The sequence below is a fragment of the Hypanus sabinus genome, chromosome 14, assembly GCF_030144855.1.
Source record: "Hypanus sabinus isolate sHypSab1 chromosome 14, sHypSab1.hap1, whole genome shotgun sequence".
NCBI classification, from domain to species: Eukaryota; Metazoa; Chordata; class Chondrichthyes; order Myliobatiformes; family Dasyatidae; genus Hypanus; species Hypanus sabinus.
In genome coordinates, this window is record NC_082719.1 from 73,046,539 (window position 1) to 73,190,717 (window position 144,179).

Here is a 144,179-nt window from a genome sequence, read left to right on the forward strand (position 1 = left end):
CTTTCTGTTGCTGTTCCTGATCAAATGAAGAGGCAACTTGAAATTGCTGGCTTTGGGAGGTGGGCAAGTTGCCTAAGAGGATATGATGGGGGGGGGGGTGAATTGATGACCTCAAGTTGAGAGGAAGACACTGCACTCCATGCATATTCTTAGTGTTTATGATGGTGCATTGGCATCAGGCCACAATGGTGTACCTGGTAGGTTACTGAAAACCTGTGCCGATGAACCAGCTGGAGTGTTCAACAATATTTTCAACCTCTCACCTCTGCAGGAAGATCCACTTCTTTCACAAGTGCATCAATCATAGCAATGCCCAAGAAGAGCAGGGTTAGCTGTCTCAGGGCCCATCACATCTCAGAGGTTGATTACAGGAGTGAGATAGATCAGCTGCTTGAATGGTGTCACAACAACAGCCTCAATGTCAGTAAGTCCAAGCAATTGATAGTGGACTTCAGAAAAGGGAAGTCAGGAGAACATACTCCAGTTGTCATAGAGGCGTTAGTGATGGAAAGAGTGAAGGAGTGAGCAGCTTTAAGTTCCTGAGTGTCAACATCTCAGAAACACTGTCCTAGGTGCAGCACATTAACATATTCAAGAAGACGACATGCCAGTGGCTCCTCTGCAAAAGTTCAAAGATCAAAGCATCAAAGGAATACAACTCTGAAATTCTTCTTCTCCAATAGCCACGAAACCAAGAAAGAAAAAGAAGAGTAGCACAATCAACCCCAAATCCCTCCTCACCCCACAGAAAAATCAGAATGATTGAGCGAAAACACAGTATACAAAAACCCACTGAAAATGATTCCACTGTCCAAGTCTACACCTGAAACACAGAAAACCCAGCAATGTTCTCCCTCTCCATAGCAGAACGATCTCACCAGCAATAAAAAGACAGTCTCCCTTCTCTGGCAGCAGAGCAATCTCCCAGTGATAAAAAGGAAGGCACCTAGCATTTCAATCTCCCTCATCGTTTTAATTAGTAAATAATGGAAGCTTTAATTAGTGAAATAGAGTTGAATATTGGCTTGCAGCCTTCTTGCCATGAGGTCGCCCCACACTGCCTCTGCCCCCCCCGAATCTTTTCGGAGAATGCGGAGCACTGAAACACTCGAACGATCTCCAAAGTGCAAATTACAAGCTCCAACAGTTCCAGAATTATGTTCAGGACAAAAATCAAATGTAAAAGACATAAAAGAAATGAAATATATGTTTCATGATCTATCCAGAAGATGTTGACTGAAGAAGTGTTGTACACAGACACCATCTTGACTGGAAGGAGTTGGAGGGGACTTGATATGCCACCAAATTTCTACAGATTGTAAGGCAGAGAGCATTCTGGTTGCATTACTGTCTGATTTGGATGTCAAGAAGCTACATAGGGTTGGAGACTTAGCAGTTCCATCATGGGCACAACATTTTCCCCCACTGAGGACGTCTTCATGTGGTGGTGCCCCAAGAAGGCAGCGTCCATCATTAAAGATCCTCGCCATCTGGAACCTCATCTTTACAACACTACTATCGGGAAGGAAGTAGAGGAGTCTGAAAACCTACACTCAATATGTCTCCTCCTCCATCAGATTTCTAAATTTTCTTTGAACCGATGAACATTACCTTGTTATTCATCTTTTGAACTGTTAACATATTTTTGTAAGTTACAGTAATTTTTATGTCTTGGATTGTACTACTACCACAAAACAACAAATTTCCCAACATTGCTGAATGATAATAATAAACCTGGTTCAGCTTCTGATTCTGAACAATTCACAAACACTTGGGCCACACACAAAGTTGCAACAACTGCACTTGCTGATCGTCTCTGTTTCAGAACTGTCTGATCTCTTATTGTTCAGACTCAGCTGCCCTCTGAACACATATATGCTCCTGCAGAAGAGAGCCCTGCTCTAGTGCAGGACTTCTCAGTCCATGGAGAATAATGAGCTAGCAGCTTATGTGGAGCTCCTACAGAAATCAGGACTTCTAAAGGGTAGCATGCTTACTCCATTGACAGCAGCAAGTTGCTCAGAAATGGTATCTGATTGACTGTGAGAATAGCAAACTCTTCATAAGTGGTGGCTCAATACTGAATGAGGACAACAGGCTCTTCTTTTGTGGTGTATCACTATTGAACTGAGGTTTCAATGAAAAGGCAATTGCATTAGGGGCCCAAGTCAGTGTCAATAGTTGCATTCAAGAAAAGGAAAGGCAAAGCTGGGGCCTATCAACCAAATGACAAGTATAGTTGTAGTGTATCCACAGAAAGGCTGGCATATCACAGTCTGTGCAGTGTTCTAATCTGCCCCCATGCTGCAGCTGGATTGGAGTAAGGCTTCATAGATGTAGGATTATGGAAGTGATGGCATTGTGGCCAAGTTGCATATGATACCAAGATAGGTGGACTGGCAGGTAGTGTTGAAGAAGCAGGAAGTCTGCAGAAGGACTTGGACAGATAGGAGAATAGGCAAAGAAATTACACATGGAATACAGTACAAGAAAGTGCTTGGTCATGAATTTGGTAAAAGGACTAAAGTGGTAGACTATGTTGTAAATGTGGAGCAAAATCCAGAAATGGGAGGCACAAAGGTACTTGGGAGTCCTTGTGCAGGTTTCCCTAAAGGTTAACTTGCAGGTTGAGTCGGTGGTAAGAAAGAAAAATGCAATGTTACCATTCATTTAAGCAGGATTAGTATCTAAAAACAAAGATGTAAATGCTGAAACTGTATAAAACATTTGTGAGGCCACATTTGGAGTATTGTGAGTAGTTCTGAGCCCCATACCTAAGAAAGGATGAACTGGCATTGGAATGTCCAGAGGAGGTTTATACAGTTCAACCCAGGATATAAAGGTTAACATATGAGGAGAGTTTGATGGCTTTGGGCCCATACTCACTGAGGATTAGAAGAAAGAGGGGAATTTCATTTAAAACTGCCAAATATTGAAAAGCCTAGATAGATTGGATATGGAGAGGATCTTTCCTATATGGAAAGTCGAGGGCCAGAGGACAAAGCCTCAGAATTGAAAAGCATCCATTTAGAACAGAAATGAGGAGGAATTTCTTTAGCTAGAAGGTGGTGAATTGGTGGAATTCATTGCCACAGATGGCTGTGGAGGTCAAGTTATTGAGTATATTTGGGATTGAGATTGATAGATTCTGAACATCTTGTTTTCTTTCTCCATTAGGTTCCTCACAAGAGCATCCCATAGTGATGCTCATCCAAGCCTTGCTATTTTCCAGTTTGACCCTCCACAAGATTCTTTATGTCTCACACCTCTTCTCCAAGAGTGGGGTGAATGATAAGCACTGAAACAACAGCAAACTGATTGAACTGGTCTTACTCATGCACTTCAGAATCAAGGTGCTTATTAGATTTGGGCATTTCTACAGCTCCTTTACAAAACATCTCTATGGTGAGACGCAATATACCTATCAATGAGAAGTGAACATACTCCAGTTGTCATAGAGGTGTTAGTGATGGACAGAGTGAACGAGTGAGCAGCTTTCAGTTCCTGAGTGTCAACATCTCAGAGGGTCTGTCCTGGGTGCAGCACATTAACATATTCAAGAAGAAGACATGCCAGTGGCTCCACTTCAAACGTTCAATGGTTCATTTATTTTTCAAGGAATACATCTCTGACATTCTTCTTCTTCAATCGCCACGAAACCAAGAAAGAAAAAGAAGAGTAGCACAATCAACCCCCAAATCCCTCCTCACCCCACAGAAAAATCAGAATGATTGGGCGAAAAGCACAGAATACAAAAACCCACTGAAAATGAGTCCACTGTCCAAGTCTACCTCTGAAACACAGAAAACCCAGCAATGTTCTCCCTCTCCATAGCAGAACGATCTCACCAGCAATAAAAAGACAGTCTCCCTTCTCTGGCAGCAGAGCAATCCCCCAGTGATAAAAAGGAAGGAACCTAGCATTTCAATCTCCCTCATTACTTTAATTAGTGAAATAGAGTTAAATATTGGCTTGCAGCCTTCTTGCCATGCGGTCACCCCATACTGCCTCTGCCCCCCCGAATCCCTTCAGAGAATGCAGAGCACTGAAACGCTCGAACGTTCTCCAAAGTGCAAATCACAAGCTCCAAAAGTTCCAGAATTATGTTCAGGACAAAAAACAAACGTAAAAGACATAAAAGAAATGAAATATATGTTTCAAGATTTATCCAAAAGATGTTGACTGAAGAATTGCTGTACACAGACACCATCTTGACTGGAAGGAGCCTGAGGACTGGTAGTGACAGGGGACTCGATAGTGAGGGAAACAAACAGGAGATTCTGTGGACATGAATGGGACACCCGGATGGTATTTTACCTCCCAGGTGCCAGGGTCAGGGGCAGCTCAGATAGTGTCCACAACATCTTGGAGAGTGAGGGGGAGCAGCCAGATGTCTTGGCACATATTGGTACCAATGACTCAGGCAGGAAAACCAAAGAGGTCCTGAGAAGAGAAATTAGATAGCAAGGTAGAAAACTGAGAAACAGGTTAATAATTTCTGGATTGCTGCCTGAGCCACACACCAGTGAGGGTAGAAACAGGATGGTTTGACAGATGAACGCGTGGCTGAGAAGCTGGTGCAGGGGGTAGGGCTTCAGGCTCTTGGATAATTGGGATCTCTTCTTGGGGAGGAATAACCTGTTCCAAAGTGACAGGGGGCTGGGAACCAGAGTGAAGTGACTCAGGATAGGAGAGATGGTAAAAAATAAAGATAGTGTGCAATCATATTGTCAGGAAGGGCAGGCAGGTGATGGACTTAGTTGCAGCCAACAGCCTGAGTATCAAATCATTAAGGATGCAGAATCAGTAAGGATGGCAAATACTGCGCTCAAGATGTTGAATCTAAATGTGCGTAGTGTAAGAAATAAGGTGGATGATCTTGTTGCAATATTACACATTGCGAGGTATGATGTTGTGACCATCACAGAGCTATGGCTGAAGGATGGTTGTAGTTGGGAGCTGAATGTCCAAGGTTATATGTTATATCGGAGGATTAGAAAGGTAGGCAGAGGGGATGGTGTGGCTCTACTTGTAAAGAATGACATCAAATCAGTAGAAAGATGTGACATAGGATTGGAAGATGTTGAATCCTTGTGGGTATACAGGCCTCCCAACGGGATGTGGACCAGAGGTTACAACAGGAAATAGAAAGGGCAAATTAAAAGGTCAATGATATGGTAGTCATGGGAGATTTTAACACACAGGTCAATTGGAAAAATCAGGTTGGTAATGGTTCTCAAGAGAGTGAGTTTGTGGAATGCCTAAGAGATAGCTTATTAGAGCAGTTTGTCATTCAGCCTATTAGGGGATCAGCTATACTGGAATGAAAGTTATGTAATGAACTGGAGGTGATTGGGGGGCTTAAGGTAAAAAGAACCCTTAGGAACCAGTGATCACAATATGATTGTGTTCAACTTGAAATTTGATAGAGAGAAAGTAAAGTCTGATGTAGCAGTATTTCAGTGGAGTGAGGGAAATTACAGTGGTACGAGAGAGGAGTTGGCCAAAGTATATTGGAAGGAGCTGCTGGCAGGGATGTCAGCAGAGCAGCAATGGTGTGCGATTCTGGGAAAAATGAGGATGGTGAAGGACATGTGTATTCCAAAAATGAAAAATACTCAAATGGTAAAATAGTACAACCATGGCTGACAAGAGAAACCAAAGCTATGTAAAAGCAAAAGAAAGGGCATACAATAAAGCAAAAATTAGTGGGAAGATCGAGGATGGGAAGTTTTTACAAACCTACAGAGAGCAACTAAAAAAAGCATTAGAAGGGAAAAGATGAAATATGAAAGCAGGCTAGCAAATAATATCAAAGCGGATAGTAAAAGATTTTTCAAGGATATAAAAAATAAAAGAGAAATGAGATATAGTGGATATAGGACTGCAAGAAAATGCGGCAGGAGAAATAATAACAGAGGACAAGGAGATGGCTGAGGGGCTAATTGAGTATTTTGCGTCCATCTTCACTGTGGAAGATACCAGCAGTAGCCTGACGTTGTATTGTGTGAAGGAAGAGAAATGGGAACAGTTACTGTTACAAGAAGATGCTCAAAAAGCTAAAAGACCTAAAGGTATATAAGTCACCCAGACCAGAGGAACTGCACCCTCGGGTTATGAAAGAGATAGCATTAGTGATTGTGATGGCATTAGAGATTATCTTCCAAAAATCATTGTACTTTTGCATGGTGCCAGAGAACTGGAAAATTGCAAGTATCACTCCACTCTTTAAGAAAGGAGCAAGGCAGCAGAAAGAAAATTATAGACTACTTAGCTTGACTTCAGTGGTTGGGAAGATGTTGGAGTCAATTGTTAAGGATGAGGTGATGGTGTACTTGTTGACACAGGTCAAGATAGTACAAAGTCAGCATGGTTTCCTTCAGGGAAAATCCTGCCTGACAAACCTGTTGGAATTCTTTGAGGAGATTACAAGTAGGATAGATAAAGGGGATGTAGTGGATGTTGTATATTTGGACTTTCAGAAGGCCTTTGACAAGGTGTCACACATGGGGCTGCTTACCAAGTTAAAAGCCCATGGTATTACAGGAAAGTTACTAACATGGTTAGAGCATTGGCTGATTGCTAGGAGGCAGCAAGTGGGAATAAAAGGATCATTTTCTGGTTGGCTGCCAGTGACTAGTGGTGTTCCACAGGGGTTGGTGTTGGGATCACTTCTTTTCATGCTGTATATAAATAATTTAGATGCTGGAATAGATGTCTTTGTTGCCAAGTTTGCAGGTGATACGAAGATTGATGGAAGGGCAGGTAGTGTTGAGGAAACATATAGGATAAAGAAGGACTTAGGCAGATCAGGAGAATGGGCAATTGAAATAAATATATGGACTATTTTCTAAACAGGGAAAAATCCAGGAATCTGAGATGCAAAGGGACTTAGGAGTCCTTGTGCAGAACACCCTGAAGGTTAACTTGAAGGTTGAGTTGGTGGTGAGGAAGGCAAATGCCATATTAGCAGCAATTTCGAGAGGCCTGCAATACAAGAGCAAGGATGTGATGCTGAGGCTTTATACAGCACTGGTGAGGCGTCACCTTGAGTATTGTGAACAATTTTGGGCCTCTCATCTTAGAAAAGATGTGCTGGCATTAGAGAGGGTCAACAGGAGGTTCACAAGTGTGATTCCAGAAATAAAAGGGTCATCATATGAGTAACGTTTGATGGCTCTGGGTCTGTACTTGTTGGAATTCAGAAGGATGTGGGAGGGATCTCATTGAAACCTTTGGAATGTTGCAAAGCCTAGAAAGAGTAGATAAGGAAAGGATGTTTACCATGGTGTGAGAGTCTAGAACAAGAGGACACAGCCTCAGGTTAGAGGGGTATCCTTTCAAAACAGAGATGTGGAGAAATTTCTTTAGCCAAAAAGTGGTGAATTTGTGGAATTTGTTGCCACATGCAGCTGTGGAGGCCAGGTCGTTGGATGTATTTAAGGCAGAGATTGATAGGTTCTTGATTGGACATGGGATCAAAGGTTATGGAGAGAAAGCCAGGAACTGGGTTGAGGAGGAGATAAAAAAAAGGCCAGCCTGATTGAATGGCGGAGCAGACTCGATGGGCCAGATGGCCTATTTCTGCTCCTTTGTCTTATGGTGTAACATCTCCCACATTTTTTCTGTCAGTTTAATGCCTAAATGAAATAGTTTAATGATAATAAAACATTTTTCTTTAACCTGTATTTGAGGTTTAGATTCCTTGTCATGCAAGTGTTAGAACATCAATGATGGATGTTTTTAGAGGTAGTGTAAAGATATGTATTTGTGAGTGCATGGATCTCTGTCTATCATTTACATGTGTGTGAGTGAGCTTAAGTATGTGCGTGCATCTGTGTATGAGATAAAGAGAGATAAAGTAGAGACAGTGCCAGAGAGACAGAGGTCACAGTATTTTTAGTGGTCTGCATCTCACCTTGACATACCATGTGAGATCATTGAACAATAATTCTCAGTCCTAAGGGAGACAATACAGAGCACTTCATGCTTGGTTGTTCTTATTGTGGACTGGCAGGTATTTTGCTACCCAGCGCATTTGCCCACCTTCCTCAAGTACTTAGCTAACAGAATAACTATCCCTCTTCCAGTGAACCATGGTACTCACTTGTCTCCTTCAATGACAGAAACTATTCATTCTGTAAAAAGAAAAATGGCTGTAATCCCAGAGGTAATGATGGCAGGTTTTTTTTAATATTTAGTGTACCAAACAGAGGTGCAAAAGAATTTCTTGACATCTGTTGTTTAACTGCTTCAATTTGTTCTAAATTGGACTAAAATAGCACTAAATATTTATGTCCTCACAGAGGGATTTATTAAGGTTATAGACACTCACTAATGCAGAGGTGAGAATTGACTCTATTCTGAGGAGTGTTAAAATACTAACTATACTGATAACTTTTACTTGTTCATTCCCATTAATTAACATTTATAAAATAGTTTGAATATGTGCTTCTGATTGATGTAAGCAGAAACTGAGGAAAATCCAGTGGGATCCGAGAATATTCATTTTTTATAGACCCTTAATTTTTAAAACCCTTGGTTTTGCTTGTCATGAGACATTAGGTTTTCAACATTTTCTATTGAGGATTCCAATTTTTTTCCTTCTCTCCTTGTCACTCAGATTGTTAAAGAGGTTTGTGGCTGGCATCTAGCAAATCGGATCTGAACTAACCATTAATTATAGACAGTTCTGAGTTCAAAACCCATCATTAATACAATGTAAATATAATTAGCATTCTAAATCTTCTGCTTATACATTGTTAGGGGAATATGTCAAAGAAACTTGGAACAATCCTGAGAGATTTCATTAAACTCCATGATTTGTATCACTGAATAAGCCTTGCACTTTTAAATAGATAATTAGCAGTCAGAATCAAAAAATCTCTAAATTAATTATGTCAACCTCATCAAGCTGCTGGGATTAAAGCAATGCAGGACTGTCATAATAAAGTTTTATCCTTGATCTTTGGTTAAGATGATTATCTAAAGGAAGCTACCAAACTTTGATCAGTTTTATAACAAATAGAAAATGTCTTTGAAATGAGACATTTATTGAGAAAGAGTCTAGAGAAAACAATCTAATGCTTTCAAACAATGTTTTCTTTTTAATGTAAACAATTTGAAGGGACATCTGGAATATGGCTCCAAGGATTCTCTTTGGGCTGATAATTATCTGTGTTCAGTTTTGAAATTCAATTCATTGGCGAGGCCTTTCACCTCAGAAAGAGGACATGTAAAAGTGGTAATGATAAAGCTAACCTCATTTCTACATCTGTCACACTATATAGAAGAGTCAGTATAGCGCAATGTGCATTTTGAGGTTTGTGAATAATGACAGTAGAACATACAATATAGAGCAGGCCTTTTGGTCTACAAAGTCTATACCAACACAATGGCAAATCTTCATACTGCACAAGATCCATATCCTTCTTCACTCCACCTTCTTGTGTGCTTGTCCAAATGCTTTTAAACATTGCTATTATATTTGCTTCTCCCACTTCCTCTGGCAATGCATTCCAGGCAGGTATAACCCTTTGTGTAAAACACTTGGCTCATAAACCACCTTTCCATTTTCCTTTCCTCACCTTAAACCTATGCCTTGTAGTATTTGGCATTTCTATCCTGGTAAAAAGGTTTGAACTATCCGTGGCTCTCAAAATTTTATATGCTCTTTCAGCTTTTAATACTCCAGAGAAAACAATCCAAAAATTTGTCCAAACTCCCCTGTTAAAGGATGCACTCCAATCTAGGTGAGCCTCTTCTGCCTCCCCCCCAAAGACTTCACATACTGTACTTGCTGGGGTAATGCGGCTACCCAAACTGGAATTGCAATCACTGCTGCAAATGGGGCCCAATAGCTTTTAAATAGTTACAGAATGATGCCCTAACTAAAATACACAAAGTCCTGACTGAATGCAAGCATGCTGCATAGCTTCTTTACCTTGCTATCCACCTGTGTTGCCATTTTCTGGGAGCTACACACTTGGAACTGCTTCTCTATGGAGATTATTTCTGGAGGTTTCCATGCATTGTAAGGCTCACTAATAGGAATGGCAAGTATTTACTTGTTATTTTTATACTCAATGAACCTTTCCCTATATTTTGTATTTCCCTTCTTAAAAGACTTTAAAATTACAAGGTCCGTGTCTGGAGGAATACAGGCAGCAGGATAGGTGTTAGCAATGGCTTTGTAGTAGAAGCATTGCCTCAAAGTCAGAAGATTATCCATGTAAGTTTTACTCCAAAGATGTGCAGTACCGCACTTGAGTGCAGAGCTGAAGGAGTGCTGTACCAAGGGAGAAACAATTTTCAGACAAGCTGTCCAAAAATACTTCACATTCAATGAAGGATTTTTTTTAATGTAGTGATTGAAGTAGTCTCTGTTTTATAATGTAGACAGTTTTCAATCTGCATCTCAACGAAGCTTCCAACTTCATTTTTCTGATGAAATAGACAAGATGCAACAAAATCTCTCAAAGCAAGCCAGAATGAATATTTTCTTGCAGATCACTCTCTGTGTGAGATTGTGATGCAAAACGGTGCTGATTGAATTCTGCAGACAGAACCTTTGTAAATCAGTGCATTTCTCAGGATGATTCACACTTACATTTTGCAAGTTAAATTAAAAATCAGAAGTGTTTGTTAAAGCCACCATAAGGAGAAAGAGTTTCCAATGTCAAAAATAACACAGAAACTCCTTTCCTGATTCTGTCTTCATATATTCATGCATGCAAAAGTGCATATCTACTTTCATATAAACCACTTTTAGGGGCATTTAATATCACAGCAGCTAATTGTTCTAAGTCATAAGTGTTGAGTAGAATTCAGGGTGTTATGTATAGTACTGTAAATGGCTGATGACTTATCATTAGGAAATAGTCCTTTATTCTAGACTTTGCAGCCAAAAGAAAAGCCTCCTGGCATCAAACATTTTGATCCCTTTTAGAAATTTACTAGATCAGAGTGAGAGTATCTGAAACCTCAGCAAGTAATGGCCAGTGTTGTTCAATATTACTCTTTATATGACAACCCTCTTATCCCAGGAAGGAATCTAACAAATTTGCAGGTCTATTTCATTCAAGTTAAAGTGTGTTGCCTTCTCTACAAGGCTACTATTTATTGCCCAACCCTAAATGTCCATGAGATGATGGTGGCCCACTTTCTTGGATTGCTGCAGTCCTTTTGCTGCTGGTGTGCAGGGAAATCACAGAATTAGATACAAGGAAGATGAAAGAATAGCAATATATTCCAAAGTGAACCTGTGAGTGGTGAAATTCAAATGCTTCCATTGCCCTTGCTTTATTGTCCTTGTAACACATAGTTTTGGAGGTGCTGTTGAGCCAGCCTAGGCAAATAGCATATGGAATAACACCACTGAAAGTTCATATTGTCTGAATAAGCTCTCTCCAAAAGTTTTGTATAATATCAGCAACAAATGAGTACCATATGAATCATTAGGGAGTTTAGCTAAACATAACTTACATAAATGTCTTAGTTGAGACGACTGATCACTCTAAAACTCATTTGCAATAATGGCTAACCAACAATTTGCTGTCCTGATTGCCTGCTGTAAGTGCATGTTTGCCTCACATGTCTCATGAACCTGCAGAACCCGCTTCCTCTAATCACCAATATTTACCGTCTGTTCACTGTTCAGAAAGTGTTCTGTATTTCCATTCTGTCTATCATAGTGAATAACCTCACAATATATTCACCTACTGCTTTCTTCCCCACACTCTAAATTCATCCAAATTTCATTGTTAATTCTTTACATCCTCCTAAAAATTCAATGATGAACATAGGTTTGTATATTCACTTTGTTACAATCAGCCTGCCATATAGCACACTTATATGCATTAAGTGGGTTATATTAATAAATTAAGTGTATTATATTATTTATTTAAGACACTTATATAATTAACAGCCGAAGGCCAATTAATTATTCCTGCAGTGATTATTAGTAGCAATGTACCAACACAAATATGGCACATTTCTCCATATATTCACTTTTGTCTAACAAATTCTCAGTTTAGTGTTTCTAATGTCAAAATTTTAAATTACTCTGTATTATAAAAATTTATCCTCATCAAATGTCTTTTGAAAATCCAGACACAATACCTCTAATTGTAGCTGAATTTAACTTGCAATTATTTCCCCAAAAAGCTATTAGGTTTTGGAACAGGATTTTCTCTTCATTGTACCATGCTTACCAAGCCTAATCATACGATGATTTCTAAGTGTTTTGTTACTGAATTCTTAGTAATAGATTCCAGCATTGTTGCTAACAAAAGATGAGGACTATTGATCTGTAGTTCCTTTTAAATCTTTTTACTCTTTCTTAAATAGTAGCATTATATTTTTGAGGATTATTTTTGATGTTTTATCTATTTTTGATCTTTTTATTTATATTATTCTTCAGTATGCTATAAAATTTACTTAAGAATTCTTCTCAAAAATGAGTAATATCGACTACTTAATGAAGATCTGTTAGATTAATTCTATGGTTCTGTTAAATCTGTTTTTTGATTTATCTGGCTCACTGAAGTTAATAACATTTTGGTTACTTCATGCTGGGAGACTTCTAACTGTTGTATAAGAATGTACAATGAAATCCATGACATAACATATTTTTGTGGACAGCTGTGTTGAATGTTTTTAATTTATTACAGCACAGAACGGGCACTTCCAACCCAATGTGCCACACCATCCAGCAACCCGCCTTTTGATCATTATCTTAATCACAGGACAATTTGCAATGACTAATTAACCCTGCGTTTTGGACTGTGGGAGGAAACTGGAACACTTGAAGAAAATGCACGCTCTGACAGGAAGAACATACAAACTCTTATAGATAGTGCTGGAATTAAACTCCACACTCTAATGCCAGAACTGTAACATTAGACATATTATGTTCCACTATCCTTCTGTTAAAATAAACTAATATGAAATATTATGCAACAATTTGCCTCAAAAACTGAAAAATATCTTTTGATTAATATTTTAGTGAATTATTTACCAACAGATTACAGCACATATTTGGTCTAAAAATCTCTAGCTATTTCCAAATGTGTTGCATGTTAGGCCTACTGTCAAAATAAGGAACATTTCATGACCCATAATACACTTCATTGTGTCATAGCGTATTGCACACTATGAATATTGAACTGAGACATAAACATCTGGAAAGATACAGGCTTGATCATCAGTCTCATGCCTAAAGATATAATTTGTCTAAATGTCCCAGGGCTAAAGAGGGGAAAATTGGTCAGCATTTCTACTCCAACCATCATCCGTATTAGAAAATACATAGAATGTTAACCTAGTTCATGGAAAAATAATTTATTGAAAAAAGATCTAGTGCTTTTCTAGCATATATGATGAATAAGCTGTTCTCGGTCTTCCAGCAGGTATAGGCATTGATTATGACTGACATTTGTCAGCTACAATTGATACCTGTACCCAGATGGAAGCCGGAGAAAAGATTATTCCTGATCTGCTATTGTTCGCTGTACTGACCCTGCAAAAATAAATAAAACCTTTTGATAAAGTATTAGGAAGGGGTCAGCACCAATAATAAAATCTGGAGAAGAGAAAATAGGAAGGGCAGTGGAAGATTATTTACAATCAGCTTTGCTCATTAGGTAGACCATACTATGTTTTTCTTGAACAAACTTCAAGTTAACAAATGAATCCAAATAGGCACAATTCCCTTTTAAGATTCATAAGTGATGCAAACAGTAACTTATGTTATCTAACAGAGTTTCTGGCTGTAGTCAGAAATAAAAACACAAACTGTTGAGGCATGTCTCATAAAAATTTTGTTAGAAGAGCTTGCTTTAACTTGCTCCTGAAACCCTTGTGTCACACTGATAAAATGTTCAGTTTCTCTGTCAGACTTAACCTCTTTCCTTTTGGCTATAGCAAAGCATCTTGACCTCAGAACTTAAGCTAGTGGCTTAGCAATGTACTTAGAGGAAAGACGAACCAGACAACCTTTTCATGTAAGCAAACCTTCAGCATTTAACCTTTACTCAAGAGACGAGCCCAAAGCCATTCAAAGAGCGACAAGGCAAAGCAATGGGCAGTGTTGAAACTTAATAGCCTCTCTTTACAACTACCATCCCTTATACACACATTTGACCCTAATGTGCATTACTAAACCTATATCACAGGTGGTAATTACATGTAAAGTAAGAAAACTTTTGCCTCCCCTGCTCTTGCCTGTGGCTATGCATTGTACAGACTTGGGCAGAATGGGAGAACTAACTAGTCCTATGTTGAATACAATGTCTATGGTTTACTGTGTGTGTGTAAAGCAGAAAAGAGATAGTATTGAAGCACAGGACAGTCGCAGGTCAATTATACAGTGTATTTTTATACTTAATTGTAACCATCACAAATCCCGTTAGAAAACTTGAAAAGTAGTCTGTCTTACTGTCATGATTGGTTGTATGTAAACTCACATGTTTATAGGAACATGGTTTTTTTCTATAAAAATAGCAAATTGTAACGTCATTGTAGTTTTTAATCATGGAAAGACACCAATTTTCACAAGCTACGCCACTGTTACAAATCATCAGAGGGAAAGTGAAGAATAACACCACTTTACGAAGGATGAAATTGATGTGAGTCCATTCGGGCACATGTGGACTCAAGACTCATATCTGTTGTCTCAGATTCCATTGCAGAATAATGAGATGATGTCCAGCTTCTTAGTGCCACAAGGGTGACTCCAATTTCTGTAATGCAGGCTTAGACTGATGATTCCTGTAAGTGCCAATCGCTGCTTTCATAGCTGTGACTGCACATTTTCAAAGCGGCTTGGCAAGTGCCACATATGTCCAGCAATTTGAAATGCAAAATAGGAAAGCCTTGTGTATCCTTCACATTCACATTATATTGTTATTCAAAGTTCCATTTATCGAATCACTGCTGCAGTTCTTTAATAGCTTAACAATTTGTACCTTATGTTTCTCACCAAGTGGTTGCTTGATTTCCCCACAGAGAGATTGACAATGAACATATATTAATGATGTACGTACCTAGTTCAAGCATTTCAACTATGAATTGAAAAACATAGTTCCATAGTTCTGTGCATGTAAATCAATTTCAATCAAAATTTTATCTCCAGCATTACCTGCGAGCTGACAGTCTGCTATTTTGCTATCTTCTCTGTGCACCTGGTGCTTTAACATAGCGACCTGGACACATGCAGTGGCATTCAAAGAATGCTACAGTATGTAGACAGTATGGGCTACACACACACACACACACACACACACACACACACACATTTTGAGTCCAGTTTTGTCAGTATTAGAAGGGAAGACAGCTGACAGATCAAATCCAACTTGCTCTTTTGCTCTTTTTATTCATCTTCTGATTGTCCATTCTCCGGTCACATTAATACCTACCCCTACTGATCAGGCAAATTTATACAGCACATTTTCCTCCATCCCCTTCCCTACCGCTATATAACACCTGAACCCAGTTACTGAACCTTCAACACTGACCATCGGTCATTTCCAACTGACTGATTGCTGACATCCCTTCAAACTTATAACATCCTCTGTTCCTGATCCCTAACTTTCTCCAACTACAGTCGGCCCTCCTTATCCGCGGATTCCATATGCACGGATTTAACCAGCCGCGGACTGGGAAAACCCGTAAGTTCTCTCTCCATCACTCGTTGCTTGAGCATGTACAGACTATTTTTTCTTGTCATTATTCCATATACAATACAGTATAACAACTACTTACATAGCATTTACATTGTATTAGGAATTATAAGTAATCTAGAAATGACTTAAAAGTACAGTCAGTCTATGAATGAATTCCATTCCTGAGTCTGTCTTTAAGTCAGATTTGAAGACGGAATGGGTACATCCAGTATTATTTAGTGTCAGTTAGTCAAACATTTTTCTTAGTATATAGTACATATTTTACCTCTTTATGCATATAAAACACTTAAGAAACATACGTATTTTAATAATTTAACCACTGCGTTGCTTAGTAATAATTGTAGCTTTCATCAGGGCAGGGCCTTTTACATGCTCCATTAAAATTGTTCCGATTGTTGACCAATTGTAGCCTAACGCTTTTCCAATGACCAATAGCATTTCACCTCTTTCCGATCGCTTTATTACTTCCACCTCATTTTCAACTGCGATTGTGATTATTTTCGTGAACAGAAACACTGCGAATTCAGAGCTGCACTGCCAGGTCCTAATGTCCATCGCAAGGAGACATGTTAACTAAAGTCCGGGGTTCCGCTGGGTCCTAAAGACCACAGCACTAATACATGTTAAAAAAGGGACTTGGGCATCCACAAATTTTGGTATCCGCGGGGGGGGGGTCCCGAAACCAATCCCCCGTGGATAAGGAGGGTAGACTGTACTATAAGACCACAAGACCTAGGAGCAGAACTAGGCCGTTCAGCGATCTGCCATTACATCATGGCTGATCGCAGATCCCATTCACCCCATACACCTGCACTCTCCTGCCCTCTCACCATATCCCTTGATGCCCTGCCCGATCAGAAATGTATCAACTTCCGCTTTAAATATACCCATTGACTTGAGCTCCACCACAGCTGTGGAGAACATTCCACAGATTCACCACTCTTTGGCTAGAAAAATCCCTCCTTACTTCTGTTCTAAAAGGTCGCCTCTCAGTTTTGATGACGTGCCATCTAGTTCTGGATACCCCACCAGAAGAAACATTCTCTCCACATCCAACATATCTAGTCCTTTCAACAATCGTTAGGTTTCAATGAGATCCCCACACATTAATCTAAAATGATCCTTGATGCATATTTTGATTTCCTACCATCTACTGTATGACAACTAGCCACTTTCTTCCCTACTAATACTCAAGCTTCACACACAAAATGCTGGAGGGGCTCAGCTATCCGAACAGCATCTATGGAAAGACTACAGGTGATGCTTCAGGCCGAGACCCTTCGGCAGAGCTGGAGAGAAAAAAAAGGTGAGGAGTAGGTTTAAAGGGTTGGGAGAGCAACAAGAGATGCACAACGTGATAGGTGAAACTGGGAGGGGAGGGACGAAGTAAAGAGCTGGGAAGTTGATTGGTGAAAGAGATACAGGGCTGGAGAAGGGGAAATCTAATAGATTTAACAGAAATCTAACAGAAGGCCATGGCAGAAAGAAAAGGGGGAAGGAGCATCAGAGGGAGGCGATGGGCAGGTGAGGAGATAAGGTGAGAGAGGGAAAGGGATGGAGAATGCTGAAGGAGAGAGTGGGGGAATTTCCTCACAAATCAGTATAATTCATAGATGTAATGTACAAAAATCACTTACATTTCTTTAAAACATGACGTATATTGTATATGTAATAATGCGAGTTCTTCAGTCTACTTTGTTGCACTGCCAGAACAATATTTAAAGTTTAGCCATGAAAAGTACTTTTGTGTGTAACAATGCAAACTCCTCAGGTTGCCTTGTTACATCAGAAAAGTATTCAAAGTTGATTACAACATCATAGTTACTTAATGCTTTTCATTTAGCAAAATAGCCTTGATACTCCATATGGCACCAAGCTCAGTGAAAGATTTAGGTTAAAGAAATACCTTTAAGGAAGAAAGTGAGGTAGACTAATAGAGAACTTTCATGAGTAAATATCCCAGAAGCCAGGGCCTAAGCAGCAGAAAGCCACTGACAGTGAGGTGATGCAAAAATCTGATCGCACCGGACAATATGATTGCAGAGGTGCAGATTATCATGAAAATTGTCAGATGGATGAACGTTTCTAGCAAGGAACATTCAATATAGCACAAATCCCTCAAAAAGCACGAAAAATATCATTCTTTGGCATTACCTGGTGATGGGCAACTTCCAGGGCGCCTCGGCACGACTCGAGTGGCAGCAGTACTATTGCAGTGAACTGCTGCTGCTATTGCAGTGAAGGTTGCTGCTAAGTTCACAGATTTCACGTCACATGCCAGTGATAGAAAACATGGTTCTGATTCTGAAACTGATGAAAATTTCTTCATGGATTTCTGTGCTCTAGATGGACTTGAATTAAGGAAAAATGGTTAGAAGTTGCTGGAGGTGTTAATGGTTCTGAGACAAACAGACGTTTAATCCCAGTACTACTCAGAAGATTGTGATGACCAAGCAAAATAGAAGTCCTGAATCTTCTTCTCAAGTTCTCTGAAATGTTTCCCAGCTTTGATATTGGTTTTCACAAAGACCTTGTGACGGGGCTCATACAATGCTGCAGTTCCTTACTAGTTACATTGGGGACTGGCTACTGAACATGATTTAACCTTGATATAGGAACAGCAGGTCAATTTCATTGGAGAGGAAGGGTTGCAAAGGACAACGTAAAATGCTAAATAACTTACATTAATTTGAATTAGATTTAGCTTTATAACAATTAAACATATTAAAATGGTTATTAATGTTTCATATATGATTAATTATTTAATTTATATTTTATAACCTTAAATTTTTCTAAATAACAGGGTCATTCAGCAGCATTCAAAGTTCTTGATGGCAGTAGCAATTCGAAATGTCTATGAGTGTGGCTTTGCTGGTCGTTTAAGTGTTTCACATCTGTTTCATAGGCAGGACTTGTTCTGCCCACATGGTGGTATTACATTAAACAGGGTTGTGCTTATGTGTGTATCACTACCACTGTTCAAGGTTTTCTCATTTCGTATCAGGTCAGCACTTGCCAGCAAGTCAACATCAGAGGGTCTGCAAAAGCTAAGTGCACATTTCTTTTGTATGTCAGTAATGAGCAGAGGGAACTTGTGTCCAGTATTTTCCCATCCAATATGAGTCATTAGACAATTGAAAGAGTATATGGTGTGTCAAAAAAAAACTGACGCAGCAATGCCTCCCATTTGCTGTAATTACACTCTGTAAGGTGTTTAAATATGGCTCACATTTTTCCCTCAGCTTCTTAAAGTAAGTTCAAGGTCTTGATCTGGGAAGAAGTCCACAGTCTGTGCCTGTTTAAAAAAAAGAATTGCCTGATGCCTGAAAATAGCCGCATATCCTATCTTATTTCCATGAACTGGTATCTTAAGATGGGCAAAACTGTTATAAAATTTCTCGGAAGGTTATAATTAGCTGTGCTTCCAGCAAACCAAGAGTATTTTGCATCTTACTACCTGAGTTAGCTAACCTCAGCTAGAACAGTAATAACTTCAAACTAACATAATTTTTCCATAAGTCCTTACAACACACTGTAGGTGTTGGCCATTTGACCCACGGAGTCTAGGCCATCTTCATAGAAAAATCCCACTTTCCTCCATTAATTATCCCTTTAACCTATTCCCCCTACATTCCCATCGTGAGAGGAAACCAAGCAGGTAGAGTGAACTCACAGAGTCACAAGGAGAACATGCAAACTGCACACGAACAGCAGAGTCTTGAGGGACTCCAGAGGCCGGAATCTGGAGGAACAAACAATCTGGGGAAGAACTCAACAGACCCATGAGGGGCAAGGCATTGCTCAGTTGCAGGGTTTCGGCCTGAATTATTGACAATTCTTTACCACTAACAAACACTGCTTGACCCATTAAGTTCCTCAGCAGATTGTTTATTATTCCAAATAGACAGCAGGATTGAATACGTCACTTGCGTTGTAAGGCAGTCACTCTGCCAGCCCTGGCACTGTGTCACCCTATTGTGCGAAGTGCTTTACAATGTTATTAAAGGTTGGGATACAATATAAGTACAGGTATTATGTTGTTAAAGTTGAGTCTAGTTATAAAAGTTAAATAGGCAATATTGTTTCTAAGATTTCTGCATCTAAGATTATATTTGAATAACGACCAGCTGGACAGGCACCTAGCAGAAACTCAAGTAGTTATGGTCCAGTTTATGGGTAGTACCCTTAGAGTACCCTTGTGAACAACAAGAAGATAGGACATGAGAGAAAAGGACCAATCAATTGTGACAGTGGAAAAGTGTGCATGGAACCGGAGGAGATAGCAGAGGTACTTAATGAATACTTTACTTCAGTATTCACTACGGAAAAGGACCTTGGCAATTGTAGGGATGACTTACGGAGGGCTGAAAAGCTTGAGCATATAGACATTAAGAAACAGGATGTGCTGGAGCTTTTTGGAAGCATCAAATTGGGTAAGTTACTGAGACCAGGCGAGATATACCCCAGGCTACAGTGGGAGGAAAGGGAGGAGAGGGAGGAGACTGCTGAGCCTCTGGCAAAGATGGTGGATCTTTGCACCATCAATGGTGACAGGAGAGGTTCCAGAGAATTGAAAGGTTGCAGATGTTGTTACCTTACTCAAGTAAGAAAGTAGAGATAGCTCAGGAAATTATAGACAAGTGAGTCTTACTTCAGTGGTTGGTAAGTTGATGGAGAAGATTCTGAGGGGCAGGATTTACGAACATTTGGAGAGGCAGAATATGATTAGGTATAGTCAGCATGGCTTTGCTAAAGGTTAAAGTAAGGAGGCATGGGATCCAAGGGGACTTTGCTTTGAGATTCCAGAATTGGCTTTCCCACAGAAGGCAAAGAGTGGTTGTAGACAGGTCATATTCTGCATGGAGGACAGTGACCAGTGGTGTGCCTCAGGGATCTATTCTGGAACTCCTTCTCTTCGTGATTTTTATAAACGACCTGTATGAGGAAGTGGAGGGATGGGTTAGTAAATTTGCTGATGACACAAAGGTTGGGGATGTTGTGAATAGTGTGGATAGGCTTTCAGAGGTTAGAGTGGGACATCAACAGGATGCAAAATGGAGCTCAGAAATAGCAGATGGAGTTCAACCAAGATAAGGGTGAGATGCTTCATTTTGGTAGGTCAAATATGTTGGCAGAATATAGTATTAATGGTAAGACTCTTGGCAGTGTGGAGGATCAGAAGGATCTTAGGGTCCATGTCCATAGGACACTCAAAGCTAAGAGGTAATGTTACAGCTGTATAGGACTCTGGTCAGACACCACTTGGAGTACTGTGCTCAGTTCTGGTCACCTCAGTACAGGAAGGATCCAGAAACTATAGAAGGGGTGCAGAGGACATTTACAAGGATGTTGCCTGGATTGGGGAGTATACCTTATGAGAATAGGTTGAGTGAACTTGGCTTTTCCTCCTTGGTGCGATGGAGGATGAGAGGTGACCTGATAGAAGTTTATAAAATGATGAGAAGCATTGATCATGTGGATAGTCAAAGGCTTTTTCCCAGGGCTGAAGTGGCTAACCTGAGAGGGCATGGTTTTAAGTTGCCGGAGATTAGGTACAGAGGGGATGTCAGGGGTAAGATTTTATGCAGAAAGTGGTGAGTGCGTGGAATGGGCTACCAGCGACTGTGCTGGAGGCGGATAAAATAGGGTCTTTTAAGAGGCTCCTGGATAGGTACATGGAGCTTAGAAAAATAGAAGGCTATGGGTAACCCTAAGTAATTTCTAAACTAAGTATATGTTCGGCACAGCATTGTGGACCAAAGGACCTGTATTGTGCTGTAGGTTCCCTATGTTTCTATGTTTCTAAGTATAGAAAAAAGGTTGGGATTAGTGATATGATAAAGGTATAATGCTTTTATGCTCTACTGACAAAAATATAATGATGACCTTGTATTAACATACTCTCAGGGATAAAGCAGAGTTAGGAATCTGCTGTAATACATCTGCCAGACAAGTTTTTAAAAAGTGGATGACCTACAAAGCCGATTGTCAATGTTGTATGATTCAGTAAACAAAACAGCTCTAGATTATCCCTGTGAAAACAGACTTTGGAGTCAGGCCCTTTTGTAAAGAAGAAAACAGAAGCTTTCAGACACTTAGAAGGGAACTTTAATGCCTCGTTTTATTTTAATACTGACATAATTTCAAGTAAGCGGACCTAATCTCTGCTTGCATGATTCCATCACTGAGGGAAAGTAATAGCTTCAAGGTAATACTGCCAGAGATTTAGTTGGCTGATAATTTCAGGATCTTTCTTCAAGAAGGATGGTCTTCACAAGCAGAGTAGTGATTAAAGATGTGCAGTACTCTGCAAAGAGTGGGGAATATTAAACAAAAGTAATGTTTTTTTTCTGTTCTGTGAGAATGGTTGATAATATTCAACACTATGAAAAGTACATGCTAGATTGGATCAAAAATTAGCAACCTGTCTTGAATACAAAGAAAGGCAGGCCTGACAGACATACGTCAATCTGGCATAAAGTCAGATAATAGACAATAGACAATAGGTGCAGAAGTAGACCATTCGGCCCCTCGAGTCTGCACCGCCATTCTGAGATCATGGCTGATCATTCACTATCAATACCCAGTCCCTGCCTTGTCCCAATATCCCTTGATTCCCCTATCCATCAGATATCTATCTAGCTCCTTCTTGAAAGCATCCAGAGAATTGGCCTCCACCATCTTCCGAGGCAGTGCATTCCACACCTCCACAACTCTCTGGGAGAAGAAGCTTTTCCTCAACTCTGTTTTAAATAACTGACCTCTTATTCTCAATCCATGCCCTCTGGTACTGGACTCTCCCAACATCTGGAACATATTTCCTGCCTCAATCCTATCAAATCCTTTAATTATCTTAAACGTTTCAATCAGATCCCCTCTCAATCTCCTCAATTCCAGTGTGTACAAGCCCAATCTCTCCAATCTCTCTGCGTAAGACAGCCCTGCCATCCCAGGAATCAACCTAGTGAATCTACGCTGCACTTCCTCAATTGCCAGAATGTCCTTCCTTAAACCTGAAGACCAAAACTGGACACAATATTCCAGGTGTGGTCTCACCAGGGCCCTGTACAGATGCAAAAGGACATCCTTGCTCTTGTACTCAAGTCCCCTTGTAATAAAGGCCAACATTCCATTTGCCCTCTTCACTGCCTGTTGCACTTGCTCATTCACCTTCATTGACTGATGAACTAGGACTCCTAGGTCTCTTTGCATTTCTCCCTTACCTAACTCTACACCGTTCAGACAATACTCTGCCCTCTTGTTCCTGCTTCCAAAGTGGATAACTTCACATTTATTCACCTTGAATGACATCTTTCAAGTATCTGCCCACTCACCCAGCCTATCCAAGTCTCCCTGTGTTCTCCTAACGTCCTCTTTGCATGTCACACTGCCACCCAGTTTAGTATCGTCAGCAAACTTGCTGATATAGTTTTCAATGCCCTCATCTAAATCGTTGACATAAATCGTAAAGAGCTGTGGTCCCAATACAGAGCCCTGTGGTACCCCACTAGTCAACTCCAGCCAGTCCGAGAAACACCCATTCACTGCTACCCTTTGCTTTCTATCTGCCAACCAGTTTTCTATCCATGTTGAAACCCTGCCCCCAATGCCATGAGCTCTGATTTTACTCACCAATCTCCTATGTGGCACCTTATCGAATGCCTTCTGAAAATCTAGGTACACTACATCCACTGGCTTACCCTCATCTAACATCTTTGTTACACCCTCAAAAAACTCCAACAGATTAGTCAAGCATGATTTGCCCTTGGTAAATCCGTGCTGGCTTGGCCTAATCATTCACAGAGGTCATTCATCTTTCTTTTTGATGTGTGTCCTAATGACCAGAATCTATGATACATAAAGTAATAGGCCAGATTAGGAATGTACAATAGATCTATCTTGAGAGTAAGGCTGCTTGACATTTCTGTTGGGTGGTCAGTGTGATGGCTGATAGCATATTGTGAGAAACTATTTTTAATTGAGAAATTAAAATAAAGAACTATTGTCCATGATTCAGAAGTCATCAAATGTTATAAAGGGGCAAAATAGATCATTCATGACCTTAACTTCATTTTAAAATAATTTATATTGTAGAAATAAGTGAACGATAAGGAAATGAACAAAACATTTTGGGAATGTTGTGAATGAGCCAGCTTGAAACAATGCCCATTCTATCAATTAAGGAGCAACAAAAGTAACTTCATCTCTCTAACATTCTTCTTAATATATTGAAGCAGGTTTTGAAGAGCCGCCTCCCTATGTTTTAAGACAGTAAATGTGTGCACAGTAAAAGCCAAAGAACAAAATAAGATAATAACCAGAATATATGTTGCTGAAAAATAAATACTGATCAAGACATTAATAGAGAACTGCAATGCTCTTGAAACAATGCTACAGAATTGTTATACCACCAGTAATTAATAAAATACCTTATTGCCACATCTCAATTAGAAATACAGACCCTGTCAGTACTTGCATCCATGTGCAGTAGAGTATGTATTGCCTGGCTGCATCATGGCCTGATCTGGAAACACTAATGCCATTGAATAGAAAATCCTAAATATTAGTGGATTCGGCCCAGTACATGGGTAAAGCCCTCCCAACCATTGAGCACATCAACATGAAATGCTGTCATTTGAGGACAGAATTGTCATCAGAGATCCCCACCACCCAGGCCATGCTCTTTTCTTGCTGCTGCCATCAGGTAGAAGATTCAAGAGCCTCAGGACTCAGCACTAAGTTTAAGAACAGTTATTAACCCTTAATCCTCAGGCTCTTGAACAAAAGGAAGTAACTACACTCACTTGCCCATCCATTGAGATGTTTGCACAAAAATGATTTAAGGGCTCTTTATCTCGTTATTTCATGTTCTCATTATTTATTGTTTTTTTTTGCATTTGTACAGTTTGTTGTCTTCTGCAGTCTAGTTGATCTTTCGTTGATTCTATTATAGTTTCTATTTTATAGTTTGCTGGCTATGCCCACACGAAAACGAATCTCACAGTTGTATATGGTGGCGTATGTGTACTTTGAGAAAAAATTTTACTTTGGACTTATGTGCTGAAGTGCCAGAGTGAGACTGAAACTCGTTACCTCTTAACTGAGAAATAACTTTAAAACAGACCATAAGATTTTGTGTGTTATGGAAACTACTTGTTTTCCATTCATACTTTAAGTCTATTTTTGGAATTAAATCATGGGATTTTTCTGTAGCAATCTACATAAGTCCCAGGAATACTTATCTTTTGGTGAGCTGTCTCTTTCCAATCCTACCTAGATCTCTCTCCTCATTTAGATTGAATGGATAACTGTACCAGTGTTATGTTGCTCAAACTGGGTATCTCACCAGCTTATCTTCCACTTACCCATCATCTTCATATGGTCCACTCCTTGTTGCTCAGCTTAATTGGAAACAACTTTTGAAAACAAAGATCATTTGTGCATTTAGCAGCAGGAATAATTTCCTACCATCTGAGATTTACAATGACTCACAGCTTTCAAGTGATTACATTTTATTGTTCAACAGTGAACAAAATAAATATTTCTGTCATCAGCACAGGCTGGAGTAGAGAATGGTTGTGTCTTACTATTGGGCTTCTGAAGCAAGTAGGAATACTTCTGCCTGTCCACCTTAACTTTGAAGAAAGGTTTGCTCATATCCTCAGTGGTCAAATGGTTAAATTTAACCAAGCTTTTAAATTTTATGAGATCCATACTTTGGTTGGAAATTCGCACTTTGAAACCTAGCAATGGGCCTGAGCTCTCTTACTAGCCTCTTGCTGCCTGGCATTAATTTAGAGAACTCTGTGAGAGGACAAGGAATAACTAATAACAGTGTCTGGATTTTCTATGCCTAACTGCACATGTGCACTCAGAAGACCATTAGACATAGGAGCAGAGTTAATGCCCATCGAGTCTGCTCTGCCATTCCATCATGGCTGATTTATTATCCCTTGCAATTATGTCATTGTCACAATGTAATATTGGTAAGGTGCTGCAACTGTGCAATCAGTACAACTTCAACATTAGCAGGACTGACTTCAGAGGATGATTTGAGTGAAGAAACTGGTTTCGTGGGAGAATCCTGCAGTAGAAAATAAAAATTGAGCTGGTCAGGTACCATAATCCAAAGGTCCTAAGTCCGAGCATGCAGCACTGAATACTATCTCCCAAAAATAGATTTACAGTGTGTATTCAGTGGCTTAAATGTGAATTATCTGGGACACCAACTCTATCTAATCTCTTATTGATAGCAGCACAATAGGGGGTGAGTGGTATATCTGCAGGCAGGGAGATGGTTAATCGTCTATATATTATGACAGTGAATCAGACCACCTGCAATCATTCTATATCTGTTTTATTTTTAACCACACACCTCGGGAAACAACAACCAAAATCAGGCAAGGAATTACATGCCTGTCCCTCATATTGTGTGGACTCTGAGGACCAGGAATGCGTCCTCTTGGCTCAACAACCTAGTCAGTTAAAATATTTCCCAGCCAAAGAATTGTAAATTCCTTGCTTATTGTAGAATTGGGGGTACAACCTATGCCTTTTTCCTGAATTGGGACTGGAATTCCTAACTTTCCGGCAAAGAGAAACTTTGCTAACTTCCACTTATAAGTCTGTGGTTGCTCATCATTGTCTGACAGTATTAGTAAGCTATCTTTGTAAGAAGTGACATGGCACAATGCATCTCAGAGAAAAGAGAAGTCACACCAAGAGCAGTGATGCCATTTATTTTTCCACTCAGTTTCACCCATCTTCTGAAAGCATTGACACGATGTGATTTGTACTATGAGTGCCAGCTGTTAGCTGACTAGTTTTCTTTGAGCTGAGGTAATAAGAGTTAACAAGTGAATAATGGCCGAGGTCATCTCAGCTAACTCAAATCCTCTCCTTACCCTCAGCAGACACACATATCTATTTCAACAGGAGTCACTTGATTTGGGATCGAAGTGCAAACAGTTAATGACTTTTCTGTCCTCACTTGAACATGATCCTGAAAACTCTTGTAGTGCCAGGATCAGGTCTCAGAAAAGCGCAGTGTAACTCACTGTCCAGTTGCATCGGCATTGACTGTAACGTCACCCAAGTAAGCAGCGGAAAAATGCCAGTTTTTACTGGTAACCATATTTCTTTTGTCAGTTTTGTCTATTAATAAATTATATATTTGATCGATGGATTTAAGCTGCTACTGTCCAATGAAATCGTTGGTACGTGGCAAAGAGAGGTTTGTTTATCTGACGGGTGCCAGCATTCACAGACGATGGTGAATGAAGTGTTGTGAAGTCAATGAAATCTCCCCATTATGGCAGAGCCAATATCAGCCCAGATATACTCTTAGCACTGCCTCCCTCACCCCAGTCACTCCCTCAGGAGTGTCCCTTCATCACCCAGTCACTCCCTCACCCCTGTCACTCCCTCACCCCAGTCACTCCCTCAGAACTGTCACTCCCTCACCCCAGTCACTCCCTCAGAACTGTCACTCCCTCACCCCAGTCACTCCCTCAGAACTGTCACTCCCTCACCCCAGTCACTCCCTCAGAACTGTCACTCCCTCACCCCAGTCACTCCCTCAGAACTGTCATTCCCTCACCTCAGTCACTCCCTCAGGAGCGTCCCTTCATCACCCCAGTCACTCCCTCAGAACTGTCACTCCCTCACCCCAGTCACTCCCTCAGGAGCGTCCCTTCATCACCCCAGTCACTCCCTCAGAACTGTCACTCCCTCACCCCAGTCACTCCCTCAGGACTATCCCTCCAACATACTAGACACTCCCTCAGCAATGTCCTTTCCTCATCCCAGTCAAACCATTAGAACTGTCACTCCATCACCCCAATCACATGCTCAGCACCAACACCCCGGTCACTCCCTTGGGACAATCCTTTCGTTGCCTCAGTTACTCCCTTAGAACTGTCCCTCCCTCACTCCAGTCACTCCTTCAGCCCTGTCTCACCAACACACCAGTCACTCCGGATAACTGTCCATCCAGCCCACATTTACTCCCTCAGCACTGTACTCCAAAACACCAGTCTCACCCTCAGCACACTCCCTTTAAAACCCCATTAACTCCAAAACTCCAGTCATCTCCACAGCCCTGTCCCTCAAGCACTCCAGACACTAAGCACTGATTCTCCAACACCCAGGTCACTGCCTCAGCACTGTCCCTCCCTCACTCCAGTGACTCCCTTAACACTGTCCCTCCAAAATCCCAGTCACTCTCTCTGTACTGTCCCTCCAAAAACTCAGTCCCTCCCTCAGCACTCTCTATCCAACACTCCAACCACTCTCTCAGCACTGTCCCTCCATCTCCCTAGGCACTATACATCCAAAACCCCTGTCATTCCCTCAGCACTGTTCCTCCCTCACCCCAGTCACTCCCTCAGCACTGTCCCTCCCTCACCCCAGTCACTGCCTCAGCACTGTCCCTCCCTCACCCCAGTCACTGCCTCAGCACTGTCCCTCCAGGACCCCAGTCAATCTCTTCATCCCCTTACTCATCCTCTCAGTAGAGTCCTTCTGCCAGCCCATAATCACCCTGTATTTTTCCTGTTTATTATATGACAGATATAGTAGCAATGGAGAAGTGATTGCAGAAATATTACAGGAGTGTTAACAAAATGGTTCTCATGTCTCTTGGGCAATGGCTGAGGGATGCCTTGACATTTATCTCTAAGGTAATGAAAGGTTTTGATGGAGTAACTACAGAAAGAATGTTTGCACTTATGAGCATGACTAGAGGCTATCATTATACCTAAGACAGTCACGATAAAATCCAAATGGGAAGTTATAAGAAAAGTCTCTTTCAGAATAGTGTTGAGAATATGGTACTTGCTGCTACACAGAATGGTTATGGTAGACAGTATAGAGTACAATGAACAAGAGTATGGTGAAAGTATTGTTGATAGACTTCGATAAAGACAAATAGGAAGTGGATCAAGTGGAACATAAAAGCTAACATGTACCTGTTAGGCCATATAGCCATATTGCTGACACATTTAAGAACCTATGAGAGTTCAGAATCAGAATCAGAATCAATTTTATTATCAATGACGTATATCATGAAATTTGTGTTTTTTTGGCAGCAGTACAGTGCAATACATAAATATACTATAAATTCTAAATAATAAATTTAGAATTTCATAAAATATTTATATCGTGCAAAAAGAGAGCCAAAGTTTATGAAATAGTGCTCGTGGGTTCGTTGTCCATTCAGCAATCTGAATCAGCAATCAGCCATTTTTTAAATGTTCATTGTATGTCTTCAGGCTCTCTGATGGTAGTAATGAGAAGAGGGTGTATCCTAGCTGGTGGGATTCTTAATGATGGACAGCATCTTTTTGAGGCATCTCCTCTTGAAGATGTTCACAATAGTGGGGAGGCTAGTGATAATCATGGAGCTGGCTGAGTTTCTAACCCTCTGTAGCTTTTTCTGATCCTTTATAATGTCAGATGGTAATGTAACCAGTTAAGAATGTTCTCCACGGTACATATGTAGAACTTGCTAGGGTTTTTGGTGAGCTATTCTCCTCAAGGTCCTAATGAAATGTAGCTACCAATATGCTGTCTTCATAGTTACATTAATACATTGGGCTCAGGATAGACCTTCTGAAGTGATGATACCCAGGAAATTGAAACTGCTCACCCTTTGCACTGCTGGCTGACCAACTGATAAAGACTGATGAGTGTACCCTTAATTTTCCCTTCCTGAATTCCACATTAAATTCCTTGGTCTTACTGATGTTGACTATGGTTTCCCAATGAGAAATTCAAGGATCTGGTTGCAAAGGAAGAACATAAGAACATAGGAAATGGGATTAGGAGTAGTCCATCTGGCCCCTTGAGCCTGCTCTGCTATTCAATAGGATCATGCCCGATCTGGCCATGGACTCATCTCCACCTCTCTGCCTTTTCCCCATAACCTTTAATTCCCCTACTTTGCAAAGATGGAGGTAGAAAGGCTCAGATTCTGAAGCTTGTAGATTAGTACCAAGGGAACAATTGTATTTAAAGCTGTAAACAGCAGGCTAACATACATATTACTTTGTCTAGGTATTTCAACACTATGTGGAGGGCCAGTGAGATTATATTGGCTGTATACATAATATGGCAGTGGTCAAATTGCAGCGGGTCCGTGTCCTTGCTTGGGCAGGAATTAATTGTCACTGTGAGTAACCTCTCAAAGCACTTCACAGCAAGTGTGAGTGTTAGAAGCAAGAGTCACTGTTTGGCCTTTTTTGCCCATTACACCACCATTCAGTAATGTCAAAACTATGTCATGTTACATTTCTGCATTAGCCTGATACTCCTTGATCCCCTTAACATCTCTGTCTTAATTCTCAGTGACTGAACCTCCACAGCCATCTTGGATAGAGAGTTTTAAAGATTCACTGACTTTTGGCTATGGAAATTTCTTCTCCTCTCCTCTCATCTTCTCATCTCCTCCTCTGTATGGCCAAGATCTTATTTTGATATTGTAATTCATGGTTCTAGATGGCATGCGAAGGAAATAACAACCTGGTCTAGCCCCGCAAGAGTTTTGCATGAGATCACTGCTCATTCTTCTACATACTATAACCCAGTCGGATTAATCTCTCCTCATTGGGCATTAATCCCCTTCCCAGCAATCAATCTGCTGGAGATTTGTTGCACTCTCTCAGTCACAAATATACCCTTCCTTAGATAGGAAGACCAGACCTGTACATAATATACTTAACCAAATGATATCACCAAGTATCCATTTACTGCAGGAAGATTTCGTTACTTTTGCTCAAATCCTCTTACAATAAAGGCCAACATTCCATTTTATTTTCTAATACCTTACTGTACCTACATGTTAACCTGGCAAGATGGCAGCATGCTGAGGGTCAACAGCATCAGTGAGTTGCTCACTGGCAGACATAAAGAAGAAGCTACGCTGGGTCGATTGAGGCTGACAGTCAAATAGAGAGTGGTTGCCACGGTCACTTTTCTTGTGATCGCAAGACCCTTTTGGACATTGTTAATCTGCAACGCCGCAAGTTCGGGCGGCTGATTTACTGGATGAGAGCAGAGGTGGGAGGAGGGGGCCTAGTCCTCGGAGAGAAGTAGGACTAGGTGTGAAGCCACTGTGTTGCCTGTTTTCAGCCATTTGGAGCAAGGGGACGAAGCCATTATGCTTCATCAGGGATGGTGTAGCGCAGTGTCCAGAACAGAGTCAGAGCTGCCCTCCCAAGATTCTGTTCAGCAGAAGACAAGCTTTGCTGTGGCAGACTGCAGATATTTTAGTGGCACACAACAGACTCAGGGCCTCAAGCTTGCTTTTCAGCTGCCAGGCTGAGAGGCACCTAAGCCATCACACTCCACTGGGGGCATTGTAGCGCTGTTGTGACACCTGAAGATTTAACATGGACTGAGGGATCTGGACTATATACATCCCATTTGCCTGGTTGTGTTCTTACTAACCTATATGTGCTTGTATATGCGAGGATTGGGCTTCAAAGCCATGGATTCACCTAGTAGGTGTTGATGTTCATTGGTTTGGGGATTGGGTCTCAGAACCACAGTATCACCTGGTGGGTGTTGGGAGCTAGTCAGCAGATGATATCGGTGGACTGAGAGGCCTGGATTATATAAAAGTGGGCGTCAGGGCTCTTATTACGTGATTGTGATCTTGAGTGTGCTTCTGTTGGTGATGTGTCTTTGTACCTTGAACCTATAGTAACGCCGTCTCATTTTTCTGTATACATGAGAATTCATGAATGATTAAATGACAGTTAAACTTGAATTGAATTGAACTGAATTAAATTCAAATGATTCTTGTATAACGATACCACTTAGTCCTCTGAACATTAACACCTTTCAACTCTCACCATTTAAGAAAAAACTGATTTTATGATTTTCTCACTATCAAAGTGGATGACTTCATGGTTTCCCACAATGTATTTTGTTCTCCATGTTTGTATCCATGGAGTTAGCTTGACTACAACTCCTAAAGCCTTTCTGCATTGCTTGCATAACTCACACTACTAACAACTATGTATCAGTAAATTGGGATTGTATTAACTTAGTTCTCTGTTCAAAATCATTGGTATTGATGGTGAACAGCAGAAACCTCAACACCTATTGCTGCATAAACCCTAAAGTCATAACCTCCTAACTCAAAGGTGATTCATTGATTTGCGCTCCCTGTTTTCTGTTCATTAACATACCATTATATTACCATCATACCATCTGCACTAAATGTACTTAATAACCCCTTTTGCAACAATCTGTGGCAGTCAAAATACATCCACCAAATACCCTTCACTTATTCTCAAACATGGTTTGCCTTTCTTGAACTTATGTCCAAATCTATAATTTTTTTTAAGTGCCCTATTCTCACCAACTTGGCAGTAAAGTCAAGCAAGTTTCTCGGTAATGATGTTCGGCTATTTGTCAGAGATGATAAATGAAAGATGAGGTATTGTTGCTGGTTTGCGCTTGGCTTCACCTTGATGGTGGAGAACAGTACAACAGACAGGTTGCTGTGGGAATAGGAAGAGGCAGTGAAATGGCATGCACCCGAGAACTCAATGTGGACACTGCAGGCAGAACACATTGCAAAGTTGTTACCCAGTTTGCACTTGATCTTGCCAATGTAGAGGACACATCAAAACGCCAAATGCAGTAGATTAGTTTGAAAGAATTGCATGTGAATCTTTGCCTGATTTGTACAGGCCATTTAAGAATGTGGATGGTGGTGAGGAGTTGGGGGCTAGTGTCAAATAAAGGTAAGTTTGTTTGTTTTAATTATTTTTTCTCACTCCTTTCTTTCTTAAAAGGTGAGGTTATATTTACTGCCTTCCAGTCTATGGAAACCATGCAAAATCATGTTAACAACCTCTATATCCTATGTAATACTATCTATATCTATTATGAATACATATGAATTAAAGGTAGGGCTGACTGCAGCCACCCCATTCACCTACCACTCTCCAACCATTGATTGCAGCCCTTTGATTTACCATACACCTGCATACCACCATTGTCTCAATCAATTTTCCTGTGGATTCCAGGCCTTCCTCCTCCAACCCTGATACCACTGACCTGGATGCAGTACTAGACTTAACTGTATTCCTTTGTGTGTTCTGTACTGCCAGAGCACACAATGGCAAAACCCTTTTCCCTGTGAAAGACTATTTCAATAGTTCCCAATGCTTAGAGTATAAGCAATAACCATCAAGATAGCCACTGGATTTCCAGGCAGTAGCCCATTAACACGCCTCTGCAAACACAAATGAATTTCTTGGCCAAACCATGCATGCCTATTTCTTTAGTGCTTGTGTGTTACCTAATATGGCCCCGTTGCCCATTCATTGTATGTCACATTGCAAAAGGCTTTGTGTGGCCTTCTGTGGATGTGATATCAAATAACTCTCAGGGCTACCTACATTATATAATAAAGGTTCCCAACTTAAATAGTACTCTTTGAATAAGTAACTTTTCTTTATAAATGAATTGAAATTGTACTGCACTGTGTCATGACATGGTGAGTGTTGCAGTTGATTCTGTTAATAAAAGACCATGGATACGATATACATAAACCTTGTACATCTGTCTTTACCTAGCAGTGCTCACAATCACCTAACACAAAGTCACACAAAATATATTCATACCTTGTAACTGTATCTGTCTATTTATCCTGAAGAAAAGACAGTTCTTACAAACTTGTAAACTAATACCAGAGAGAATATTCTAAAAGAGGCAAATCAGCTTATCAGACAAGCTGCAGGGACACACATTGTGACTCATCATTGACAAATGAAGACTGATCAAGCTTTGTGTGCTGTTGTACACATGAGATGCTGTCTTCCCCCTTCCAGCCCAATACAAAATAAGAGCAGCGCAAATTAATCCTTATTTGAACCAGATTTTTGTCTCTGTGATCCATTGTAATACATAGTTTCAAATGCTGTCTCACCTGCCTTATTTTCATATTGTTTCTTCACCAAGATTAGTTTTCATCTAGAATTCAATGGGAAATCCCAAAAATAAGATACTAGGTAAACAATAAAGCTACCTAGTTTATCTCAAATATTGAAAAGTTACTTGGTCAATATATGGTCTGATAAATCATTTGGGGAATGTGCCTGGAGTCTAACTGATTATTTGTATTCATGTAGAAGTACAATGTTCTTCAAATGAATAACCTTCACTGGATATACAGAAAGATTTCAAATAATTTTCTATTTATTATTTTGTATTAACATTTTCAGACAATAGAAGACTTTATTTTCTGAGCAGTATTTGCTTGATTATTATTTCTGATGTGTAGCATTAGTTACAAGATTGATGTCAGTTGTAGGAATAACAAGAGGTTCTGCATGAATTATGCAAAACATAACTGTGGATAATGTAACTATTGCAGCATGTGTAATCTTGAACAATACTTTTACAGCCTAAGTGACCACTTAACAGAAATAATACAAAGGATCCTGATGGAAATACCTTTTCTATTTTTATTCACTCATAAGTGTGCACCTGCCATAAATCTGCAGTTAGTGCAAGTTTCAAATTGTCTGAAGATAGGGGGCTGGTTGTAAATGTATTATTTATTAAAGTGACAATTATAAAATTGTCAGGACAATATTTTTAGTGCCTGCCTTTATATTATTTCTCCAGTTGTATCTTCCATCTTCACTGTGCTATTTAATAGCAGTATTTTCAAAAAATGGCCCAGTCCAGTGGCCTGCGTACCGAAACCTCTCCAACTTACTTTGTTGCTATTTATCTTTAGAAATTTTATTAAAAAATAGATTTCAAGACACTTCCATTCGGTCATCTACTTTATTATTCAGTGCTATGTGTTTCTTTTCAATGAAGCACTTTCAGATCTTTGCAATGCTTGGATACTATTTCAAGTCAAATTCTTACTAACTCTAATAAAATAATTACATTAATTTTCACAATAGCTTCTGATAAGATTGGTATTGGCATGCCAGTACCAATCATTTTAATTTTGATCAGCACTCCCCACTATGCCAAATGAATGACTTTTTAGTCAAAATGCTAGTTGGTTTTCAATTTTAATTTGTTCCTTACTACAAAGACCACATTATTTTCCCTGCCAAGAATGCCCATGTACGAAAAGGTAAACTGCATCTCTCATCTTTCCATATCACTTGTTTAAAAATGTTATATATTTTTAGTAAGTTCTTTGTAATGTATAGATCTATTTCCTTTACAGCAGTGACCACCCACACCCCCCCTTAGCATGACGTCTGTGCATACGCTGTTGTCTACACATTGTTCTCTCTGTCTCATTGCAATGTAAATACACCAGTTAAAGCCATCTCCCACGTGTGTGCTTTTATTTAATCGATATGTAGTTGTGCACAAACACAACAAATTGGCAATGAGTATGAACCTGAAAGTCAGAGAATATTGCCAATCACACCAACAGTTACGGGATGAAACAGGAGAGTCAAACAGCACGAGAAGGCTGTCACAGACGTTAACACACTCGTGACCACAGTGCATATTAACCGTGAAAGATGCGCTGTATTTAAAGTGAAAATAATGTGGCAATGGCTTCAATCAGGACAGCTGTTGTGCGATGCATCCCCTTATGGCTTGGAGACATTTTGTCACACATTATGAAAGATGGGTCTGAACGCCCAATTGCATTTGCTTCAAGATCACTGATGAGCGCAGAATGCAACTACACACATATCAACAGAGTAGCCCTAAGTCTAGTATGGAGAATAAAATAGTTCCACCACTACCTCTATGGACAAAGGTTTATGCTGATGACAAATAAACAGCCCCTTGTGTCCATTTTCAATCCCAGGAAGGGAATTCCAATGATGATTGCTTCTCAGTTACAATGTTGGGAACTATTCCTAGGAGCCCACTCTTATGAAAGAGAGTTCAACAATATCAAGCAGCTGAGCAACGTTGATGGATTGTCATGTCTTCCACTGTTGGCAACGGAAGAAGAAAAGCAGAAGTGTTCCGCACAGCATTGACCAGCTGTTAGTTACAAATTCCGAAAAACAACAGCAAAACAAGAATGACATGACATTGTCAAAGGTCTGTGAAATCACCCTGCAAAGATGGTCAGATCATGGTGACCCTAGATTTCCAGATTTTTCAGCTAGAGGAGGCCAACTGTCAGTATGTCAAAGAACACTGATGTGTGGATCTCGTGTTGTGGTTCCCTCTAAACTGTGCATCAGACTGTAAGAAAATCTGCATGAAGGGCACCTGGGTACAGTCAAGATGAAGAGTCTTATCTGGAGGTACATGTGGTGCCAGGAATAAACAGAATTGAAGACTTGGCCAAAAGCTGTTCAGGATGCCAAAAAGTTCAAAATGCACCCTCAGAGGCACCATTTCACCTATGAGAGTGGCCATCATCACCATGGCAAAGACTACAGATTGACTTTTCTGGGCCATTCATGGACTCCATGTTTCTGATTGCTGTGGATGCTCATTCAAAGTGGCCGGAGGTTATGTCAGTGAAGTCAACCACCTCAGCCAATACACGTCAGAAGAATTTCAACTGTTCATGAAGAAAAATGGTATCAGACATTTCAAGTCAGCTCCTCAGCACCCAGCAATGAATGGGTTAGCTGAAAGGTTTATCCAGATCTTTAAGAGGTCCATTAAAATGTTGGACAAAAAGTACATTTCCCTATAGCACAAGGTGGACAACTTCATTTTTACATATCGGAGCTCTGTTCACACAATAACAAATCAAGCACCAGCAATGTTATTCATGAACAAGAATCTGAGATCTCACATAGACCCCCTGAAACCAGATCTACAGAGGGAATTGCAGAATAAGCAGTTCAGCCAGTTGCCAAGTGAAGCAGCAGGAGCTTCAGGATTGGGCAGGAAGTCCTAGTGCATTAGTACCGGGAAGACAAGTGGACACCTGGTAGGATAGCTCAAAGAACTGGACCACTGATGGACATCAGACATAGAGACGTCATGTGGACCAAATACTGGATGCTCAGCCGAAGGACACACCTGAGTCAAATGCATTGAACAAGATGGACACATCACAATCAGCTGACTTACCTCTCAGTGATGATGTCACTGCCAGCAACGTGACACCGGAAACTGAGAACGTTGTCTTAGACAAGACACCCACCAAACCTTGTGCCTTTCTACAGGTCCAGAGGTGTGACGAGAAAGCTATCATTGACAAGACACCCACTAAGCCCGATGCCACTCCACAGGTCCAGAGGTGCTATCCTGAAAGAAACAGAGCACCACCCAAAAGACTAAATCTTTAGAACTGTGAAGTTTGTTATGGACTGTTATTGTGAAAGCATGTTTACTTGGAATATGGGTTTATGAAAGGGAAATTGACTGTTTTGTACATATACAGTTTTATGTTGCATTAATCTAAATGGAGGAAGTATAACATATGGAACTTTTTTTTAGAGCAATGCCCTCCCCTTAGCACCACATATTGATCTGTTGTTTGCGCACGCCCTGTTGTCTACACTTGCACATTGATCTCTCTCTCTCTCTCTCTCGCTGCAATGTGAGGGAGTACACCAGTTAAAGCCAGCTCGCCATGCATGCTTTCATTTAATTGATAGTAGTTGTGCACAGACACAACATTCTTGATGTAGCAACTACCTAGAAATTGAAGATAAACCGCATGCATGCTGCCATTGTATTTCATTAGTGCCATTGATAGCAGTTCCTGTTCCAGCAAAAGTAACAAAACTCCAGCAAATTTGCGTGATTTCAAGACACGTTAATTAGTCCCCAAGTATTAATCCCAGAGAACACAAATTCATCTTACTTTTAGGTTTATATGTTTTGATTCTGTCCATTGTTTATCGAATTGCTTATTTGTCTTCTCGTCATATTCAGACTGGAATCTCAGAAGTTAAATCTTCCAATTTGAAATAATAATATGATCAGCGACATCTGCCGGTGGGAGTATGATGGACAGATAGAGCCAGGTGGGGGAGGATTAGTGGGAGTAGGGGAAGAGGTTGAGTCAGAGGTTGGTACATAATATTTAGATACCAAATTTGAAGGTGAGGGGAGATAGTGGGAGTAGGGAAGATCAGTTAGGTAGTACTGGGTGGGGAATGTCATGGGGAGGGTAGAGGTAATGGCTGGCATTTAAGGGGTGGAATTAGGTAAGTGAGGTATTATGAGCAGATAGCAGTGGGTAGGGAAGAAATGATGAAGCAAGTGAGAAGAAACCCAGCAGAACAGTTAAGTAGGTAACGGAATCATGTGAGGGAGGGTAATGGATCTTTTTAATGATGGCAGGAGGAACACCACGGACTGACTTACCTGAAACTAGAAAATTCAAAGTTTGTACAAGCAATTTCAATCTCCTGGGAGTGCATGCCTTGCATAAACTCTCATGGTCCCAGAACACATTGTATACAATCAGGAAAGTTCACCAATGCCTCTACTTTCTGAGGAGGCTGAAGAGAGCTGGATGATGTGCATTTATACTCACATCGTTCTGCAGTAGAGAGCATCCTAACAAGCTACATCACAGCCTGATATGGAAACTGCACTGCAACATACAAGAAGGCTCTACAACAGGAACTCAAAACTACCCAATGCATCACCAGCACCAGCCTAGGCACCATCAATGAGATATATACAGAAAGGTGCCGGAAAAGGGCCGGTAATATAAAGGATCCCACTCCCCCGCTCCCTGCTCATGGACTGTTTGTCCCACACTCTTCAGGGAAGAGGCTACACACTTGAGCATTCATGCCAGGAACACCAGACTCAGACAATTACTTTGTCCAAGCAGTTAGGCTGATCAATACCTCCACCCACTAACCCATCCCTCCACAACCCCACTGGTGATATATATATATATCAAACAGCAGGTGATTTTCCCTGTTTTTAACATCTTTTTTATGATCACAAGACATTGCTGGACATTAAAAACTTCGAGGACTGCAGTCTACAGTTTACCCCATCAGCAAGTTGCTCAATAGTGGAAGAGCTGGAAGAGACGCATACTATGTTGCTGCTGCTACAAAGAGGCACAGGAGTAGGTGCGTGAAAGTGATGTGCAGTATAACAGCAAGTGATTGTCTTGAATGCTTTTCTTATGATCGCAAGACCCCGTTAGACATTGGTAACATAGAATATTGCAAGTATGGTTTATTACTGAGACTGGTGGCAGGGGAGCTCAGTTGTAGCACAGACCAGGCTGCATGCTGCAGTATCTCCTGTTGCAACTGCCAAGAAGGGAGACGCAGGAGGCAGCGTGCTGCAGTATCTGTACCGGATTGGGGTCTGGCTCCTCCCATCAGTGCTGCTCTCCAGTGTTTGCTCAGAGGAAGACAAGCTAGATTGCATGCGATCATTTGCAGACAGCTGAGGGTTTGTTCTTGTCAACAACATTCATGGTTCATCTATCTACGGGACATGACACTCAGGGATTTGGGCTATATTATATTTTTTATGTGACTGTATGCTTACTGCTATCTTATATGTGCTATAAATGCCTTGTGCTGTGTATGACTGTTGGTACTGTGTTTCACACCTTGGCCCTAAAGGAACACAGTTTTGTTTGGCTGTAATCATAGGTATTTATTTATGGTTGAATGATGATTAAATTTCAAATTGTTGTGCTTTTATTACTGTGATTTCTTTTTCTGCATTGGATCTGGAGTAACAATTATTTTGTTCTCCTTTATACTTGTGTACTGGAAATGACTTTAAACAGATCTTGAATCTTGAATATTGTCACAACACTGGGTATACAAAGTAATTTTAGACAGTTTAGCATAAACTTTAACTTTTCAAGTATTAATTTTTATATCAATACATTAAATTACAATATTCTTATCAATGGAGACAGTGATCAATTATTCAGTTATTACTAGACCTTTTACTGAACATTCAAATTCATCATAGATTTCAGCCATTACAATAACAGCATAGTGTGTCTGTGCTATTGGACACAATCTATCTGATGTCAATGTTTATAGTTTTATCCATCATCTCAATTCTGTTGGAGATGTGATTTTTTCAGTTATTTTCCCCATTCATTTAGTTTAAATTTATCTTACATTAAGCATTTGACAGTTATAATGGAACTTCTTGTCTAATCAATCTAGCATCAAAGGTAAGCTATGACATGGAGCACTATACAAGGAGAATCTTCGATATCCAGTGTGACTGGGAAATAGTATTAAATAAATATTGGACAAACATTAACCAATTCCTTAAGAGCATAGATATTTTTTGCCTCTTGTATTATAGAAGAGAAGAGTGGTAAATAGGTTTATGTGTAAACAAAGGAAAATATTTAATTCCCTGAACTTGCATTTCGCAGGCAAAGAAACTCTTCTCGGGCTTCCAGTCAGGAACAGATAAGAATTTTAATCGACGTTTCAATGAACGTTTCAATGACACACTCTGCCATCTTCATCAAGGATGATGCCTGGGCATGTCTAGCCCAGTGGTATTTATACCCCCATCATCCTTCCCTCCTGATTGGTTATTCCTCACCCAAGTGGGTTTCTGCTTTCCCACCTTCTTTACAATTGAATTCCAGTTCTTACTTAGAGCAAGTCCTTCATCTTTGTTAATATCCTTTCCCTCTTGTTTTATTTCAATGACTTCCTCCACCAGGTGGTCCCAAAAGCCACTGGTGTGGCACAATAGTTCTCTGCCATCAAAATCAATCCTATGACTATGCAAATACAGTGTTATGCTGCCACCAATTTCTCTGAGTAATCCAAACTGATACACCTCCTGCACTCCTGGATGCAGATTTCCACCAACCTAAGTGTGGCCTTATTCGTACCATCAGGTTCATCCAATGGCCTCTTCCACTGTCAGGATAATGCCACACTTAGGTTGGAGGAACAGCACCCTATATTCTGTTTGGGTAACCTCCAACCTGATGGCATGAGTATCAATTTCTCCAACTTCCAGTAATGCCTCCACCTCCACCCCACTTCAGCATTTCCCATCCCCTTATCCCTCTCTCATGTTATCTCGTTGCCCACCCATCGCCTCCCTCTGGTGTTCCTCCCCCCACCTTTTCTCTTTCTTCCATGGCCTTGTCTCTTTCACAAATCAACTTCCTAGCTCTTTGCTTCATCCCTCCCCCTCCAAGTTTCACCTATCTCCTGGTGTTTCTCTCTCCCCTCCCCCACCTTCAAATCTACTCCTCAGATTTTTTTCTCCAGATCCTTTTTTACATTTCACAGCTCTAATTTCTCTTTCATCTAGCGTGGCGGCTCAAAAATAAAGGATTCAGTAAGTTGCCAGGTAATTGTCATGATTGCCCTCATCATCCTCTCAAACACAAGCTTTAACCTTCATGAATAACTAGGAAAGAGTGCATGCCATCTTAACTTTTGTGCACAAAGTCCCTTGCATTTCCTCCTCATCAAATAGATTCTTGTATTTCCCTCACAGAGTTGACATAACTGGGCAATTAATAGCACCTTACATCAACAGGACAGCCACAGACATTAAGGGATGTAGAGAGAAGGCAAGAGATTGATATTGAGGTCAACATTTGATTAGCCATGAGCTTATTGAAGAGCAGAGCAAGTTTGGGAGGTTAATTGATCGTTTCCTGCTATATTTTATGTCCTTTGCAGATCCCCATGGTTACACTCCCTGCTGCTTCATATGTAACGGGGTGAGATGGGAGTGGACAAAGGAGAGGAGGAGTCCACTGCAACTCTATGATGGATCCCTCACGCATACTATACACATGGTGGCATCTGGTTTGCTGGTGTGCACTGTGTCAACACCAGCTCTTAATATAGAATTTTAAAATTTCCATTCCGGGATGTCTTTTCTAAATTATTCTACGATATGCAACCAAAATAAGTACTGCTTTCCTTCTAAGCATAATGGATGGCAAGGCTCAGTAAAAATGTGTCCATGTTTTTGCTTGTGTAATCTATTCTCCAGTCATAATGGATGCTACTGAAAGTGTACAGAAAAAGGAGATACACTATTTCTAGTAATATTAATGGAATGGTGTTCAGCACATTCAAATGAGACACCTCAAATCTGATGGCAGCTTTATCCACTTTATCAGTAAGAACTTCCATTTGACTACATTAGCCACAGTATGCCAACAGGAATTCTTTAAATGTGTATCAACTGATACAATCCATACGTATGTCTGATTATTGGTGAGGCTATTTAAAATGAATGTTCTTCCTGTAACTTCTGAGATACATTCAACCTAAAACACCTAGAGCTGAAACCAAAAATAATTGCAAATAAACTCAGATTTGCTTTTGAGTTGTACCTTATATTCAATAGCAAATTTGGATTACTAATTGAAGGTCATCTTTCAATTGTAGTTAAGGAATTGGATCATCGAGTGCAGTAAATTAAAGAAGATAATTAATTTATCTTAAGGTTAACTCTAACCAGGAACTGTGGCTATCTGCATTAAATCATAGTCATAAAATCTGAATTTCAATGTATTATTTTCATAAATTAAAAGAACTGATTCAAAAAATACAACTTTAATGAGACTGTCTTACGATTTCCTGATTGATGATCTCATGGTTTGTCAGAAAATCAGTCAAGTGCAGCAGGAAAGCACAAGATTTAAGTTCTCAATCTCAGCTGAATTTGTTGATCTCATCTGAGTGGTAATTTACAACTGCCACAATAGATCCAAGCTAATCATGAATGTGCTACCAACTGAAACAAATTAGAACATTCCTGGTCTTCAATGATGTCTTGAAATTGTAAATTTGAAAGCTTTAAGTAATAATATATTGAATATAATAGCTCAATTTTTATTTTTAAATCTTTGATGATTTAAGGCACAGAAGGAGACCATTTGGCCAGTTGTTCCCATGTCACTTGACAATGAACAACTCTGCCCAATCCCAAATGTCAATAATAGTTCTCTGGCTCTCAATGCCCCATTCAGACAATGATTTCCAGAGTCCTAAAGCTCTTTATTGGGAAAGAAAGTGTCATACAGTGTTATTCACCTCATTTGTCTCCTCTCAGCCTGGAACATTGTGAAGAAAATCATTATCTTTCTAATCTTTACTGTAAGTTCTGGCAACACCTTTATAAATCTTCATTGTGCTGTCCACAGTGCAATCACATCTTTCTTATTCTGTGGTGAGCAGAACTGCACATGGTCCTATTCATGTTGTGCACAGTTTTAGCATAGCTACCCCGTCCATAGAATTTTTAACTCAAGTAATAGTGAAATGTTTTGCGTATTCTTTTTACCCTAATGTCCTGTCCTACACCTATGAACTAGTACTTAAACATGCATCTGTTCCTCCACACCTTATTTATAATGTACGATTGTTCCATTTTTCCGAAAGTCTTGCCTTGCTTTTCACTGGGATAAATTCCATTTAACACACATATGCCAGATAACTTCAATATCATCTATCTCACATATGAGAGGTATTCTCTTTGTTCTATCCATTGATTCCTTCTCTTCAACTTAAAATTTATATCTTTTCCAATTCTGTCAAGAAGTACTAGACCTGAAATGTTAATTCCCTTATGCTTTTCAAAAATAATGCCTGGGCTGAGTGTTTCCAGCATCATCTGCTTTAGTCTCAGATGTACAACATCTGCAGCTTTTTTTGTATTTTTATGTGCATTATTACAATTGGTCTTCTCATCCAAATCATTGAAATAGATTGCAAGCTGCAGCCTCAGCGCTGATTCCTGTAACATCCTCTTAGTCACAAGCTCCAACTGAAAAATGATCTGTATATTCCTACTCTCCTTATATATTAACCAGTTCCTTGCCTCAGACAATATGTTACTCCAGTCTTTTATGCTGTAATAGTGCTTAATAATATCTCGTGTGCACTTCATCATTGGGCTCCTCCTATCCATTTTATCGGTTTCAACATCAAAATACTTTAACATTCTTGTTGGACGTGAATTCCCTTTTTGAAAAAAGTCTCTATTCTGCCCAATTATATTACTTACTGTGTCTTATTATGACTATCTTAATAATAATTTCCAGCACTTTCTCTTTTGCTGATGTCACACTAACTAGTCTGTAGGTCCCCATTTCTACTCTCCATCCTTTCTTAAATAGGGAGATTACATTTACTACTTTACATTCTGGGGGAACCACTCAAGAAGAAGGCATCCTTCATTCAGGAACCTCACCATCTGGGACATGCCCTCTTCTCATTGCATCCATCAGGGAGGAGGTACAGGAGCCTGAAGACACACACACACTCAACATGTCAGGAGCCACTTCTTCTCTGTCATAAGACATTTGAATGGACCATGAATCTATGTACACTACATCACTTTTTGCTCTCTTTTTGCAATGTTTACTTATTTTTGTAGATATCTTCCAGTAATTTATAATAATTTTATTGTATCGCACTATACTGAAATAACAAATTTCATAACATACTGTAAATCAGTAATAATAAAAATAATTCTGATTCTGATTCTGTGAATCTTTGGAAAATGACAAGTAATGCATTCATTAAATTATTTCCAATTGTTTTGAAGCTTTGGGGTGGAGGATATCAGTTTTTGTGGATTTTACTAGCTTTCAGTCCTAATAATTTCCCTAAGACTATTTCTTTTATTGATACTGATTTCTTTCAGTGCTCATTCAAAAGTGACTGTTGTTCTTTGGGAGCTTGTCCTGTGTCTTCTGTGAAAACTTATACAAAATATTTGTGTAATTTTCTTTATTTCTAATATATTTTCTCATGTCTCAGTCTGCAAATGTTCAATTTTTACAATTCCACAGAAGAGTTTAAAATTATATTTTGGAATTTTTCTGGTTAAGCTACATCAAACAATTTGCCCCAACTGAATGCTTCATCAAATAAAACACATTTGCGTTAGTCAGATGTCTGCATCCCTTTTAAAATCCATGCTGAGTGCCATTGATTAATCAATGTCTTTCTATATTATGATTTAATTATGTTGATTTGTTATTTTTCCCACTGCCAAAGTTAAAAGAATCAGTCGAAAATTACTTGGTTTACTGTTTTCCTTTCATTCCTTCCCAGTCTGTTCAGGAGCAGCACCATATTACAAATCTCCATTGTTCTTATATCATTCCTGTGGCTGAGTAAGACTGAAGAAAAAGTGGTCAGAACCTCCATAATTTCCTTTGATTCTTAGCTTAGAATAACTTTCATCTAGGTTTGGTGAATTGTTTTAGCAAAGACCGTAAGGCATAGCAGCAGAATTTTGCATCACTGGTTGCATCACGGACTGGTATGTAAACACCAATGCCCTTGAACAGGAAATCCTACAAAAAGTAGTTGATGCACCCCAGTCCATCTCAGATAAATTCCTTGCCGCCACTGAGCACATGTACGTGGAGCACTGTCATGTGAAAGGAACATTCATTATCAAAGATCCCCAGTACCCAGGCTATGCTATCTTCTCACTGCCCCCACCAGGAAGAAGGTACACAAACCTTAAGACCCACACTATTGGTTTCAGGAATAGTTATAACCTGTAACCATCAGCCCCAGTAGGGATAAATTCACTCAGCTTCATTCACCCCATCATGAAACTGTTTCCACAACATATGAACTCAATTTGAGGACACTACATCACATGTTCCCGATATCTATTGTTCATTTATTTATTTATTTGTTTATTCTATTTTTATTTGCACAGTTTTGCACATTAATTGTTCGTCTGTCCTATTGGGTGTGGTATTTCATAGATTCTACTGTACTTCTTGGATTTGCTGTGTATGACCCAAGAAAATGAATTCGGGGTTGTATATGGGACATATACATAGTTTGATAATAAATTTATTTTGAACTTTGAATCAGGCCTTTCCGCCCATCAAGCTTGCTCTGGCATTCCATCATGGCTGATTTATTATTCCTGTCAATCACATTCTCCTGCCTTCTCCCTGTAACGTTTGACTCCCTGACTAATAGAGAATCTGCCTTAAATATACCCAATGACTAGGCCTCCTCTGCCTTCCGTTGAAAAGAATTCCACAGATTCACTACCCTCTGGCTAAAGAAATTCCTCCTCACCTTTGTTCTAAGTGGTCATCCCTCTAATTTGAGGTTGTGTCCTTTGGTTCTAGACTCACCCAATATAGGAATTATCCTCCGCTTATCTACTCTATCTAGGCCTTTCAATATTTGATGTTTCAAAGACATCCCCCTCATTCACCTAAATTCCAGTAAGAACAGGCCAAGAATGATCAAGTGCTCCTCATATGTTAACCCTTTCATTGCAGGAATCACTGTTCCCTCTAAGCTGCATGGATGTATGACCGCAAAGTAACCAAAATGTTCTCACACGGATTGCTTTTATTGCCACGCAGCTGAAGTTTTCTTTCATATAGTGCTGATATAATTTTGAAATTATAATAATCTTATCTTGAAATCTATGCTAATATAACTGTGAGATACATTGTAATTAATTGTGTTAATGAATATAATCTATGAATTTTCTAAATAATAAATGTACAACCTCCAGCTCATTGTCAATAAACCACCAGCCCACTGAATGCCAGTGCCATCTAGTCAAAACATTTTGTTTTTGTCATTGTGCCTGTCGGTTGTTCCGACTGACAGGCATCACTTTCTTGTTTGTGTTTGCATGATGTGCATACTACAAAAAAATACATTTAAAATCCCAAGCAGTTTTCAGGCCACATAAAATTTTCCTGATCAGAACAATGTTTGGTCCACGCAACTGTTAAAAAAAAATTAGAGGGAAAGTTGCCCAGAATCATTCTTGGGAACATCCTCTGGACCCTTTCCAATACCTGCATATCTTTTCTTAAATAAGAGGCCCAAGACTGCTCACAATACTTAAAGTACAGTCTGACCAATACCTTATAAAACCCCAGTATTACATCTTTGCATTTATATTCTATCTTCTTGAAATGAATGGTAACATTGCATTTGCCTTCCTTGCCACCGACTCAACCTGCCAGCTAACTTTTAAAGAAACCTACGTTAGGACACCCAAGTCCTTTTGACCCTCTGATTTTTGAATTTTCTCTTGTTTAGAAAATAGTCTATGTCTTTATTCCTTCTGCCAAAATGCACGACCATACAGTTCATTACACCATATTCTATTTGCCTTTTCTTTGCCCGTTCTCCCAATCTGTCTAAGTCTTTCTGCAGACTCCCTGCTTCCACAACACTACCTGCCCCTCCACCTATCATCGTATTCTCCACAAACTTGTCCACTTAATCAGCAATTCCATCATTCAAATTATTGACATATAATGTGAAAAGAAGCAGTCCCAACAATGACCCCTGGGGAACACCCCTAGTCACTGAAAGCTAACCAGAAAATGCCCCTTTTTTCCCACTTCAGCTCCTGTCAGCCAGCCAATCTTCTATCCATGTTAGTATTTTTCCTGTAATACCATGGGCTATTTTTTTGAAAGCAGTCTCATGTGCGGTATCTTGTCAAAGGCCTTCTGAAAATCCAGGCAGGCAACATCCACTGACCCTCCTTTGCCTATCTTGATTGTTACCTCCTCAAAGAATTCCAATAGATTTGTCAGTCAAGATCTCACCTTAAGGAGACCATGCTAAATTTGCTTTTAATTTGGTTTTAAAGAGCTAAATCCTATCTTCATCATCAACCCCAAAAAGTATTGGTTACCTTTTGGGTCCCTAATCAGCTCCTACTCTTCCCAAATTTTTTTTCATTTATATAAGACATCCTTGTATTTACTTTCATTCAACTTGGCCATAATTTTTCATACTCTGTCCTTGGTTTTAATTTCATTCCTACACTATCTTCATTCTTTAAGACTCACTACACATTTAGGGTCACAGTACAAGGTTCTCTTATTTTGTCTGAAATTTCCCTTCTTCCCGAGATCTCAAAATAAGCCCCCAGACATGAACTAAATGAAGGAAAGAGGAACTGAGTTAAAGTGAAATTTTTTTTCTATAGATAATTTCTGGCTGGATGAATATATTCATCATGCTTTTAATTCATAGAGTCATAGATTTATACAGACTGAAAAAAGACCATTTGATCCATCTTGTCCACAATGACCCTCAAGCATTGATCCTCAAAACATATTATATTAATCCTACACCAATCCCACTGCATTCCTTTAACTATCCCATCTAACATTACTCACACATTTGACACACTTTGCAGAGGCCAATTATCCTACTACCCACATGCCATTAAGATGTGGGAGAAAGCTGGACAACCCAGGTGAAGCACAGGCAGCGAAAGAGAGACTATGCACGTTTCACATAGACGCACCAGAGGTCAGGATATCTTGCAGTCTGGAGGCAACCAACAGTTCTATTAGCTGCACCACCATGCCACCCCAGGGAGTTTTAGGTTTTGATTTAGATGTCCAGCATCTGAAATAATTTATTTCTGTTCTTCATCATTGGTCAAGATTTGCAGGCTACCTAACAATGTGAAGCTAAAGAGTTGAACTTTACATTATCGTTCCCAAGCAGCCACACGACTACTCTACCAGCAAGATAGTTCAGTATTGGGCTCTGTTGATCATACTTTTTTCCCTATCTTAACCCTGCTGGAGACCAGCTGCCTCCAACAGGTCTGCCACTCTCCTGACATGCAAGGCTCAGCTAATCAGTGTGTTAAGTTCAGTGAGCCATCTGGGGAGCATCACAACTTAAAAAAAAACACACAGACTTTTTTATGGGTCCTTGTAATTGTTGTTTATTTTTGACAGGGGTGCGATTGGAATGGTGGGGGTGGGATGAGGGAGACTGGGACAAGTGGATGCAGTTAAACCAACATAACCACATCAAGGGAAAGCAATGGGTTCAAGTTCCTATATTTAAATAAGAACATATATAGTATCTGCACATCAAAAAGTTATATACAAAATATGGCCTTAGCTTGCTTCTTAGTTTGGGTTTCTAACCTTAGGGAGATGATAATTGGACCAAAATGGGGGTGGGTGGGAAGCATAAAATCAACAAGCTTTTTCCTTCCTGTAATCCCTGCAGAAATGTTCAAATATGAATAAACTGCAATGTTACTGTGATTAAATTATTTGTTGAAGATAGTAGCTGAGGTCTAATAGGAGAAATACTGGAAAAGGATACACCTCCAGGGAATGTGTGGAAGTGGGAAAATAAGGGCAGTGAATTGATTGTCCATTTTGCACATTGCCCATTAAAAAAATAAAAAACCCCACTGTTTTTTAAGAAAAGGGAACAAAGAAAGAAGAAAAAATAAATATCATCATTTAACATTGTTGCACTTCTTCAGTCATGCAAAATCAACTTCAGTTAGCACAGCAAATTTTATATATAAACCCCAAAACTAGAAAATAATTATGAGTATATTCAAAAATAATGCAAAGTTATTTAGTAAAAAAAATGATAGGTAAATTTAACCACATATATTAACAATGTTATGCAATTGATTCAAGTCACCTAATGTACAGCTTTACTGATCCATCAGTGTTTGAATTAAGAACACAAAATTGTACATCATTGTTCAATGTCAAACTGTGTCCCAATCTGGTTGTTTTTGTCAAATATTTTTTAAATACAAATGGTCAGTCATGCTTGTCTGTTCTTTTTTTATATATGTTCATATCTTGATGTTGAGTTTAAAATAATTAACACATAACATTAAATTCTGAAATTACATAATCACTGCCACAGTACGGTGTTGGATATACCAAATATGATGGCCAAAAAGGTACTAGCAGAATAGGACATATGGAGCTAGCTGTGTGTCCTTGCTAATTACACACATTATCTCATTTGCCATTGTTAGGGACTGTTGTGCCATTTCCCATTTATTTAATTATGCTTTTTACATATTGGCAGAGTGCGCTTGCTAGGATCCACATGGGGGTTTTTACAAGAATAAAAAGCTTTCCCTCTTCTGTAGTGCAGAGCAATTTGTCAAGTAATTAGGCTGTCTAATTAAATTTTTGTAGCACTAATCAAACGAATATGCTTAAACTTTCTTGTGCTGCCAGTTTGCTGTCTGTTCGTATTTTATTTGATGGTTTAAAAAAGGCTCCAACTCTGCCTCTCACTCCAGTTAATCACCCTATTTGCATGTTATATTGGTAAATCAAATTAAGCACCAGTAGCTTTTAGTGTGATTAACTGTGGTCAGAGCTACTCAGATGGGACTTTTTTCACAGAAAATTGGAGCCATTTTAATGTGCATTGGTCCCTGCTTTTTATATTCAACAAACTGCATTCACTCAGCTAATTAAAAGCATCTGTTGCTTTTTTTTGCCTATGTTTGATAGATTTACCCAGCTGGTGCATTTGTTTTGACTCCACAATTCTTTGATGGATGTTTTTATGTATTTAGATATCATATGTGAAAGTAAGGGGTACTTACAACTGATTTGAAGCTACATTAGAAAGTGGACTGTGTCCTTTACGTTTTTTTAACTCTGACCTTTATAGATCAATTCTGTGCAGAAGAAGCTGAACAATGTGAAGTTGCTGTGGTGGTGGCTGTTGGGGTCATTATCATGATGGAGGGGCAGTGGGGAGGGGGCGTGAAAGGCCACTACAAGTGTTCCTTAGTAATTCAATGATTTTCTTGTTAATCCATCATCCAAAGAAGATCCTGTGTAACTTTATTCACTTCTATTACAAAGATTTATTTTTATTTTGACAAGGAACTTGATAGGAAAAGATAAATCCTGATAGGACATATCTTGGGTAACTGTTTTTGATGTTTGATTATCATATGACTAAATCTGACGCATGAATTTAGTAAAACCAGAGATACATTGTTTGAAATAATGCTCTGACTTTGAAAGAGACGTTACTACAACAACCATAACATCTGTAAGGTATTTTTCCACCAAGTAGCCATGCTCAAATGGAACCAATATATAGATTTTGTTGAATTTCATATGGTACAAGAAAATGGAGTTAAATGGAAACAAAGAAATATTTTCAATTCTTGTCATGTAGGAAGCATTGGAAATGTAACGGCTATTTTCCCACAACTTCACAAAGCTCACGGTTTCCCTAAATGAAATATTGCTCCAATTTTACATTGGGCAGAGCAGTGCCATCATTTTGATCTTTAGAATTTAACATATTCAATTAATTATCCTGTCATATTGCACAGCCTGAACAGGAATGAGTCAAATGTTAGCAATCTCTTCAGACCTCAACTTGTATTTCAAAATTCACATTCCATTCATCACTACGAACAACTTTTTCCACTTGCGCAATAATCCTGCCACCACCCTTATTATACTTCTTGTTCCAGTGTTTGTAATAACAAACTGTCCTCCTGAGTTCTGCTTTGGACAGTGATTTCTCATTGCCTGCCAATAAAACCAGCTCCCTTTCCTCCTCTCCTGGAGTATTTTCTCTCAACCCATTATCTCTTGGTTTTCACATCATGAATACAGGCCAACATGGAGAGGACTGTGTGATTACTGGAATGGTGGAGGAGGGCAACAGGGGTGAAGACTGTGCAAAAGTTCAAAGCAAATTTATTATCTACATATGTGTATGTCACCATATACAACCCTGAGATTTGTTTTCTTGTAGGCATACTGAGTAAATCCAAGAAACATAATAGACTATACCCAACAAACTGTGCAAGTACAAAAGAAAAACAATGAAATAATAATAATAAATAAACTACAAATATCAAGAACATGAGATCAAGAGTAATTAAAAGTGAGTCCATGGGTTGTGGGAACAGTTCAGTGACTGGGCAAGTGAAGTTGAGTAATATTAAGAGCTTGATGGTTGAGGGGTAATGACTATTCCTGAACTTGATGGTGAGGGTCTTGAGTCTCCCATACCTTCTTCCTAGTATGACAGCAAAGAGAAGAGAGCATGTCCTAGGTTGTGGGAGTCCTTGATGATGGATGCTGTTTTCCTGCGACAGTGCCTTGTGTAGATGTGTTTAGTAGCGGGAAGAGCTTTACCCATGTTGGACAGGGTCATATCCACCACTTTTAGATGTCATACTGAATCTTCACAAACTTCTAAGGAAGTGGAGGCACAGCCATGTTTTCTTTGTAATTGTACTAATGTGCTGGGCCCAGGACAAACCATCTGAAATGATAACACTGAGGAATTTAAAGTTGCAGACTCTCTCCATGTCTGATCCCCTGCGAAGGACTGGCTCATGGATTCCTCCTGTTCAATAATCAACTAATCTTGTTGACATCGAGTGAGAGGGTGTTGTTATGGCATCATCCAGCCAAATTTTCAATATCCCTCCTTTATGTAGATTCATCACCAATTTTGATTTTAGTATGTTTTATCCTTATGATACAATAGAGTTTAGAAATAGATTGGGTTTAAATTCTGTGTGTTTTTTTTAGAAAAAAAATTCCAAAATGTTTCAGTTTTCAATGTTCCAATAATTGTACACAACATCATTTCTTGATTTTTACTTCACTATTTTATACTCTTCCTCGGTTTGTGTTTATTGTTACAAAATTAAACTTCAAAACTATAAGTTATTTTATTATCAGATTTATGTGAATGTTACAATATTCTAGCTTGAGATTAATTTTCTTCCAGGCATTTACAGGGAAAAAATAATACAATAGAATTTTATAAAAAACTATACCTGAACGGACAAAGATAGAGAAACACAAATACGCAGAAGAAGAAATCTATACACATTAGAATAATGCTGAGAACATTAATTGTAAAGAGTCCTTAAAATTTGAGGCTGTAGGTTATAGGATCAATTCAGAGTAGTAGTGAATGAAGTCATCCACACTGCTTCTAGAGCCTTGTAGTTGCAGGGTAATAATTAATCCTGAACCTGGTGGTCTGGAACTTGTAGCTTCTGTACCTCCTACATGAGGGTAGTAGTGAGAAGATAGCATGGTCTAGATGGTGGGGGTCCTTGATGATGGATGCTACTTTCTTGTGACAACACTCCTTGTAGATGTTCTCAATGGAGGTGGGGGGGAGCTTTTTCCTGCGATGAACTGGGCTGAATCCACCACTTTTTGTAGCTCTTTCTGTCCCTAGACATTGACGTTTCCATACTCAGCCATGATGCAACCAGTTAGGATACTCTGCACCATATATCTGTATAAGTTTGACAAAGTTTTAGGAGACAGGCTGAACCTACGCAAACTTACAAAAAAAGTAGATAAATTTATTATCACAGTGCATATATGTCACCAAATAATACTCTAAGATGCATTTGCTTGTGAGTATTTGCAGTAAATACAAAGAAATATAATATAGTCAATGAAAACTGCACATGACAAAGTTGAATGAACAACCAATGTGGAAGGTGAATAAACTATGCAAATAGGGTAGTTTAGGAATTAGTTTACTGAAAGCGTTGCAGAGGATACCTTAATTTTCAAAGCTTTTCTACTGGAAAGTCTGTGATAAAATGATAAAAGGCACAGGCATTCAAAGAAAGGACTATTTCTCTTACTAAAGAAATCCATATTTGGAGGCCTAGATTTATTCAAATTATTACAACGGTTAGAAGAAAGTTGAGAAAAATATATTTCACTTAATATATAATGGGAATCTGTGGTCACTGCTTGAAAAAATGGAGAAGATAGAACACTTAAAATGATTTAAAAACTCCCTGGATGAGCACTTAAAAATTATATCATCAAGTTCTATGATCTAAGAGTTGAGAAGCAGGTTTAACCTAAAATCCGTTTTGATGAGTGTCGGTGCAATAAGGCGATGGATTGATTCTGTGTCATTAATTATCTATGATTAATTGAAAACTGGCTGTCCAATATGAATTTGTCTACACCCAAAATTTCCTTTGCTTGATGGCACAGAGATGGATCACTGACATTAGAGGCATTATAGTTGAACACAAAATCCACAGGGTACAAAACATAGAAGGATTCATCAACGAAGACATTTTATCCAATCAAAGTTTACAGGAACCCATGCACCAAACCAAATTTTTCTGTTAAGCAAATTCTATGCCAGCAAGACCCCACTATGGAAGATCCTACTGAGCTTTGAAAGCCGTGGCTTACCACACCTTCAAAAGAAAATGCTTCTGCTTAAGGCTACATCCACACTAGACCGGATAATTTCGAAAACGCTGGTTTCGTATAAAAACGATAGGCGTCCACACTATGCATTTTTTAAAATATCTCTATCCACATTGAAATGGAGATTTTGTCAGATCTCCTCCTACTGCGCAAAAGCGCAGGACACATCTACCAAAAACAAGCGACATGTTTGGTGTTGAATCTCGCTGTGAAGGATGGTGTGTGTTTGTTCAGTTACAGACTACAAAAACTTAAACGACGGGCAGCTGTTGGGTCTCGTGCAGGAAGATTTAGAAGTAAAAAAAAACAAATATTGAAGTGTATGGAGGCAACCGACAGGGCGTTCACGGACTGTATGATCCAGCTGACGACGAACATTGTAAAACTGACTAACTCTGTTCCATTAATAAAGCACCTTGTTAAATGTGTAAAACATGTCTGCGTCAGTGTTATCTTGTATTTCCATACAACGTTACATTAGGCTGTTACACATCTATTGTCAGAGAAGTACTTGCATAAGTAGGTAAATCACCTTCATACGAGCAAGGACAGAAAACAGGGCAAAGTGAGTACAGTATAATTATTTATTCAGTAAGTTATGGGTCAAAGAATTTTGTGAGTACATTTCTAACTCTTCCAGCTTCAGTCTCGTTGCCATCTGTTCTGAAATTGTTAGGTTTCATTCAAGAAAATAATGAAATGGCACGCTGCCGCCTGACAGCGTTTTCAGATTTCTCTGGTTATCCCATCCACACTGATCTGCAAGAGCAGCGTTTTCAAAAATATCCACCCTGGAAAGCGTTTCTGAAAAGCTCCAGTTTCAGGGGACGAAAACGCAGTTTTAGTGTTGACGGAGGGGAAAAACGAAGAGAAAAATCTTCGGTTATGGATTTATCCGGCGTAGTGTAGATGTAGCCTAAGTTTGACAGCTTTTCAGTGGAGGCTGCTCTCAGCTTCCTAGTCTGAGGATCATTATCAGCTGCTGTCACTGATTTATGTCACGTTTCATTAAGAAGGTCAACCAAGCCTCATAAGGAGAGAAGACTGCTTTTTCTATAACAGGATGTCCAAAACTGTACAAAATGTTCCAGGTGTGGTTGTGGACACACCACAAATCAATGTTAGGGTGATACATAATTCCATTTTAATCAAGCATGGTGTTGCACAATCACTGAACGTAGCCCTTTATGGATCTCTGTTGCTTGGTATTTCGAAGAATGGGGTGTGATCTTAGTCAATGTATATAAGGCAATTTTAGTCATAAGATGATCTTAGTCATATGTACTGCATATAAGTCAACATGTCAATAAAGCAGTGGACTCATTCAGTGCTATTAATTATCTATGATTCTATAATTCTATGACTAACTGACTGTCCAATTTGAAGCCCAATCTTAGTCATATGTATAAATCCTAAAGAGACTTGACAGGATAGATGCTGAGATATTTTTGTTAGTGGGAGTGTTGTGAAGAATCTGGTCATATAAACTGAAGGGTGTAGAAATGCAGTGAATCTCTGTAATTCTCTACCTCCAAGGGTGATGGATGCCACATCATTAGTGTTATTCAAGTGGAGACAGGTAAATATTTGAAAGGTCAGGGAATTGGCACAGAAAAGAAGTTGAAGCCAGCATAGATCAGCTATAATCAAAATGGATGGTAAGTCAGGCTTGAGAGGACTCATCAGGCCCTTAGGAAGGTTCTCGGCCCGAAATGTCCACTGTTTATTCATTTTCATAGATGCTGCCTGACCATTTGAGTTCCTCCAGTATTTTGTGTCAGTTAATGTGAAATTTGATGTTTTGTAGTAGCAGTACAGTGCAAAAAGCATAAAATTACTATGAATTGCACACTAACTAAATAATAGATAGATAGATAGATGAATGAGTGACTATACACCTACGTTTAAGTATCTCTCTGCGTGTCATACCAATCTGTCATTCTGCCCAGCTTTCAGTTTGTTTGCAGCTTGGTAAGAAGACATCTGCCCTCTACTGAGATCCCCTAGGCTTCAAGTATATTATTAAAGTGTGCCAACGGTCCCAGATGATACATCACACCCTGTCCCCCACCTCCAGTCACCTCCCTCACTCCCCCCTCATTATCCTTGCAAATATAGTTGATAAATGTGAGATTACTGTTAACATAAACAACAGCAATAGCAGAGGAGGGAAGGAGTAGTGACGAAAAATATTTGTCCCCTGTTTTAAATCTATAAATTTGACATCATCACAGTGGAGGGAAGTTGCTCAGAATTATACCAGAAAGAAGGTAGAGTGCAAGTTCAGGAAGTCTCAAAGGCTTTATATTTCGTCTGGTTTTTAGGCAGCCTCCTTGCTCCTTGCAAAGCAGCATAGCAGCATATTGCTGTCATGAACGTCAACTATTCTACTCCAGCCTATGTAACTGTTACATGTTTGGACAAACCCTGGTCTCAAGTAGTATTTTTCCTTCTTTCCCATCCACTGACCATTATGGATGCAATAAACAATCACACAACCAACTATGTGGCAATAAATTGGATCAGGAGTGCCATATGAAATATATCATTACAAAATTATTATAATAATTTGTTCATCCTATGACATTGTTCCATTGCTCTCTGTTTGGAAATACTTCTCATCTTTAATTCCAAAGGAACTATCAATACCACAGAAATCACTTGCAATTGCTAGTTGTACGTTTTCTGCTGTTTTATTGTGGCTGCATGCTCTTCTCAGCTTCCAAAATTCAGTTCCCTTGATCTCCATGCAACTGAACTTTGAAGAAAAAATACTATTTGCTACCACTGTTATATAACACATCTAAAACGTACAACTGGAGAAGTTCTATTGAGCTAATGAGCACAGTACAATTTTGGCCTTCATTTAGACTCAAATCAGCATGGGAGTTGAATCTATAAGCTCCCACCTGGTGCAACTTTGCCACACTGATCAGTGGAAAGGATGTCAGTTCCTCACAGAACTCTCCCCATAGCAATCAGATCCTACAAATTATAGACTCACTTTCAAGGACTCTTTACATTGCATGGTCTCAATATTTTTTAATTGTATAGTTTGCCTTCTTTTACACATTGGTTGTCCACGTATAGTTTTTCATAAATTAATTTGTATTTTCTTCTTGTAAATGGCTGCAAGAAAATAAATCTCAAGGTAGTAACCTAAACATATTTTGATAATAAACTTACTTTGAACATCAAAGTAATAACTGCATAAAAGGCTGCCTTGCGCAAGTGGAGGGTCCCAGCATCATTCTGTGAGAGTAGTTAATCCCACCACCAGCACCAGATAACACCCCACCATGTCATTGTCTTCTCCAATTGAATCTAGTGCTATACTACTCTGAGATCTGGGACATCAGTGAAGCAGAGATGACAACATGTAGCTGTGATCTGTAGAAAAGTACTTCAAATATTGATAGACCTTTAGATGTTGAGGGAATTAAGAGGTATGGGGTTAGTAGTGTTGTGGCAAATGATTAGCCATGTTCGTATTGAATGACTGAGTAGGTTGAGCTGCTGAATGTGCTATCCCTGCTTCTACATCATTTTTTAATGCTTTAAGTAAGTAACGAAAAGGGGTTTTTGGAGGAAATTTCAGAACTTGGCAGATGAATGTATAGCAGATAATGGTGGAGTAATGAAATTCAATAAAACACAAATAAGCAGTAAGTAGACATTCAGAGAATTTTAATGCTGGAGAGCTTTAAAGAGAGGGAAGCGACTATTATACGACTCGAAAACAAGGACAAGAATTTTCAAGTCAAAGCATTTTTAAAAGAGAAGCCAATACACATTTTTGGTGGAGCTGAGTCTGGAGTGCATTCAGCTTTACAATGGGAAAGCTGAAGGGACCAGCTGGGACTATTTTGAAATAGTTGAGTAAAGTGATAATAAAGATCAAGATCTCAGCTGCAGACAAGGTGAGGGAAGGTTAAACTATTTTACATCCAACAGGCATTCTTAGTAATGTAATCAGTAATCATCTTAGTTTTTATTACACTCACCTCCAAGTTACATAATATGAAACTGAACACCAATTTAGCTTGAGGTAAAATATCTTCACTTAAGTTTAGCTATTGGCTACCTTTTGCGTCACAGTCTATTGTGGATATCATCCATTAGTGGCTTGTTGAATTCAAGCAATTTCAAGTTTTGCAATTTCATTCAGGCCCAAGGTAGTAGGGAGCATTGTGCAATTATGCCTGAGGAAAGACTCAATATACAGATCCTCTCTGGGTTACAAGCACCTTGATCAAGCAAGGGCTGGATTTACCATCTGTTGTGGACTTTCGGCATCTTCTACTGTGTGGAAATTAAATATTTCCATGTATCTCCCTATCCCATGACCCAACAATCTGGGTGATTGAGCCAAACAGAGCCGAATGGGCCAGGCAAACTTACTGAGTCAGTGAGATCAGCAGGTGGGTTGTTCCCATGTCTGCTTACTCCCCCACAAAGCTGCTTCTGGAATCCTCTCACACGCACTGTCTTTGTTCATTTCCCACTTACGAACAGTTTGGGTTGCAAGCAATTGTTAGGCATGGAGCCCTGTTGGAACCTGGGGAGAGCCTACAAAAACATGATATTAAAATAGACATGCTTGAACTATGATATCCTATGGTCTAGTTTAGTCACATCCATTGTGAACAGTGGAGAGGAGAACAAAGTCTAGATTAAAGAACATGTGAACAGCTCAGCAAAGTCCTGCTGAGCCTTCACTCCCTCCATGTTTGCTGATATTAAGGTTGTGTATATGCCATCAAAAACAGTTGCTCTATGACTGTAAGCTTCAATGTGTGGCCTATGAAGGATGATTGCTCAAGCTATTCAGGTGATTGAAGGGGAGAACTGGAAGATTTTGAAGGAATTTAGGAAAGGAGAGCAGTATCTGCAGTACAACGCTATCATGAACATCATGGCATCTTAGGAAGAGCTCAAGTCAGTAAGTATAAATGGTGAATGGAGTAAAGTAAGCCATTGGTTGATAGACCGTGGTCAAGGACTTTGAGGAAACAGTTGGTGAGGCAGCCGTTAGAGTTCCTGAGCTAGCTCATCAACTCAAACTTGAGGTAAAAGTTAATAATATCAACATATGGCCAAAATCCTGTTTTCAAGACCTGATGATCAAGGGTTTATTGGAGTTGGATTCTCAAAAGTTTACATAAGAAAAGAGTAGGTGAGTCACTCTAAAGATGTTTGTAACAGAAGAATTGGCCAAACATTCAGGCATTTTGATACAGATCTACAATGGCTTGAGCAGACAGATCCAAAAACCACCAGGTTTACAACAGTCAGCAGGATCATAAGACAGTGGTTCCCAACTTTTCTTATGCCATAGACTGTGAACCCCTGCCATTAGATATAGAAACAAATTTAGGCCAATAGGTCCATCGAGTTTGCTCCACCATACCGTCATAGCTGATTTATTATTCCTCTCAGGCCCACTCTACTGCCATATCATTTAATAACTTGACTAATCGAGAATTTATCAAACTCGGCTTTAAATATACCCAATGACTTGACCTCCACAGCCATCTGTGGCAATGAATTTCACAGATTCACCACCGTCTGGCTAAAGAAATTCCTCCTCAACTCTGTTCTAAAAAGGTGTCTTTCTATTCTGAGGCAGTGCCCTTTGGAAACAATCTATGATTCCTATCTTGAAACAAGACCATGTATGAAAAACTAATAGGTTGCTGTGTTCTTCCTGGAGAGACTATATTAGGAAAAGATTCTGCAGTACAACCACCCAAATATAAAATATAAGAATGCATGTATAAATTGTTCCAGTCCAACTTATGTAAAATTTAGCTGACAGAACAGCTTCCAGAACCAAATGTGTATACAAGTCAGGGATTTTGTTTTGTAATTTTAAGTTTATTTTTGGCAAGGGCTTGAATGGAATTGACAGCTATGGGCGTAAAAACAAAGATATTGGTCTGTCTAATATTCAATTGGAGAACATTTCTGCTCATTCAATATTGCATAACAAGCATACAGCTTATCATTCAAAAACATGAAAAAAATGCATGTAGGCAGAGTTCTTTTAAGGGTTGCAAGAAGAAAGAAACCGACTTAAAGATCAGGCCTAGAAATCACATTGCATTTTATGGCAATAAAGCATGTTCTATGCCACCGTAACACCAATTTTAGAAGTGCATTAACAGCATAAATTGCAACTTTCATATTTCCTAGGCAACATTTTTTTTTGTTTTTCCCTGCAACAGTCGGAACTAATCCCTTTTTGTCCAAGCTGTGATCCATTAAAAAGATCTCCCAGCTACCTGCATTTAGCTTAGCAACCACAGACTCAACAGCCAGCATTTGAAGTGACTTAACACAATGCACACAGGAGTATTACTATAAGAATTCCTGCTCTCTGAATAAACATACAATATAACCTAAGGCCTGTGTCTTCTCTACCTTCTTGTGAGGGGTGAAGGAAATTAACTTGTCTCTTCTCCTTGAGTAAGGGTTCGGATGATCTCCATTCTGTAGCAGTTGAGTAGTAAACTCAAAGTTGTGGCTGAGATCAACAATTGCTTGTAGTGCTCCTGAGGCAAGGAACTTGCAAGTGATCTTGACCTTTACCTCCGAGGTAAGCTAGTCCAAGCACGAATAAGGCTTTGAAAATCAAAAAGATGCTGGAAACCTGACATCAACACAGAAAAGACAACAAGCATTGAATGGTTCAGGCAGGCTCTATGAAAAGAGAAACAGAGTTAAGATTTCAGGTCAAAATCGTTTTGTCAGACTGCCTGACCTGCTGAATGTTTCCAGTATTTTCATGTGTTTAGATTTATTTAGGTGGCAGGAAGTTACAAATCTCAATGAAAATAGAAAATGCTGTCTGCATATAAGACTTACAAACAGCATGATCCTTGCAGCGAAAGGCTTCAGTGAAAGGTGGTTGTTCTGGGAGTAAATAGGATTTTTTTTAAACAGTAAATTTTGTCAAAGTAGCTTTACTGATGATCTTTGAGGAAGATTAGTAATGGGCAGAGAATGTACATAGAAAATCAGGTTCTGAATTTCACAGTAGGGGCTAGGGTAGCTTGTAATGTTTACAATATTAGACATTTTGAGACTTAACTGATTTTCAAGAGCAAAACACATTTTTGATGTCTCTGTGTATGAATTTCAACCTGTTGTTTACTGCTGATTAAAATGCAATTTAATATTGCTTATCATCAGAAGATTTTTTTGTGGTTTATATATAAATTTTGCTTGTTAATGGAAATGTGTATATGACTAAGACAGAAAGCTGATTAACGTGCGCTAACTTTTCAGTTCTGGGTACATGTCTGGTGAATGTTGAGAGTCTAGTTAAGAACATTAAGGAAATGCACCTTAGTATATCTAAAGGTAGATATTTTGCATTGGGCTTTGTTGGCATTAAGAAGAATGACAACTATACTGAGACTATCTCCATGATGCTAATTAGTGATTTAGGTTAGTAATTGTAAGTGAAATCTGAAATATTTAATGAGTGATAAGCCACAATTTATTACCAAGAAATAGCATGAAGAGCATGTAAAGTAACAGATGACAGTATTTTCAAATGATAAACTGAATTGTACTTTCATAAACCATTAATAAATGCATGTATCCCAGAATCTGACGTGTATGTTGTCAAAACTCTTACGTCTGCTACACTGCATTAATGAATATGCAGCTTTACTGGACTTGGTTGGTAATCGTTATTCCCGAGGATGTGACAATCTTCTTAATAGCTGCTTTTAAGATCATTACAGCTAAGATGTAGAAGGCAGAGCGGGCAGCATTTCCTCCTGCATAGTGACAGCAACTGAAGATTTTAAAAAAATCTTCAGTTTTGTAAACAGTTCACCTAACCCTAGAATATCAAAATAAAACGTTTTATAGATTTCACATGAAAATGACTGTAAATAGCTCAATGTAGTATTTTGTTTAAAAATTGATCAGATTTTCGAATATTAGTTGCATTTATAAAGGAGTCATAGAACGTTATAGCATAGAAACAGGCCCTTTGGTCCATCTAGTCCATGCCAAATCTATTATACTGCTTAGTCCCATCACCCTGCAGCCAGACCATAGCCCTTTATACACTTCCCTTTCATGTACCTATTCAAATTTCTTTTAGGTGTTGAAAATGAACCTGAATCCACTTCCGCTGGCAGCTCAATTCACATTCTCACCACTCTCTGAGTGAAGAGATTCCCTGCTCATTTTCTCCTTAAACATTTCACATTCCACCCTTGACCTTTACTTCCAAACCCATCCGAACTAAGTGGAAAAAGCCTGCTTACATTTACCCTCTCTATGCACCTCATCATTTCATTTACCTCTTTCAAATCGCTCCTCATTCTTCAATCCTTTAGGGAATAAAGTCCTCATCTAGTCAACCTTTCCCCATAACTTAGGTCTTCAAGTCCTGGCAACATCCTTGTAAATTTCCTCTGCGCTCTTTCCTGTGGCTAGGTGACCAAAACTGCAAACATTACTCCAAATTAGGCCCCACTGACGCCTCCCAGAACTTCAACATAACATCCCAACTCTGATATTCAAAACATTGATTTATGAAAGCCAATGTGCCAAAATCTTTCTTTACAATCCTATCTACCTGTGACGCCACTGTCAAGGAATTATGTATTTGTATTCCCAGATCCCTCTGTTCTACTACACTCCTCAGTTCCCTACCATTCACTTCGTAAGTCCTGCCCTGGTTTGTCCTCCCAAATTGCAGCAACTCACACTTGTCTGCATTGAATTCCATCTGTTATTTTCACCCCATTTTTCCAGCTGGTCCAGATCTTACTTCAAGCTTTGATAGTCTTCCTCGCTGTCCACTACGCCCCAAATCTTGGTGTCATCCATAAATTTGCTGATCCAGTTGACCATAAAATCAGCCAGGTTTTTGATATAGATGACAAACAACAATGGACCCAGTAATGACCCCTGCAGCACACTGCTAGTCACAGGCCTACAATTGCAGAGGCAACCATCTACTATTCCTTTTTGATTTTTCCCATAAAGCCAACACCTAATCTTAGCTCATCTTGAATTTCTAGAAACTGAACCTGAACAAAGATCTAAATGGCTTAGGAAAGGGTAACATTGATTCCACCATACAGAGTTACTGAGGAAAATGAAATTAGATTTGTGGAATTTATTCTTATTGCTATTTCTAGCATTCCATCTCCTAGTACCAAATTAATCAGCACGTCATTAATTTTACTGTTCCTTTGTGAACATATACAGATCTGGAATGACTAGAAAGAGTCTGTGCAATTCAAGATCTGCATTTGAGGCTTCAGGGATAAAATTTGTTCCCTGAGCTTGTTGGATTGTTAGAGCAGTGTAGGAGGTCAAAACTAAGAGATCAGAATGAGAGGGGTACCAAGAATTAGACTGGCAGGTCAGTGGAAGCTCGCAATCTGCTTGTGGACTGAACAGAGGTATTCTGTAAAGTGATCACCTCAAGGAGACTATATGATGTGCATTTGCAATCAATTGAATGTCAGATCTACAGAAGGCTGCATTTGCTCATAATATGGTACCCTCTGCATTAGAGAAACAATATAAAGGCTGGGTGAAAACTTTGCAGAACACTTCCATTTAGTCTGCAAAAGCAACCCTGAGCTTTCAGTCTCCTACTGTTTCTATATTATTCCACAAATGCCCAATATAAGCTCTGGGAGAAGCTCGTAATGTTTCTTTTGGATACATTACTCTACAAGAATGTGAAAGGCAAGACAATAAGATGTGAGAGAACAGGACCAATCAAGAGTAACAGTGGAAAAGTGAGTATGGAACTGGAGGAGATAGCAGAGATACTTAATGAATACTTTGCTTCAATATTCACTACAGAGAAAGATCTTGGCAATTATATGGATGACTTACAGCAGATTGAAAAGATTGAGCACATAGACATTAAGAAAGAAGATGTGCTGGAGCTTTTGGAAAGCATCAAGTAGGATAAGTCACCGGGACCAGACAAGATATACCCCAGGTTATTGTGGGAGGCAAAGGACAAGATTGCTGAGCCTCTGGCAATGATCTTTGTATCATCAATGGGGACAGGAGAAGTTCTTGAGCATTGGAGGTTTGCAGATGTTGTTCCATTATTCAAGAAAGGGAGTAGAGATAGCCAGGACATTATAGACCAGTAAGTCTTACTTCAGTGGTTGGTGAGTTGATGGAAAAGATCCTGAAAGGCAAGATTTATGAACATTTGGAGAGGATTAATATGCTTAGGAATAGTCAGCATGGTTTTGTCAAAGACAGGTCATGCCTTATGAGCCTGACTGAATTTTTTGAGGATGTGACTAAACACATTGCTGAAGGTAGAGCAATAGATGTAGTATATATGGATTTCAGCAAGGCATTTGATAAGGTACCTCATGCAAGGCTTATTAAGAAAGTATAGAGGCATGGGATCCAAAGGGACCTTGCTTTGTGGATCCAGAATTGGCTAACTCACAGAAGGCAAAGAGTGGTTGTAGATGGGTCATATTCTGCATGGAGGTCGGTGACCAGTGGTGTCCCTCAGGTATCTGTTCTGGGACCCCTACTCTGTGATTTTTATAAATGACCCAGATGAGGAAGTGGAGGGTTCAGTTAGTAAATTTGCTGATGACACAAAGGCTGGGGATGTTGTGGATAATGTGAAAGGTTATCAGAGGTTATAGCAGGATATCGATAGGATGCAAAACTGGGCTGAGAAGTGGCAGATGGAGTTCAACCCAGATAAGTGCAAAGTGATTCATTTCGGTAGGTCAAATATGATGGCAGAATATAGTATTAATAGTAAGACTCTTGGCAGTGTGGGGGATGGGAGGGATCTTGGGGTACGAGTCCATAGACACTCAAAGTTGCTGCGCAGGTTGACTCTGTGATTAGGGAGATATAGGATGCATTGGCCTTCATCAACCATGGGACAGAATTTACGAGCTCAGAGACAATGCTACAGCTGTACAGGACCCTAGTCAGGCCCCACTTAGAGTACTGTGCTCAGTTCTGGTTGCCTCTCTACAGGAAGCATGTGGAAACTATAGAAATGGTTCAGAGGAGATTTACAAGGATGTTTCCTGGATTGGGGAGCATGTCTTATGAAACTAGGTTGAGAGAGCTCGGCCTTTTCTCCTTGGAGCGGCGGAGGATGAGAGATGACCTGATAGAGGTGTATAAGATGATGAGAGGCATTGATCATCTGGATAGTCAGAGGCTTTTTCCCAGGGTTGAAATGTCTAACACGAGAGGGCACAGTTTTAATGTGCTCGGAAGTAGTTACAGAGGAGACATCAGGGGTAAGTTTTTTACGTAGAGAGTGGTGAGTGCGTGGAAAGAGCTGCAGTGATGATGGTGGAGGCAGATACGATAGGGTCCTTTTAGAGACTCCTGGATAGGTACATGGAGCTTAGAAAAATAAAGGGCTATTGGTAAGCTTAGCTAATTGCTAAGTAAGTACATTTTCAGCACAGCATCGTGGGCCGAAGGGATTGTATTGCGCTTTAGGTTTTCTAGGTTTCTACATTACAGTTATCAGGACTTAATTTTGAATTTAACAATTTCAAGTACCCCTTTTATCTCCATAGATGGAGCTGTATCTTTGTGTTTCGGTTGTGTCAATTTTCTTTGGTCTCCATTTTTCAGTTTTTAAAGTAATTGCTACCTTCACATCTTTGGTCTGAACTCTATCACAGTCACTCCCTCTCTTCTCTTCACCCAGTCCCCTCTGTGCAATTTAAAGCATGCTTGTCTGCTCAATTTTTCAGTTCCAATGAAAAGGTTGTGGCCCAGAATGTTGACCACTTCCCTCCTCATTGATACTGCCTGATCTTCTAAGTGCTTCCAGCATTTTCTGTTTTTGGTTTAGGATTTCCACAGAGGTTTTGGAATTTCTGCAATTATGTTATTCCTCTAACTACTATTCCTATTTGGCAATATTCACCTCGCACTGCAGTGCTTGCCAAATAATCTTTACTTCCAATCCAGTAATATCATCGCTTTGTTCAAATCCTTTTCTAGTCTCATGTAATCTGCTCCACCTCTGCTACCCTGAAGGATCTCTGCACTCTTTCAAATCCAGCTCCTTATGCATCCTCAGTTTCCATTGCCCTACAACTGCAACTTGCTCCCAATTGCCTCTGTCTGTCTAACTGAACTTCCTCTTTGGACAAGTCTTTGATTTTCTTTCTCTGTATGTCATTACATTATTCTGTGTCTGAAATTCTGGAAGAAAAGCTGGTGTAAAAGACTTTGGCAATTAACTACTTTTATAGTATAATCATTACTACAAAAGAAGAAACATATGACTCCATTTCCACGCAGCAAGTTCTCACAAGGTAACGATGATCAAAACATTATCTTCAAAATGCAGATTTGAAGAGTTAGATCCATTTTCCATCTATGAAGGAAAAAAATGTATTGTAACGTAGTAATTTGCTATTCCTACGGTATATTTATCTGCAACGGATTTCCTGACTTATGTCAATAACAATAAACCTGATGCTGATTTTGAACATGAGCCAGTTTCCAACTATTGCTGTGTCTATGCATATACCCATTTATTAAAGCAATGAATGTTAATGCAGCATGATCTATCGGGAGGAGAGCTGCAGCTTGAAATTCTGGTGCATCGTTTGGCTTGTGAAAATAAACATAGCAATCCAATGTGAATGAATATTTCAGCTTAATCCTCCAGAGGGTTCTGCAGAGTATTAACTTTCCTTATCCTTACCTGACAAGTTTGTTGAATTTCTTTGAAGAAGTAACAAGGAGGATAGTCAAAGTAAGGTCAGTGGATGTTGTTGACTTGTGTTTTCAGAAGGCCTTCCACAAGGTTTCAGCATGTGAGGCTGCTAAACGTGATAGCAGCCCATGCTATTACAAGGAAGTTAGTAGCATGAATAGAAGTTTGGTTGATTGACAGAAGGCAAAGTTCTTTGGTTGGCTCCTGGTGACTAGTTGTGTTCTGCAAGGATCTGTATTGGATCTGCTACTTTTCTCATTATATGATCTGGATGACAGAATAGCTGGCTTTGTGACCAAGTTTACAGATGATTCAAAGATAGGTTGTCCACAGAAGGATTGAATAGATTGGGAGAATGGACAAAGAAGGAGCAGATGTAATATAGTGTAGAAAAGTGTATATTTATGCGCTTTTGCAGAAGGAATAAATATGTAGACTATTTTTTAAATTGGGAGAGAATTCAGAAATAAGCAGAGCAAAACATCTTGGAAGACTTAGTGTAGGATTCCATAAAATTTTAACTTGCTGTTGTAAAGATACCAAATGTGATGTTAGCATTAATTTCGAGAGGGTGGGAATATAAACGCAAGGATGCAATGCTGTGGCTTTAACAGACAGTGGTTAGACCACATTTGGAGCATTGTGAACAGATTTGGGACCCATACCTAAGAAAGAATGTGCTGAGATTTGAGAGGGTCTAGAAGAGGCTTACCAGAATAATTCCAGGATGGAAAGGTTAATGTATGCGGAGTGTTTGATGGCTCAGGACCTATTTAGGAGGATGAAAGGAGAATAGTTTTGAAAACAACTGGATATTGAAAAGCTTGGATACAGCAGATGTGGGGAGGATTTTTCTAGCAGAGGGAGAGTCTACTGCCAGAAGGGAAAAATAAATCAGCTATGGTTGAATTATGGAACAGACTCAATGGGCTGAATGGTCTAATTCTGCTGCTATGTCTTATGGTTCTATAGTCTTAACTTAGGAACTATATATAGGTGATTGTTCACTGGTCTAATAGAAATTTTAGACTGAATTAAAATAATCATTAAATCAACATTAGTTCACGTCATTGTGTAAAAAGATACTTTCAATAGCATAACACTGGGGAAAACGAACAGCACCATACAATCAAATTTCTAGGCACTGTTTTCTAGAATTTTATGCAGATGATTATTATAATTATATTTTAACAATGCTTGTGTTTATCTTAATGAACTTGGTTTAGGTAAACGATCAATTAATCTATTTTTCGGTTGGAGAAATATTTAACTCCAGCATCTAGGGATCTCCCTGATAATCATCGAATAGAGTTATCAGATCTTTAATATCTATGTGAGTCAGAAGAACAGAGAAACAGGCCTCATTTTAACATCTCATCCATTAAATAGCACTACTGAAATATAACAGTCCATGAGATTATGATTTCACTGCCAGATACATAAGCATGTAGAGGAATCCACAATAGGCAACAGGTCAATTCACAGGAGAGGATGCCTTACAAATTATGTAGATTGTTCTATTCTTATGTTAAACATTTATCCATTGAAAGCTACTCAGTATAACATTACCAGCATAAGAAAACAATGTTAAAGGTTTCAGAAACACCTGCATCTGTAATGCAAATGTGACAGTTCTATATTCAGCTAAGGTCTTATAAATTATACTCCATGCACAACTATTGTTAGGTATCTATACTTCTTGGGTTTTTATTGGCTAGGTTTACAGAGATGGAGCTACTTCCTCCCTCAACCCAACCCCATCCCACTTTAATACGATATTCCTGAATCCAATGTGTTCACCACAGTGGCAGAATTATAATTCAATAAACAATGACTGGAAAATCTTGTTATAAGCTAAATATGGACATTTATCACACAGTATAAGGCCATTTGGACCACTGTTCATGTACCAGTTTCTTGGCAGAGCTAAGTAATTTAATCTCTGTCTCATTTTCTTCAACCACAGACCAGTAAAGTATTTTCTACTCTGAGTTTCTTTGAAATGTTACTGTTAAATCTGCTCCCAGCATCACTTCAAATAACGTACAGTGGATCAAGATGGCTGCATTAATGGAAATGCTTGCTCACATTGCCTTTGCTTCTGTTGCAAATGACTTATAATTTGTATTCTTTGGTTTCCAAGCCAGCAGCAATTGGATCATGCTACTTATAAACCCTATCAAAAGCATATCTGACTTTGAACATCCTTCAGTTCTTTATTTATATGAGCAGCTTTTAGAATCAGAATCAGGATTAATATCACTGGAATATGTTATGAAATTTGTTGTCGTTGCAGCAGCCATACAATGCAATGCATAATGATAGAAAAATCATGAATTATAGTGATTATATATAAAATAGTTAAATTAAATAAGCAGAATAAAAATAAAAATAAAAAGGTAGTCAGGTAGTGTTCAGGGGTTCAAAGGCCATTTGGAAATTGGGTAGGGAAAGAAGCTGTTCCTGAATCATTGATTGTGGGCCTTCAGACCCTGTCCCTCCTTCCTGCTGGTAGCAGTGAGACAGGCACATTCAGGGTGATTGGGGTCCTTAAAGATGGATGCCACCTTTTTGAGCCACTGTTCCTTGAAGATGTCCTGGATACTATGGAGACTAATGCCCATAATGGAGCTTATCCTTCAATTTCAACATTTCACTCCCAAGTTTAAAAGTATAAAGTTTGTAAATGAAGCCAGTTGGATGTTTGGTCTTCATATCTGAGGAACAATATGCTGGGGTGAAGATAGCAACTGTTCACTGTCGTGATTCTTGGCATGGAGGGCTGATGTATGAGGAGGGTTTGATTGGCCTGGGCCAAAAAATGTATAGTTAAGATTGAGACACATATATGTTTTTCTTTGAAACATACAAGTTTCAAAGAAGCTTGACTGAGAGTGGTATGAACATCTTTAACCTGGTCAGGGAGTATGGACTAGGGAGCAGTGGTCCAAGAGCAAGGAGTCATTTACATAAGATTAAATTGAGGGAGAGGTTTCTTGACTCAAAGATTTCCATGTTTCAGAATTTTCTACACCAAGGAAGTGGATATGCTGAGTCCTTAAATATATTCAAGGTATCAATGGACATGTTTTTTTAGAACATGCAGAAATCAATGGTTATGTATTTTGGACAGTTCAGTGGCATTGAGACTCAAGGTAAGATCAACCACAATTAAAATAAAAGAGAAGCAGAGAATCAACATGCAAACTCAATATCCTCTTTCATTCTTTACAATATTATTGATTTCACATTTATCAGTGTTAACTTTCATTGTTAACTAATTAGTGTTAACTAATGCAGCTAACCATTTTACTCACCAGTCCATATCCATCTTAACTTTGTAGCTATACTTCTCCATATTTTCTACATTTTCAAGTTTCGGCGAAACTTTAAAAGTATGTGCTGAGTACATGTCCAGTTTATAAAGGACAGTGTTACTGATCCCTAGGGAATAGTCCTGCACACTTCCCACCAGTCTGAACACCAACAGTTTGCTGCTTTTCGCTACTTTCTCTGCTATCTCTGTCTTTATAATCCATGGCTGAATTTTCTTTGTAAACAAATATTTCATCAAAGATCTTATGAAAGTTGTTTTCTTAGTAAAGTGTAATGGACGGGTAGATTTTAGTTTCATTTCTGATCTAAATCAATATGAAATTCAGATACTTTTAAGAGTAAGTTCAAGAAGGACTCTATTATGAATTAGATCAATTTAAAAAATTGGAAGGATATTAAATACCAGATTTGAATTAAAACAGATGTTCACATGATATGAATAAACTAGTGCATCTCCTCATTCCAGTTTATTTCCTTATGCCTTCTTTGAGTTTGATTTCAATTTGATGGTCAGGAGAGGAAGCTCGTGGAAAATATTTACTTTCTCCCACAGTAAACATTCTTAGTTCATATAAAGTTGTTAATTCCAAGATGCTCTTAGAATTTCCAAATTTTTGACATTCACAGAATACAAAAAATACTATTTTATTTCATATTTTTTCTCCCCTGCAGAACACAGCTTCACTTATCAATAAATTATTTTAATTTTATTGATAGAAATGATAGAAATTAAGGCTTCATCTTGACTTTAGCTTCACAAAAATGTTTATAGAGATGCATGGATGATTTACTAAACTATTGAGGGATCTTTATTTAATTTTAGAGAATGTAAATTTACCAAATAGAGTTGAAGTCTATTTTGTTCTGTAATGGCTGAAGTCATTTCAGTTCAATACTTCCCAGTAAAAATTACTGCTTGCTCAACTAATCTACAGATCTTGTTAAGATATTCATTGCAAAGAAAAGAGAGAAATAGCACTTTTGTAGGATAGCATGAAAATAACAAACACTAAAAAATGTAAAAAAAATTGTGAATTGAAAAGAGCGTTCAAATTCCTAATCAAAATAAAACTGCATTCTGAATGCAGATTGTTACAGAAAGGCATTGCTTCCCCACTTCCCCCCCCCCCCCAGTAAGCACATGTTTTATTATCTGAGGTGAAGGTAAAATTCACAGGTTTCAAGAGAATAAAACAATAAAGTGGGGATTGACATTGGCCAGATCTTGCTATAAATACCACACAAAGAGACCATGCTAATCCTCTGCTGTGTCTGACCTAGCTGCCTTTTCACTACACAATCTGCCTAATAAACCAGCCGGGAAATTAAAAGAAAGCAATTTCTCCTCAGATCCAGCTTGCTCAGAATTAAGACCTACTTCCACGGAACCTGAACACTTAAACTAAAAGGGTCTGAAGCTACAGATTCAGTGACAAGATTGACAGGCAATGAGGCAGTATCTGTAGTGTTCTGTCAGTGTATTACATGACAAGACTTCCCTCCCTGGAATAACTGAGGTGGGCTTCATGGTGCCACAAGTCCTTTGTGACCTTTTTAGTAGCCATAACAATGTTTGATAAATAGCAAAGATATGCTAGACTGTGGTTGTTTATCAGGACTCAGGGCACAGTGCAGTTCACATTGTCCACAATTTACACTAGAGCTGCTGTGCTTATTTTGTCTTAGAAAATGGTACAACTTTTCAAACCAGCCATGCTTTTATACATTACATTATTAGCAATTGTTTTCTTGATAGGACAAGCTGAGAAGATCCACAGGGAAGGAAGAGATTATGTAAAGACTTGCTAGAGTTTGCACCTGTAACTTCATTTCAAGTTTACCAGGACCTTGGGGTGGAGACAACAGGAATCTGTTTTTACAGTTTAGAGCCTGCTCCCTTTAACTCCACTTAAAAGCTAATTGCAGGTCATCCCCGGGTTTCAAATAGGTTCAATTTTTACAGAAATCCATAATTTGAATTTGTCCATAAATCAGGAAGTATCTCTTTATGTATAGAAGCAACACACACAAAGTGCTGAGAAACTCAACAGCTATGAAAAAAGAGTGCAGTGAATGTTTTGCGCCAAAATGTATACCAAATCACTGAATATTTTAACATCTCCACTGTACTGAGGTAGGTGTAACTAGTTCTAGAGATGCTACTGAGATAGAGGCAACTTATTCTGACTTCCCTTCAAATTCTTTAAGGAAACATATCAAATGATTATTGAACTGTTTGCTTTTTCTTTCCTTCTAAAATTTCTGTGTAGCATCAAATCCTGAACTCCTCGGTTTATCTTACTAAGATAGAGTTTTACACTTTTAGTGTTGTCAGACTTCTCCAAAGCTGCTGTTAATTCTCTGGTATTGTACCTCTTTTCAGGTTCAGTGGTTTAAATGTCCTGTTCTTTTACCTCTTTCAACAGCTGCTTTTCTAGTTCTCGAAGATTTTCATTGCTTAGCTCTTCAGCATGAGATTCAAGCAAGTCACTGACATAATTAGAGCAAAGTTTATTAGAGATGTGGGTGTGTGTGTGTTTGAGAGGCTGGTTTTCTGTAGTCGGTGTCAGACGTGGGAGATCCTGGAGTCTCCCAGCCTCCCGGAGGGCCATATCTGCACCCGATGTGTCGAGCTGCAGCTCCTAAGGGACCAAGTTAGGGAACTGGAGATGCAGCTTGCTGACTTTCATCTGGTCAGGGAGAGCGAGGAGGTGATAGAAAGGAGTTATAGGCAGGTGGTCACTCTGGGGCCGCGGGAGCCAGACAAGTGGGTCACAGTCAGGAAAGGAAAGGAGAAGAGTCAGGTACTAGAGAGTACCCCTGTGGCTGTAGCTCTTGACAGGGCAGGCTACCTGGGGGAAGCAACAGTGGCCGTGCCTCTGGCACAGAGTCTGGCCCTGTGGCTCAGAAAGGTAAGGAAAGGAAGAGGATGGCAGCAGTGATAGGGGAATCTATGATTCTGTGGACGCAGGAAAGAAACTTGGATGGTAGTTTGACTCCCATGTGCCAGGGTCCGGAATGTTTCAGATCACATCCAAGATATCCTGCAGTGGGAGGGAGAACAGTCAGAGGTTGTGATACATATTGGTACCAATGACATAAGTAGGAAAAGGGAAGAGGTCCTGAAAAAAGACTACATGGAGTTAGGAAGGAAGTTGAGAAGCAGGACTGCAAAGGTAATAATCTCAGGATCACTGCCTGTGCCATATGAGTATAGGAATAGAATGAGGTAGAGGATAAATGCATGGCTGAGGGATTGGAGCAGGGGGCAGGGATTCAGATTTCTGAATCATTGGGACCTCTTTTGGAGCAGGTGAGACCTGTACAAAAAGGACAGGTTGCACTTGAATCCCAGGGGACCAATATCCTGGCGGGGAGGTTTGCTAAGGCTACTGGGGAGAGTTCAAACTAGAATTGTTGGGGGGTGGGAACTGAACTGAAGAGACTGGGGAAGAGGCGGTTGGCTCACAAATAGAGAAAGCTTGGACACATTGTGTGAGGGAGGATAGGCAGGAGATAGAGAAGGAATGCACTCAGATGGAGGGTTTGAGATATGTCTATTTTAACGCAAGGAGTGTTGTGAACAAAGTAGATGAGCTTAGAGAGTGGATCAGTATTTGCAGCTATGATGTGGTGGCCATTACAGAGACTTGGATGGTTGAGGGACAGGAATAGTTACTTCAAGTGCCGGGTTTTAGATGCTTCAGAAAGGACAGGGAGGGAGGCAAAAGTGGTGGGGACATGGCACTGTTGATCAGAGATAGTGTCATGGCTGCAGAAAAGGTGGATGTCATGGAGGGATTGTCTACGGAGTCTCTGTGGATGGAGGTTAGGAACAGGAAGGGGTCAATAACTTAACTGGATATTTTTTATAGGCCGCCCAATAATAACAGGGATATCAAGGAGCAGATAGAGAATCTAGAAAGGTGTAATAATAACAGAGTTGTAGTGATGGGAGATTTTAATTCCCCAAATATCAATTGGCATCTCGCTAGATCAATGGGTTTAGATGGGGTAGAGTTTGTTAGGTGTGTTCAGGAAAGTTTTGTGGCACAATATGTAGATAAGCCTACAAGAGAAGAGACTGTACTTGATTTGGTATTGGGAAATGAACCTGGTCAGGTGTCAAATCTCTCAGTCGGGGAGCATTTTGGAGAAAATGATCATAATTCTATCTCCTTTACAATAGCATTGGTGAGAGATAGGAACAGACAAGTTAGAAAAGCGTTTAATTGGAGTAAGGAGAATTATGAGGCTATCAGGCAGGAAATTGGAAGCTTAAATTTGGAATAGATGTTCTCAGGGAAAAGTACAGAAGAAATGTGGCAAATGTTCAGGGGATGTTTGTGTAGGGTTCTGCATTGGTACGTTCCAATGAGTCAGAGAAGTTATGGTAGGGTACAGGAACCGTGGTGTACAAAGGTTATAATAAAACTAGTCAAGAAGAAAAGCTTACGAAAGTTTCAGGGAGCTAGGTAATGTTAGAGATCTAGAAGATTATAAGGCTACCAGGAAGGAAAATTAGGAGAGCCAGAAGGGGCCATGAGAAGGACTTGGTGGGCAGGATGAAGGAAAACCCCAAGGCATTCTACAGGTATGTAAAGAGCAAGAGGATAAGACATGAAAGTATAGGACCTATTAAGTGTGACAGTGGAAAAGTGTGTATGGAACCGATGGAAATAGCACAGGTACTTAATGTATACTTTAATTAAGTATTCACTATGGAAAAGGATCATGGCGATTGTAGTGATGACTTGCAGCGGACTCAAAAGCTTCAGCATGTAGATATTAAGAAAGAGGATGTGCTGGAGCTTTTGGAAAGCATCAAGTTGGATAAGTCCCCAGGACCGTTTGAGATGTACCCCAGGCTATTGTGGGAGGTGAGGGGGAGATTATATGTTATATCTTTGATGTTATATCTTTCCTTCCTACTCACAGCTTAGAGAAATTTGACTATAAGATTAATATGCCCAGTACCTTGTAATGTATGTTGCGCTTAAGTCAGTCTCTTAAGCTCTGTATTATTCCTTTATACTATTTTAGATACAGATTCACTACCTGCCATTGCTATTATGGCTCACAATAAGACTATACATTATACCTCTAGCTATGTATTTGAGTATTTGCAGAAGCTTAGATCCTTCAATGTATGCAGCAGGATGTCAGAATCAGAATCAGAATCAGGTTTATTATCACTGGCATATGTCATGAAATTCGTTAACTTAGCAGCAGCAGTTCAATGCAATACATAATACAGAAGAAAAAAAACAAAATAAAATAATAATAATAAATACATAAGTAAATCAATTGCAGTATACCTACATTGAATAGATTAAAAATCATGTATAAAACAGAAATAATAAAAAGTGAGGTACTGTCCAAGGGTTCAATATCCATTTAGGAATCGGATGGCAGAGGGGAAGAAGCTGTTCCTGACTTGCTGAGTCTCTGCCTTCAGGCTTCTGTACCTCCTACCTGATGGTAACAGTGAGAATAGGGCATACCCTGGATGCCCTTAATAATGGACGCTGCCTTTCTAAGACATCGCTCCTTGGTGGTGTCCTGGGTACTTTGTTGGAGATCTTTTACCAGTCTGTTGTAGCAAGTGCAGTCTTCTTTGCAGCTTTATGGTGGGGAGCAGCATCAGTGCTGGCGATGCAAAAAGACTAAATAAACTCATCAAAAAGGCTGGATCCATCCTTGGTTACAATCTGAGCTATTTTAAGTTAGTGGTAGAGAGGAGGTCACTAAACAAACTGTTATCCCTTATAGGCAATCTGACACCCTCTCCATGACCTACTGAACAATCAGAGGAGCACCCTTTGGACCAGACTCATTCAGCTCCACTGTCACAAGGACCATTACAGAAAATCTTTCCCACCAAATTCAATAAGCATATAAAACAGTTCATCTCTGTGCAACAGGAGAACACATATCATAGTACAATAGTCTCACTTTTATTATTTTGTCCATTATTATTGCACATTGGTAAATTATTATTGTGTATATTATTATTCTGTACTGTAATATTAGCTAAGTCTGCACAATGCTAGGTGTGTTTTAAAATGTTCTTGCGGTAACAAAATAATTTCCCACTCGTGATCAATAAAGTACTTATTATTACTACTATTATTATTATTATTATTATTATTATTATATGCTCACAGTGCAGATGATGCAAGGAAAAAGTATGAGCATTGAAGTGAAAAACAGAGTTTTTCAAGGAGGTTCCAGGAAAGTTGATAAAGGGAAGGCAGTGGATGTTGTTCACATGGACTTTAACAAGGTCCCACATGAAAAGCTGGCAGTGAAAGTTTAGTTGTTTGGTATTCAGGATGAGTGAGGTAGTAAATTGGACTAGACATTACCTTTGAGGGAGAAGCAGGAGAATGGTAGTATGGTTGCCTCTTTGACTGAAGAACTATGACTAGTGATGTGCCACAGGGATCAGTGCTGGGTCCATTATTACTTGTCCTATATATCAACAATCTGGTTGAAAATGTGTAAACTGGATCAGCAAATATGCAGGTGATACCGAGACTGGGGAATAGTGGACAGCAAGGAAGGCCATCGAAGCTTGCAGTGGGATCTGAACTATTGGGAAAAATGGGTTGAAAAATGACAGATAGAATTGAATGAAGACAAGTGTGAGGTGGTGCATTTTGGGAGAGAAACCAAGATAGGGCATACATAGTGAATGATAGGGCATTGAGGAGTGCACTTTAACAGAGGGATACAGGAAAGCAGATTGGTAATTTGTTGAAAATGGAATCACAGTTAGATAGGATCATAAAGAGAGGTCTTGACACATTGACCTTCATAAATCAAAGTATTGAGTACAGGAGATGGTATGCTATGTTGACATTATATAAGTCATTGTTGAGGTCTAACTTAAGTACAGTTTTGATGACCCACCTGCAGAAAAGCTGTAATAAGATTGAAAGAGTACAGAAAAAATTTACAAGGATGAGACTGAGAATTGAGAACCTGAGCTATAGGGAAAAGGTGAATAGGTCAGGACTTTATTCCCTGGAGCATAGGAGAATAAGGGGAGGTTTGATTGTTGTGTACAAAATTATGGGGGGTATAGAAAAGGTAAATGCCAGCAGTCTTTTTCCGGTGAGGTTGGGGGGACTAGAACTAAAGGTCATGTCTTAAGGGTGAAACAAGCTGTCAGTGGAAGTGGTGGATGCGGGTTTGCTTTCAATATTGCAGAGAAGTTTGGATAAGTGCATGGATGGGAAGGGCATGAAGGGCTATGGTCCAGGTGCAGATCGATGAGACTAGAGAGAATAATAAACAAGAGAAAATCTGCAGATGCTGGGAATCCAAGTAACCACACATAAAATGCTGGAGGAACTCAGCAGGCCAGGCAGCATCTGTGGAAAAGAGTCCAGTTGACATTTCAGGCTGAGACCCTTCGACAGTATTGGAGAAAAAAAGATGGGGAGTAGATTGAAATGGTGGAGGAAGGGGAGAGAGAAAAACAGGATGATTGGTGAAACCCTGAGGGGAAGGGATGAAATAAAGAACTGGGAAGGTTGATTGGTGAAAGAGATAAAGGGCTGGAGAAGGGGAATCTGATAGGAGAGGGCAGAAGGCCATGGAAGAAGGAATGGGGAGGGGGGAGGGTGGGGGAAGAGCACCAGAGGGAGGTGATAGGCAGGCAAGGAGATAAGGAGAGAGAATGGTATAGGGGAGGGTGGGCTTTGAGAGAGGTTCAAGAAATCTATGTTCATGCCATCAGTTTGGAGGCTACCCAGATGGAATATAAGGTGTTGTTCCTCCAACCTGAGAGTGGCCCCATCATGACAGTAGAGGAGGCCATGGATTGACATATCGAATAATAGTTCAGCATTGAGTAGGTGGGCAAAAGGACCTGCTTCTATGCTCTGGTCTCTTTGAGGGCGATCTACAGTATTGTAGATTTATTCAGGAAGAACTTTTGTTTTGTGTGGTTACAAATTCTCAGAATTTTTCTGCCCAATTTATATTAAAAATTAAAACCATAATGAAAATACAAACCACAGATCTGATCAGTTACTCTGGTCTGACTCCAGGATGTTTCAGACTGTACTTTATTTGCTTGAAGTCTGGCAAATCTGTTGAATCAATATGGCTATTCTCAAGTTGCATCATCACTCGTAGGTCCCACTGAAACAGTCCCTTTCGCCACTGAGTCCATACATGTTTACACTAATACTGTTATATTCTTCTCCCCAACTCCCATCCTCATTCCCATCATTTCCACTGGGATTCTACTATTCAACTACACACAATTACAGTGGTCAATTAACATACCTCAGACTCTCTTGTTTTATAGGTGTGTAGGGATGGTTTTGGGGACAGTGCGGGAAAGTAAGGGACAAGTTAGGGTTTAGGGGCAGGTTTGAGGGGAGTTAGACGTGGCAGGTTGGTGGGCCCCATAGATGAGGGCTGATGACCTAGCAGGTTGGTAAATTGCAGAATCAGAGGTCCATGAGGGCAGAAGGCATGAGAGCCAGTAATGCCCCCACATCCCAACCCAGGTCCATGTGAGGCCCAGCATTCAAAGCTTGTGATTGGTGTGTCCCGGGAAAACAATACCAAAGGTCAAAGGTCAGTGTGTCCAGAGGTCCAAGGCCTGTTGTCATTGCATCTGTGATTCTGGGCCAGGGATGACCCCTTGAGGTTTGAAGCTTTTTGTGTGTGAGTGGGAGGGAGAAATGGGGCTTGTTTAGTTGTGCTGAATTGTTGCTATTGCTATTGTTTGTGTTTTCTGATTAACGTTGTGGACGTGCTATGTTGGCGCAAGAATGTGCCTCCAGCATATCCTTAGGTTGTATTGGTTTCTAATGCAAGCAATACATTTCACTCAACAACACACACAAAATGTTGGTGGAACACAGCAGGCCAGGCAGCATCTATAGGGAGAAGCGCTGTCGACGTTTCGGGCCGAGACCCTTCATCAGGACTAACCGAAAGGAAAGATAATAAGAGATTTGAAAGTAATGGGGGGAGGGGGAAATGCGAAATGATAGGAGAAGACCGGAGGGGGTGGGATAAAGCTAAGAGCTGGAAAGGTGATTGGCAAAAGTGATACAGAGCTGGAGAAGGGAAAGGATCATGGGACGGGAAGCCTCAGGAGAAAGAAAGGGGGGGGGGGACACACCAGAGGGAGATGGAGAACAGGCAAACAACTAAATATGTCAGGGATGGGGTAAGAAGGGGAGGAAGGGCATTAACGGAAGTTAGAGAAGTCAATGTTCATGCCATCAGGTTGGAGGCCACCCAGCCGGTATAAAAGGTGTTTTTCCTCCAACCTGAGTTTGGATTCATTTTGACAATAGAGGAGGCCATGGATCGACATATCAGAATGGGAATGGGACGTGGAATTAAAATGTGTGGCCACTGGGAGATCCTGCTTTTTCTGGCAGACCGAGTGTAGGTGTTCAGCGAAACAGTCTCCCAGTCTGCGTCGGGTCTCACCAATATATAAAAGGCCATACCGGGAGCACTGGACGCAGTATACCACACCAGCCGACTCACAGGTGAAGTGTGGCCTCACCTGGAAGGACTGTCTGGGGCCCTGAATGGTGGTGAGGGAGGAAGTGTAAGGGCAAATGTAGCACTTGTTCCGCTTATAAGAATAAGTGCCAGGAGGGAGATCGGTGGGAAGGGATGTGCTTAGATGTGCATGTGATAAACAAATGAATCTCTATCTGAATATGAACTCTAACACTACTGAGATGTGGGAGAAACTAGAGCACCTTGGGGAAACCTACACAATTATAGAAAGAACCACACAAACAGGACCGCTGGTCAGGATTGAACCCAGGTCTGTAGATCTGAGGAGTAGCAGATATTTGTTCCACCGTGCAGATCTGGCTGCTATTCTGAACAAACTTAGAATCCAAACAATCAAATTGGGGCAATTTCTATTAGTATTGTTTCTTGGTCTGCAGATTTTCACCTCAAAAGAGCCATGTCAGAATTTCTGACTTGAAGGATCTTTCAGTCTTGATGAAGGGTCTCGACCTGAAACATCAACTGTTAATTTATTTTCATAGATGCTGCCTGACCTGCTGAGCTCCTCCAGCATTTTGTGTGTATTGCATCTGCAGAATACCTTCTGGTTAAACTTTTCCTTTATTATAAATATTGATGTAACTGAGAATGAATGTAGCTGGCAAAAGAACCAAAACAGACATAAGGAAATGTTTTGTTCTTGCATGTAAAGTGTTCAGAATCTATAGTGCACTGCTAAAGTCAGAACCAAATTTAATTATGTCATTAAGATTGGATAAGAAGCTAAAAAAAATTTTTATAAAGCTATGAGAAGAGGACAAAGGATTTAAATAACTAGGCTGCTCTCACATTGAACTGAAACAGACTCACTGGGTCAAACCCTTCTTCTATCTTTTCTGTAATTCTGTGATCTAGGGATATTATGACCATAAGATATTGGAGCCAAATTAGGCCACTCAGCCCATCGAGTCTGCTCAGCCATCCCATGGTGGCTTATTTATTATCCCTCTCAACCCCATTCTTCAGCCTTCTCCCCATAACCTTTGACACTCTGACTACCCCAAAGACCTATTAACCTCTGCTTTATATATACTCAATGTCTCGGCCTCCACAGTTGTCTGTGGCAGCGAACTCCACAGATTCACCACTCTCTCACTAAAGTAATCTCTTCTCATCTCTATTCTAAATGGACAGCCCACTATTCTGAGGCTGTACCCTCTGGTCACAGTTCACCCATTATAAGAAACAACCTCTCCACATCAGTTCTGGATTGGATTAATTACAAATAACAATGAAAAAGCATAGAGGGAGGAGGTGCAAAAACTGTCTGAATGGTGCAATAACCATACCCGATCACTCAATATCAAAAAATCCAAAGAAGCGATTACTGATTTCAGAATGAACATGCTCCATAAAAATTGAAGCAGTAGAAAGGGTCTCCTGGGACACAGTTAACAGATATGGAAACCATCTACAATCCATGATGTCTATGACAGGCTCACAAAATCATGACGGATTCATCCCACCCCAGTAATCACCTGTTTAACCTCCTACCATCCAGCAGGAGATAGAGAAATATCTTTGCAGAGACATCCTGAATGAAAAACAGCTTTTTCCCCAGGGCTGTCGTGCACGGAACAATGCCCCATTTTAGAGTTGTTTGTTTTTAATTCAGTTGTAACTTAGATGTCATTCTGAATAACTCAGATGTTATTTTAAATGTAGTCTTTGTGTTTTTAGTAGTTGAATTGCCAGTTTTGCACTGAATGGAGTGGCGCTGCAGTCTCATTGACCTCAGCAATGACAATAAAGCTTGAACTAACTCTGTCTTAGCCTTTCAATATCCGATAGGTTTCACTGAGATCCCCCCTCATTCTTCTAAACTCCAGTGAGTACAGACCAAAAACCATCAAACACTCCTCATACATTAACCCTCTCATCCCCAGAATCATTCTCAGGAACCAGCTCTGGACTCTCTCCAATGCCAACATTTCTTTTCTTATATAAGAGGCCCAAAACAGCTCACAACTCTCCGTGCAGTGTGACTAGCACCTTATAAAGCCTCAGCATCACATCATTGCTCTTGCATTCAGGTCCTCTCGAAGTGAATGATAACATTGAAGTTTCCTTATTTACACCAACTCAACCTGCCAGTTAACCTTTAGGGAATCCTGCAAAAGGACTCCCAAGTTCCTTTGCACCTCTGATATCTTAATTTTTGCCCCTTTTAGAAAATAATCAATAATTCTTTATACCAATGTGAATGGCCTTACAATTTCCTGCATTTTATTCCATCTGCCCATTTTCTCAATCTGTACAAGTCCATCTACAGTCTCTTTGTTTCTTCAGCACTATCCCTCTCCTCCTGTCTTTGCATAATCTGCAAACTTGACCACAAAGCCATTTATTCCATCAACCAAATTGCTGACATATAACATGAAAAGAGGGGTCCCAATACCGACCCCTGTGGAACACCACCTGTCACTGGCAACCAACTAGAACCTTTTTACCACTTTTATTCCAACTCTTTGCCTCCTGCCAATTAGCTAACTCTACCTCCAGGCTGGCATCCAGGCTGTATTACCAGGGGCTCTTATTTTGTTGAGCAGCCTTATGTGTGGCACCTTGTCAAAGGCCTTCTTAAAATCTAACAGAACAACATCCACTGACTCCCCTTTGTCTATCCTGCCTGTTATTCCTCCAGAATAAATCCATTGCAGGAATATTAATGTGAAACATGTAGATGTCTAAAACTACTGTCCTAGGTCCCTGACACAAATCTTGTACCTTTGTTGCCATGACAGACAGACCAAACGTTCCGACATTGTTTTTCTTGGCAAGGCATCTGACCCTCTCACCCATCCACCCATGCATATCCTTCCTAGGACTATCAACTTCTACCTTCACATCACAAAACTTGACATGTATTTATCACTTCCAGAGCTGACAGTGTACATGGTTCCAGCATCCAACCTCCAGAAACTACAGCTCATCCAAAGTGCTGTTTGCCACATCACATTATGCCCATCGTCCCTGTCTTCAGCCACCTAGGATAGTCCTTGGACTTGATCCACAGATTAAGACTTTAATTCTGGTGTCAAAGTAAGTCCATGGCTTCTGCCATTAAAAATTCATTTGGATGGCATGTAAATAAAAAAGATCCATGCAAACAAAATAGGATGGCATGCTGCTTTCTCTAGTATCATTCTGCGTTCTCTAGTACTTGCTTCCCATTCTCTCTCTTTCCTCCTCTCCCAGCACTCTTCCCACTTACTTTAACTCCTACCACTTGACCTGTGAATAAAACTTCTGCTCAGCTTTTTAAGCTTAAATTTGATTCATTATTCATATCTTTTCTTTAAAGGTGCTATAGAAGCTGTTCCTGTATAAAGAGTTACAATCTGTAAAATATATTTGCATGTCTTGACTGAAAATGGTTTCACTTCATTCTGAAAATTTCTCATTAGTTCACTGATGTTGTCCTCCCCACATTCATGATAAATTATCCCAAGGCACTTGCCAGGTAACTAGTCAAATCTGAGTTGTTGAACTCCTTAACATAGTTTGTTGTCTACAAACACTATTAATAGCACAAAGTAGCTGAAAAACTCTGACAGAGTAGACTATTGAGAGTAAGAGCATCAGCCCATGGCTGTCCCAGTTAACTAAATACCAGAACAACTGACTAAGGTGTACATTTGTTTAATTTTTTACAAGAACTATCTGCTTTGGAGATCAGCCATGAAGGGGAAGGTAGAATGGAGCCTTTCCATTGCTTTGGTAACAGCCTTAATTTAATTAGCAGGGCCTCCAGTAAAGGAATAAATGCACAAGTTTGAAAACATTTATTATAAGATGCAGACAATCACCATTTTGATAATAGCTTAAAAAATGCTGTTTGTACTAAATGTGGGTAATGATACAAAGAAAGTCCTAAGGGCTGAAGTATTTCAGTTATACTGCATTGGCCTATAAAGTGCCAGTCAGGTTTTGTACTGGTTTGAGCTAATTAAAGATGTCAGCCTTTGTTCACAAATAGAGCATTTTCCTTTCATCCACTGTGTATTGCCTCTAAAAAGTTTGAGATCCTATTACAATCTGCATCTGATAAGGAAACAGAGGGAGTGAGGTGGAAAAAGGGGGCAGGAACAACAAATAATTATGTATCATAATAGAATTGTCCATCTCAGTTTGCCTTTTCAGTGTTGTAAGTAATAGGGAAAATCCTTTTTGGAGGTGGAAGGTTTTTTTTGAAACTTGTATTCTCTGACTGCTTTTCAGAGTAAGTTTTCAGTAAATTGACCCCACTCAGTCGAAGCAACATCATAATGCACTTTTATCTGGACAAAAGAGAGGGAAAAATTGTAAAATACTTCTGCATGATTAGCCCTACCACTTCAAATGTGTTTCTTCTTAGTTGGCTTCCAGATACACACAGTTTTACCCCACTGGGGAACCTTAATCTATTGTCAACACAACTAAATCTTTAACCCTTTATTTGTGAGTGCTTTGTGCATTCTTCTCATGCTCTGTAGTTAGGTAAACATTAGCTTCTTTGGTAATTGGCTATTTGCTGAATTCTGTGATTGATGGTTAGTGCTATAGGGTTTTGTTTTCTTTTTGATTTCTATAAAAAGCATTTTTGGTGCTTCGGAACCTACATGGATTTCCTCTCATAGCTTCTACACTTGCTTACACAAAGATCTGATGATTTCTGGCTGGAGTTGTTTGTCACTCATTGAGTATATTCTCCAACTGCATTAGGCTGGCACCAACAATCCCGGCTACTCTACCTTTGCCGATGACTCACATGTCCCAGATACTCCATCTCCCAACCTTATTCTTCATAATTTTCCCATGCCGATTTTTCCCTCACTTGTAATTGCCATGAGCTTCTTTATCACATTCAATTCTGTAACCGATTAGCATGAATGGAGAGATTTTGAACATTGGATTGACTTCTCATTGATTGTGACAGAATCATGGTCCTATTAATCAATTCAAATTCTTCAAAAGTTAAGTAGTGCGGGTTCTGGCAGTCCAATCACAGGAAAAACTCACTGTAAATATTCAGCAGAGCAAAAAATGTTAATAGCTCATCAGGGGTGATTGATAAGTTCGTGGCCTTAGGTAGAAGGAGACTAGTTATTAACTTCAAACTTTCTGCATTATCACTCAAAGAGTTGAACGGCATGTGCATGTAATGAGAGCTGTATAACCCACCTCCTTCTACCTTAGGCCAAGAACTTATCAATCACCCCTGCTGTGGACACTTTCTGGGGGTCCAAGATCCGGATGCTCCAAGACCGCTGGACTAAGTGTGTATATGTAGGAGGGGACTAGGTTGAAAAATAAATGTGCTAGGTTTTCTAAAATTGACTCCTTCTACCTTGAGCCATGAGCTTATCAATCACCCCTCATAGAATTGAGGCACAATGAATCCAGATCAAAATCAATTCTCTCTGCCTGTATGGACTGCATGGTGGCTTACAAAAGACACAATGGGTTCCTAGTGCCCTTTGATCCACATGCTTTCAAGTGTAAGTGTTATTTTACTTTTTGGTGCACCTGTCACAGAGCCTTTAACTAACTAAGCACCGTGTCCTTGATCAGCATCCATGAATTAATAACAACATTGCTTTTGGAAATGATGACAGTTCTTTATAATGAGATCAAAAGTATATAGAACCTTTGCCTCCTCACTAAGCGGGAATCATTTGAAGAAAACATATTGTTGAACGTGATGTTTTGCTTGAATCTTTAAAAATTTTCAATAGCATGAAATTTGTAGTTGTGTTGCAGTGCAGTACAAAGACATAAATTACTATAAATTACAAAATAATTTCACAAAAGTGATTCCAGAATTGAATGGCTTTTCATATGATGGCTCTAGGCCTGTATTCACCAGAATTCAGAAGAATGAAGGATGACCTAATTGAAACCTATCGAATGGTGAAATGCCTTGATACAGTGGATGTGGAAAGGATGTTTCCTATGGTGTGAATGTCTAAAACTAAGTGGACTAATTCTTCTCCTATATCTTATGGGAAAATAGAGGCGCGTCCTTTTAGAACAGAGATGAGGATAAATTTCTTTAGCCAGAGGGTGAATCTTTGGAATTATTTGTCACTGGCAGCATAGAGGCCAAGCCTTTATGTATATTTAAGGCAGAGGTTGATAGATTCTTGATTGGTCAGAGCATGAACGGATATGAAGAGAAGGCAGGAGATTGGGGCTGAGAGAAAAACTGAATCAACCATGTTCAAATAGCAGCACAGGCTCAATGGGCCAAATGGCCTTATTCTGCTCCCATACCTTATGTTAAAATAAATAAATAGTGCAATAAGACAACAATTCATGGGTTTTTGGTCTGGTCAGAGATCTGATGAGGTAGGAAAAGGAACTGTTGCAACATCATTTAGTGTGGTCTTGAGGCTCCTTTACCTCCTCTGTGAAAGTAATAATGAGAAGGGAGCATGTCCTATTTGGTGAGAGTCTTCAATGATTGATGCTGCTTTCTTGAAGCAGTGTCTCTAAAAAGTTGTCTTTAATGGTGAGAAAGGCTGTGCCCGTGATAGATCTGACTAAGTATACAAACCTCTGTAGCCTTTTGTTGTCCTGTGCATTGGAACCTCCAAACTAGGCTTTGATGCAGCCAGTCAGAATGCTTTCTCAGTATTTATATAGAAATTTGCATAAGTGTTTGGGGACATACCAAATATCCTCAAACTCTTAATGAAATAGATCTGCTGGTGTGCCTTTTTCATGATTGTGAAGGCCTTCCTCTGTCATTGGATCCTTGACTTTCTCATCAGACTACAGCCAGTGAGGAACAGAAATAACATCTCCTTCTTGCTGACTATCAGCACAGGCACACCTCAGGAATGGGTGCTTAGCCCAATGCTCTACTCTCTCTACACACATGACTGCGGCTAGGCACAACTGAAAGACCATCTATAAGTTCGCTGATGATGTTATAATTTTGGCAGAATCAGATGGTTATGAGAAGGCATATAGGAGTGCGGTTGAGTGGTGTCACAACAACAACCTTGCACTCATCATCCGTAAGATCAGATATTCAATGTGGATTTCAGGAAGGGAAAGCTAGGAGAACACACACCAGAATTCATTGACGGGTCGGCAATGCAAAGGGTGAAAAAATTTAAGTTTCTAGGTGTCAACATCACAGAGAATCTATCCTGGGCCTAATATATTGAGGCAATTACGAAGAAGGCACACCAGTAACATTAGTTGTCTGAGGAGATTTGATATGTCACCAAAGATGCTGACAAAATTCTACTGATGTACTGTGAGGGCCATTCTGACCAGTTACATTACCATCTGGTCTCTGGCACTACACAGGATCAGAAAAATATTGCAGGGTTGTAGATTCAGCCAGATCTATCATGGGCACTAGCCATCACACCATCAAGAATATCTTCAAAAGGTGATGCTTCTACAAGGTGACATTCATCATGATGAACTCTTTCCATCCATTACATGCACTCTTCTTATTGCTACCAACAAAGAGAAGTTAGGGAAGACTGAAGATGTACACTCAAAGCTTTAGGAACTATTTATTCCCCTCCACCATCAGATTTATGGATTGGTCTACGAACCCTTGAACACCATCTCACTATTTTGGTCTCTTTTAGCTCTATTATTTATTTTGTTTTTTAATATTTCTTGTTTTAACTTACTGTATATTTTTCATGTATTGCAATGTACTGCAGCAGCAAAACAGAAAACCAACACAATTTGGAAAGCTATAGGTATTTCATTCTTGAATATGTTCAAGGCTGACATTTCAGGTCAAGGATTCTTCATCAATGTTGCAAAGGAGGGAAAACTGAAACAATCAATTCTGTTTCTCTATGCTGTATGATTTGCTGAGTGTTTCCAGCATTTTCCACTTTCATTTCCAGTCTTTACCAATTTTTTGCATCAATTACTGATTTGGAATATTCATTTCACAAACAACATATAGCATTTCTTGGTCTATGAATCAGTGAGTCGAGAATATACTTAATGATAAACATCCTGCTGGATATAAAATTTTACTGGTTGACATTGACAAACGAGAGCTTTACATTTGACCAAGCTATTGTATTTTATAAGGACATCAACATATTTGATCTTCCAAATAAATCGGCAGGTAAATGAATTAAGCAATTCAATATATAGAATCCATGGTTACTGAAATACAATTGGACACTGTAATTCAAACAATTGAGATAAGTAATGGTTTTCTGCCTGTGCAGGATAGAATATTTAATTTCCTCATGCTACTGCATCATAAAGAACAACATAGACCTAATGACTTTCATACAAGTGAGGAATGGAAATCAAATTTCAGGCAGCCCTGGAACTCAAGCTTGTCATCGTTTAATAGAAAATCAAGTGCTCATCCACTTGAACAACAAGGTCACACAAGACATAAAAGGACATCTAATATTCCATTAAACTCAACAAGAAAAACTTGTAATATTATGAGTAGAGTTTATGAAGTTTCGTTACTGAATGTTTGTTTATTCAATTTTTAGATATGCTTCATTGATTTTTTTTCAGTAAGAGATTTAACAAGCAATCCTTTACAAGATAAATCAAGCAACATGGGATTTCCTTGGGACAATTTGATCTCTGATCAGAACTTCATTGTGTTTGTAGCAGATACCCTTTTTTAAGTAACCTATTTATTTTTTCAGTTTCAGAACATTGAACTTTACTCAGCCAACAAGTTTTTCTTTACCTAATGGAGCCTCTTTAAAAGGAAGAAACTGGAGTAGAGACCAAAACACTTATTAGTTGGTCAAGTTTAGAGGCATAAGCCTACAATATTTGTTTGAAAAAGTATACATCAACTTTAATATTATGTCCACACAACATTTTAATATTTAACAAAATTACATTTGCTTTTTGAAATATAATACTTGGAGGTAATAAATATTGACTTTACTGCCAGAAAAGTAGTAGGTTGAATGTGTTTTTTTTCTGTTTACGACCTTTCCTAATTACTGTCTTTTTTTTTCACACTATTTACCTTAAAGTCTGAGCATCACAGCTGCAGGAACAAGATGGCATTCTTCTAGCAGAGCATCCTTCTCAAATTCAAAGGTTACATAAACCTTCCATTAAAAAAAACAGTCATTGATTTTGGTATCAGATGGATTTGAGATGTATAATGGCTAATGTTAGCATTAAGCAGTAGCAGAAAAGAAGCTAGAAGGGTAAGCAAGTTGGCATCAGTTTCATTCCTCAGGCCAGTATCCCCACCACTGAGGCACTTGTTTCATTCAGTCCTTCCTAAAGTCCACATTCAATTTATTATATAACAGACAGTTTCAATTAAATGAAGCATTTCAGAAAACCTGGTCAATAGAATTGCTATTATTACTTACTATCCAAATACTGAATATACCAGACCTGTAAGAATTTTTAAACATATCGTCCAATGTCATGTGCTTTCTCAACTGTTTAGCTGGTACTAAGCCACCATGAAACATTTCCTGTGAAAACATCCCAGTGCCCTCGGGATGTATAAAAAAATCATTTGCTGCTCCACTTAACAATACAGATAATTATTATACATCTTTTCCTTATAGGTATGGCTTAAGGAATTGAGGGGCAAAGCTGCATGCTGTGTGCTAGCAAAGATTTTGCACATGACATCTTAAGCACGTTTGCCATAGGTTCCCCACCCCTGCAAGAAGGTTGTGTTTGCAAGTCCTTCTTATCCACCTTCTCCGATTGGCTGAATAGCTCTGTGCAGAAGCATATGCATTAAGATCTTCAGCACATGACAAATCTGAGAAAAAATTAGGGAAAGGCAGCAACCACTGAACAAAAACAAAATAAAATCTGCAGATGCTGGAAATCCAAGCAACACACACAAAATGTTGGAGGAACTCAGCAGGCCAGGCAACATCTACAGAGAAAGAGTACAGTCGATGTTTCATGCCAGGACCGTTAAGCAGGACTCTGAACACAATAGTTTTGAAAGCAATTGGGTGACATAATGTGGAATATTTTTCAAATCTGGTAGTCTTCTGCTGTTCATTACTTATCAGCATTTGCTGCATGACAAATTCAAGTCATAATCATAATGAACAGAAAAAATACAGACCTAATCCCATAACCAACTGGAGTTATCACTCATATCTTTTTCCCCATAATCTTCATTATGATATTCTGCTTTATCTGTAAGAGCTTTTGGCTTGGAATGCATGTTCCTTTAGTGTGTTCTTAACTTCTAACACAGTCCAATGTAGAATGTACAATTCTAAACATAAGAGACATGAGTGCTTATGTTTTTTTTCTTTTTGCCTGGAATAAACTGCTTGAGAGAGTGCTGAAAATAGAGTTGCTAACAGCATTTAAGAAGTGTCTTGAGCACTTGAAGCCAATGAGCCAAGTGCTTGAAGATAGGATTAATACTGATGAGTAGCTGCCGGTCAGCATGGACATGTTAGACTATATGGTTGGTTTCTGTGCTGTAAGTATGTTTCTATGAGCATACGCTGCTTGGACTCAATTATAATTAGATTATCCTAAAGATCTTCACAGAATACCACAGAACTTACTACAGTTAACAACTCCAGAGAGTAGTAATTCACATTGCACAATCCTTTAAGTGTTTTGTTGTAACAGGCAGCATTATATACATCACGCATCTCATCAATAACTTTTTAAGAAAGCAAAACATTACCTTACTCAGCATGGGCAAATATGTTTCAAATTTAACAAAGTTACAGGCTACTGCTCTCTCTGTAATTTTAGAATTTGTAGATTCATCAGGGCATTATTAGACTATCATCCATTCCTGGCATTTCTGAAGTGAATGATGTTACACCATCTTGTTTATGGTCAGAAATATTACATGTTAGCTTTTCTTAAATAAGATGAAACATCTCTGATCTTGTAATCTTGTTCACTATTTTCTTGAGCATCATACACTGGGTGTAAGTGATTGAGAGGGACTTACCATAAATTGTCCTCAATAAACTCAAGGATCACATGGCTCCATTATCTCCTGATGTCTATTCTTCTCAGACCCACACTGAAGAGATGTCTTAGTGTATGCAGGCTAACAACTTTTTCTTGTAGATGTGTAATCTGTTTGTATTGCCTTTTCTCCTTTTCATTCCAAATTGAATGGCTCTATCTTGGATCTCCTGTGATTCAGCTTTTCTGTGAGGATATATCATGTTGTGGAGGGTGCTTACTGTTCAACAGAATAGAACAAATGCTGCAGCAACATAGTATAGTGCCTTTTAATTGACAGTCAGCTGTTGGAAAGAGAGAGGAGTCCATTATTAAGGACGAAGTTTCATAATACCAGTAGGCAACAGTTTCCTTAAGGAGAAATCTTTCTGGCCAAATCTGTTGGAGTTCTTTGAGAAAATCTGAGGGAACACAGGGCAGGATAGAAAAATGAGAGTCAATGAATCTTGTTTACTTGAATTTTCAGAAGGTTTTGACAATGTACCACATGTGAGGCTGCTAAGCCCAATAAGACCCTATGCAATTACAGATACTGACATGGATATAAGATTGGATGACCGCCAGAAGCAAGAAGGGAATAAAGGTGGACATTTCTGGTTGGTTACCCATGACTAGAACCATTCTGCAGGGGTTGGTGTTGTAATCACCTCTTTTCATGTTGTATGTGAATGATTTGGATGATGGAATTGATGGCTTTGTGGCCATTGCTTGCAGATGATATGATGGTAGATGGGTGGCAGTTAGTGTTGAGGAAGCAGAGAGTCTGCAAAAGGACTTTGACCGATTAGAGTAATGGGCAAAGAAGAGGTTGATGAAATGTATAGTGTAGGAAAGTGTATGGTCATACACTTTGGTAGAAGGAACTAAGGTGTAGACTATTTTCTAAATAGGGAGAAAATTCAAAAATCAGAGGTGCAAAGGGACTCGGGAGTCCTTGTACAAGATTCCCAAAAATTAAATTGCAAGTTTATTCAGTGGTAGAAAGGCAAATGCACTGTTAGCATTCAATAGAATATAACAGCAAGGATCAAATGCTGTGACTTTATAAGGCATTAGTCAAACCGCACTTGGAGTATTGTGAGTAGTTTTGGACACTCTAAGAAAATATGTGGTGACATTTGAGAGGATCCAAAGGAAGTTCACGAGATTGGTTCCAGGACTGAAAAAATTAACATATGAAGAGCATTTGATGGCTCTAGGCCTGTACTTGTTGGAGTTTGTAAGAATGTGGTGGAATCTCATTGAAAGCTATTGAATATTTTAAAGCCTAGATAGAATGGATGTAGAGAAGATGTGGGGGAATCTAGGACCAGAGGCTACAGCCTCAGAATAGAAGGATAGGGAACCGAGATAAGGAGGAAGTTTTTTAGTGAGAGAATGGTGTACTTGTGGAATTTGTTGTCACAGACATCTGTGGAGACCAAGTCATTGGGTGTATTTAAAGAGGAAGTTGATAGATTCTTGATGAGTAAGGGCTCCAGAGGTTACAAGGAGAATGGGTTTGAGAGGGATAGTAAATCAGCCATGATGAAATGGCAGAGTATACTCAATGGGGCAAATGGCATAATTCTGCTCCTACATCTTATGGTCTTAACATTTTATTCTACACTCGACATAAATGACACACACTGAAATGACCTCAGCCGCTGTTCCTTTTGTGATATACTTACTTTCTGAAGCCAGTGCAGGGCAGAGATTTAGTTCCTCTCTCATGTTCTGAGCTGGTGCATGACCCCACATACTTCACTTCTAGTCATATTTGAATGGTTTTAATTCCTAGAATTAGCTGCCATTCTGTTTTAACAATAACCTGTACAATTACACTGGAATTGTCTTGTTACTTGCTTCCACAATTTGATTAGTTGTGTTTGGATATTCAGACATACTGTAACGTCATCTCGAATATTGAATCTACAAACTCCTTCATATCTATTGGCAGGATATGGAAACGAGCACTGGCATATACTCTTCCTGAACACTCGCAGAAGCAATGCTTAACCATCTCTGACAAGCTCTCAGGTGCGGCAGGAGTGGGGGGGGGGGGGGGAGGGACACCACATTGGTCACGTGCTGAACCTTAGATTCACCAAAGAAGCATTTCATTCTGAGCTGCATAATGGGTGAAGGTTTCCGGATGGAATGAGAAAAGCCTTCAAAGGCATTCTCAGAGCATCTTCCCTTTACCCCTGGAGTCCTATGCCAAAACAGGGAAGATAGAGTATATTCAGGAAGGCACTAAGCATCTCTACTCTCTGTGATAAAAGAACAAGGTATGCCACACATAAAGAGGAGAACATGCCTTCAAAGCCATCCACCCTTTCAATCAAGTAGTAGCTGACCCGATTCTGGCCGTCTGTGGATCTTGGCTTTGAACCTTCAGCCTACAAAACTGATCAAAAGAATTACTCTCATTGCTGAGGAAGGGATTGAAATCACCAGCACCCAAATTGAGAAGTTATTTTTTTATATTAAGCTACAGCGTGGAATAGACCCTTCCAGTCCTTCGAGTTGTGTTGCCCAGAAACCTTCCAATTTAATCCTAGCCTAACTACAGGACAGGACAACTTACAATGAGCAATTAACCTAACAACCGGTATGTCCTCAGACTGTGGGAGGAAACCAGAGCACCCAGAGGAAACTCATGTGGTCACGGGGAGAACGATCAAACTCCTTGAAGGTAACGGCGGGAACTGAACCCAGGTCACTGGTACCATAAAGCATTGTGCGAACTACTATGCTACCGTGCCACCCACCATGGATATAGAACGGTCCTATTAACAAAGATGAACTTCCAGCAACATTCCCCTGACAGTGTGAATGCTCTGTTAGACTAAAACCATTGCTCAAGGCTTTTTGTTCTGAAGGTCAGATGTTTGATGCAATCGTGATAAAAATTTAGGGTACATATGCTCATGGTACAGACATGGAACTTAGCATCAAATTGTGTTGTAAAGGTGACTGTGTTCATGACTTTGCGGATAGGCACCAATATTTCATCTGATTATTTGTTCACCTTCAATGCTGTTTTTCAGACTAATATATTTCAATGATAACTGTGGCTGACAAAAGTCAGCAGAAATTTTGTGATTAGTGTTGCATAGATACATCTGCCATCTAAGTTAGACTTCTAAATTATGAGATCAAATGGAAGCACGGAGCAAGAAACCAGTGCAAGTAGGAAGATAGCTTGACAAATCACTTATTTAAAAGTCTTCACAAGAAAATGTATTCATTGTAATAGCTGGAACATGATTATTTAGTGCCTTCCCATTTTGAACGCTTTAAACATGCCAAGAGAACTATAAATTTATTGTTGTCATTCTGTAGGACAAGCATTAGTCCATTGGATCGACAGTTTAAGACTGTCTTCCACAAAAACAATGAAAGCTATTGTAGTCACACAGAATGGCTGTAAGGTGAGATGGCAACATTTATGCTGTGAAATGGTTCTGTGCCTCTATGCATTTGAATGATTTCAGTTACACTAGGACAGGTGGGAATTGACTGCCATTATTTTCAGCACTGTCAAATGCTATTTGTATTTCTCTGAATTATTTCTGCCTCTCCATAGTATTAAATGAATACAGTGACTGGAAGAGGTAGACAGTTCAGGGTATGTGAGTGCATTGAAGGTGGACTTTTAAATGCAGTTAAGTGGGCTGGAGGCAGGATGTCCAGCATTGCCATCTGCTTCACTGACTGGCATATTGAGGACATCATCACTTTTCCTGCTCATTAAATCCACTTGGCCTGCAATGTGGCAACTTCAGAACAGTATTTCATGGAATGTACAGAATCCAGCATCCTGTAAATATTGGAACTTGAGAATGTGCCATTGATTGTGTTGGCTACTTGTGTAAAATCAATTTATGTCAGAGAAATTGTACCTGGAACAAAAGAGCTTTCAGGTAATTAAACTTTGACAATATATATGACCTCTTAATTCTCTATTATTTTTCTGGGCCATATTCTTGTCTTTTTGCTGTAGCTTATTCATCCAATGCCAAATCCTGACTGCACTGCAATGTTCTTCAACCAAATTTGGAAAGATCAAGCTATAATCTTCAGAGCCGTATGACAAATTCTATTCACAGTTTATTGGTTCTATAAAGCACCAATGTCTGGCTGTGATGTCTGGTTGCATCATGGCCTGGTATGGAAACACCAATGCCCTTGAACTGAAAAGTCTACAAAAAGTAGGGGTTACAGCCCAGTCCATCACAGGTAAATTCATCCCCACCATTCAGTACTATCACAAGAAAGCAACATCCGTCATCATGGACCCCACCTTCCAGGCCATTGCTGCCATCAGGAAAGACATTCAGGAGCCTTAGGTCCCAAACTACCAGGTACAGGCACAGTTATTACTCATCATCAGGGTCCTCAACCAGAGTGGATAGCTTCACTCACACCAGCACTGAGTTGTCTTCCGCAAACTATGCATTTACTTTGAAGGACTCTACAACTCATGTTCTCAATATTATTTGTTACTTATTTATCTTTTATTATTATAATTTTGTTTTTCTTTTTGTACTTTCACAACTTGTTGTCCTTTGCAGTTTGCTTGTTGTCTATCTTTGTGGAGTTTTCCACTGATAGAGTTGTCTTTTCTTTGTATTACCATGCAAGCCGACAAGAAAATGAATCCCAGTGTACTATATGGTACTTTGATATTAAATTTACTTTGAGCTTTGAACAGTTTCACACCTTTCCTCCCTTCGTCTATTTGCACCTATGTACCGTTATCCAAGGTGGAGCATAAAAGAAGCAGAATTAAGCTTTAAGATGTTCTTCCAGATTCAATGGAAACAGGGCTGATCATCTATTTCGATACCATTTTACCTCTCTCTCTCCATGGCACTGATGCCTTTTCAGCCAAAAAATCTATCTTTCTCTCTCAAATATATTCAGTAATAAAACACCCATAGCCATCTATGATAGAGAATTCCAAGGTTTAACTGTCGCCGTCCCCATATCCGTACATTTTAACCCCTTGTCAGAACACAAAAATTGGACATCATGTCAAGCCCTGTTGGGATTTTGCCTGCCCTTCCTTTCATATTTCCCTGGATTACAATAGTATGCAATTGAAAATATTTCATCTGATGCTCCTTGAAACAGCTGCTCCCTCACATCTCTACAGATCAGGATGCTGTTGGTGTGGAGTGCACAAGTTCTGCCTGTGACTATGTGTTTTTTTTTTCTGAATGCTTCAGTTTTTCCCACATTCTAAAAACATGCTGGTTTTATGTTGGAGTAGGTGAGTGGTAGAACCTGAGGAGAGAAGATGGAAATATAAAGAGAATTAGCTTAATTTAAATGTAAATGGGTGGTTAGAAGCTAGCATGGCCTCTTTCCATACAGTGTTTCTCTATGGCACTACTTTATCAATTACATCAAAAAAGTTCAACAGGTAGGACAAGATGATTTATCTTTTAAAGATTTATGTCAACATTGTCTAATCTCATCAATCTTTTCTAAACATCTTGTATGCTAGTTATAGCTTTTCCCCACTACAGATATTAGGCTAGGTATTCTGTCGATCCTGTTTCTTACTCCCTCCTTTAGCACTCTCCAATCTGCAGGGCCAATTCCAGAATTTGAAAACAATTTGAAAATTTGAAATTTGAATTTGAAAATCTGCAGATGCTTCCATAATTTGGAAGATGACAGCAAATACTTCTGCTCTATCTTTTATTCCTCCAGGAAGCGAATTATCAGGCTCCAGTCCCTGACTCCAGCCATCTGCATGATTATCCATAACTTTGAAGCGTTCAGTCTTGAATATTCTCATGACTGGCCTTCTCCACCCCTCAAAAGTTTATTCATCCAAAGATCTGTTTCTGACTCCTCAGCAATGACAAATTGAAGCAACTTTTCATCTGTATTGGACTCCTGTCCACCAATTTTAGAATTCTTAACCATGAGATCTGTCTGAGGCTCTACCCTCTCTTACTCTGTAATTGTTATCCTTCCTGTGCTATCATTCCACATTCCATTAATTCTAGTCACTTCCATTTTCTAATCCAACACTGGCGGCCGCAGCTGCAGTATAATATTTCATGGGATAGACAATATCCAACATCCTATAGGTACTAGAAATTGAGAATTTGCCATTGATTGGGTTGGTTAGACCTATGTGAGAGAAGCTGCACCTGGAACGAAACAGCATTCAGGTAATTAAACTTCTATGATTTGCCTCATGCATCTCCACCATACTGAAGGATTCTAGCCCATTTTACAATTTCCTGTTATCTTGCATTTTTTCCTCTTTTTCCGCAGCAGGAAGGACATCATCCACCACTAACTCAGAGTAGGTCAATGTGATTGTGGATAGGGTGAACTCAATGTGACCAATGATTTTCATGCTTCAGCATTTAAAGTCATAAACAATGTGAAACTAGAGCCAGATAGCCACTCATTTGCTAAACAGAGTAACTGTAATGGGAAAGAGAGCTGTTAGGTGAAAGCAGAGGGCTTTTAGAACAGTACTTGAAGCCAATTTAGTGTAATTGAAAGATGCTGAAAAGATAGATTATAATGCACTGCATCATAAAGGCAGGCTCCTGATTTGAGAGATGAAGGGGAATCAATGGTTTGCATTCCTCTATGAGACCAATACAATTGCACAGAAATTATTCTAAATTGTTTATCTGTTGGCTAAATCCTGTCATCAATTATCATCAGAAAGAATTCCCCAGTCTAGTTCCAAGAACTGATAAGTTCAGTGCCCTATAACAATACCAAAGTGATATTTGCCTTATATGCAAAGGAATTTGTAATGAGCTGACATACAGTACATACCAATAAATAGATCTTATAGCAATTGGTCCAACTGAAAATTATGCAAGATAATCTTATACAAGGAAAAAGATTTAGTAAGTCTATTTGGTTAAAAGTGACAGATTCTATATAGTAGCTCAAGAGATTCTGTGGATGCTGAAAATCCAGAGCAACACACACAAAATGCTGGAGGAACTTAGCAGGGCAGGCAGCTTCTATGGGGAGGAATAAACAGTCAATGTTTCAGGTGGAAACCCTTCATCAAGACTGGAAATGAAGGGTCCAGATGCCAGAATAAGCAGGTGGGAGGGGCAGGGGAAGGACTACAAGCAGGAGGAGGGGTTTCAAGTAAGATGTCGGAGGTGATAAGTTGAAGACGGAAAGGGACAAAGAAGAAGGAATCTGATAGGGGAGGAAAGAAAGGAAGGAAGGTGGGCCATCAGAGGGAAGTGATAGTCAGATGAGGAGAAATGGTGAAAAAGAGCTACAATGGGAAATGGAAAACGAGCATAAGAGGAGGGAGAGAAATTACTAGAACTTACAGAAGTCCATGTTCATTCCGTCAGGTAGGAGGCTACCCAGACGGGTTCTATGCAGTGTTACTCAGTTAATGAATAATAAATTCCTGAAAATGTACAGTGATTAAGAGTTTGGAAATGGCAATGGCATTATGAGAAATCGATTGAAACCGTTATGGCAACCACCGTTTGGAAATGAATAAGCAAGTTCCTGCAATGGATTTCTCTGTTCAGGAATTGTCGGACATACTTGGCAGTTAAGGCAAAATCTGTTGAGAGAAAAGTAGAATTTTAACATTTCACACTGATAATAGTTCTTCAGCAATTCTAATGGAAGGTCTTTGACCTGAAATGTTTACCTTGTCTCGCTTTTCATAAATGCCTTCTGACTTGCTAAGAATTGCAACTAATTTTTTAAATTTCAGAATTCCAGCATGATACTACTTTGTTGGAAATGAAGAGATATGTTGAAAAAGTTGGTGTGAGTGAGTCCCCTTCTAACTCTGCAAAACCCTTCTCCTGTTTCCAGGGCACATTGGACTTCTGTTGGAATATTTACTACTTGTACAAAAGCAAGCTTTCATGCTCTTCCTCTATCTGCACTGATGCTGACTTTTATTCACTGAGAAGCATTAGGCTACTGGCTGCAAAATTCACACTTGTCATTCCCTACCTCATTTTGTTCTCAAGAGAACAGCTGCTTGTGGAATGAAGTCCTGCCTTAGCAAGTCGTCAATCACAGGGAGCCTCAGCCAGTCAGAGCATTACCCTTTTCAACCATGTAACAACAATGAGATGCCTGGAACCACTGGGCTGAAGCAGTCCAGTGATGCAACACACAAAAACATCCCAAGGATATTGGCTACAGGTTTCCAGCTTAAAACTGCATTAAAAATCTACAGCTGCTACTTAAGCTCTGGAAGTTTCCGCATTACTTTTTGTATCTCAGCATCTGGAACCACTGACTCTTCCTGTGCTCTCTGGGGTTAAAGAATGAGGGACTTTAGCTACAAGACTAGACCAGAGAAGATAGCAGAGGATTTGGTGGAAGTGACAGAATCATTATGTTGTTTATGTTCTACTTAGATTGATCTTGGAGTAGGTTAAAAATCCGGCACAATATCCTAGGCCAAAGGGGCTGGACTGTGCTGTCATGTCCTATGTTCCGTTATCCAGTCTAATCTCACTACTATTCCAGCGCCAAAAAAGATTGAGAAACTAATACACCAGCTGAAAATCAACAAGGAATTTAGAAGAGGTGATATCCCTGCTTAAATTGTGAATGTGAATCCATGCCACAAATCCAGAATTTCATCTCCCAAAAATGGAAAAAGAGAAGCATTTCATGAAACTAAGAATGGAAACAAGTACAGCTCTGGTAGTTAGAAAGGAATCACCATATTATCTACCACATGGAAAAAAAGTGGGTGAAAGATTGTTAAATGATGGTGTCAAGAGGTATTTGGATGTCCTTTAACTTGAAATTCAGAGAACCAACATGTATTTAAGCAAGCTATTGGGAAGAGCAGAAGTTAAGGAATTAAGATGATTTACTGCTATTCTATATATCGTTGGTGGTAACAAACCTCAAATATTGTGTACAGTTTAGGTCTCTGTACCTAAGAAAGGAATACTGAAACACAGCCTGAGAGGAAGTTCAACAAAGCTTCACAAGATTGACTTCTGCAACAAATGCTTGACCTGCAGTGAGGAATTTAGCAGGATGCGGTATTAGTTTCTGGAGTTCATGGTGAGTTGAATTCCAGGAAGTTCATTCTCCTAGCAGGAGAGTCCAGCATGAAGAGCATACCTGAGAGTAATATATCAGTTATTTAGGGCAGAGATGAGGAAATATAGTTTTGGTCATTTGGAAATATATCTCTTAGAGTGAATCTTAGCAATTCTCTACTCTATGGTCCTGATTCTTTTCTGATTTTAGTCAAGGAAGAGACCAACAGAAGTTTTAATGCCTGAATTTTGTTTTGAACTAGATTGATGAACATTTTGAACTACAAAGATGTTTTGAACATTTGAAAAAAATCTGATTTGAAGATCAGTGGAGTTAAACTCACAGGTCAGCCATCATCCTATTAAGAGATCAAACAGAATCAACAAATTATACACTCAACTTTTGACAACTGTTTTTTTTTTATGATCTAACATACTGCCCAGCTAATGCTATCTCTTTGTTGGGTGGAGGTGATTAAACATCCTCCTGGCATCAACTCTGCCATGTTCTCTCAGAACATTATAGACAGAATTTTAATGGGGTCACTTCATGCTTTCCCTGATTCAAGAAAGTATAGATGAGGAGATATCTTTTCAAGCATGATTTTGTGAAACTTAACACCTCTACACCACAGCCTGTATCTGCTCAACTACTTCTTCTCTAGGCCAACAATGAGGCATTAATTATACTTAGGTAAACTCTGTTAGGAAGGTCACATCAATGGCATGCTTCAGCCCTGAACCTTGAATTACACCTCTTTCTTCCTTCCTTTCTTTCTTCCTTTATTGAGCTACAGCATTGTGTAGACCCTTCCGGTCCTTCGAGACATGCCACCCAGCAATCCCCCAACTTAATGCTAGCGTAACAATAGGACCATTTACAATAACCATTTAACCTACCAACTGTCATGGAAAAGAATCATCAGGTGGATGAAAAAGAAAATGAATCAAGGATTAACTGGTATCAACCTTGGCACTGGTTTACTATCCTCTCATGTACTGCACCAAAATACAGTGATAAACTTTTAATTACATGCCAACCAGACAGATCATGCCATGCATAGTACATCAAATTGGCATTGTAATTGGATAACTATTGTCACATGTACAGTGAAAAAATGCAGTGCAGGCCATGCATATACAGATCATTTCAAAACATAAGTACAAGAGAAAAGCAGTATCAGAATGCAGAATATAATGTTAGTGGTACAGAGATAAATCAGGGCAGGTAGATCAATATGATATCAGAGGTTTATTATCACCAGCATATGTCATGAAATTTGATAACAGCAGCAGCAGTTCAATGTAATACACGATAATATAGAAAGAAAAAAATAAGTAAATCAATTACAGGAAGGATATAAATGTATATTGAATTTATTTTAAAAAGTGCAAAAACAGAAATAATATATACTAAAAAGAGTGAGGTAGTGTTCATGGATTCAATGTTCATTTAGGAATCATACGGCAGAGGGGAAGAAGTTGTTTCTGAATCACTGAGTGTCTTCCTTCAGGCATCTGTACCTCCTTTCTGACAGTAACAATGAGAAGAGAGCATGACCTGGGTGAGGGGGTCCATAATAATGGACATCACCTTTCTGAGGCACTGCTCCTTAAAGATGCCTTAGATACTACGGAGGCTAGTAGCGAAGATGGAGCTGACTAATTTTCCAACTTTCTGTGTCTTCTTTTTGGTCCTGTGCGGTAGCCCCCCACCTCACCCCTCCCTATGACAGATAGTGAAGCAACAATGGGTGTTAGATTGAGAAGGCAAAAGTTCAGGAATTCACTTTATATATCCAAGAGGTCCATTTCATAGTCTGATAACTGTAGGATAGAAGCTGGCCACGAGTCTGATAGTATGGTTTTTCAGATGTTTGTATCTTCAGCTCGATGGGAGAGAGAGAAAAGAGAATGCCTGGGCAGGGAAGGATCCTTGATCATGTTGACTTCAAGGTAGTGTGAAATGTAGACAGAATCATTGGAGGGGAAGCTGGTTTTTGTGATGGAGTGGACGGCATCCAGAGCTCTCTGCAATCTCTTGCGAACTTAGGCAGAGCAGTTGCCATGCTAAAGTGCAATGCATCTAGATAGGAAGCTTTCTATGGTGCTTCTGTAAAATAGGTAAAGGGCATCAAAGACATGCTGAATTGAAGTCTGCTTGAAAAAAAATATGACATTTCCACAACTCATGGGGATTGCTGGCCCATGACCTCTGAAGATAGTGATGAGTTTTGGGAATTACTGAAAACCTCAAGTCCATGCATTGAGATAATACAGCCCAACGTAAATCTCAAATGAGTGCATAAACTACACAGTTGCCAATCTTATCAGGCACCTACTGACCAATCCATTCTAGAGTCTGTGGATACAATCTTAGCCTCATCAATTCTGGAACCCCAAAGCCAAAGTGGAGGTTCACCTTTGATCCTGCAGGGCTGCCAAGGAAGAAGAAAAAGAGAATGATAATTGAAGTATTTACATTACAAGTATATTAGCATTATACCTGTAAAAATAATTTGAAATGGTTCAGTTGTATATTATATCTAACTTTCTGACATTCTGCCACTTGAAAACAAGAAAATCAAGTTAAATGACCATAGTATAATGTCATTAAATGAATTGAATTGTATCACTTTGGAAACTCCTTCTGCAGCCTTCAACAACTTGACTCCTACCCGTGGATTGAAAATCAGCAGGGTAAAAGTCAGTGGTAGATGATAGTGCCGCATCAAGATTGTTCTGGAACTGAAAGATTGAAGTGTGTCCTTTCAACACTGAGCTTTATTCCTGTTAGAGTGACCAACCTTCTTGGGGCCCACAAGACAGAACCATATTGCCTCAGGCTCTTAAGATTTTTTTTCTGCAGACAAGTGTATTGTACCACTTGGAGTGTCCTCTTCATCGACACATTCCAAATGCTTTCCTGCCTTAACCTGTCTCTTTTACTTGTTGACAGATAGGACAGAACTCTTTTAGAAGACATTTTAAAGTACTACATTGACTTTTTGCACATCAACTGGCAGGGGCTAATATCCTATTGGGAAGGCTTGTTAATGCGCACAGACAGAGAGGTGGGGGTTTAAACTCGAGTTGCAGTGAGTTAGGAATCGGAGTGCCAGAACAGATACTGGGTATTGTAGGAAAGGTGGATGAGCTTGGGGCATGGATCAACACATATATGTCATTGTCATTGGTAAGACTTGGTTGCAGGAGGGGCAGAACTGACAGCTCAATGTTCCGGGGATCCATTGTTTTAGATGTGAGCGAGCAGGAAGGATTAGAGGGGGAGGAGTAGCATTACAAAACATCACGGCAGTGCTCGGTCAGGACAGAATGGAGAGTTCATCTAGAGAGGCTTTATGCGTAAAAAGAAAAGTATGAGGAGTACGAAAGGTATGAAAACATTAATGGGATTACATTAGAGACCACCCAATAATCTGTGGGATTTAGAGGAGAAAATATGTAGAGAGATTGCAAACAGTTGCAAAAACTATAAGGTAGTCTTAGTAAGTTATTTTAACTTTCCACTTATTGACTGAGACTCCCATACCTTAAATGGGCTGGATGGAAAAAGGTTTATCAAATGTATTCAGAAAAGTTTCCTTAATTAGTACATAGAAGTCATAATTAAAAAGAGTGAAATACTAGATCTCCTATTAAGGAATGAGACAGGGATGGTGACAGAAGTTTGTGTAGAGCATTAGTTTCAAGGTAGGTATGGAAAAGGATAGGTCGGGTCCTCAGCATGAGATTCTAAATTGGGGAAAGGCCAATGTTGATGGTACCAGAAAAGATCCAGCAAGTTTTGAATAGGATAGGCTGTTTTCTGGAAAAGGTGTTCTTGGTAAGAGGGGGACCTTCAAAAGTGAAACTTTGAGAGGACAGAGTTTGTATGTTCCTGTCAGAATAAAAGGGAAAGATAACAGTTTTAAAGATATTGAGGCTTTAGTGAAAAAAAACAATGAGGTGCATAACAGGAATAGACAGGCAGGAATAAATTAGGCACTTGAGGGGCATAACAAATGCAAGGAAACATTTAAGAAAGATATCAGCAGAGCTAAAGAAAAGGCATGAGGTTGGCCTAACAGACAAGGTGAAGGAGATTCCTAAGGGCTTCTATGTTTATATTAAGAGTAAAATGATAGCAGGAGACAAAAGATATCAAGAGATGGAGGGGATCTTAAATGGATTTTTTTGCATCTGTATTTACTGAGGGGATGGACACAGAGTCTATAGATGAAAAGCCATGTAGCAGCGGGGTCATTACAGATTACAGGTGTGACAGTGTTTGCTGTCTTGAGGCAAATTAGGAAGGATAAATCCCCAGGCTCTGACAAGGTGTTCCTTCAGATCATGTGAGAGGCTAGTGCAGAAATTTCAGAGGCCCTAGTAGATATATCTTAAACTTTCTTAGCCATGGGGGAGGTGTGAGAGCATTAGAGGATAGCTAATGGAGTTCCACTGTTTAGGAAAGGTTCTAAGAATAAGACAGGAAATTATAGGCTGGTGAGCCTGACATCAGTAGTGGGAAAGGTATTGGAAGATATTCTAAGGAATTGGATATAAAATATATTTGGATAGACAGTGACTGATTAGGGTTGTCAACATGGCTTTGTCCCTGTTAATTCATGTCTAACCAATCTTACAGAGATTTTCGAGGAAGTTCTCAGGAAAGTTGAGGAAGGCAAGGCAGTGGACGTTGCCTACGTGGACTTTAAGGTCTTTGGCAAGGTTCCACGTGGGAGGTTGGTGACGAAGATACAGTCGCTTGGCATTCAAGATGAAGTAGTAAATTCAATTGACATTGGCTTCGTGGAAGACACTAGAGAGTGGTTGTAAATGGTTGTATCTCTCTGACTGGAGGCCTGCGACAAGTGGTGTGCCACAGGGATTGGTGGTGGATCCGTTTATGTTTGTCATCTACATCAGTGATCTTGATGATAATATGGTCAACTGGATCACACTTTGCAGACGACACCAAGATTGGGGGTGTGGTGAAGAATGAGAAAGTCTGTCAAAGTTTGCAGTGAGAATCTAAACCAGCTGAATAAATAGGATGAAAAGTAGCAGATATAATTTAAAGCAGACAAGTGTGAGGTGTTGCACTTTGGGAGGGCCAGCTAGGGTAGATCTTACACAATGAGTGGTAGGGCACTGAGGAGCGCTGTAAAACAGAGGGATCTGGGAATACAAGTACATAATTCCTTGAAAGTTGTGTCACAGGCAAATGGATGATAAAAAAAATGGATGGCTATGTGAGAGGGAAGGGTTAGACTTATCTTACAGTGGGTTAAAAGGTCAGCACAACATCATAGGCCGAAAAACCTGTTCTGTGCTGTAATGTTTTATGTTCTAAGCTTATAGGAAATTATAAATCTAAAGTTATTCTCTGTGGAATTGTGTGATCTTGTTATTTTAATGATGAGTTTGTTAACTGTTTACATAAGAACATAAGAGATAGGAGCAGGAGTAGGCCAATCGGCCCCTCAAGCCTGTTCCACCATTCAACAAGATCATGGCTGATCCAACCTTAACTCTAGTTTTCACCGAATCCCACAAGGCAACAGTTCCAACCAACAGGGCACCATGCCGCCCATTTTATTTTATTATTCATCCCGCCCAAACCCATGTGATCACCCAGGGGAAAAGAAACCGATTTGCCAATTGAGGAGAAAAAATCTGGAAAATTCCTCTCTGACCCATCCAGGCTATCGAAAACTGGTCCAGGAGATCACATGGCTGATCTAAACCTAGCCTCATGTCCACTTACCTGCTCGCTCACCGTATCCCCTAATGCCATTTTTATCCAGGAAAATGTCTATCTCCGTTTTGAATTTATTGAGTGTAGTAGCTTCCACAACTCTCTGGGGCAGTAAATTCCACAGCCCCACTACCCTCTGAGTGAACAAATTTCTCCTCATCTCAGTCCTGGAACGGCATCCCCTTATTTTAAGATTATGCCCCTAGTCCTAGTTTCACCCATCATTGGAAACATTCTCCCCGCATCCACCCGATCAAGCCCCATCACAATCTTATATGTTTCAATAAGATCGCTTCTCATTCTTCGGAACTCCAATGAGTAGAGTCCCAATCTACTCAACCTCTCATCATACATCAACCCACCCATCCCCGGAATTAACCTAGTGAACCTTCTTTGCACTGCCTCGAAAGCCAGTATGTCCTTTCTTAAATATGGACACCAGAACTGCACACAGTACTTCAGGTGTGGTCTCACCAATACCCGGTAAAACTGCAGTAAGACCTCCCTGTTCTTATACTCCATCCCCCTAGCAATAAAAGCCAGCATTCCATTGGCCTTCTTGACCACCTGCTGCACTTGCATACTAACTTTTTGTGTTTCCTGCACCAGGACCCCCAGATCCCTTTGCACAGAAGCACTTTCCAGTTTCTCTCCATTTAGATAATAACTTGCTCTATTATTTTTCCTGCCAAAGTGCAAGACCTCACACTTGTCAGTATTATATTTCATCTGCCAAATGTCTGCCCAATTACTTAGCCTATCTATGTCCCCCTGCAGGGTTTCAATGTCCTCCGCACTCATTACACTCCCTCCCATCTTTGTGTCATCAGCAAACTTCGATACATTGCACTTAGTCCCCTTCTCCAAATCATTAATATAGACTGTAAAGAGTTGGGGTCCCAACACCGAGCCCTGCGGAACACCACTAGTTACCAAATGCCAGTCTGAGAATAAACCATTTATCCCAACTCTCTGTTTTCTGTTAGAAAGCCAATCCTCCACCCATGCCAGAATATTATCCCCAACCCCATGATTTTTTACTTTAAGTAATAATCTTTGGTGTAGCACCTTGTCAAATGCCTTTTGGAAGTCCAAATACACCACATCCACTGGTTCCCCTTTATCTACCCTATATGTTATGTCCTCCAGCTTACTTCCAGCTATCCACAGTAGCAGCTAAAAATAACCATTTGTAAAATGCAAAGTTAGATTACAATCCGTGCGCAGGGTATGCAATAATGGGTCAACTCAAAGAGGATAAAATTATGTCTCCATATGTCACACTTATAGGGTAACTTTGTAATTCTGGATAGATGCACGTAATTTTATCTCTGTACAATTCTGAATAATTGTGATGTGTAGTATTCAATATATCAACAGGTTAAACAAAAAGGAATGAAAGTAATAGAATTGAGTGCAGATATGTTAATCAGACCAAACTATGTAAGTAGAAACATTAAAAACGTGCAGCATAATACAGGCCCTTCAGCCACAATGCTGTGCTGAACATATACTTACTTTAGAAATTACCTAGGGTTACCCATAGTCCTCTATTTTTCTATGCTCCATGAAAAATGATGTACTAAAATCTAACAGGGAAACTAAACATCTATTTATTTAAGGAGTATTAGTCAAATGAAATTTTCCCTTTTCCCTCATATGCTGCACCCATATGCTTTCTGATTTGCCAGTCATCAGTGGGAATAATTGATTCTGGATAATGGCTGGTACTGAAGCTTAGATGAAAGATATCAGAAGAGGGTGAGTTCTACAGACTGACAGTTAATATACCAGATTCTCTAAATCACTAACTAAGAGCAAGACGTGGGGGAGGGTTCCCAATATTTATTTATATTATTCCATCATAACAAATAGTGGCTATGGGAAGATCATAAACCAAACTTTGCCATGAAAACTCAAGAGTTCAATTTCCACTTTATGCTGTTTTTTCCCCTTTACTTAGATTGAAAGGTTGGTTGTGTTACCACAGCACAGGTAGAAACTTGGAAAAATTATGTAAAGCTGAGTTTAAATTTTAGAGCAACGAGGAAGATAAACAGCTTATAGCCAAAACATCTTGGTGCCTACACCAAATTCATTTTTAACATGACACAAAAATTCTTTCTCACAATCACTTAGGTTTTATTCAAGTAAAATTGGACCTGAGCTGCTGAATTTTTTTTTGATTACTTTGTAATTTTCAGTTATTATAATTAGTCATCCAACCATGTTATATGATTCTTCAGCATTTTCTAATTTTACATGGAAAAAGAATATTTTTTCTTATACTAGGAGAAAAAGAGTAATAAAATTACATATAAGATGATCAAGATATGGTGTTTATTTTATTACTGAATTAAAAACCATATGGTAGTCCATTATAAGTGGAGAATGAACAGGACTTGTACATATGTGAAAATGAGTCAATATTTAATTGGATGTATAGTGTATATATGTGTGTTTGGCTTCTCTTGAATCAATGGTGACTTACTTCCACTCTGCTGATGAGACCAGTATGGAACTCCACAGATGGGGTGGGCTCATACAGTTTACAAGATGCTATGTTCCTTCCACTGTTTGACAATGACACTGTTGTTGGCAGAATTTCAGATGCTGATGAGGAGGTGTACAGGAGAGAGATAGATCAGCTGGGTGAGTGGTGTTGCAGCAACAACATTGTACTCTATATCAGTATACCAAAGGATTGATTGTGAACTTCAGGAGGAGAAAGTTGAGGGTACACACACCAGTGCTCATCAAGAGATCAGAAGAGGAAAGGCAGTGCAATTTCAAGTTCCCAGGTATCAACATCTCTGAGGATCTATCCTGAGCCCAACACATTGATGCAATTACAAAGAAGGGATGATAGCGGCTATATTTCGTTAGGAGTTGCAGGGGAATTGGAAGGCCACCAAAACACTCACAAGTTTTTATTTATGTACCATGGAGAAAATTCTATCTGGTACGGAGGAGTCGCCGCTTAAAATGTTGCAGAAAATTGCAAACACTGCCAGCTCCATCATGGACACTAGCCTCCTCATCATCCAGGACACCTTCAAAAGGCGACGTCTCAAAAAGCTGGCATCCATCATTAAGGACCCCTATCACCCACACATGCCCTCGTCTCAATGCTACCATCAAGGAGGAGGTACGGGAGCCTGAAAACACACACTCAACTTTTCAGCAACAGCTTCTTCCCCTCTGTCAACAGGTTTCTGAATGACAATGAACACATGAACACCAGCTCAGTATTCTTTCCTTTCTTTCTGCACTGTTTACTCAATTTTTTTAGATGCTTATTGTAATTTTTTACTTCTTATTACTATGTATTGCAATGCATTAATGCCGCAAAATAACAAATTTCACAACATATGCCAGTGATATTAAACCAGATTCTGATTCTAATTCTCATTTTGTTTGATTCTGGCATCTCTGTATTTCTGATGGTCCTTTGTGCACAAAGGTCCCTGATGTTACAGAGCATGGTGAAAAATTCAAAACAAAACATCCAGTGAGCAGCAGTTCTGTGGGTAAAAATGGCTTGATGATGACAGAGGTCAGAGAAGAATGGCCAGAGTGTTTCAAACTGTTTCAGGAAAGTGACAGTAACTCAAATAACTACATGTCACAACAGTGGTGTGCAGAAGAGCATCTCTGAATGCACATCATGTTGAACCTTGAAGTGGTTGAGCTACAGCAGCAGAAAACCATGAAAATACAGTTAATGGCCACTCTATTAGATACAGGACATACTTAATAAAGTGTCCACTGAGTGTATATTTTCACATAATTACACACCCACCTAACTATTGAATCCTCTTTACATATACAATATGTAAGACTTCTCTAGTTCCAATTGTACATTTTCTTTACTGATAAACAATTATCTTTCAGTTTTGAATTCAATAACCATTACTAATCCCTTGAATAATTTCTAACTGATCTTATCAACAGATATCCACACAAACAATTCCTGCTCATTTCAATATAGTAAAAAAATATTATTTTGCTACACACAGACAGAAAGTGCTGAAGATACTCATCTGTTCAGACAGCATGTGTGGAGAGATAAATAGAATTTTGGGTGAAAATTTAGAAGTGAAACAAGTTTTTAAAGAGCAGAAAGAGGAGGAGAGATAGGTAAACGGAAATTCGAGTAGGTTGGAGACACAGTGATAGTGGTACAGACTGGCAGAGGGCAGGAAATGTATTTGAAGCAGATTCAGATAAAGGAAGACAAATGAAATCTGGAATAAGAGATCCATTTATCCAGGGGTCCAAACATTCCTTTGAGTTGAAGCAGTAACTTATCTGTCCTTTTTTAAATAGTGTATTCTGCACCTGATGTCTCCTCCATGCGGGGAAAAGAAAATACAGACTGGTATTCACTTTGCAGGATGTCTGTTCAGTTCAGAAGTTGCTCTTCACCTAAACTCTCCATTCCCATAAGATCCCACGAAGGAAGAAGGTCTACTAGGTCAGTGTGCACATAATTCGTGTCATGTACTGACACAAAAATAAAATAGATGTGAACAGAAAGGAAAGAGTGGAACTATCCTGATTATTTAACTGTTCCCATAGATACTGGTCCCCGCTAATTGATTATTATGAAATGGTTTATTATTGTCATACTATGAGAGATACAGTAAAGGGCTTCCATTTGCATGCCATCTAGATATATCATTCCATACATAAATACATCAAGGTAGTACAAATGGGAAAAAACAGAATGCAGAATATAGATTTAAAGTTACAGAAAACATGTGCAGGTAGACAAATAAAGCACAAGAACCATAACGAAGGGGAAAGAAATACTAAAAGTTCATCTTTATCGTGTATGAGATCCATTCAAGAATCTGATCACAATGGGATAGAACCTGTTCTTGAACCTGGTGGCATAGATTCCTCAAACGCTTGTATATTCTGTGCAATTGGAAAGGGGGGGGGGGGGGAGAGAGAGTGGCTAATGGAGAGGGGTCCTTAATTATGCTGGATGTTTTTCTGGTGCTACAATTTCTACAATCACTACAGTTTCTTGCAGTCTTGGACAGAACAGTTGCCATGCCAAGCTGTGACGTATCTGCATAGGATGCATCTGTAAAAATTGGTCATCAGGTTTTCACATTCCATCTCAATGATCTGGCCGAGTTTGCTGATTATTCTAGGTGGGATATGAATGGGGAGGATGTTATAAAGAGGCTTCAAGAGGACATAGACAAGCTGTGAGAGCAGATGAGAATAAGGTTGATGGACTATAATACAGAAAAATATGAGATCATCCACTTTGGTGCACAAAGCAGAAAAGCAGAGTATTTTTAAATGATGAGTGTTGGTGCTCAAAGGGACCCAAATGTGCTTGTTCACAGGTCACAGAAAATGTACATGCAGGTGCAGCAAATGATTAGGAAGATAAATGGTATGTTGACTAAATGATATCCAGGTCTCCAGAGTGCCATCTTAATGCTGTAAGCAGCATCACTATTACTGCATGTAAATCCTGGAACTCCCTGTCAAACAACATGGTGGGAGTTCAATCAAGTTCAGATATCTTCTCAAGAACATTAGAGATGATCAATAAACACTGGGTTTAACACAATTGAAAAATAAATATTAAAAACATTTCCCATTATAGGGGATATCATCATATTCCATATTCCCAAACATAAACAGAATTGTTCCACCTGTCCTCAAAATGCTTCAGGGTGTCTGATCATTTTGAATGCCAATGCTCTGATATGTTCTGTGCTAAAACCTTAATTTCCAGGATCCTAATGTTTTTTTTTTAATTTCTTGTTCTTTGCTTCTACCTACAAATGAAATTTGGCACAGTCTATTTCTTGGTTGATTAATGTATTCTAGATGAATCTAATATTTCCTTCTTTGATGGCATCCAGTACTTCGCACTTTGCCTCCATATTGAGACATTTGTACAGAAATAACAGAGGCCCCTGCTCTGATCTGTGTTAAAACTTTGCCATTGAATGGTACTTTTTATAACTGAGCATTGAATGAGTTAATTTCTTCAGCATTGAGCTTGTTCCCATTGCAGCGTCCCTCTAACATTTGTTTTTTTACAGCACTGATGTAGAAGAAATGGAGATCATGTTTCTGTAGCTGTCATTTGTTGCTTACCAAGCAGTCTGGCCCTTGTCAGTAATTTTTCAACTGCTCAGTATAATGGAATTACAGTAGATTTTAAGAAACTGGATGGTGGGAGGGATTCTTATCCCAGTTGCATTCAAAATTATGTCTAATCTTAACAAGGAGCTCTTCATTGTTTCTGAGGTGCCTTGAGCAGGTACAGTGTGGCTTTTGTTCAGAGCAGTTGGTGAGCAGAATAAGTGTACAGAAAAAGCCAACCTTAAGTACATGATTTCAGGGCCTTTGGTACTAAGTACAGAACCCTTTCACCATGCAGCAACCACAGGAATAATGGGCAATTCGGGGCATACATTTTCATAGTTTTATAACACGTATCCTAGTAGGGAGAATGGAAATAATTAAAATAAAGAAAAAATATTAAATGCTGAATTTTCCACAGAGTATAAAAATAGATTATATTCTTATTTAATCACTGAATTCAAATGTATTTAGTTAAGCTTCACGATACAACATATTTCTAAAGCAAAATATTGATATGAGAATATTTCCACTCACTGATCAACTGATTACCTAGCAGACAGGTGTGCCCTCATTTGAAAGGACATAAATAAATCTTCAATTATTCCTTTTCCTCTGAACAAGGGAAAAAATGCAGAAATTTGCCTTTTTAAATGTTATGCTGTACAGTAACTCTGTAACTCCTGTATCTTTGGAGACATTGCACAAGCATTTTCAAGATTATAATCCTGTTAGAATAATAAGAAACAGAGAATGTGTGTTAAAAGAGCTGAACAATATATTTTTGCACATCAACCAAACTGAGTGAGAAAATTCACAGTGAAGTAAAAGCAATTAATTTAAAAGAAATTAGCCTTTTAATTAAAGAATCTTGCAGCTTGAACCTCACGTTAAGGTACTATATAATATGAAAATACATTCAGGAAATAAGTAGTGTTGTGTAAAATCAGATTTTGGTCAAATCCGGGGCTAGCTGATGGGAATGTAGGGAGAATGAAATGGATGTAATATAGGATTAATGTAGATGAGTGGTTGATGGTCAGTGCTGCTTTGATGGACTGAGGGATTGTTTCTATGGCTTGACAGTACGTTACTATGATATTTGATTATCTTCGCCACTCCCACCCTTAAAATTCAACTCTCCTAAAAGGGCAGAAACCTGATGCTTTTCACCGACGAGGGTATGAGCTGCCTGTGTAGATGTGAGAGTCTACACTTCACACATTGCACACTGTGGGCAATACATCTGGGCCAGACATGGACATCCCTGAAGGACTATATTACATAGAAACAAAGAAAACCTACAGCACAATACAGGCTCTTTGGCCCACAATGCTGTGCTGAACATGTACTTACTTCAGAAATCACCTAGGGTTACCCATAGCCCTCTATTTTTCTAAACTCCATGTACCTATCCAGGAGTCTCTTAAAAGATCCTATCGTACATCTGAAAAAGAACCACAATGAATCTCCATACTATATTGTTTAGGCAGAATCTCAACCAATGAATTAAGGTGTAATCAAAAATCTTACCACAGTCTGGCAGATTAAGTGCCTGCTCCAATAACAAAAGAATGGAGGAATGGAGGGAAATGGGCATTTTCATAAAATAGTACCCGGAGTTTTGCATGAGGTTGCTGTGAGATAGTGGATGGCCTGATTATCACCTGCCAAAACTCTACAACTCATGGAATGGTATTAGAGGATTGGAAGGTAACAAATGTGACCACAATATCTAAGAGGCAAAAAAATAACTACAGACCTGTGATCCGAACATCAGTAGCAGGAAAAATGCTGTAATCTATAATAAGATTTAATAAAAATATAATAATATAATAAGACATAAGAGCAGAATAAGGCCACAGCCCATCTAGTCTGCTCTACCATTCCATCATGGCAGATATATTATCTTTCTTTGCTAAAATCTTCTCCCTTCCCCCCATAACCCTTGCAGTTTCTTAACTCCACTCACAGGGATTCTACATCCTCCGATCCTTTGTCACCTCTTTCTAAGGATTTGATTTCATTTTTTACCAATAAATCCACCCATCCCCTCTGCCTACTACCTCACCTTTCGATACAAGGCGTATCCTTGGATGTTAAGCTCCCAACTATGATCTGCTTTCAATTACAACTCTGTGATGCCAACAACATCATAGTTTCCAATACCTAACAAGATCATCTACCTTATTCTGTATACTGAGTGCATTCTCATAAACACCTCCAGTCCTATGTCATTGCCCTTTTAATGGAAACAGAGTAACAGAAATAACAATAGCCTAATACATAATACGATAATAACAGTACATCTTGAAAAGAATTTTTAAATTCAGCAGTGTCAATGTCGATTTCTGAAATAAAAATATATTTGACCAATTTGTGGGAGTTCTTTGAATATGTAACATGTAAGGCCAAACCAGTGAACATGACAAATTTAGATTTTTTAGTGACTTTCAATAAGTTCCCACACAGGAGGGTCATCAAAATTAGAGCATATGGAACTGGATCTAATAAACTAACAAATATTGGGAATTAGATACTGGACAAAAAAAACAAAGAATGAGAATAAATGAATTATTTATATGGACTGATATTCTCAACCTTTATCAACAATTTGGCTGAGGAAACTAAACTTCATACTTCTGAGTTTGAAAACTGTAAATAGGGAGAAGATTGGAAAGAGGCTTCAAGGGTAGGAAGACAAACTGTGAGATAGACAATAGTATAGAAAACAGACAAGTTAATCTATTTTGCTGCATTAAGTAGGGAGACTGAGTTGTTTTCTTTTACTTTGAGATTATGTAATGTTAACGGACACCTTTAGGGAGCGTGTCTCAAAAAGGCAGCGTCCATTATTAAGGACGTCCAGCGCCCAGGGCATGCCCTTTTCTCACTGTTACCATCAGGTAGTGGATACAGAAGCTTGAAGGTACACACTCAATGATTCAGGAACAGCTTCTTCCCCTCTACCATCTGATTCCTAAATGGACATTGAAGCTTTAGACACTACCTCACTTTTTTTAATATATAGTATTTCTGTTTTTGCACATATTTTTAAATCTATTCAATATACGTAATTGATCTGCTTATTTATTATTGTTTTATTTTTTATTATTATTTTTCTCTCTCTCTCTGATAGATTATATATTACATTGAACTACTGCTACTAAGTTAACAAATTTCACATCACGTGCCGGTGATAATAAATCTGATTCTGATTCTCTGAGTAAGGATGTTCTTATTTTGTGGAGTACAGCAAGCATTAATTAAGTTGTTTTGTGGAAAGTTGGGTTTGCTAAATGAAGAAAGACTAAGATTGTGCTTTTTTAGCATTCAGAGAAAGAAGAAAATTCTCATTAAACTTTTTAAATTTTTCTAAGGTTTTACAGACTAGATGCTGGAGGGACATTAAGCTGGCTGAGGCATCCAGGAACAGGAATAGGGTTTCAGCAAACAAAAAAAGGCTGTTTAGGAGTGAAATTTCTTCACTCAGAGAACTATTGGAATTGTCCAACCTGGAAGAGTGTGAATGCTTAGCTATTGAGTTCATTCAAAGTGGAAATCAATAAATTTCTTAATGTTATGGGAATAAAAGGAAATGAAGGTGATTCAGGAAAATAGCTGAGTTAAGAGATCTGCAATGAGCTTGATGAATCATGGCACAAGTTCAATGGGCAAGATAGACTACTCCAACTCCTATTTCTCATTTTGTTTTCATAACTCATTTCCATTTCTTTCCTCAGTTGTAGGATGAGGTCATCACTGTAATTTATACAGTCCTTCTGATGAGGATATCTGAATAATCCTGTCAGGAAGAGAGTTCAGAGATTATGGCTGAATCATACTGAAGGAATAGTTATGATTTTCCAAGTCAGAATGATATATGACATGGAGAGAAACTTCCACTTGATGGTATTCCTGTGTCTTTCATTTTCTTCCTCTCAGCAGCAGAGATCACAGATTTCAAGGAATCCTCATTTTGTGTCAGATGATAGATCAATAAATGCTGATATCTGGATAGGCGTAGACAATCAAGTATTGTGAGAACCAAAGAGCAAGAAGGAAAACTGAAAATATAAGTGAAGCCAAAAAAATTACTCTTATATCCTTGTATAATTTCCAAAAATTGCAGTACACTTACGATCACAAAGCAACTCTAGATGATTCAAATGAAGCCACACGTGGAAAAATATTAAGCAATGGCTCAGAGGGTTGCCATTCAATAATGAATTTAATATTTAATTTAATTTAATATTTAACATTTAATATTGAACTTGGTCACCTGTATCTTTTTCTTCAGTAGATATCTCTTTATGGATGTAATAAATGTATATTGATGCAAGATCTTCCCAAATTTTCAGAAACTGCCTGGTCATTTTGTGCTTCAACAAAGGTTAATTGATGGTTTACAATCTGTGTTGCTTGTATTGCTGGGCAGATAAGTCCAGAACTGAGTAGAGTATTCATATCTCATAATGTTTAACATTTTTCAAATCACTGAAGTAGCAATCAGTTTTTGGATGTTAATCAAATGTGTTTGTACTAATTGCACGTAGAATATAAATATTTGTCCATATTGGGTATGGGAAGAGAAAATGTAGTTCCTAGAAAGAATAAAAGAAATAGGATCAAGAGTAGATAAATACTGTGGAGCATATGAATAATTAAGGGATTTCACTCGGTGTTCAAACTAGTTGACCTCAGACAGAATTAACTAATTATTTCAGAATCGGCTTAGCAAAAAACATTATGAAATCTGATTTTATTCTGAGTGTAATATTTTTTGGATTTGAAGTAATATGGACGTCAGAGAAAAGAAATCAATTTCCATCCTTAATTTAAAATTTCAGCATTCATTTTCTCCTATTCAGAATGAGAAAAATCTAATGGATTCTCTGCTAAATGAGCCAATCCAGTAAGTAATTGACATGCACAAGGAAATATAAATGCATTCAGTTTCATGATCAAACTTCATCAGTCAAGTAAATTATCCTAGAGCAACATGAAGTTCAGAAAGTTCAGTCTAAGCATAGACATCTAACTTTCTCATTTACACACTAACTTGAAATTATATAATTTCTTAACAAGATAAAGGTATCAAAGAAACCAGAAAAATATTATCAAATGATATTTGATACCAAATCATATAGAACAGACAAAAAGAATCCTAACAGGGTTGACAAAGGGTCTCAGCCCGAAATGTTGACTGCTCATTTCTAAGGATGCTGCCCGACCTGCTGAGTTCCTCCAGTTTGTTGTACGTGTTGCTTTGACCACAGCATCTGCAGTGTACTTTGTGTTTAGAGTTTTAGATGAGTTCAACATAATAGAGCATAGAAAATAGTCGGCCATCCCACTGATTTATTAAACCAATAGTAAGAGAACCTGAAGGTACCAGTGGTGTGGTATCATTTACTGGTGACAAGAAATTCATTCCTAGTTGGTAGTGCTGAAAATTTGTATTATAGAGTGACACAACACACTGAAATTCGCTTCATTTCAGATGCAAAATCCCACACAACTACTACGATATAGGATATACGACAAACGCAAAATGAATGAATTTCTGAACAGTTTGCAGAAAATCTAATAGAGAACATACGATTTTCTATAAAATTTTCAACAGAGTACGAAAATGTTCCGAAGAAAACGTCACTGTGTGTTATTATATTCAACCAGATCATTTGAACGTAACACATTGTTTAATTTTCACTTTCATTGAATCCCTGAATGTATTAAATGTAATTTCCCAATCAATTTTAATCCAGTTCAATTTGATGTTCAGATCAATTCACAATAATTAAACTGATCGGATGCCCATACCTCAAACTTCAGTTGATATCTATATGTGCTGGCAAATCTTTGTTACATATGAATAGATTTTTGTAGGCCATGACTTCAGTGTACTTAATATTTCAATCACCAAGTTGACTGCTGAAGTAATTTCACTCATTTTCTATGTCTCCCAGCCTGAGTCTGTCCTCAGACATAGAACAAATCAGCATCCAGACTGTCCACATGAGGGAAGGCTCGCCAACCAAAAACACCAACTATCACTGATTCACTTTTCCATCAGTTCCATGGAAAATAATCACATCAGCATAATTTTGGCATTAGGCATGTTAATCAGTCATGTCACAGATGGAAACAAGCTATCATGTATTCAAAGTGACTGTTGTTTTGTGAAGTTGGGCCTGTTGTCATTACAGGCATACATACAAAAATCCAATGTTATGACCTCTGGACTGCGACAAGAACAAAGTGTCCTGTTACCTGTTACCTGATAGATGACTTAATTTCCATCTGTTGTGCATTTGATTTCAAAATGTGTAGGTCCCATTGGATAATTGCTAAGTCTTTGTTTTAAAAGCTACCCTTGCTATTTCCAATGGTGCTTAATTTATGTGTTTAGTGTCAACTTTAGGCAGCATTATCATGAGTACTTTTCTCATGGTCATTGAAAAATCTCCCAGTTCTAATAAAAGATTATTAGTGAGAACTAATTTTTATCCAATTTCCATAAACTTCATATACTGAGTGCTTCCAATGCTTGCTGTTTATTCTTGTATACTCTTAATATAGTTTTCTTTAACTTTCATCCTTACTCTAATAATGCCCTTTAAACAATCGAAAGCCTTTCATGATTGCAAAACTCAGTGATTAGAGTTGTATCAATCAGACTTCAGGAAAGGGTACAGTTCAGAAAATAACTGTTAGGTGGGTGCTTATTCTGCATCAACTTCCAGTTACCTCAATGGAAAGCCATAACAAAAATCAGCTTCAAGGAGAAGCTGAAGGTCACATATACCAAAGCTTTCACTATGATTTTACTAGCTAATCAAATCACTATCAGTGGTTCATGCCTGCTCTTGGTTAACATTCAAACTTTTAACTTTTAAATTTTCACTACGTCCTGAGTAGTTTATTTATTCAAAAAAAAACTCCAATGTCCGAAGTGTTAATTTTAATAAGCTCAGTTTAATTTTATTTAGAGAATTTGAAGTGCCGTATTTCTGTATTTCTTGTTTATAATCTGCTGCAGATGAAATGCAACTCACCAGCACAACCGGATCTACATTACTTTGCCCGGTACCAGTAGCTTTTACTTAAATGCCAGCCATGACAAAGGAAAGTGGTTTGGGCAGCATCAGTGCTCACCTCCATGACCTGGGAAGATGCTCATGATGGAATAGCTCTTCAAGTCAAACAGCATATATAGAGACTGAAACAGAGTCACTGTTTTAGGTCAATAGTCTTTCATCAACTCTGATCGAGTAATCCCAAACGGAACACAAGTCCCTGTACAGCAACTGTTACAGAAAATTTTCTACCATATTCACCAATTGAAGCTATATAAATGTTATTTTATCAGAAGGTAGATAAATACATGATGGGGAAAAGCAGTGTGAGGTGAAGGAACTACATGAACATCATGATTACAGTGAGTGAGCCATTTCTTTGTTGTAGATTTGCATGGCAGAAAGCAAGATCCAGGAACTACTCCAAATGACTAACTTCAACTTGTTTTACTTATCCTCAGGCAAAGCAGCTAACATTGCAAAAACACGTGTCACCATTTTGCTTTAGTAAATTAGGCAGGTTAAGGATTACTTTCAATCCTAGTATATTTTAAAGATTTTTTGATTTTGAGGACTCAAAGTAAAACTAAAATTTAAAAAATAACTGAATTTAGATGGATATTCAGCAGGCCTAGCATCATCTGTAGACAGAGAAATGGAATGAAGGATGTGGGTTGAAGAGCCTTCATCAGAACTGGGAAAATTAGAACACAAGTTTGTTTTACGCTGCAGAGAAGGTGGAGGAGGAAATGAGGCATGTCCGAAGCTGTGGACTTGAGATCAGAGGCCCAGAGGTGGTCTGCCCAAGCCTGGAGGCCCATCTGTTAGCGTGTGTGAACGAGGAATTTGTTTTGCTGGTGTTGATTGTGGTATGTTGGCTTTGTGTTGTTTTGCTGTATGTTGGCTGCTCCCAACAGGTGCTCAGAATGTGCTGGTTGTTAATACAAAAGATGCATTTTACTGTGTGTTTTAATGTACATGTGACTAATAAATAAAGCTAATCTAATCTAATACAAAGGAAATATCTTTGATAAGGTGAAGGTAGAATTGTAAAGGCAATTCAAAATTTATTGAATTGTCTGGTTTAATAGATGAATGAAGGAAACAAAGCAAAGAAAATATTGTATTAAGACTGCGAAATGCAGGTCAGAGCTCTGGTGAAGCTCATAAATTCGTAGCAACATGAGGTAATATGGCACAGAAACTGGTCCTTCAGCCCCAACCATCCATGTTGAACAAGGTGCTCATCGAAGCGAGTCCCATTTACCTGTATTTGGCCTGTATTCCTCTACGCCTTACTTATCCATGTTCCTTCCTGATGCCTTTTAAATATTCAAAGACTCAAGTACATTTTTTTATCAAAGCATGTATGTAGTGTGCAACCCTGAGATTCATCTTCCTGCAGATAGCCACAAAACAAAGAAACACCATGGAACTCAAGGTGCAAAAAAAATGAACAAAATCGTTCAAATGACTGAAAGCGAGAGAATAACACACAGAATAGTAAACATCAAACTGCAGAGTCCTTGAAGTAGTCTAGGAAAGTATAGTTCAGTTCAGTCAAGTTCAATTTAGCACTGTGTCAGTTGTTGACTATAGACTACAGAGCCGGTCAAAGTGGCGCAAAATAGCAATAAGAAATGGAGTAACCAGAAAGGCATATAACATGAACTGTAGAGTTCTCTAAAAATGAGTTAAATCCACAGACCACATACCTGCTCAACCCTGGCAGCTCTTTCCATGTGTGCACAACTCTCTACAGGAAGATTTTCCCCTTAGATCCCTTTAAAATCTTTCCTCTCTCATCTAAAATCTTGTCCTTTAGTTTTGTCACAACATCAAAGAATGATAGAAATAAATGCCAGTGAGGGAGATATTTTAGGCCAGAAATCAAAATTAATCAAAACAAATTATGCGACCATTTTTAGTAAACTACACAATAGTGGTGCTCAAGAAGTTTTGAGACAGGTTCATGAATATGCAGGGAATGGGGTGATATTGATCATGCGAAGTCAGAAAGAATTAGTCTGAATTGGCATCACGTGTGGCACAAACATGATGGAGGTTGTTGGAAATGCCCAGAGATGCAGATTTATAGAGTGGGGGTAAAACAGAGAAGTAAATTGACAGGAAATTTGAAAGTGAATGTCATCATGTGGTCTGCACAGAGCAGCTCCACAAAGACAATCACAGGATCTGTGTTTGATTTCTCCAATATAAAATGACCACATCATGAGCAACAAATGGAAAACACACTGGACGAAATGCAGGGACAATACTGCAAATCAATACCTAAACTCTTTGGGTGTTGATACAAGTTTTGGTCTTATAATAAGTAGAATAGTGTTCACAGTTCTCATGCAATCACTCACATAAAATAATTGTCTGTCAACAGGAAGAACTCTTTACCACTACAAGAGCAACCAGCTCCCTTTAGCAGTTTTTAACAAATATCAAGTATATTTTTTGTGCCACAGAAATCTGGCCCTCTAACCCACCAAGTTTAAATGGACCATCAAGCTTCCATTTACATTAAACCTATATTATAATGTCATTTTATTGTCCTCACATCCCCAACTTACACATTGAGGATAATTTAGAGTGGCCCTTTAACCTAGCAGCTGGCAAACATTCAGGATGAAGAGGAAACTGGAGCAGCTGGTAGAAACCAAGTAGTCAGAAGGAGAACACATCAATTCCACACAGAAGGTCAGAAATTTCCTATCCTCCCCTTCCTCCCACTCTTGGCTTTCCGCAGGGATCGCTCCCTACATGACTCCCTTGTCCATTCTTCCCCCCATCCCTCCCCACCGACCTCCCTCTGGGCACTCATCCCTGCAAACGGAAGAAGTGTTACACCTGCCCCCACACTTCTTCCCTCACCACCATCCCAGGCCCCAGACAGTCCTTTCAGGTGAGGCACCACTTCACCTGCGAGTCAACTGGGGTGATATACTGTATCCGGTGCTCCCGAAGTGGCCATTTATACATTGGGGAGACCCGCCGCAGACTGGGAGACCGTTTCGCCGAACACCGGCGCTCAGTCCTCCAGCAGTGGTGGGATCTCCCTGTGGCCACACACTTCAATTCCACAGACCACTCCCACTCCGACATGCCTGTCCATGGCCTCCTCTATCGTCAAGATGAGGCCACACACAGGTCGATAGAGCAATACCTTATCTCCCATCTAGGTAGCCTCCTACCTGCCGGCATGAACATCCAACTCACAGACCTCCGTTGATACCCCTGCCCCCCCTTACCCCCCCATCCCTATCTGTTATTTTAGTCTGGTTCTCTTTCTCTTTCTTTTTCCCCCCTCACTATAATCTCCCCCCAGCCCTACCTTTCTTTCTCTTTTATTTCCCATAATTCTCCACCTTCCCCCTAGTCCATTTCCCTCCAGCCTATCACTTCCTAGCTCTCTACTTTATCCCTCACCCCACTTCTTATCCCCCCCCCACTCGACTATCCCATGTTACTTCACTCCTGATAAAGGGTTTCGGCCCAAAACGTTGTCACTACCTCTTCCCATAGATGTTGTCTGGCCTGCTGAGTTCTGCCAGCATTTTGTGTTTTTATTTAGGTCAGAAATTAATCTGGTTTGCTGGAGCAATGAGGCAGCAGCTCTGGTAAATGTGCCAATGCACTGTCCTTTGTGTTCTTCACCGCTACTGTAAGGCTGTGAGCAATGCAAGGCTCCTGTATCAATACAACCAAACATCAAGTATGTGCTGCCAAACTGCCTTAAATCAACAGACTTTTCTGGAATCGTGCTCAAAAGATATCAGGAACTAGTATCTGGGCACTGCTGGCAAACCAACATTCATTGTCCATTTTTAATTGCTTTTGAGAAAGTAATAGTGAGCTTTTACCTTCTGTCTGTGCAGATCTTCAGAAAGGATACCTCACAATATTGCTGGGCACTAAGTTCCACCATTTAGACTTTGCACTGATAAAGGACCAGTGGTATATTTCCAGTTCAGTGAGTTATGCAATTTGGAATGGAACTTGTGATTGTTGCAGATGGTGGAATGAGCTCCTTCAAAAACAAAACATAAATGAATCAGCCCAATGTACATGTGCAATCTGCTTCTCATATCACTATCTATGTTTACACAGAGGAAGCCAATATTATGTATCTAGCAATTTCTCAATCCATAAAATGGATAGCCATGTTGCTCCTTGTCAGTTACCTTTCAAATGTCAAATCGATTTGGCAATCCTACCTTCCCACCACAGTTCCTCCAAGACCAATATATTCTTCCCATATGTTGTTCAGAACCAGACAGCATCTGTCTGAAGAAAAACCAAGTCAATATTACAGAAGGATAATCTTACAGCAGATCTGATTAATTCTGGTACAAGCAGAAAATGTGAATGACCTGAAATTGTTGAATCTGTAATTGATTTGGAAGAGTGGAGCTGGGAAAGGTAGCTGGAAGGTTTCTGAGGTGGTCCACTTCTTTTTCAACTTATACAGTGCTTCTTTAAGCTCCTCATGCATGGATTTGAGGTGGTCTTTCCAAATGCTAATGGCCCCAGTCATGGGCTAGAGACCTATGGGAGGCAGTTTTGCATTTCTTCAAGGAGGCTTTGAGCACATCTTTGACTCTTCCTCTGAAATCATTTCCGATATCAGACTTCAGAGTGTCAGTTTGGGAGGCAGTTGTTAGGCAATTAAAAGTAGATGGCCTGTCCAGTTTAGCTCATTGAGTGTAATTAGGTTCTCAGTGCTGGTAGAGGTTAATGGCAATGTCTTAATTAACCTTCCAATGAATTTGGATGATTTTAGGGTCTCTCCAGGGCCAGCCAAGCATAGTCCAGGTCTCAGAATGGAATGCTACTTTCATATAGCGTTTTAATTATTCACAGCCACTCAAAACTGAATGTGGCAGTAGGATTGCTTGCAATTAGTTTAGCTTTTCTCTATTGCACATTGATTTCTTCAAGGAGGCTTTGAGCACATCTTTGAGAATAGAAGACACCTCACTTGTGAGTCTGTTGGGGTCATCTACTGTATCTGGAGCTCCCGGTGTGGCCTCCTGTACATCGGTGAGACCTGACGTAGACTCCTCCCCATTCCTTCTCCTTTCTTGTTTTCCCATTTCCCGTTATCACCTTACCTGCTCATCACCTCCCTCGGCTGCTCCTCCCCCTTCCCTTTTCCCCATGGCTTTCTGTCCTCTCCTATCAGATTCCTCCTTCTCCAACCCTTTATCTCTTTCACCAATCGACTTCCCAGATCACCTCTTCACCACTCCCACCTCCCAGTTTCACCTATCACCTATGACTTTGTACCTCCTCCTCTCCTCCCCTCACCTTATTACTCTGATTTCTTAATCTATTTTTTTCCAGTCCTGATGAAGGGTCTCAACCCAAAACATCGACATTTTACTCCGTTCCATAGATGCTGCCTGAACTGCTGAGTTCTTCCAGTATTTTCTGTGTAATACATTGCATTCCAAACTTAACTTAATATCAAATTAAGTGACAGCTACCCAACGATCCACACCGAAAGACATAGGTGTCACATTAGATTGAACTCTCTCATACCAGATCCACCTTCAAAATGTTGCAAAGAAACTAAAATCCAGAATGGCCATGAACAAGAAGAAAGCGGGAACTAAATGGAGTGCTAGCCAGTCAGTCCTATGAACATTTAGCCTAGCACTATGTTTCTCAGTTGCTGAATATGGGGCACCCACCTGGAAGGGAAGTGCTCACGCAAGCATCATCAGTAAACAGCTCCATACTTCTATGAGAATAACCTCAGGAGCCCTAAAATCCACACCTGTCCAATGGCTCCCTACAATAAGCAGAATAGCACCCCCAGTCATCCACAGAAGAGCAGCTTCAGCAAAATTCTACAAGCTTATCCAAAGTATGCCCAACAACATTCCAAGTTCGTAAACTCATTGAAAATGCTTGTCCAACTTTCCATTCAAATCCCACAAACCTTTCTATAACTTGAAAAACCTCGATTCCTATGACAAACACACTGAATGGCATCAATACTGGCACACCAACACGCCCCTCAGCGCAAATCTACACTCCTCCTGGGCTTTACTACTGCTACCAGAAAAAAACTAGACAGCCGTAAATAGACTCAGAAGTCAACATGACGAAGACATGACAAAAGAGCACTATCATTCCATCGATGGGATGCCTGCCAAACCTCAGCTTGCCCCAGTGCCCCAACCCAGAATGTCCCTCACCTGGTCCAAGCATGCCCTCTCCCCAAGATCCAAGATGGCTTTGCCACGGTATATCAATGCGGCCACAAGCTGGAGGAGTGGCTTGGCGAAAAACAATTAGAAGTGTGAAGAGAAACAACAACAATTTTGCATTCCTGACTTAGACATTTGTTGTGAACTTTGCAGAATGGACCATACTGGAGGTGACACAGATGTGTCCAAATCCAGTACCTAGGTGGAAATGGTGTGGTCTGCTATGTTTCCTTCCGGTGATGTTGCAACATAGGTGAATGGCTTACTGAGCCATGTCAGTGTGCATTTAATGAGAATCTGCTTGGGATGTTGAAAAGTCTGATGGCAGATAAGTCACCTGAGCAAAATGGACTACACCCCAGTATTCTGAAGGACGTGGCTTAAGAGATTGTGGAGATAGTAGTAGTGTTCTTTAAAGAATCACTAGATTCTGGAATGGTTCCAGACGACTGGGGAATTGCAGATGTCACTCCCCTTATGGAGAAAGGCAAAAGAAAGGAAATAATATGACCGTTAGCCTGACTTTAGTGGTTGGGAAGATATTGGAGTCCATTATTAAGAATGAGGTTTCAGGGTACTTGGAAGCATATGATAAAATAGGCCAAAGTCAGGGTGGTTTAGGTAAGGAGAAATCTTTCTTGGCTAATTTGCTGGAATTCTTTGAATGAAAAGAATTTGTTTGAAATAACAGGCAGTATAGACAAGGGAGTGTCAGTGAATGTTGTTTACCTGGATTTTCAGGAAGTCTTTGACAAGGTCCCACATATGAGGCTGCCAAACAAGATAAGAGCTCAATGTATTACAGGGAAGACACTAGCAAGTATCTGGTTGGCTTATAATGTTCTGCTGGGGTCAGTGTTGAGACTACTTCTTTTCGTGTTATATGTCAATGAGTTGAATGACTGAATTGATGGCTTTGTGGCCAAGTTTGTGGATGATACATAGATAGGTGAAAGAGCAGGTAGTGTTGAGGAAGCAGTGAGTCTGCTGAGAGAGATTACGAAAATGGACAAGGGAGTAGCAGATGAATTATAGTGTAGGGAATTGCATGATCATGCGCTTTGATAGAAGAATTAAAGATGTGGACTATTTTCTGAATGAGGAGAAAATTCAGAAATCAGAGGTGCAACGATGCTTTGGAGATGCTTTGGTGCAGGATTTCATGAAGTTAACTTGCAAAAGTTTTATCAGTGGGAAGGAAGGCAATTTGCTTCTAGTGCGCCTAGGGGTGACTCAAGTAGCAGCAGTATTCTAAATTGATACAATTATTTAAATATTCTCATTTCGGCTTGATACAGCTAAAAAGCACAACTGCTTCCAAGGTCAGTAGAGTAAACAATGATGTCTTAATGCATTTAAATGAACTATTGCTGCTTAAAACTGATGGACTGATTGTGGATGGACGCACCCACGTAGGATTCCATGGAGGAAGCGTGGCTGTAGATTGAGGTTACAAGTGCGCTTAAGGAAATGTGGTTTTGAACTCCCAATATCGACTATCTTGCTGGTAAATGTGCAGTCTCTGGTGAATAAAATCGATGATCTCAGAGCTAGGGTGCTGAATCAGAGGGACATTAGGACCGCGTGTGTCCTTTGTTTCATGGAATCCTGGTTAACCCCTTCCATACCGGATGCAACGATTCAGATTGACGAGCTTACTATACACTGTCAGCATAGATCTATATGGCCTCTCAAATCAGAGGTGGAGGAGTATGCCTCATGATCAACTCTTCTTAGTGCACAAATATATCAGTGCTGTCCCAATTCTACTCACCAGACCTGGAATATCTAGCAGTTAAGTGCCGTCATTTTTACAAAGCACTTGAGATTTCTGGGATCATTCTGGTAGCAGTACACATTCCATCTCAGGCCAATGTCAAGCAGTCTTTAGATGATCTGAGCAATGGGATCAACATGCATGGAGCAGCGCATCCTAGAACCTTCTCCATTGTTATGGGAGATTTTAACCAGGCCAGTCTGCAAAAAAGATCACTAAACAATTACCATCACAGATCACTTGCAACACTAGAAGAAACAACACACTAGACTATTGCTACACCGCCATCAAGAATGCCTACTGTGCTATTCCACACCCTCACTCCGGGAAGACTGATCACCTGGTTGTACTTCTACTCCCTGAGTATAGGCAGAGAATGTAGACTGCAGCACCAATACTGCAGACCAAGAAGGTTTGGACAAGGGAAGCACAGGAGTGCCTACAGGATTGCTTTGAATCGGTGGACTGGACTGTATTCAGGGATTCATCTTCGAACCTGGATGAATATGCTGCAGTTGTTACTGACTTCACCAAAACCTGTGTGGATGCGTGTGTGCCCATAAAGACTTACTGTACATTCCCAAACCAAAAGCCGTGAATGAACCAGGAAGTATATTGTCTGCTGAAGGCTAGATCTGTAACATTCAAGTCTGGCAACCCAGGCCTGTACCAGAAAACCAGGTATGATTTGTGGGGGGCCATTTCAAGGGTGAAGAGATAATTTCAAATGAGGTTGGAGGCAACATCGGATGTACGGTAGCTCTGGCAGGGTCTGCAAGACATTACTGCCTACAAAGCGAAGCCCAATAGCATGAATGGCAGTGATGCTTCACTACCAGATGAACTCAACGCCTTCTATGCATGCTTTGAAAGGGAGAATACAACTACAGCTGTGAAGATCCCTGCTGCACCTGATGACCCTGTGATCTCGGACTCAGAGGCTGATGTTAGGCTGCCTTTAAAGAGAGTGTACCCTTGAAAGGCAGAAGGTCCTGATGGAGTACCTGCTGCTCTGAAAACCTGTGCCAGCCAAGGACATTTTCAACCTCATACTGCTATGGGTGGACGTTCCCACTTGCTTCAAAAAGGCAACAATTATACCAGTGCCTAAGAAGAATAATGTGAGCTGCCTTAATGACTATCACTCAGTAACACTCACATCCACAGTGATGAAATTCTTTGAGAGGTTGGTTATGACTAGACTGAACTCCTGCCTCAGCAAGGACCTGGACCCATTGCAATTTGCCTATCACCACAATAGGTCAATGGCAGACACAATCTCAATGGCTCTGCACACAGCTTTAGACCACCTGGACAACACAAACACCTATGTCAGGATACTGTTCATCGAATATAGCTCAGCATTTAATACCATTGTTCCCACAATCCTGATTGAAAAGTTGCAGAACCTGGGCCTCTGTACCTCCCTCTGCAATTAGATCCTCGACTTCCTAACCAGAAGTCCACAATCTGTGATAACATCTCCTCCTCACTGACAATCAACACTGGTAAACCTCAGGGGTGTGTGCTTAGCCCACTGCTCTACTCTCTATATACACATGACTGTGTGACAAGGCATAGCTCAAATATCATTGATAAATTTGCTGACGATGCAACCATTGTTGGTAGAATCTCAGGTAGTGACGAGAAGGCGTACAAGAGTGAGATATGCCAACTAGTGGAATGGTGCTGCAGCAACAACCCGGCACTCAACGTCAGTAAGATGAAAGAGTTGATTATGGACTTCAGGAAGGGTAAGACGAAGGAACACATACCAATCCTCACAGAGGGATCAGAAGTGGAGAGAGTGAGCAGTTTCAAGTTCCTGGTGTCAAGATCTCTGAGGGTCTAACCTGGTCTCAACATATCGATGCAGTTATAAAGAAGGCAAGACAATGGCTATACTTCATTAGGAGTTAAAAAAGATTTGGTATGTCAATAAATACACTCACAGACTTCTATAAATGTACCGTGGAGAGCATTCTGACAGGATGCATCACTATCTGGTATGGGGGAGGGGGGAGTCTACTGCACAGGACCAAAAGAAGCTGCAGAGAGTTGTAGATTTTGTTAGCTTCATCGTGGATAATAGCCTACAAAGTACCCAGGACATCTTCAAGTAGCGGTGTCTTAGAAAGGCAGCGTCCATTATTAAGGTCCTCCAGCACCCAGGACATGCCCTTTTCTCACTGTCACCATCAAGTAGGAGATATAGAAGCCTAAAGGCGCACACTCAGTAATTCAGGATCAGCTTCTTCTCCTCTGCCATCCGATTCCTAAATGGATGTTGAAGCCTTGGGCACTACCTCACTTTTTTTTAATATATAGTATTTCTGTTTTTTACATGATTTTTAATCTATTCAATATATGTACACTCTAATTTATTTTTATTATTATCATTATTATTTTATTTTGTTTTTTTTCTATATTATGTATTGCATTGAACTGCTGCTGCTAAGTTAACAAATTTCACATCATGTGCCGGTGATAATAAACCTGATTCTGATTCTGAAATGCAATTTTAACATTAATTTTGACCAGACTAGAATATAAAAGCAAGGACCTAATGCTGAGTTTTTTAAGGCATTGGTCAGACTGCACTTAGAGTACTGTATGTAGTTTTTGGACCCATATCTAAGAAAAGATGTGCTGGCATTTGAGGGAGTCCAGAGGAGATTCGCACAAATTATTCCATGAATGAAAGGGTTATTGTATGAGGAGCATTTCATGGCTCTGTGCCTGTACTTGCTAGAGTCTAGAAGAATGGGGGGGGGGGGGGAATATGATTAAAACTTATTGTATATTGAAAGGCCTAAATTTAGTGAATGTTGAGATCATATTTTTACTATAGTGGAGAAGTCTAGGACCAGAGGGCACAGCCTCGGAATAGAGGAACATCCCTTGAGAACAGAGGTGAGTAGGTATTGCTTTAGCTAGATGATGACAAGTCTGTGGAACTTATGTCACAGATTCCTGTGGAGGCCAATTCATTGTGAATATTTAGAATGGAGATTAATAGTTCTTTGATTCACAAGGGGATCAAAGGTTACAGGGAGAAGACAGGAAAATGGGGTTAAACTGGATTATAAATCAGCCATGATGGAATGATGGAGCAGACTCGATGGGCTGAATTGCCTAATTCTGCTCATCTGTTTTATAGTCTCAATGACCTTTATAAATGGCTGCAGTCACCTTGAGGCCAGACCAAGACTCTATCTCTTTCAGTCTTGATTATTTAATTAAATAAATTAATTTAAATCAACGTCTCTTGATTTCTGGATTACAGTTCATTAATTCAAACACAATTCTATCATAAACATTAAGTGTAAATACACCATAGTTTAAACAGCAGGTAGGAAATTATCGATCAAATTGATGATCAGGTATTTGTAAAAGAAATATTGACGTTTTGTCTTTGAGTGCCATACTAGTCAAGTATTATAAAGCATTTTACACCAGAGTTAAATACTAGGGAATTGTTAAATATTTATTTGATTTTTATACAAGACACTGGAATAATTGTTGACCAGTTTTGAACTAAATGCAAGGTTTGCCTTCAATCAAAAATACTTCCTAAATTAATTTTAAAAAGGTTCACAATCTGGTATAAAACAGTCAAGAAATGTTCTAAACTTTAGTTCATTTCTGCTCTGGATGGTATCACTTGATGTTCCTAAATAATGGGTGGTAAATGTCATTGTAACAGATATCAGCTAGGACTCTAGATTTAATTATTGTGAAATGGCTGAAAAAAATTGCTAGAAGAACTCAACAGGTTGGGTAGTATCTGTGGAAGCAATGGGGATAGTCAACATTTTGGATCAGGACCCTGCACTGGATTTGAGAGTAAAGGGCAATGTAAAGAGAAGAGGGTGAGGGATGAATCAGGATCTGGTAAGCACACTGTAGATGTAAGCAGGATACTTTGTCTCAGGAAGACTATGCCAGCTCACAGAACAACCATATTTCCCCATTAGTTGATCCCAGTCAGTGAATAAAGACATGTAGCTGTAGCTGGACTCAAAGTGTAGAAGTCCAGGTAAGAATGTTGTTGAGTGTTCGGATATCATCTATACAAGTCACTGGGGAGATTATACTTCATGTACACAGTTCTGGACACCCACCTATGGGAAAAATGTCATTAAACTACAAAAGGTGTGGAAAATATTCACAATATTGTGTGCAGTTTTGGTCAGCGAATTACAGGAAGGATATTAATAAGGTTGAAAGAGTGCAGAGAAGGTTTACAAGGATGTTGCTGGGACCTGAGAAACTGAGTTACAGAGAAAGTTTGAACAGGTTAGGATTTTATTCCCTGGAACATAGAAGAATGAGGGGAGATTTGATAGAGGTACATAAAAGCATGATGGGTATAGATAGAGTGAATGCAAGCAGGCTTTTTCCACTGAGGCTGGTGGAGAGAAAAAAACAGAGGCCATGGGTTAAGGGTGAAGGGGGAAAAATTTAAAGGGAACATTAGGGGCAGGCTTCTTCACACAGAGAGTGGTGGGAGTGTGGAATGAGTTGCCAGGTGAAGTGGTAACTGCGGACTCACTTATAACATTTTAGAAAAACTTGGACAGGTACATGGATGAGAGGTATATGGAGGGATATGGTCCAGGTGCAGATCAGTGGGACGAGGCAAAAAAAAAATGGGTTGGCACAGCCAAGAGGTCCAAAAGGCCTTTTTCTGTGCTGTAATGTTCTATGGTTCTATGGATGTTACTGGGAATGGAAGGCTTGAGTTACAGGAGAGGCTGGCTAGGCTGCAACTCAATTTTCCAGGAGGATAGGAGACTGAAACTAATCTTGTATAGAAAATCAGGAGGGGCGTAAAGAAGTTGACGAGTCTAGAACTGGAGAACATCAATATAAGATGAGAGGGAAATGATTTTTTTTAAATCTGAAAAATATATCTCTCACAGAAGTTGCTGTGTATATGCAATGAGCTGCCAGAGGAAGCTGTAGAGGTAGGTACAATTACAATGTTTATATGACACTTAGCCAGATACATGGCTGGAAATGTTTAAGAGGGTTTGAGCCAAATGGGAGAAAAAGGGACTAGCTTGGATAGAGATTTTGCTTAGTAAGGTCAAGTTGGGCAATGGGGCCTTTCTCTCTGTTGTACAACTCTAGGACTAAGAATCTACTGTATCAGCCGATGAAAACAGCTGTAATTTTCTAACAATCTGAGGTTGCAGCCAGAGAATAGCTATTTTGTCTAGGTAAACAGAAGGATAGTTGTATTTATGGAGTCATTGGTATTGATGAATATAAAGAAGACCACAGTGAAAGAAACAATGTATTCTTTAAGTCCAATACTTCAGACCTGGCTGAATGGAGCATTTATGACAGTAAATATCACCTGGTGTTTTTTTTCAATTTTTCCTAGTCACTAAACAAATGATCAATTTAGAACTGTAATCTACTTCTATAGAAAGTGTACTTTAGAAGTGCCTTCATGACAGTGATTAAGTTAAGTATTTTTTTCATAATTACACTAACCTAGCAAGACTTTTTAATAAACTATTGTTAATTTCCATAATTAGCTCAATACTTTCGTGAATGAATCATCTGGATCCTGTCTGTTATTCCTACGTGTCAGTACTTTACTTCCTAACCTCTCTTTATTTTCCCCAAGAATGCAAATAAGAGTAAATTTATAGCCACTGTAGAAAGGTTTTTTAGGTCATTGTATTTCAGAAGTATCTTAAATATATCAACCAGTGACAGCAAAGCAATATAAGTGACCTAATTGCCATCTAAGGATGCAAATAGGCCTTCTCCTTAACATACACGTGCTAACATTAAACAAAGCTAACAGCTCCTTAATCTTTAGTCTATGGAGCCAATCTCCAAGACAATATAAACATTTTTACAATTGAGCTACACTCAAGTAATTGAGTCTTCTTGCTACCACTCATGATCAAGAATTGTTAGAGAACAATCCATGATTGTTGGCCAAACAAAATGGAATCCAAAAGATCTCAATCAAAACTCATAAACACACCTAAAATTTAGGATTCTAATGCCGTCAAGAAAATCCAGGTACCATATGAAAGAATAATGTTAATTGCTAATATATTACACATCTAATGATAGCATTCGTCTAAAAGAAGTTAGTGTCAGGATGAAATGCTAGGGTGATGTATGAAGCTGGGAAGATCAAGCAATTATTTGAGACGGTAACTGCTCAACTTCTGTTTCCAAAAGGTATATTTTTAATGCCCAAATATTGTAGGATCTCTGTTGGTTATAATTTTGGGGGTTAAGTATAATTTACATACATGCAGCAATTTAATACAATTTGCTTTCGTTGTATACTGATACCCATCTTGTGATGAGAATTATCTTACCGGTATGAAGACCCTAATGACGGCTTGTGAAAGCTGATCCAGTGGGACAATAGTCATCGTCTAAAGTAGCTGTTCAACTCTGCCGAGTGGCGGTACAGCAACAAAGCCTGCAGCCAATGTTCTTAAACATCTTCAATTATTTTCCTAAGGCGATATGTAGAGGAAGGCCTGTTTCTGTTCCAGTCTGGTCCTTTGTCACTTTAATGGTTTTAGGTACTTCGCTGCATAATTTCAAAGCCACTTTCCAGCATACTGCTGGGATGTAATAGAGTGTCATGAATAATATTATCTAAATAAAGGGAGACTATATTAAAATACTCCTATGAATCCCGAACCCCACGCATGATCTTGTGTGCAATGGTTTAAGAGAAATGGATTATGTTAATTGACTACAAAATCGGGTCTACTCGCTATTGGGTTTGAAGTATATCACACACATCAGTGCTAAAGATCACAAGCTCAGAATTCAGTAGTAGCATGGCAGCCGGGATTTGGACGCGCTGAGATGACTTTCAAAGATGAAGCCCTCGGTTACCTGTCCTGAGCTAAGGCCGGGTTGATGTCTCCAATACACGGCTTTCCTAATGTGCTATTTCGATTCTGGCATTCCCTACTTGAGTAACAGGGTTCTGTGTGTCGTTCTCAGCTTAACGTGAAGGCGCGATCATAAGTTATATTAAAATGGATCGGATGACGGACGAGTTATAAAAAATACTTGCGGCCTTTCTCTGACAAAACATCAGAATGCACTGCTTTGTAACTTCCCTTAGTGAGACCTGATTCTGCAGCGCAGCAGCTGACCTGTCAGCTGCTCTATGTACTTGTTGTGTTATGAGTAATTTAAAAACCCCTGTTAAATAAGTCCCACGTAGCTAATTGTTTTTAACCTATGGTTTTGCCGGTTTCCATGTTTCGCATTAAGACACCATAAGACTTTCAAAAGGACGTTCTTCTAATTGTCATATTTTTGATAACTTCTCTTAGTTGCAAAAGAATCGATACCAAAGCAAATATATTTCATGCAACTAAAGGTTCGACTCGCCGGTGCAAAAGTAGTGGCATGAAAGTGACTGGGTTTATTTTATTTCAGGGGGACCTGAGGTAATTGAAGTGTACTTGAGGCAGCATGTTAAACATTCCCTTTTCTACAGTATACCTGGAGACTCAGATAATGGGCATTTGTGCACACATCAGTGAGGCAATTCTTCCATCTTCTGGGGTTACTATTTGGCGAGATCCTTCCTTGTTTGGGTGATTTCATATAATTGAACAACTAAGCACCTTTGTCAAAAGCTCCCCAGGAGGAGGATTAAACATTGGCAAAGAAGAACGGCATGGACACAGTACTTACCATTTCGATAGGAAGGTCTCAATGGACACCTATCTGGAGGGAGAGGGGGGTGGACGAGGAGCAGTCTATGAAAGTTACCCGTTGTCTAAATACACTGAGAAACCTCTTTCCCTTCTGATAAATTCCAATAACCAAGACTGTGGGCCATAATCAATTGTCCTTTCATGTTGACATACCATTTTTTTAAATTACAGAAGTATTTACCGCAGTTTATGTCCTTTTTATTAAAAAAAAATCCTTTCACCGCAAGTTCAACACACAATCAAGGGTAGAGTGTGGGCTTTGGTTTAGCTTTCAGTGTGTGTGGATGTTACTTACTGATTTGCAATTACTGAAGAAAGAACGGTCCCAATTAAGCCTGGAAACTTCAGTAATATTATGAGCGTAACTGTTTTGCGGGCTATGATATCAATGGCCTGGGAGAGGTCGGTATTCCATTTCGTGCCTGGTTAGCATCGTAATGCCCTCTGGTTATACACTGCTTCCAATAACTGTATTACTGACATGTCAAAATAAACCCGGGGAACCGACAGAAGAGTCAGGGTTTAAAAAAATATTCAAGGCAAAATCCAAAGCATTTGTGTTAGGAGTAACTATATATTCATAAACGTTTAAACAGTCTTGACTGCTGTCCGAGATATTCAGGTTTCTATCCCGGTCACTGGTGTAAACACGCAGAAAATAGAATAGTCATTCTTCTAACAGTAAGGCCGATAGCTACCCACAAGCTAAAGGTCACCCTGTAATGTGCTATCTTCGATACCGTCTGTACAATAAAACATAACTCGTAAAACGCCAACTGGACCACACAAGAATGACACTGTTATAGCTGCTAGCCACCAACATATTCCCTGAAAATGTTGCAAAAAGAACTACTAATTATATCCAGTTATGGAAAACATTTTGAACAATATTTCTTATTAAAAGAAGGCACGTTATATCCCACTTGCAAAACGTCAAGTGCCCCAGATGAATCGATGCTAATCTTACAATTTTCCGACACCAGAAATGATGCATACTTAATGTTGTAATGAGATGATATTGCCATCCTTCTCACACTTAAAACACAGCCGTCTGGTGTTGCAAGGCTTTTGCCTTTAAAAAAAAACTACCTCTTACATTAAAAGACTTGCGATTGAAAACGGCTTTCCCCAAACCGTGTTTTTTTTTTCCATTTGCCCTGCCAACAGAATTTAAGGCGAAGCTTTTGAATACGAAGAAACACAAAATAATTTCACGAAGAAATGTTGTCATTCCAAGTCTTATTAGGAAAAGGATCCCGGTACAAATTAAACACAATTCCTTTGCAGACTACTCTGACCTTTAACAAGACAACCGGTGGGAAAACAGGGAGTCTAGTTTTAATCTGATGTACATCAGGACTGTGGACGTGCCAATTAAAATGTGGTCGGACCTTTCCCGCTCCTCCATCCCGTACCAGTTCTGCATAGGCCTGTGGTACCTATTGCTGCTTCACAGCACAGGACAATGTTCTAGTCAGAAATGCAGAACAGCTGTCCCGTTTTAGGCAGCTGGAATGCACAGATATCGAACGTGGGTCGTGACGTCCCTGACAGTGCAGACGGTTTAGTCAGAAGAAATAAATCACCACAGAAACGTTAAACTTGAGTTTAACAGGTATTACAGCCTGTGGTACACAAACGTCGACGTTTCATTTATTATCAACTGGGGTACCGACAATCTGATTTCATTCCACTATAATAATGGGAGTATATTCACTGGTCATCCTTCCTGTAAGTGGAGTACATCTAGACCAGTTAATCGTGCCTGAAATTGTACGGTGCATCTTCCATTAAGTTTTATAAGATGAGAGAAGGTATTCTCAGTTATGCACGTTTTACGGTCGCAGATGTGTCAACTGACCGAAACACTTCGTAAGTGTTGCCAAGGTGAACAACGTTCTCTTTGCTCCCAAGGTCTGCGCTGACGGGGTCCGCTTAGGTACTTGTGTCAGTGTGAGCTGTGGGTCCTTTTGTGCCGGAATGCCAGCCCCTAGCTCTGGGCATTGAGAAACTCTGTGAACTGATTCCGTTCTCAGATAAGGAGCCGCCGAGAGTCCAGTTCTGTCTAGACGTGAGGACCTCACAAGTCAAACTTGTTTTGATTAGCCTCAAAGATACACCAACCTGTTTCAAACGGTGATCAGCGCCACCCCCACACTCTTCTCCTCCCACCCATCCCAACTACTCTCCCCTCCCCACCACATACACACACGGTGAGTCTTCAAAATGCTAACAAATAAAATACGTCTTCCACTTCCGAGGTGCAGTTTGCTCCCCTGAGGCGGTATATGTCACCGGGAGGATTTAAATGTTGTTTTCGCTTCTGTAAGATCTCCTAAACATATAGAAAACCCTAAGGCAGCAAACACAATTAGCAGTTTCACAGCCCTGAGAAGGGCCGATTTTCGGAAATAAACACCAATCTGTTTAATAGTCCCCAGTCACACACTGAGAGGGTGCAAGTAATGGCTTTTGAATTTTTATACCGGAATGCTATATTGACCACCGTTCATTTTTATTAGAACCACATAATATAAAAAAGTCTTAATAATTGGGTAAGTTAACAATAGCCATATCTTCATGAAATACAAACGGGTATTTGATGCTACAGAGAAATATCTCATTTGAATATCTGTCATTATCTGTCAGAAGCCTTGCTTAAAATGTTCAACACATAATTATGTTTTAGTTGTATGTGGTATAATAATTATACATTTTGCAGTTAAATTAAATAGCTAGGTATGCGTTTTAAGTAAACATAATAGAGATCACATTAGCACGGGGCTGGCTTCAAAAGGAATACGATTTGCGGTTCATAGCCGAAGGTGGATGGGGTGTAAACTGGGTTAATGTAGGCGAATCACTGTAAAAATAATTAGCAGCATTTAATAGAAGGCTATGATTTTTTTTAAAAAATGCGTGTTTTTATGAACCGGATTGGGAAGATTCGTATTTGGATTAGTATCGTTCATCAAATGCTCGGACATCGAGCTGTAAAGTTTGTTTTTGTGGCGCCTGAGCTCAAAACAATGTCATTCAGTGGCTTGTTCCACTATCAGGACAAACATCGCTGAGAACAGCAACCTCTGCCAAAAGAACAGAGACATGTTCGCACTGACCATTAGAAACAGCGATATCAGACCAAACGTCCGCGCAATTCATTAGCAAACCTTTAAAAACGTTCGTTTCATGAAGCGTGCGTCAACATAATTCCAAACACCATCGACTATTAATAATCGGTTTACACAGGTTACCAAATACTAGTTCGGCTCTTAAGAGGCCGCTTCTTTTCAGTTCTCTGTCAAATCAAAGTTGTGAGTATAAAATATTTACAAAATATCTGTATGAAATAGAATTACACCGTTTTGATCAGAAGAAATATATTTTCCATCAGCAACTCACAATTTATTTTCAGCCAAAATAAATGCGTAGTAATTTGCAATAGAACACAAGTTAATACTGTACTTATATGTGTAGACGCGCATATGTGGGCGCATCAAACTTATTGGAAATGGAGGGCGGGAGAGTTTCTCTCAATTCTGTCACTTAACTATTGAAGTTAATTTCACTAGTGGCCTAATAATACAACCATATTGTTGTAGCGCGGAACTTCAGAACGCATATCGCAGTTGTCCGCCATACTCAATCCTCTTGAAGTTTGCCATTCAAAAGTTTAGTAAGACGATCGTCTGAAGTCTAAGCGGTATTTTTAAGTTCTTGTCGTTATTTCGCTTTCATACAGATTTAGCCATAACTTTTGAACTGTTGTCTCATCCGAGCAAAGCGCAATTTTATGCGGTTTTTGTTTGCACGCGGTTGTTTTATCTTCCGTTGCCACGCTTTGATATGTAACTATTGGGGTGGGGCGGGGTGGGGGGGGGGTGTAAGTTAAGACACTGGGCAAGAAAAGAGCGTTTGACAACTGAATGGCTCCCAACCGTAAATTTAAATGGAAAATACTGTATGGGGCCAATTAAATGAACATAGAAGGTCAAGATGCAGACCGGATAGTTAGTTAGACAGCAACTGTCTATTTTGAGAGCTAATTAGAGTCTGTGCCTAATAAAGTCAGACTGATGGGGATTCCGTAAATCCTTTCTACTATGGACATAACACAGTTACTGCAATTTCGAATTGGCATAAGCAAAGTTAAACCATTTGTAAACATGAAGTACCGAATGTTTTTGTTCATTCAGTGCTTCCTGCAATAGGCTTAGGTCACTGTATTGCAATTAAAATGAATTAGTTTTATTTGCTTAATTAACACTCTTCATCTGAGGTGTCACGCCTCCGAAAACGACAGGAGTGGAGTGATAATCTTTTATTAATTTAAATCAATGCTTGCGTGAATGGTTTTAGGAAAGGAAGTTGTCAGGCTCTTGATAAAAATCAATTGGCCCTACCAGTTGCGAAAGAATCTGCAGGGATGAGAACGGATGTGGATCCCAATGACTCTACGTTTCCTCGTAACTGAGGCCAGCATAACCACGTGTTCACAAAAAAAAAACAAATGGTCTTTGCTGCATTCTATAGTTAGAATACAGTCCAGATTAATCTATAACTTTGCTAAGTAATCGATTTGACCGCCCATTTCTGATATACCCACTGCCACTATAAACAGTGAAAAGGAGAATAGGCTGCTGGACCCTTGTTTATTTTAAAGTATTATGTGTCACGGGAAGTGTCTTGTTAGTCAGATTGCGAGATAGATAGCAGACGTTACTCTATTTTATATGTTTGGCCAGAAGTGTTTACCCGTACACAGAAAAAGACAACAAGCATTCGGATATTTCCTCTGCACCCACCCTGCCCCCGTCCCCTCCCTTTGCAGTCAATCCTTTAAGGAATCATGTCAAAGAGTTTACTAATGGAATAACCCAACAACTTTTGTTATCCAAAGTCAGGATCTATCAGGCCAGTTGTATCAAGTTTACCAAAGCCAGAGTTAGCAGCACTAATCAATGGACATTTGAGCTGAAGTAGATGTTTGAAATTCAGCTAATTGTTAATACATTGCACATTATTTCACAGTAAAACTTCAAGATGGAATATAACATAAATATAATTTTCATATTCAAATTAATTTAATCAGAGCTTATCATTGATATTTTGTCCATACTAAAAATGGAAAAGTACCAAAATATTTATATGCTTGAGTAGTTAAAAGATTGGGGACTAAAGCAGATTGGAATAGATGTCTTTTACTAAATGCATGCAACAATAAAACAATTAAAATTGTTTTAAAAAAGCAGTTAGCCTTGCAAGCTAATTTATTAAAATGTAATTGCAGAATCTGCAAAAGGCTTATATAATTTTTCAGTTATTTTGCTTTTTTATTAGTGAAATAATCTTGAGGATATATTTCTACATATGGCGTTTTATTATTTTACATAATCTTCAAGAAAAGACAGGACACATAAAATTAGACATGTTTTCCAAAGACCACAGTACATCTTTTACTTCAGCAAACATAAAATGTCAAAAAAGACATGAAAAGTGGCAAGTCTGTTGACAATAAATAATAAATTATTTATAATTTTTGCAGTACAAGAACAAACAAAATGTTTCTTTCCAAAGCTAAAACCATTGTTGGTAACTGGTTTAACCTAGGAACATACACATCTTTGGGACAATTCTGGACGGACACGAGTTCACACACAAATCCCACGAAGCTGTGGCAAAAAGAGGTATACCTTGTTGCAATGCTTGAGCTTTTCAATAAAAAATTAAAAAAAATTGAAACATCAGTAGTTGCCTTCATACTTTCATTGCAGGGACAGTAATCTCATGAACCAGCTACTTGCTAATGATCTAGGATCCAATAGTCCTTGTTATAGGTCAACTAAAAGCATTGCAAAAATGCAACTCTACCTTTGAGAACTGATCCTATGGGACGGTCACAGAACTACTTAAGCTGTGGTACATTCTGCATGTCACGATTGTCTTTCCAGTCCACTTTTTGCAGATGTATGGGACTCTTCTGTGTTTTTTTTTGGCAAAGCTGACCCACTGATGTCCTTTCTAGGCAGCACCATTGAAGATGTTGGGACTATAATTTCTCCACTGGATCATCTTATCTGTTTGCATGTGCAATGAATTCCCTCAGGATCACTTGAGTGTACATCCTTTCTATATCTTCAAAAACATCTCTGAATGAAGTCCTGGATGACTTGGGAGTCTCTTCTATTTGCACTTGTAGCCAGATCCCACTCTAGTGTCTGATTGTCGTCACAGTGTTGCTAGGGTACAACATTAGTTGTTTGAACACAGAGACTTCGTGCAAACGGATGATGGCTGCTTTCTGATCAGACATGGACCAGGTTGCATGAACTTTTTTTTTAAAAAAAGTGTGGGCCAGAGAGTTTTGAGGGTCCAGGGTTCCTCGTGGCTCTCTGTAGGGCTGCACTGAGAGTTCAGGCTCCTCATGCCTCTATAGGACTCGCTACCATGCTGTTTGGTGTGTCAGGGAGTTGGGAGGACATGGACGCTACTTCACTTCCAGTGGAGTTAGAACCTGGCCCTCCCTCTGAAAAATTAACCTGTAAAAATCATAGCAAATCAATGATATATGACCTCCTTAAAATGTTGTCATTAATCCAAAGACACAATTATCAGAAAATTACATTCATTAGAAACAAGAGAAAATCTGCAGATGCTTAAAATCCAAGCAACACAGACACAAAATGCTGGAGGAACTCAGAAGGCCAGTCAGCATCTATATAAAAGAGTACAGTCGACATTTTCAGCTGAGAACTTTCATCAGGACTGAAACATCGACTGTACTCTTTTCCATTGATGCTGCCTGGCCTGCTGAGTACCTCCAGCATTTTGTGTGTGTTGCTTGGATTCATTAGAAATGTATTTTTTGACTTTTGTAACTATGGCTGTACAGTGGGATGCATTAATATTGTTATCACTAACAAACAAATTACATTAAAACCATAAAGTGCCGTCTGTCAAGTTATCTAAAGTGCTGTATATCGCTAAAATTAAAATAATGCCTTAGCAAATAATCAACGTCTCATAGCAATTCACAGGCAGATCTAGTTGCAAATCCCAGTGCAACAAAGTTTAATAGTGTAAAATAGTACAGTTTCTCTCCAAACATACATCATAAATTATTATATTTTTCAGTAATTTATTGTAAGACATCACAGAGTTGTTTAACTCTTGAGTAGCACACTTCCTTTGCAATCTGAAACAAGAGAATGATGTTTCCTGCCATTAAATATGTGTAAATATGCTGTATATGACATGGAAGTATTCCCAATAAAGAAAGTCTATTCCCATATAGACTTTTGTCTACCATTTGCTTGGGATACCTTACAAAGAGGCTGGCATTAACTTCAGATGGTTAAACTGAAATAGATTTACAAAGTTAAGACATTTTATTTGTACATTACATGCAGTTCGCATACATCTTTATACCAGTATATAACTTAAGTATCCAAAATATGTTGTAAGGTATGTACCAGAGGGAAGCATGATTTAGATTTACCTAAATAGTAATTGTGGCTTTGCAATGACTTAAAAATAAACAGCTAATATATATGCTAAAGAATTAAATTACACCCAATTACTCAAGGACATTACTCTGTTACCATTTAGACCATATAAAGCCAGACACCTTACATTCACCTTTACAGGAGAGTTAGGTGAAATAAGGTATTTTCAATTTTGTTTTTCATACCCAGAGCAGCAGATGGGGGCTATTATTATCAAGGAACCACTTTTATTACTGCTGAGCCTAAAGCCGAGACAACAGAGAAACAACATCCATTTTGTTTCATTGCCTTTAATGGTATATTAAACTGAAATCAGCTTAGCTCTTGGTTCATGTGTCCTGCCTACAATCCTATGATCACTTCCCTTCATTAACATGATCAGTAGTGCTTTAAGTCTGCAACACTCGATTTAAAATGCTTTTTTATTAACAATTTATATATAATGAAAAGAGCTTATGTTTCAGACACCAACAGTCATCTCCAGTGTTTAATGTTAAATACAAACTACTTGAAACTTTGGGAGAAAACAAAATAGTTTCTCTCTACGTTCTTGATGGTCGTCAAAATCAAAATACTAAGGCTGGCAAAAGAGGGATTCTGCAATTTTTATATCCATGAGTTGTCTATATATGGATTGGTGTGTAGTTGGTCCCCTGATTGCAGTGAGTTCTGGTGAAGTCTGTACTGTGGTGGTGATGATGGTGTTCTGCATGTTGCTGGCACTCACCAGTTGCTGAAATGCAGGCTGTTCTATATCACTCTGCAAAGCGAAGTCACTCAAAACTTTCCAAGGTGGCTGGTAACTCTGCACCTCCACTGGATTGGCTTGCAAACTGCTATCATGTCTCTCCGGACTGGCAGCTACCATCGGGGTTCCAGTCAGCCCCTGGATATTCTTCAAAAATGGACAAGCAACAATAGGTCTTATATAATTGCAGTAACTATTCTCTCTTTTTTTAAAATTTTGTTAACCATGTACACTAATCAATACAAATTCTGTACTGAGTGTCTTCTAATGCTAACACTTTAAGCCTCTTCCTGTCTCCAAGCAACAATGCAGCTTAAATTCTGTCATCCTCAATACAACTGCTGGTATGTTATCCTAAAAAGTCCATATGAAACAGGAAAGTATTTAATTCAACATTGGTAGACAACAATTAAATATCATGTGATCTTTAATTTGAATAAACAATACATTAAATAGACTAGAAAGTGCTAATGATGTCAAGCAGTGATTGTACCCATTATCATCACTGGACTAGTCAGGATAAAATATAACCTAAAATTAGCAACATATTTAAATAATGATTATTTCCAATCTTGAAGATGCAATATTCATTCAGTTAAAAAATATTGCATCTTTGATCTGTTGATGGCAACCCTATTTGAGGTAAAGAGAGATGCTCTTTATGTAATGGTCCTATTTATAAAGATGTAAAAAAATATTTTTCAGCAAACAAGAATTCAGCACGTCAGAGTAAACAATATTTCATTTGTGTAAGTAAGTTAGTTAGATTTTTATTTACATCCAAGCTATTAAAAAGTATTTCAGATGCACCAATGAGTTTGCCTACATGGATAAGAATATATCTATCCTAGTCATACCGTATTAGAACTGAAAGGTGTCGATTCATGTAACTGCATTATTCCTTAGGAGAACAAAAAAAAATCGGGCTTTAAGGGTGATTTACCAAACCGTTTGTTTTGCACTTTGCAAGAAAAACTGGTATTTTGAGTCTCAGAATTTCAAACGAGGAGCAGGGAGACAGGGGGCTTACCGTTTTGTCGTTGGGTTGTTGTTGTTGCAGTTGTTTCATGAGCTGACTCCTTTTTTTGTCTTTACAGCGCTTGTTTTGAAACCAGACTCGAATGACACGGGGGCTCAGGCCTGTCATTTCAACGAGCTGCTCCTTCATGAGCGCATCGGGTCGGGGGTTGGCTGCATAACAAGTCCGTAATGTGTGGAGCTGTTTCTCGTTTAGAACTGTCCGAACCCGTGTCGTCTTTTCAGGCTGTTTGTGAACGTGTGGCCTTAAAGCTGGCTGTCGGACAGAAATGGGCTCTGCTGCAAAAAAAAACAGACGACATATCCTAGCTTTGTTGAATGGAATTATTTGCAATAGTCCTTGGCCCATTTATTGGCTCTGGCAATAAAAATAGAATCTTAAAAAGATAATAGAGTCACTGTGATGAATCTGGGTGAATTACAAAAAAAAACAGAAAATGCGCGAGTTACAGATTTGTCAGAGAATCTGGTTTAAAATTAAGCATTAGGTCAGATACCACATCAAAAGTTAAGTGATCTTGCAATGTCCTGACATGACTTAACTGCATGGAGTTAAAAAGCCAAAATAGATAAATCCTTAATAGTTTTCGAATGCGTTCCTAATATTACCTGTAGATACTAATTAAATTTCAATCAATCAGAAACATCAGTTTAAAATAAAAACGGAAACAACAGGTTTCAGGTTCTGATTCAATAACATCCGCTCCTCAATACTAATTGCGGTGAATTCGGTACAAATGCAGTTCACATACAAGCACATTGCTGATCTAATCATCTGGAAGTAAAGCGATCAGTCATTTGTCGCTTTTGCTACTCATTTCCCTAGTATACGGGTTTACATTACATCAACTTGGGTTTGTACTGTGTTGGGCCAGGTTACTTCTTCGTGTAGATGCGTGACGAGATAAAAGGAGCTCCCGTAGATTTTCAGTGGTGTGATCAAGAAATAATAACGTCTGATGTGTTTAT

General features: G+C 39.3%; 1 protein-coding gene across 4 annotated transcripts in view; it reads right to left on the reverse strand.

Moving 5' to 3' along the window:
* Window positions 1-139,251: 139,251 nt before the first annotated feature.
* LOC132404437 (insulin gene enhancer protein ISL-1) overlaps window positions 139,252-144,179 on the reverse strand; it is a 9,040-nt gene continuing 4,112 nt past the window's right edge. The window contains exons 4-6 of one of the 4 annotated variants that reach the window (XM_059988569.1): window positions 143,203-143,486; window positions 142,152-142,319; window positions 139,252-140,458 (exon numbers count right to left, since the gene is read on the reverse strand). In XM_059988569.1, coding sequence (XP_059844552.1) covers window positions 140,342-140,458; window positions 142,152-142,319; window positions 143,203-143,486 — 569 coding nt within the window. In that variant the 3' untranslated portion in view covers window positions 139,252-140,341. Of the gene's footprint in view, window positions 140,459-140,757; window positions 142,320-143,202; window positions 143,490-144,179 lie in introns of those variants that run through there. The other 3 variants (XM_059988566.1, XM_059988565.1, XM_059988564.1) reach the window with 3 other exon arrangements.